Here is a 119,629-nt window from a genome sequence, read left to right as displayed (position 1 = left end):
ATCGAAATATGATCTTATTTAAATCGATTAACCTAGATCATGATTTCGGTTCTGATGCAACAAGTTGAAATGAGATGGGTTCATAAATCAAACCCACACAAATATATTTACGTCAAACGGTAGATATCTATCAACTATTCAATTATCACATTAGCCTAGATCGTGAGTATTTCAATATCAGTACCGTAAACTGGGGGAACTTTGATCACTTTTTTCATTCATTTTTGAATATTTTGGAAGGGGTTGCATTTTCGTAACAACTAAAAGCTTTAAAATACTTACTGAGGTGAGGAGTATTAAACATGATCATTGATTGCAGTTAATTCAAACGTCATTGGTGGTAATAATTATATGTTTGTTACAAAACCAGACTTCGAGTTTCGGGGTAACTTTGATTACTATCGTTTTTACGTATCTCAACATCTTCAAATTTATTGTTTTGATGCCATTTAGCAAAGAAAGCTCAAACATCGATAATAGTAATTTTTTGTTTGGACTCAATTGAATTTTTCAACGTTTTCTTTCAAAAACAAGTATACTTACAAGATGGACAATGTTGCTGCATGCATTTAGGGGCAAAAAATATAAACATTTTTTAATATTTTTTTGTCTTCAAAAACAAATGAAATTTTACCTTCATGCAATTCCCTAAGTCCTCCTACTGTTCCCATGTTCTTGTTTTCTTCAAATTGAACCATTTGATAGGGTTTTAAGCCAGTTTTTCTATACGAGCTTTTTTATGGAAAATTACCGCTTTTTTCAATATCCAAAAATTATCCAACTAAACCTCAATCAAGAAAAAAGTTGAAATTTCACATTAAACAACCCATTTGCTCCTAAATGCTTAAATTGGATCAGGAGAGATGTTTGTTTGTGAGCCTTCAAAAAACCAAATATTTTAAGATTTTAAAATTATATTTTAAGTAACATTCAAAATCTCCTAATAATAACGAAATTTAGCTTATTTGTAACTCATTTTATAGGCTTTCAAACATAGTAAATAGTTTTTATTATAACTTTATACCTAGTTAATGATGAATATCTGCAAAAATTTCATGTTGATCAAAGTTCCCCCAGTTTACAGTACCTACAGATAGATTACATGGGCGAGCATAGTCCCCGCATGATTATTTAATCCACTTTTGTCACAGGCAAATTGAATGCCTTTCCCCTATTTCGCCTACACAATCAACATTCCGGGAGGCTTTCGACCATGACAAGTTAATAAAAGTAGTAATTTCTACTTCTTTTATCAGGCCTTATCTAATCAGTGCTGATGTGTATGCTAGTTTTTGGAAAGACGGGTTGCGTTACAATCTCTTACAAAAGTTTATGCCAAAACTAAGAGAAAGTAGCATAATTTGTTTTGAAGATCTAAAAAAATCTAAAAATGAAAACTGTTTAAAGGTCTTTCTACTTAATACGACTCATTTGAAATTTATGACTTCACAATGATGGAATTCCTCTAAATTGAAGCATATCGGTACCAATCAAGATTAGATTGGTTTTCTGATTAGTCACAGCTGCGAATGCCAAACAACCGGGCAAAAAGTCATGAGCAGATATCACGTTAATGCGTGATTAACTCAAATAATTAATTTGTCGCTGCGTTTGCAAACCAATTGGACACGTCATTGGGAATGAAAATGGACTAAACAAACAGATGAAAACCTTGACCGACTCTCACCATACTTTCAATTTCTAGCATTAGGGAAAAGATAACTTATTGAAGCATTACACATTGAAATTACATACAGTCCCCCACAATCATGGGTCACACACAATTTTTAGTCACCAACCTTTTGAACTGCCGATATCTACTGAACTAAAAGAAATTTTTTCATACTATTATTTTTAGTAAATCGTTAATATCATCAAAATGCATTAAAAAAATGTCATGTGTGCGCTTGATAACAGTAAAATTGCTGTTTGAATAGTTTTTATCATACGTTAACTATAATCTGTCGAACTATAGCATAAAATTCCAATGTTATAAGATCGACATCTTAAACCTTAAGCCCCTTATGCGGGTATTTCACAGATTCCGACATATTGAATTGGTCTCATATAAGCACAAATGACGAGTTTAGATTTTCAAAATGAAACTGAGCAAATAAAACGCAAAAATTCAAGAATATTTGACAAAATAAAAGTGACCCATTATTGTTACTGAATCCACCAAATTCCACACAAAACATTTCTTGGTTGTAAGCTCAAACCAAACGCCCCTTGAATGTATACTAGCAAAGAATGCCCCCAAATGTTTGCTAGAAATTTTTTGATTTCTATGTTGGTGTTGCCATGGACTTCTATGTGACTAATAATTGTGAGCAGTTTGACTAATGATTGTCACGGGCTACAATTTTGACCCATAATATTGGTTTAGAAAAACGTCGATTGTTTCAGTTAATTTTGTTTTTACAAAATTGAAAATAAAAACATATTTGAACTCAAAGAGGACGTATTTAATGACTGAAATTCATGTAAAGCTTGATATTTAGTCTATTTTAACACCCGAATAAACAAACATTTTGTGGTGGAAGGATACGTTCAGTGACTTATGATTGTGGGGGGACTGTAATTTGCGCAAACATTTGTCTGATTGTGAAGTCTAATTTTGTAAAGTAAGTGTTATAACCAGTAGATATTCGCAGTGAACCATTTCTCATTGATTTGTATATGGGATGTACGAATTATATCGAAATAACTAGCAGACCCGGTAAACTTCGTCCTACCATGTTCAATTTGGCGTCCATTTTATATTTTTCCTAGTTTTCTTTACATTTCCCTTCTTTCTCTTAACTCGAATCGTCCCTTCAATTCTATCAAAATTAAACCAAAGAATTTAACCTCAACGGGTCTTTTAAAATCCAATTTTTGTATCTTGTTCTATAAATAACTGTATGTTGATATTATGTATGTTTCATTTGCTGTATTCCATTCAGTAGATTTATCCCGTTTCGTTATATTGTTTTTATTGGGCAAATTTTTGGAGTATTTGCCGAATATTTGGCCTAACGCAGCGCTTTCAGCTCCCAATTAGCTTTGGATGGTGTATTTTTTAGAGCTGAAGAAATAAAAAATACATTAGAAAAAAATGTTTTCTAACCATTTTTGAACAGCTTTTTATTCATCATCCTCATCCTTCGAAGCAGTTTGAATTAACCATATTTTCACCAAAATAATTTCCAAAAAGATTCGCTTGATACTTAAGTTATAGACTTTACACATTTCAACTTAAAGTGTTCCCAAACAGCACTTGTCATGGCATTAAATCTGGCGATTTTGTGAATTGCAAATTCCTTTTTTTATTCAAGCAAAAAATGCAAATTAATCCCTTTTAACTTTAACCCAATGAATCGAAGAAACGATTGGTTTTGAAAAGAGGAAAACATATGTTTAGATATATTCACCCATTATTTTAAAGATTTTAATTGAAGCAGTTCTGATTTCAAAATCACCTGAACATTGTTGGTGGTGATCTGCGATTTCATTTAGGATTACGTTATATTTTTAAGATTTAATAACATTTAATTGAAAAGCAGATTTTTTTTTAAATTCAATAGATCGAAAAGAAATAACCTGTTCAAGCTTCGATGGTTTCATGCATGAGTTCGTTTTGTTTCCTGGAAATTATCATATAAACAAAACCTTAATAAAAATTATGTGTCTTTTTAACTCTAAATCTTAATTTTCAAAAATGAAACACCGGTCAAAATCCTAACGAATATCACCGCAGTCCAACTTTCATATTCTCTAGAAAAAGTAATATTTTCAAAAAAATATTAGTTATGTTGACAAAAAGAAATATCGAAGTATACATTTGTCTCATTTATTGGGGCAAGTAAAAACACATAGGTCTTTTTCAGATGCGTCAGTGAAAAGACTTTAAAATTAATTTAATACTTGTTCTTGTTTGTCTGTTTTATCAACTTTCATTGCTATATCCTAAGTTTTTCTCTGGAATAAATTAATGCTTGGTACTTCAATTTCACTGAATGCTGTTCAACCAAAAGACCTTGATTTACAAAAGACCTTTTTAATAATTTTGAATATCCGATTCAGATTCAACACTCGGAATATCCTTTGTAGATATTTCATAGCTAAATGGCGCGTTTTCACTTATTCCACCTAAGAAATTACAGGAATTAATATTATTTTAAACACTTTCAGGTCATATTAAAAATTCATCTTAAAAATCTGCTGCTCCTGGAATATCAATCACATAAAAGCTTTTCAACAAAAAAGTGAATCAATAGTCTCTTCTATATAGCCAAAATATGTAAAACAAAAACACACTTTTCATGTTAAGTTTGTACATGAATTGTGTGTAACAGTAAACAGTAAACGTGTAAACAGTTTTTTTGGTGAATGACTTAAAAAAAAGAGTTTAGTTTATTTAATCAAATTTTTGTTTGGGCTGAACAATTTTTACATGAAGAAATAATGTATACATTTTTTGTTAAAGTTGATCGTTGCACTTGCTCTAGTCTACATTCTTAATTGAAAATTCTTCCGGAAAATGCATATCCTCACTTTTTGTTATTTAACAGTAGATTATTTTATTGATAACTTCAATTTACGTTTGCAAAAATTCAAATAGTTCATTCGGCCTTTTAAAACTTCAATCCTATCTAATCTATTTCAAAGAACAGACTCTTGTTGAGAGTACGAACGACCATGTTGGTTAAAATCCTCTATAAATAAACAAAATAGAATAGAATAGACTCTTGTTCAGTTAATGTGTCTAGCGTTCTAGGCGTATTGGATTATACGAAATTGAATGTAAAGCTTCCCAATTTCTTATTTTCAAACGTCCGCAAAGTGTCATAACATTATTTCATATTTATCATTACCAAATTCATATTTTTTGGACAACAATTTACTACTTAAATTAACACGAATTAAAAATGGTTTTAATATTTGAAATCGTTTATATGGTTTTGATTCGAACGATGAAATATCAATCCGTGTCACATCTAGGCGTCATTTATTACCATGTGCTGTGTACAAATAAGCAAAACACATTTTGGTTGCATATCGCCCCCACGTGCATAAGAAATGTGCATGTGCATAAGAAAGGTTGTGAAACAGGCGCCTAATTTTTAAATTTTTCCAACGATCAATGAACAGTATGCTTTGGTTAATATTATCTTGCAACGACGTTTGCTAGCGACGCACACAGGAGTAAGTAGAAGAAAAAATTGGCCAATAGTATTTTTTAGGTTTGAAATCAATAAAAAAGTTTATTTTGACTTATCAAACGTTTTTAAGATCATTTAATATAATTTTTACCGTTTTCGTAATTTTTCATTATTTTTTATTAGAAATTTTCTTATATTGATATGACATGATAGATAATCGAGGTTAGAAAAGTTGTAAAATTTAAAAAAATCTTGAATTTTTTTATTTGTTTTTGAAAGTGAAATAACATTTGAAAATATTCGAAAAAGAACATAAATTTGTCTGAGCTTTAATTTGAAATAAACGAAGCCCTAGGTGACTTTTTTGTGGTAAAAATCTAACAATATTTTTAAACTTCAAACTTAAAAATATAAAAAATGCGCGAGTTTGCGCGATTTTTTTCTTTTGCATATGATTATTGAAGTTATAAATTTTCAAATGGTATCAAAAAATTTGCCGGGACTTGCTGGGAACATAAACAAAAACTCTTATTTGTAAAAAAAATCAACGATTAAAACAAAAAATAAATAGAAGAATTTTAAAAGCAGTAAATAGTGTCCAAATTATCATCGATTTTTATCTATTATACTCAAAATTATTTAACATTCCTCCAATGGAGTTCTCCATTTCAAATTTTCATTTTTACTTACTTAGGAAAGTTTTTATAAGAGATTTGACTTAGTCGCACTGATTCAACAATTTATAGAAAAATTGTATCTCATAAAAATACTAAAGTTTCGACAGCTGCTACAGCTTATAAACAAATCAGATGTCTAAAAAATGACCAGCATATGGTGCTAAATTTATTTAAGAATCAAATAAACATTCACATAAAAATAACAAATGAAATTTAAATTTTGAGTTTTGGCCAGGTTTTTGGGTTGAATACTCCTGTGTGCGACGCCTCGCCCATGGATACGAAAAACAAACCCCTCGAAGAAAAGAAAATCTCGCAAAATAGATGCCTGACTTTTCAATTTCAGATTTTGGCAAAACAAATATTATATGTTTTATTTGATCAGCAAAATGTCAACCTGAGTCACATCTAGGCGCCATTCATAACCATGTGCTGTAGAAATGAGCTAGGAATCAAGAACAAAAAACAATCACATAGAGGCTTCATATCGTCACACTTGCATTGGAAATATGCTTGGTTGAGAAATACGCGCCAAAATATTCTCACTGATCAGTATGCTATGTCATGTTTACTATCTCCTAACGACGTCTGCTCGCGACGCCTCGACCTTGGAGACGAAAAACAAACCGCCCAAAGGAAAAAAAATATCTCGAAAAAATGGAAGCCATGACTTTTATTTGATTCAAAAAACTACAAATTTAATTATTACGGACAATTGATGCGACTTTGGGTTGTTTTTATTCGATATAAACCGATTTGCATGGCTACAGAATATTCTAAAAATAATTTCATTCGAATCGTTTGGGTCATTTCGGAGGAGTAGTACTACAAACACCGTTACAAGAGAATTTTATATAATAGATTAGTATTTAAATTTAAACTGTTCTCAGGTTGTGCAAAAGTTAAGTTACTTTCTTGCTAGTTTTAATTCGTTTTTACTCCTTTTTTTTATCAACCCGAGTAATTAAAAGTTGCATTGAACTTTTTCTTGAAAGTTTATTTGGTTTTTTTTTTTCTTTTGGAGGATTTTAACCTCCTGGATTTATTCTTCCAATTTTTCCGATGAAAAATTTAAAGAAGTTTGTTTTATGATAACAAACAAATTTTATTTACCGAAAATGTTTATCGTTTAGGAATTCTTTTTAACAATTTTTTTTAAAAATTTCATATCAACAGGGGCTTCTACAGCTCGGCCCTTATTCTGCGCCGCGAGTGACGTGACAGTTGGCGAGTCACCCCACCGTCACTCGACTCTTGTCACCTTATTTCGACAGTCGGTTTAAGTGAGGTGACAGCAAGGTGAGAGCAAGTGACAGATACTCATTCCGAGCTAAGTGACTGGATGAACTCATCTAGAAAAATGGAGAAATTTGCTCTGATTGTGTTGTGCCGGTGTTTACGATTCGGGAATTTTAACAACTAACAACTCCGCTTTCTGTAATTTTTCATTCCATTTTAATCTCGTCACCACCTGAAAAGGTACCGACAATTGTCACCTAAAATCGTCACCCGAATGCGACGATTCTCACCCACGGTGACTACCAGAATAGGGTAAGAACTCACAAAGTTCATCCGAAGTGACGTTCCTCACCTAAACCGACTGCTGGAATAGAGTGACTTGGGTGACTCTACCATCGTCACGTCACTCGAGGCGCAGAATAAGGGCCCTCATCTCTCTTACCTAACTCAGGATAGTTTTTTTTCTCCAAAAAATTTACCCAGGATGGTTATTACTCTTTGACATAACTGAAAATATGTATTATTTTTAATTGAAAAACAAATGACCAAGGATATTTCCAGATTTCTCGTGTTTTTAAGCATCCCTTAACTGTAGCTTTTGACAATTGTTTGTCAAACAGTTGTCATGAGTATGGATTGTTTAATAAATTTGTGTTGGGTCATTCTGTTCAAAAAGTAAGTTGAAATTATGATTGGCTTTCGTGTTATGCCAATTTTAATCTTTTTTAGTTTTTGTTTCTATTAATGTCGTTTTTTGTAATATTTTTAAAATAATGTTATGCCTTTTTTCATTTTTTTTTGTCACAAAGACCCCGTTCGATTTAGACACGGTTCAATTTAAGGACGGACCGATTTTTAAAACATACGATTTTTGCTTTGAACATCAATGGTACGATTCGGGGTCTGTATTTGTTTTACTTTATCAACATTATAGAGCTTAAAAACATATTTATGGTGTTTGTCCAATTTATTTTGTACAAAACCTGGCGAAATTCGGGCCGAATCCAGGTATTATTAAAAAAAACATATTCAAAGAAAAAGTTCCCCAGCGTTCAAGCCGTTTTAAGGATTTTCCAATGTTAGATCAACTAAAATTTTGAATTAAACATCTGGGAGAACCCGTCCAAATTCGTGCAAATTGGAATGTATACATTAGATGGAATCATCTGAAAACCTGAATCAGATATAGTTAGGCTTACCAGAATAAAATTCAGGAAGTAAGGACGATCAAAAAGAAGGACATTTTTTAATAACATGAAGGACAAATAGTAGGACGCCTGGCTTGATTTACTTCCAACCCTCTAAAAAAGATTTATCATTCAATTCATTCAATTTACTTTACACTTGTTTCAACACAATTTTAATAATAGATTAAGGCTGGAACAAATATCAATTTCTTCTTTTGTCACCCCCCCCCCCCCCCTTCCCTTCGAAATTTAAAAAAAAACCCGAAGGGGGAAATAAATAAAGTTTGAAGTAATTTATGTAAATTTCGATTAAAAATTCCAATATCTGAAAGATTAAAAGACCAAAAAACAAATTTAAGAAGATGGATGTTATTTCACCTTTTGTTTTCTTGATTTGATTGAATTATTTGGTACAAAATTACTTGATTTACATGTTTTGTGCAACGATATAGTATGCAATTTTTTTTGCATACAAGCTTCCGTGCAATTTATTCCAATTTATTTGTTTTTTGCATTATTTTTTATTGTCCCTCTCTCGCGATATTCCAACTCCGAGTGACAAACGAAGGATTTGAAATTTGTTCCGGCCTAATTTATCAAAAAAAAACTCTTCTAAAACTCAATAGGGTTTTTTTAAAGTGATGGTTATTTCATAAAGTTGATATTTTCGATGATTTTTTTTTAGCCATTATATTGTAATGAGTTAATTTTTTCAAGCATACCCTCAGTTTATAAAATTGTGTATCAAAATATAAACAGCAATTTTTTTTTTGCTGAAAACCAGTCAATTTTTGCTGGTTTTTGTCCCGCTAACTTTCCAGCAATAGGAATTGCTGGAAAAATCAGCAAACATTACAGCCTGTTTCCAGCAATTCAAATTGCTGGAAATCAGCAATCCAGATTGCTGGAAACCAGCTTTTTCTTCCAAAACATTCGGCTTAATTCGGTATCATACTTAGATATAAATTCGAAATAAATTATTGAATATTGGCTGTGGGATAAATAACAAATGTTTTCTTCCATTTTTCAATTATTCTTGTTTATATTCAGAATTATATGTCTTTATAATATCTCAACACCGGCTCTGGGGTGGCAGCTTTGTGCCCTTTATTTGAGAAACGGCTCATACCTTGAAGCTTTAAAGAGCCGATTCAAAAATAGAGTTTTGGTTAGTATCTTTCATGAAAAATCTACCTATCCCAAAAACACACCCTTGAATTGATGTCTGGTTGCTGAATATAGAGGAAAATATAAATAATTGTATTAGTCTACCCGAAATCCATGAAACTGAGTTTCAACTTGCTCCAGCGTGCGAAAACGAACAGACCCTAATCTGACACATCGATTGCTGATTTTCCAGCAAACTAGACCAATTGCTGGAAAGCCCAGGAACTTAAAAACCGATTGCTGATTTTTGAGCAAAAATGACAAAAACACTACCGATTGCTGAAAAATCCACCAAATAGAAAACTGATTGCTGGTTTTCAGCTAAAATTTGAATTGCTGAACATTTTTAATTTCAAGCAATTTTTTTGCTGAACATTTCCAGCGATTTTTTTTTTTGCTGGAAATTAAATTAAAATCTTAGTGTGTAGTAAATCAATGCTCAACAACTAGCTTTACCCTCAAAGTTTTTGTTATTAATCGTTAGTGTTTTCGCAAGATTTACAAATCATCAACCTGTAATTTACGGTTTTCTATGCTTATTTATTTCTAGCTTTGCTTTAATCCTCTACTGCATGAACTATGAATTCGTTTAGAGAAAAAATGGCTTTCAATTTAAATAATTTTATTGACCTCTAACTAAGCAATTTTTGCCAAAAAAAAAAAAAACAAAATGGTTGTTTTCAATTATTTTGATTGCTGAAATAGTGCAAGTAATGAGATATTTTTTTCAATTTTTTCAAGGTCTTATATTTGTTAATTGAGTTTTTGATGCATTAAAATTGTTTGGAAACTTTAACAGTACTGAATTATGCTATAAAATGTGAAAAAATCGCCGAGGATATACATACTTATAGGGGCATATTTACATACATATAGGAGCTATGAAATGTGTTACTTGACGTTGTTCATTGAAATCCAGATAACCAAGAAATGAAAATAACTGTCTAAGAAAATGGGATTAAGTTCAGCTCAATTGATTTTGACTAAAAAGGGTTGAATACATCCGTTTATTCTTACTTGCAACTTTTTTAATAACGGCCAAATAAAAAAAGAAAAATACGCATGCTATTAAATTGAAACAACAAAATTATCATTTGAACTTGAAGTCATCTAAAGATTGCAAAAAGGATTAACTTCATCAAAATCTTGTGAAATTTAATGCAAACACGTTTCATAAGACCATTTAATGAAAGCTGTATCGTATAGTAAACTTGACGGAAGGGCGAATAGAAGATATTCGAAAAATAATTTATATTGAGCGTGATAATATTTTTCATAAAAAAACGTTACTTTAATGCTTGCATTTTAAATATCAATAGCTAATTATGCGGCAATTGATGATGAATATTAACATTATCGCAGAAATTCAGGCCAATGCTAATTTTATGTGATGTGTTTAATAAGCGTTGCCGTTTTTGAAATAGTACAATGAGTAAAATTATTGAAAAAAATACACTCTAGCTCCGTTTCTAATTTGATTGAGCCAAAAACATTATGTTTTTAGTAAAATGTAACTGTCGTAACAAGACATGAAAAGTAGGACTTTTTGGGTCTAAAGTAGGACGCTAGGACAGTAGGGTCGAAAAGTAGCACATGTCCTGCTAAAGTAGGACTTTTGGTGAGCCTGGAATTTAATTTAAACAATAAGTAAAACATTAGGGTAAAAAAATAAATATTCTAATTGAAAATTAGCTAGACACCTACTCAGTATCACTTGACGCTTACAAAGTGTCCTGCATGAATCAATTACACGAACCAAATCGCCCCGTCTGAATTGTTTATTTAAATGCCATGCTTTCCCAGACACGTGTTCTCGCCAGGACCAAACTTTCCCACGGCGTCGGTACGCTTCGAACTGAGCGACGACGCCTTTTCCTCAGCTGAACAATTCAACTACTCGACTTTCTCAATGCCTCTCTCTTAGAAATTCAAACCAACCAATCACAGCGCTGCAGACAAATTTTACGCTCACGCTCACCACATGGCAATTTAAGCGTCCCGACGCCCACAACCCAACAGTCGCTCGAACTGCTCGAAATGCATTTGGCGCGCTGGTTCTTATCAGCAGCAGCAGCAAAACATATGACGACGAGATAGGCAGCCGAAAACTATTTTTTTCGAGCAGATTGATGACGCTTTCTCGAGCAGCAACCGTCGCCGTCGTCGCCGTCATTGATGTGATGGAAACAGAAAATTTCTACGTTAAGTAACGACGTCCTCGGTTGGGCTGGGAACAGTCTAAGCTCAGAACGCTAGCTGGTCAGGTCAGGAAAAACGGTTTTCGCTCTCGCCCCGTCGCTTTTGGTCGTTGTGTCGTTTGCTAGTAGGCCTGGCAATTTAGAAGAATCTTTCTCGGGTTGCAACCGGATCTGGTTTTTGACGGTTTTGAATTTTGTTCGAATCCGTTGCATCCGTGTTTTTTGGGAAGCGGAAGAACTTGGGATTTCTGGATCTGTTTACTGTTTACAAGGATACCCGTAGATTTATTGCGCAAGGAAGCTCCAGGATTAGGAGCAGCGTGATTTGTGAGTGATCGAGACTGCGGACGCCGTTGAACGGAAGGATAAATGACTTGTATTTAGTGAGGTGGAACGTGAGTGAGTAATCACAGCCCGATAAAAATAAATCAAAATTTGTTCTACCAAGAAGCTGTGTTGGATCATCGTTGAAAGAAGTGCCGAAGAAAGCGGCTAAGGGTGAAACGACAAGTGCATCGTGTCGTCGTGCAGAGTGCACCAGGTCGTTTAGGTTTTTTTGGGAGGTTTGTGTGTAGAACCGAAAACAAATAAATAACAGTGCAAAGGCAAATATCAAAGATAAAATTAAAACATTTCCCTCTGACAGGTTCAGAGTGCAGATCGCGTACTCACGCGTTGGGAAAAGACGCGATCGACAAGAATTTGGCCCTTGGTGCAGGTCTTGTTGTTGCGGTTTATGATTGCAGCATATGCTGCATAGTGCACGATCGTTATCGGAGAAACATGTTTTCGGGGCGTATATGAGTGTTGTTGTTGTTGCTCCAAGAAGAAAAGAAAATACCTGTGCTGTCGATAGCTTCGTTTTTGCGGGTAGGTGGCCAGTTTGGATGGTTTTTGGGCAGGGAAGTGCGTGCGGGCCGACAAATCCAGACGATTGTTGAAGCGTCGATCTGTAATGAGAGCTGCTGGCTGCAAGTGGTTGTAGGAAAGATTGTTTCTTGTTTTTGTTTGCATTTCGGGGAAGCGGAAAACAAGCCAGATTTGCATTTCTCGTACTCTCCGTTGGTCGTCGGTTGCCTGCCTACAGCATCAGAACTCGCGATCGGCAGCAGCCGCTCAGTAAGGGCAGGTTCGCCAAGTTGTGCCCCCGGGGAATGCGTCACGAAAACCGATACTCCCATGCACCGTGGATTTCAAACCGTCTGTGGAACGAAACGCACAATTTAAAAGTATAATAGAATTGTACAAACAGAGACCTACAAATTACTCTCGCTGTTTCGTGTTTTTGCTGTTCTTGTTGTTGAGTTGATTGAGCGGACTAGCTAAGATCGACTTTTCACACGTTTCAAAAAGTGTACGCTAATTGCTCTAGCATGCTTCGGCTTTCAATTGCTGCTGCATTCCAGATTTTCGCCAGTGAAAACAGCCGCCGTAGCTAGATCGAGACCAACCGCCGTGATTCGATCGTAATAAACGTTGCAAAACTTAGACACGCTATGCACTATGAGTAATTTGGTGCGTACCCGGCAAACTTTCGGTCAAGGCCTTCCGATGGCTGAAATCTCTGTCAGTTTTAAACGGACCTTACATCCGGCGCATCCGTCGCCGAACAACAAACACTCCCACCGATATCCGCATCATTACCAGCACACGATCGTCAGCAGTCGGCGGCAACAGTGTCCATCCACGAGAAATATTGGCAGCAGTAGCATCAGTAGCAGTAGTAGCTGCAACACCCACGCCTCCGCTACTACCAATAGCAGTTATTTATCAAAATTCCTGATTTTATTGTTCCTATCTATCTGTGATAACCGAGCGTGTAGGACGCTTACCTTAACAGAGGCCGCCACCGTAGTCTTCGACAGCAGTAGCAGCACCACCACCGTTCCCATTTTAGCCACTAGTAGCAGCAGCAGTAGCAGTAGTACCATTAGTTCAATAACCACATCTCAAGTGGTCGATCAGCAGCAGCAACATCCAAAAAATGCTGCCGCCGAAGACTTCTCCCACCTACAACCAAACCCCACCAGCAGTAGTGATAGTAGTGATAGTAGTGGCAGTGAAAGCAGCACCATCATCAACAGCAGCAGTACCGAGCCGATCATCGATCAGATGCAGCTGCAGCAGATCGTGATGGAGGGACTTGGCTTAAGCAGCATCCCCGATGTGAGGGCGGTAAGTACACCTATACATACCTATGTATAAGTACGAGTACAAAACTCTAGAACCACTTTTAATTATTATCACAACGCAGTCCAGTCGATCTCACAGCGAGATCAGAAAACTTGCGCATTTCCAATAGGAATTAAATTGTTTGTTTCCGGCAGTTAGGTAGGTATTACATCGGGGGACTGTTAAGTACTCGAAGCCGAGTAGGTACATAAGAAGGTCGCGCCAGCGCCTGGTTTGCCTTCGGCCAAGAGAGGTTGGCTCCAAAAACATACTCAAAACATTGTGGCCCGTCTAGAAAAAAAGATGTCGGTGGCGGCTGCGGCCGGAGCACCGTAAATTTACTTTGGTAATTAAATTTGTTCGTTATCGAATCGGCCCTGCTAAGTGAGAGCGAGCGGTATCTAGGTACTTACATATGAACATACATGACATAACGGGAGCCAGTACCAGTAACTGTGGGTACTTACTTACTTAATGATCCCGCGCCGATCCTCCGGTGCATAGGGCCGTGGTAAAAGACCTCCACTGTTGACGATCCGGAGCCAGCGTCTTCACCTGGTCCCAGTCAAGATTCTCGTCGACAGTTCGGATTTCAGCGGCTAGGCTTCGCCGCCACGAGTTTCTGGGCCTGCCTCTTCTTCGATGACCTTCTGGATTCCAGTCAAGCGCCTCTCTGCAAATCTCGTTTTCATCTTTTCGCAGCGTGTGCCCAATCCATCTCCACTTACGTTCCCGAATCTCGATTTCTAGCGCCCTTTGATGACACCGGCGATGTAGTTCCTCATTCGAGATCCAGTTGCCAGGCCACCAAGCGCGGATGATGTTCCGCAGGCAGCGGTTTACAAATACTTGCAGTTTTCGCGTCGTCACCGCATATGTGCACCAAGTTTCGCACCCGTACAGCAATACGGATTTGACGTTTGAGTTGAAGATTCGGATTTTTGTTCGTAGAGAGATCTGGCGTGACCGCCAGATGTTTCGGAGACTCGCAAACGCAAATCGGGCCTTTCTGATCCGGGTTTCGATGTCTTTCCTGGTACCACCATCAGGCGTTATCTGGCTACCAAGATACTGGAAGCACTCCACTTTCTCAACTTGTTGCCCAGCTACCATGAAACTGGAGGGATTTCCTGTGTTGATCTCCATCGACTTGGTCTTTCCGACATTGACTTTGAGACCTGCTGCCTTGGAACTTTCGGTGAGGTCGTCGAGTTTGCTCTGCATGTCCGGTTGTGTTTGGGCGAGCAAAACAATATCGTCAGCCAGGTCAAGGTCGTTCAGTTGCTCCATTGTTAAAGGATTCCACGGCAATCCTCGGTTCGGTGCACAGTCGATCGATCCAGTCAGAATCTCATCCATTACGATGAGGAAAAGTAGCGGTGATAAGATACATCCTTGTCTCACTCCAGCAGTTACCGGGATTGGTTCGGACAAGACACCATCGTGCAAGACCTTGCACGAAAATGCCTCGTATTGTGCTTCGATGAGATGGACTAGTTTCTCTGGGACCCCTCGTCGCCTTAGAGCCGCCCAGATGTTTTCATGATTAAGTCGGTCGAATGCTTTTTCGAAATCAACGAACACCAGCAGAAGAGAGTCCTGGAATTCGTTGATTTGTTCCAGTATGATTCGTAGCGTTGTGATGTGGTCCACACATGATCGTCCGGATCGGAATCCGGCTTGTTGCCGTCGGAGTGTAGCGTCGATTTTCTCCTGGATCCTGTTCAGGATCACTTTGCAGAGTACTTTGAGGGTTGTACAGATCAACGTTATGCCTCGCCAGTTACCGCACTCTGTCAGGTCTCCTTTCTTCGGGACCTTTACGAGGATACCCTGCATCCAGTCGGCCGGGAATGTTGCAGTATCCCAGATGTCAGCGAAAAGACGGTGCAACATTTGTGCTGACAGGGCAGGGTCGGCTTTCAGCATTTCAGCAGGGATGCAATCGATCCCAGGTGCTTTGTTGGATTTCATGTTTTTGATTGCCGCTTCTATTTCAGCCAGCGAGGGCGCTTCCGAGTTGACGCCATTTATGCGACTTACTGTTGGCGCTGTGTAACTGTGGGTGGCGCTTCTTTTCTGAGATAAGCTGCTGGCTCCCCACAAACCTACCGAAAATTATAGACTTCACCAGATAAAAATTCGTTCTGCGATTCTTAATTTATTTGACTCCAATGAAACTCAAATTATCGTTTTGTGATTATTCTAACAACAAATGGAAATTTCAACATTTTTACAAAAAAGATGTTTCCAATATAGGTACAGAATATTTGAACAATAAGTTAAGAAAATGTCGGGGCTTGGGCGTTAATGAGACCACCTTACTGTACCAGACCTAAGATTGACAGAATTTTTAAAGCATTTAAACGGTCCGGACAAATTTTATCTAAAAACCTGGCAAAATTCGGACGTTTAATTTCAAAACTGTCAACCAAAATCCGGGCAAATTTAATCAAAGCCCAGGCATACTCAACAAAAATCAAGAATAGAAATTTGAAAAAAAAATTTTCACATCAAAACTTCAGCAGATTTTAAATTGTATTTTAGGGTACCATAAAAACTTGCATGATTATTTTTATAAAACTTGCTTCTGGACACATAAATGAAAAAAAAAGTATACAACATAATTTTTTTTCTGTTTGATTTGCAAAATAATGTGAATAAATCCGGGCAAAATCCGGACTTTTTTCAATGAATTCCGAGCAACCGAGCCGGATCGAACATTTCCCAAATTTTGTTTTGAATATCCGGGCAAACGCGGATAAAACCGGGCAATCTGGCAAGCTTAACCATACCACATCATACCAACGGCATATCACAAAGTGCCTGTTGGTAGAAATTTTAAGATATGCTGTTTGTAATTTAAATAAAGTTATTTCCATTTTTATGGCAGCAAAATCCTAACTTTTTCTCCTCATTTGCTTTCACCCACACAGTTTACAACAGTTGAGTTATTCTCTTCTCACAATTCTGGTCCCAGATTGAAAACAATCGTTAAAAAGCTTTTAATTTATGGTCTTACATTAACACTAGTATAGGAAATTTAATAAAAAAAAAAATCGTGAATTTTATTGACTGACCAATGAATCGGACGATGAAATTTAAAAAAAAAACTATGTAAAAAAGTTGTCAGTTTAAAATTTTCTAAAGCCGGGTCAAATTTTTCTACAGCAAAATAGTACTTGTACACTAGACCTCTGCAAAAATTGACTTTTGGCTCTCATATGTTTTTTTCTAATACCTTTCGGATCATAAAGCATCAATGCAAAATGTTTCAATATTTTATGGAAATTTGTATTGAAAAAGAAAATTTGCATATTATTCTATCCGGAAAATACAAATGCGCTTGAAGTTAAGTTTCTTTTGATTTTTTTTATTCACTATTATTAAACTTTGTTTGCTAACATAAGAAGAAGCTTAGTAAATTATCGAAAAAGTTATAACCATTTCAAAATAAAACATCTGGGTTCATGAATAATTATTTTTAAATGGCAACTCTTGCTTTCAAGCGTTTTAAAAAATGTCATGGAATGTTTTTGTCAAGATTTTAAAAATAAACAAATTGATTAAGAATGCAAATAAGCTTTTCGCTATTTTTTATTTTCATCCTAACGGTTAACCAGCCTTAAAATTAGAAGTTAAAATATTCCTAAACGTATCTATTAATAATAAATTAGCAGTAAAAGAGGCTGAAAATAAAAAAGGTTTAGGGTTTGTTCACATGAGGTTTACTGCAAAAACCAAGAAATATTTGTAAACCAAATTATATTTCTGGGAACTTTCAGTATATCTCTGTTGAATTTTGAATGAATAATTTTCCCATTCAAATTTCTACATAAAATTAAAACTCGTTGCATCAGTTTTGGACAGAATGAATCGCTTCCAAAATTGACATAGCTTTTTTGAGTATTGAAGACAGCAAAAAAAAAGTTATAGGAAATATAAAACTTTATAAATTAAAATTATTCATACAACAGTTGCAGCGGTCTAATTAACATATATGGCTCAAGCTTTCCAATCGTGTTACGATCCTTGAGTGAAATATTTGTCTTTATTTAATTTAAATATCAATATTTGGTTAAACAGGGAGGACTCTATTCTTCGTAGACTCGAATATCCGTTTTTGACTCGATTATCCGTTCAATTTTTTTTCGTGATTAATATTACGATTGAGAATAAATTAGAAACCAATAACTTTTGTCTCGTTTTAAAGTAAATGTTATTGCAACTGAAGAACAAAAGGTTTTTCAACAAATTATCAAATTTATGATTGAAGTTCAAGATTTTCCACGCCATTTCCACAACTCGGATTGTTTCTAGAATTGCAAAAGGGGTTTGCTCTGTCCTAGTGATAATGGTTTTAAAACCATTCAACGCCGAAGTATTAAAATTAATTTCATCGCTTATATCATATCGATTGGTGGATCCACATTTGACAAAGAACTTGCTTTTTTTAGAAAATGTATCATCGGCATCATAGAATGAAGAATCAATATTGAGATTCAAAAGACTCACATTTTCTCATCGTTGGATTTTTGGTTTTATCACTGCGATTGTTTATACTTCGAAGTTATCGACGTTTTTCGGTGAGTATAAACATAATCAAAACATCAAAACATTTCCTCATCATATGAAATGAAACAAATGATTTATTCATGTTTTTAAATCAGAATTTTATGATATTTAGATACAAAATTATCATAATTGATTTACAAGAAAATTATATTTTCATTTGCAAACAATCGTCCAAAATCCTATAGAAATTGCATTTTCAGCCCTAGCCTAAAATATTGTATCAGGCGTAATCTTGGACCCAACCGATACAACTTTTCAAAAAGTCAACACATGATAGTTTTATGTTTGAGAAGTCACTTTCAAAATTTCGACAATTGGCGTCGCGTTATTTCTAAGATATTCCAGTACGAATTCTAAAAGTCCATTTTTTTGTAGAATTGCTTTATCTCAAGTCACAAATAAGGGCTGTTTGTTAGTTGATTCAACACTTCAAGAAAATATGAACGAAAAAATATTCAGAGAAAATTTTTATAGAAGTTCAAAGTTCAAGTTTCAGTGCGCATGCAACCCATTTTCATCGAATTATGAATTAGAGGAAGCTTTTTAAACCGCATTCAGACAAAGGTTTTTCGTGGGTAAATGTTCTGACTCGCTTATAGTGTTGTGTGGTATTTTATTAGTCATTTTGTATAAGACCCCCTCCCCCTTTTTTGAAGCATAATGGGGTCTTTCAATACAATAAATCATTTCTTTATACCAAATCTTGCTTGTGTACAAAGTTTTATCAAAATGACACGTCCAAATATTGTTCGTATTGTTTCGTTTTTCTCTTTTATTTGTATTTAATTTGCTGTATATCAAATCAAACAAAATACGTTAATGATCGGCTTCATGTATCGCTCACTCACTGCCTGATTCATTCACTCCTGATCGAAGACCAACAAGATTCGCCATATGCATTGCGCATTGGTGAGATTCCAATTTGATGATGGTGCTGCACTGTTTTGACAGCAAGCATCGTGCGAGGTGATCTGTATTTTAGCGATGAATTGAACGATCGATGATCGGGTAGGTCGAGTAGCAATCAATAACGAAACCCGACCGCTGTACGTTCAGGTGCGAAGGGCAATCAGAAACAATCATTGAAAATGAGTGATATTCAGAACACTGCCTGATCCCCAAAGATATCCCGAGTACGAAATTTCCCGTTATTCGTATTCGAGTGATGATGTTTCAATGAAAACACATCTACTTGCATATAGGTACTTATGAGATTCCTATCAAATTAAAAATTGTTGTTTCAACTTATGGCTTGCAGAACTTAATTCCATTAGAATATAACTCAAAATAGGCCATAAACCGTGCATTTACACCCAGTTATTCGGTTTAACCAACCAAGCTTAACGTTTACTTAATTGGTATGCCTCACAGTGTTCCAATAAAGCCGGAACAAATATCAAATTCTTCTTTCGTCATAATCATTCTTCGAAAAAATCTTAGAGGAGGGTCCTCCTTCCTTCGATTTTTCGAAAATCTAGAAGTCGGAAGTTAAAACAGTTTAAGGTTTTAATTGATATTTTTTTTTCAGTTACTAGAAAATTCTAACAGTTGAAAGAGAAAAAATTAAACATTGGAAGATGGGAATTATATCATTAGACTGAATCGATTAGGGGTTATTTTTAAATTTCTCAAACTCTTGGATCTTAAAATTTTTGAATTGGTTCAAAACTCATCCATGATTTTTTGCAGAATTTTTAAGTAACGTTTACGTTGACAAATTTGAACTTCAAGGTTTGTATGGGAAAATTGAATATTTTGTACTGAAAAATCAACATCATTTTAAGAGTCTTCTATGGAACCGAGCTTGCTATTAATTTTTGTGCCATTTTATGAATTCTCTTAAGGAAATTTCCCGCTGAACAACTTTGTCGAAGACCTTAACCCTTCGTTTCATAAAGTAACAAATTTGCAACAATTAATTAAAGCTGTTGTAAATTATGCAGAAATTCAAATAGTCTACTTTTTTCTTCATGGCAATCATATTTCTAACTTCAAGATACGGTTCAATTAAAAAAATTACTTTCCGAGTATATATGTACAAACTAGACCAACTTCAATCTGAAAAATATGAAATGTTAAAAAAGGCTTATTTTCAGAATTTTGACCTAGTCCAATTCGCACCGAGGAAAAAAAATTTGACTGAAAAAAATATTTTCGCATTTTCAGTAATGCAATTAACACAATTGAATACAATTTGAAGAACTTTTTAAATTTTTGTCTGATATAATAGCCTTTTATTAATTGTTGCAAATTTGCAACATCATGCAACGGTAGCACCTTTAGTTACGTATACGGGGTACAAAGTGTGTTTTCGAAAGTTTCATCGTTTAAACAGTGTATATGTTTTCCGATGAAAGTATTATTATTTTAATGTTATATTATCATGTTATCGAGATATTTTTTAAAAAAATGCAGATCCATTATCCTCTTACTGAACAAAATGGCTACCAACTGAAGAAATATGGGAAAAAACAGTAAAAAATCCATTTGACTAGACCATCAATCATTCGTATCATAAAGTATAAAAAAATGGCATAAATTTCGAAACCTCGTTAGAAATCCAGCATAAAAGTTGAAAAATTGTATTTCTAAAGGGTCACATATGTATGTATGTTGTATGTTGGTTATACACCATAGGTGCACGGATTCACCGCAGTTTCTGCCTAAGTATGTTTTCAAATGTATTCTCAGATTATTTAGTTCGATAATATATTTCCAAAGGGTCACATTTAGTACAAATTTGTAACTTTTGAATAGTTGAAGTATTTGTAGTAATAGTTTGATTCTATAATTTTTCGAATACAACGAGCGCTGTGTTTCTATGATTTTCAATATTATATTGTGATCCTCGGGAAAGATTTTCTGGGTTCGAAATAAATATTTTCGCGTTTTTATTAAATTACATACTTTTACCATACTAGTACATTGAATTTTCAAATGCAAATGCATTATATGTTCTCAACATTATACAATGTAGTACCCTAGTTTGTAACATGAGTTCCATAATGTGCCTTAATTACCTTAATTGCCTTAATTGCCATTTAAACAGTATTAATGTTTACAGTATTAATGTTTTTAGAACGAATGTGATAAGGAAACGGTGCATGATGGCGAATTATCAGTTTCATTTTAGTCCTACTTATAATTCCGTTAACTCTTCTGAATGTGTACCATCGGAAAATCGTTTTCGATATTGAACCCTAAACGTTCCCCTTCCCTCTTCCAAATTAGAATCAAAGCTAACAGTTGAGTCACCGCAAATATTACGGCTCCTTCCTATACAAAAATTGATTGAATAGTAATTCACTCGGCAAAATGGAACTTATATGTAAATTGCCTTAATAAATAAACCTATGATTAAAAAAAATCGACAAAAGTTATATGAGTACATTTCATCCATCGGTTTTCTGTATTAAGGAATAATAAAAATATTTTTTTTTCGGTTTTTTTTATAATTGGTGTTTTAATAAACAATGCAAATTCTTTCTTCAACAATTTGTATTCCCTGATTTTCAAGTTACTTGGTTCTATGCAAATAAATGTACCATGTACAACAATCACTTTTTCTGTTATAATGGTTTTATAATTCGTTGTTGTCAGCCGAGAATGAACATTTTTTTAAATTGTTGTATATTGCGCTAAAGAACCATGAACACGAAGATTATCATAAAACCACATAAAACCTTTCACAAAAAATGAAGTTACTGAAAAAGAACTGGAGATTTGTCGATCTAATTATTCTCAATATTGCATGTATGCACATGCTTAGGTAGAAACTGCGGTGAACCCGTGCACCCATGGTGGATAACCAGCATACATAGGTTCTACCCCCAGCTAAATGGTGTCCAGACACTAGGTTAACGAAGTTTTTGAGCTAAAACTATGGTTAGTGCAAGGTAAACTAAGAGTGAACATTTATATCTAGCTGTCTTGTGTGAGGAACAAAAAGGTATAACCATTTCATGTTGTTGCAAATTTGCAACAATTAATTTTTTGGCTAAATACTCGAAATGTGTGAAAATTATATTTTTTCATTATTTTTCCCTTTATGTACTCATCATTGCGCACTATTGAGAATTTTTTCAAGAAAAAATAAAAAATCATGAAATGAAGGGTTAACTATTAAATAAAAAAAGTTATTAGGTGTTTAATGAGGGCTTGTCTTATGGCATTGAAAAACAAATAATTCAATTGACATCACTGCTGGTACCTCGCGAAGTATTGCGTGAAAAGTAGTCATGCATGCAATACCTCGCTATAGGCACTCAGCAGTAAGGCCATAGATCTGTTAAAATTGTATATTCTCCTCCAGCCAGGTTCGAGTCCGTTTTAAGTGTGGTATGGGCTCCATCTTGTTGAAAAATCGAAGTTTGCCCGAATCCACGGAAGCACCGGATTCTTCAAAATGTTCGTATAGACCTCAGTATTAACTTTTACTCCAGATTTTATGAAAACAGGAGGCATCTCCAATCCCTTCGAAGCAACCGTTCCAAATTCTCTGCCTCTGGCGTGATGCATGGTAGTACTCTTGAATTTCAAGTTCTCTGGAACATCCTTACCCTTCTAGGGTGCAATATACCGATTCGTACGTAAATTGGACATCGGATCGATCGAAAAAAGTTTTTCGCCTGAGAACACGGCGATCAGCTGCTTCTCCTTCAACTTTGATAGAAATCGCTTTGATCGCTCAAGTCACAGTGCTTTGATTCGCTCTGTCATCTCAGTCATCTTTGACTAATCGTTGCAAAATGAGAACGAGAACGCGTTTAACAGCCGCTAGATGGTATGTTACAGCCGTTGCAAATTACTTGGGAGATTTTTGGGCGACAAACAATCTGGCTGGACACTATCACACATTGTTTACGACAATTGAAAGGTTAGAGCTAGTATACCCACAAAAAAAGTCTTTAAAAATCGACAAAAACAACCCTAAAAAGACTCTTAAAAAATGTATATGTACAACAATGTATGTAAGTTTGAGCTTATACACCCGCAAAAAAAATTTCTTCAAAAATCAACAAAAACAACCCAAAACAGACTCTTAAAAAAATGTTTTGGGTCATACTTACAACAATGTATGTAATGTATGTTATCCGTTCGCTTCATTAACAAAAGTTTTCTGTTGATTTATTTGAACGAACAGGTCAATGAAATTCGATAAATAAATACCTACATTTATAACTGACATCGAAGGCCAACGGTAGGCCCAGCTTCCTGACTGACCTTTTGGTCTGGACTATTGTAACCAAAAATTGCTACCGAAGAGTGCATTTTGCATACGAATTCAGTCAAGATGCACCAGCCTCGGTAAATAAAAGACATCCGTAGGGGTTTGTAAACAGTTACAGCTGGAATCGCATTTCATTTATGTACCTACCTGACACGCGGCTCCAACAAACGACCGAGGATGACAATAAACGACGACAACGATGAAGACGATGATGATTGACGGCTGAACCAGAAATCACCGCCTATGACGTCGCAAATTGATTGTTGCGCGGCTCCTGGGAACTGCGAGTACGGCGAAACCGAAAGATGATGTCGCGAGAGAAGCGGAATCGGCAAGAGAAGTAGCATGATGATGTTGCCGGTGATTATCCCAGGATGGCAGTGAAATGTCGTTCGTGTTCTCTCCACACAAATGCGGCGGCACAGTTCACGCGCGCTAGATGGCGCTATGTCACGGAATTGAATCATCATCAAGTGCACATCGTCCCAGCGCGTGAGCCACGAGGAGGAAAGTCGGACTCGGACCTTCAGGAAGCAGGAAATGGCAGCAGCATCGGAGATCCTCCGTCCGGGTGCATTTTCACTCAAGTGGCTGACCACAACCGATACATGCAAATCTCATACTGGCCATGCATACTTCAGAATGGCCCAGATTTTCTCACTTACTGCATGTGTGTGGCCGGTGGACTGATTTTATTCGATTAGTCGGCCAATTTGATCCGGCCTCCTCTGGGATCCGTCAGGGCCAGGCAGGCATGGTCCCATGGAACGGAGAGTGAACCGAGCGTAATCGGTCTTAGTCGATATCCTACCCTTTGGCAGCAACCGGGCGACGCAAACGACGATGGTAAAGTGGTTTTCTTGATTTGACTCAATTATAATTAGAAAATATACACCTTTTTACGAGCGCTGGTCATCTACTTTTAGCATCGATTATCAACATGAAATTAGCTCGAAAGTTTAAGTTAGACATCAGAATGTTTGAAAGAAAAACCAACAAAAACTTAAAACATTTTTTAGCTTAGCTTTGCTTAGCTTAGCTTGATTGATCACTCACGTCCACCTTGAATCATTGAACCCGATTAATTCATACATTTTTCACAGTAAAATTAAAGATGTTTTACATTGATTCTTAAATAAAATTTAGTAACGAGCATTACATTTCGAGTTCCAATTTTGATCAAAGGTCAAAATGGTGTCTGGGATTGCCTTCACATTCTCGATGTCCAAAACTGATGCTCTCTCTTTGAACCGTCAATAACGGCGATGGCCACGTCCTAGTAGTCGAGAAATAGTTTGGAAAAGGTAGAAAAGGATGAAAGATCAATATCACGCTTTACAACCGAGATTACCTCTGTATACTAGCAAAGAATTTTATTAGAGGAATGGGATAAAAGATTTGATTTGGAGATAGTTCTGACAAGTGTGAAGGTTTTAACAAATCCTGCACTGAACGTGAAACAGTGTGGAATAGAAAATAGAGCAAATAAACCAAAAACCTCATTCAGGTCGTAATATATTTCAAATAATTACGGAAATCGAGTTCTTAATTTGCAGCCAAAAATTTGAATGGTTTCAAACATTCAAACAAATAAAAAGATTTATTTTCACTTCTAGAGCCCTAAAAAGCTTGAGTATTTTGAAGTGAAAATGTCAACTCTACACTTGTCTCTCCATGCCCTACACTTGTCTCTCATAATAATTTTTTTTTTAAATATAAAGACCTCTCACTTATCCTCATTTGATTGACAAAAAAATTGAGTATTACCAACTCGGAAGCAATGGATTTTTTTATATTCACAAGATAATATTTATAAATTCTCAAAATACAATAAAGAAGTATTGAGAAAAATTTATGAAGTAAGTTATTTTTAGAAAAACCTTAAATGTTTTGATCGAATTTAAGAAAACTCGACAGATATCCTGACCACAATTCTGACAGTTTGGCTGCTTGAGAAACCAATTACTTGGTTCAAATTCAACGGAGTTTTTGATTGCACCATGAAATTAAACTTAAAAAGCTTCATATTTGTCTGCAGCTCGGACAAGATTCTCATTTCATCACTAAATCAAAGTTTTTCAAGCTTTCGCTGTTTTCAAGAAGTATTAAAACCAAAAATATGCAACTATTCGTTAGTCTAGAACTTGAAATTAAGATGACGAAAGAACTTGTTTCAAGTTAATTGTGCCCATTTCAGACGAAGAAGTTAAATTTAAAGCGAATAATTAGCTCAAATTTCTAATCAAATTTTGACGAACGACTAAAGTGAATCAAACAATCTCGACTCAGAATTTAGGCCAGGATCTCGAAATCCTTTCCCAGATCCACAATTCTACTACAGTTTGTCAAACAATTTCTCACTTGTTGATAGATATTTAAAGACTATACTCATAATCACTATCAAAAGTTATTCACAAAAGAAGTTGGCGAATGAAATTTGGATACAGTCTTTAGTCCCGAATATCGAATTTTCATTAAGATTAGACTCACTAAGGTTGCCAGATTAGATACCCAGATTTTGCCCGAATTTTTTTCATATTATTTGCAAAATCAAAGAAAAATTCAAATTGAATGATCACATTTTTTTTCGATTTTTCGAGCAAATTTCATCCACATAAACTGGCTGATGTGTTTCGTTAAAAAATAGATTTTTTCCTTCTTGATTCGAAAAATTCCAAAATTTGACTGGATATTGTCCAGATTGTAAACTTTTAACTCGGACTTTGCAAGATTTTTAAGATTTTTAAGATAAAATAGCCCGAATTTGCCCTGCACGGATAAGTGCGGAAAAATATCTGGTAAACTTAGGTTTGAATAATTTTCGATGATCTGGTTCCATTTTTTTTATAGAAATCAAAATTTGTTGCCTGCGATCGGTTTGTGGAATCTCTATCACTGGGACTAAATCCTGATTCGAATCTTGGTTTTGTACTTCAAACTTAAATAAGATTTTTTTGTCATGTTCGAAACTCATCATTTCGGTAAATAAAAAGAACACATTCAAAATTATAAACCATTTTTACTATTCGGATTTGAAATTCTTACTCTTAATATCTATAGAGAATTGAAATTCAAAAAAGATTCATAATGGTGATCCAGAATTGATATATCAGAGTTTCATCATTTGGAATTTTCATTCAGTTTCACTAGTTGAATTACGAATAAATAAATGAAGAAAAAGTTCATTTACAAAATCATGGATCCGAAATTCCAAAAAAAGAATTCTGGTGAGGGATTCTGTTTAAAACTGCTATGTTTGGTTAATAATTATTGAGAATTTGTGCTTTTGATTTAGATTAAAAAATCGATTTCAAGTTAGGAATTTAAATTTTTATTCAAGTTCATAATTTAAAATTCAGACTCGGAATTAAAATTCAAAATTACCCAAGAAAAAACACAAAACAGATGAAAACCACTTTCGAAAAATAATATCTGAATTCATTTTCAAGATTACGTTGTTTAAAAAATCTGAACTTTAATCTTTTTTACACGATTTTAGTAATGAAATAAATAATAAATGATAATTTTTTGTTCATAGAATAACTTGTACTTAATTTTCAGGTTTAGGAAAGGAGGATTTTTTATATAAATGATACTTCAAAACCAAAAATCTGAACTAAAATCTGAATATTTATTCGACTTTACAAGAGTTAAAAATAAATCTCATCTTTTTTTTTATTCAATTCATTCTTTTACTTTAATACATTATCACTCAAATTTTTCGTTCAAATGAAGCCTAACGTCTCTGATTTAAAAAATGAAGCCTCATTTATTTTTCAAAGCTTCGTAAAACAGGAAGCTCTTAGGACTATTTTTTATGTACCGTCAGCTGCCTCATCATGCAAAACTTTTCAACTTCAATGGCTTCTAAAAACTTATGCATTTTTTTCAAGCAAAAAGGTTATAAGGAAAATTAATCCAATCAGTTAGCTGGAGCTTGGATGAACGTAACAATGATTAATTCCAAGAAGCTATGGGAAGTAGCATTATAAAAGGGTATTATCAAAACGCCATCCGAACCTTCCAATTGGAGAAGTGGCACAGGAGATAAATTTTTCTGTCTGATCCCAAAAAACAAAAAACAGACCAAACATCATATCTCAAAGATACAAAAAGCTGTCCACCGCTTAAATAAACAAAATACGGTAGTTAAATCGTGCGCAAAACGGAAGACTCGTTTTGAAAAAAATCTTGAAGGAAACAGATACGAGTTTTATAGCAGGCACCTGGGCTATCTCCTGTCAGAAATTTTGCATTGGAAAGCCTAGCCTAGCCTGAATAATAATTCCGTAGAAGAACGTGAAGAAAAAATCAAAAAAATATATCTAGTACTCAATTTAACTGACGATCTGTGGAACAGGCAAATCGACCGTAAAACGGGGTGACTTTGACCAACAAAAAATTTTTGCACATTATCATCAATAACTCAGTCTATAGTTTGATTTTTTAAAACTGTTTTCTACGTTTGGAAGCCTTGAGTATTAAATAGGTAAAATTTCGTTTGTATTTGATTTTTTTCTGTTAGTAAAAATGTAATTTCAAAATCTTAAAATATTTATTTGTTCCAAGGCTCGCTAACAAACAGCTCTCCTGATGAAACCAAAAAGCATTTAGAGGCAAACGTAGTAGTTGTCTTTACAGTAACGGGAAACAAAGATAGAGCTATTTCCGTAAAAAAAAGGAAGTTTGGAGTTGCTTCACTAAACTTGCTGTATTTTCAAAAAAAATCATTGAAAAACCTTGAAATTTGGTCCAAAGATGTAAAAATGTTTGATCTAATACCAGGCTAAGTTTCGTTAAAATCGATGAACGTTATCAAAAATGGTTCCGGGTAGAAAATCAGGTTCATTATCGCCCAGCAGACGATTTCATTCTTTTTTGGACGGATGTTTGTATGAAAAACATCTTAATCAATGTTTTCTTAGTATTTTCTTTCACAAAATAGAAATTTATCACAAAGAATGATGTTTATTGATAAAAACTTCTTTTTTGCTTTGTTTAGAAATGGAAATTATTCCAACATAACTGGTATTGAAATGAAAGAACGAATATAATACTCGCTTTGATTGAGTATCAAATTTGTTCATCAGTAGATTTAGCAGGTCATTTTCTAAAACTCTGTTCTTCTTATTTTGAACTCTTTTGAAACATTTTCTATTCTTAAACAAAGCTCGAATGGCGTTTCTATCAATTTTCCACATTTTTAGTGATAAATTCTTATATTTTAAAAGAAAAAAAAACCAAGAAAACATTGATTCCAATGTGGAAATTATTCCAACCTAACTGGAACGAATATAATACTCGCTTTAATTGAGTATCAAATTTGTTTATCAGTAGATTTAGCAGGTTATTTTCTAAAACTCTGTTCAACTCTGTTCTTCTTATTTTGAACTCTTTTGAAACATTTTCAAATCTAAAACGTGGCGTTTATATCAATTTTCCACATTCTAAGTGATAAATTTTTATATTAAAAAAACCAAGAAACATTGATTCCAATGTTTTCCACACAAACATCCGTTCAAAAAAGAATGAAATCGTCTGTTGAACTATAATAAACCTCATTTTCGAACTGGCACAATTTTTGATCACGTTCATCGATTTTGACGAAGCTTGACCAAGTACTAGATCAAACATTTTAACATTTTTGGACCAAATTTCAAGATTTTTCAATTAAATTTACCAAAGATACAGTGAATTTAATGAAGCAATTCCAAATTTTCCCTTTTTACGGGAAAAGCTGTATCTTCGTTTCCAGTCATTGATGAGACTTCAAATTTTGCAAAGCGTTTGTTAGATCGTTTAACTTAATAATCAAAATTTCATGAAAAAAATATCAACCGAGAGAGAAATGGCACCTTGTCAAAGTTGGAAGAGAATGCGCAGCTTCGCGCGATTTCATTCTTTTTTGAACGCAACTGTATAGTTAAAGTGCTATTTTTACAGTCATTTAGTGATAGATTTTTTATGTTTAAAAAATAAGGACATTTTCCAAGAGTAATCCCGTATTGGACAAATGATTGGGAAACCTACAAAATGGTAATCTTTGAAGAAAAAATGAAAATGGAAATAGTGGCAGGGCCTGGAGAAATGTGTGAAGGTAAAATTTCATTTGTATTTTTTAGCTCAAACAATTTGGAAATTATTTTTTATTTAGCCCCTAAATGTATGCACTATAATAGTTTTTTTTAGATTATCAATGATTTTGAAAGAAAACGTCAAAAAGCAAGGTCAAATTTATAAACTAGCATTTGTAAATATTATGAAGGTGTTTTGTATCCTTTGTGATCAAGAAAACTCGATAAAACCGTTAAAATAGGGATTGATCAATGTAACCCCAAAACATCGAATTCAAAACAAAGACGAAATCGATTTTGAAATCAAATTTAAAGTAGTCTAATAAATTTCTGTAACCAGGTTTTACGTTCATAGGAGTCAAGTACTGATTTTAAAAATATGAAACTTGCCGTTCCCCTATATAGAAAAAATAATCGAAAAATATTAAGAAAAGTGATCAATATTACCCCGGATTACGGTACATAACGATTGGCACAATTAACGGCAAAATATACCAAAAATTCCAAGCAAACGTTTTTGTAGTTATATGCTTGTGCGGTTCTGATATACGTTCCATATATATTATAGATGATCGTATGAATGTTAAAAACCCACTATTTACTTACCAAAGTGGAGACAATTTACATACATACATAAATTTTATGACTTTCTAAAGCGACAAAAACTACACCAATTGGGCGTTATTCGACACCTTATTCATACTTATCCGAATATTGCAAGAGAGTGCAAGATTTTACTCTCATAGCCTTCAAATCGTTCCCAGCGATAATATTTTCCAGTTCTCCCATTGGTAAACATTTCTCCATTTCCCGCGCTGGAGCAAAATCATTTCAAAATTTAGAAACAAGGCAGGTTTTCTAACATATCCGATTAAAAGTGACTTCAGGTGACATTTTGTATGATCTTTTCATTGTGCAGTTGGAATTGCGATTCACAACACCATTGTGAACGACTTGGGTTATCATTTCTGATACGATTTCATGTTTACTGGGAAGTGCCTACAAAAGTACCAGCAAGCGAAAACTGTGATGGATTAATTAAAAGCTAATAATGTTGTTTTCTTGCAGAAGGTGGACAATTATTTCGAAGGCCAAGCTCCTGGAAATGAATAAAGTCAACAGAAAATAGCCTTGCTTTAGAAAAAAAAAACGGTAGTTTATAGTGTGCAATATAGATGGAGCATATTTCGCCCAAACATTTTAGCCAATAAACTTATACATTAAACTCTATCCCGAAGACTACTTGACAAATCGCCCTAAAATTTTGCACATTTAAACATTACACTACTAGGTAGTATCATTGAAAACTTCATTACTTTTTAATCATCCGCCTAAAGTTATCCACAAATGAAAGTGTTGCATTTTTTCGAATAAAGTCCTTAACCTGTAAAGATTCATTTTTTGTCAAGGGTAAAAACGCATCTAGTTAGAGCTATTAATCTACTCAGAGTCATTAGAATGAATTCATTCCCATTTAGAAGAAGTAAATTTGGGGTTAGGAAATCGCGCGGACAGCGGAATGTTACATCCTGCCGCATCCGTTCCATCATCAAATGCGCGGCCAATCGCTTCGGGCCAAAGTTAGTCTTCGTTTGGTGTTCTGTGTGATGCTATACATAATCTTCGATATGGTTAAAGGCCGCTCCGGGTTGGAGTAATTCGCTTGATGCTGTTCGATGTACACAGGCATCCCTACCGCAGTTTGGAGGGCCATCAACGTCATCATGCGATTATAACGACAGATCACGATCTAGATGAGTATGAAATTTTAATAGCGTCAAAGTTCTAATTTTATAAACGAACTTGCACCAATACCAAAGGGTGACCGACTTCCATTCCAAGACACGATCGTATCTGGCTTCGGGCGCAACGAGCAGCATGAGGTGGATTGGGCTGGAATGTGGAGGGAAAATCCGCCACGATTTCAATCTTTATGTGTTCCAAAATCCAAAACATACATGCTGATTGCTCATTTAAGCCAGGCAAACAGAAAATAAATTCGATGCTGTACGGCACAGTTTTTGAGCGTTTCGAGCGGGAGGCAGTGGCTTGTAGAAAATTATCTCAATTGCGACTGCAATGAATTTTTCATATATTTATTTATGTTTCCCTTTTTCCTCAATCTGGACGAGTGCATGTGGGAAAGCACTAGTTTGTGTCAGAGATAAAACCCATACAATGGCAACAATGTAATTCAAGTGCAACGAAGTAGCATCAATGGGAAAGTTGCATACCCAGAACATATCCTGATTCGAGAGATAGAAAAAAAAATCAACATCGGTAACAGTCAATGAAACTTTAAGCATAAATACATACCGACGAACATGTGCAGCTATGTTTACACTACCGGAACAGGAGAATCAGGTTGGTCCGGCTGTTTTATTTTGGTTTTTCTCATTTCGGCTTCAGAATCTCAACTAGAACCATTTGAACCACGTTGCACTCAAATGAGCATCGCCAGGCGAATAAAAAGTCTCCGCAAACATTCGGGTGGACGGGTGAGACGTCGAATACCCCGGAATGATCCCAAAAAAACATCAGCCTAAACATATGTAACAACTCAATCCTTGATTTGTCTGTCCGAATCGGTTGGTTTATCGCAGTGATGGCGCGGTTGAAGGACGACGAGGAGGCTCCGTCGGGCAAGAGTAAAAAGGAAAAAGGCTCGCCAAATGTAGTTCAAGAGGCTACAATATCAAGCCTTGCGGAGCCTATGTTGGACCCACTTGATGTGGGCAGTTGATTCATTTTTTTTTATTTCACTTCACTTCCACTCTCTTCAGAATGAATGGGAAAATGGAAATTGTAGTTTGTTTCAGCCGCACGAGGATTGTTGTAGCTATTGGGGTGTAGCGTAAAAATATCTGTGTCAAACGGGACAGCGGTTCTGAGGACGTACTTATTTCGGTAACTGATAATTAAATTGATACATAAACCTGGGACAAACATATGTGATTACTGTGCCAATTATGTGCGAATACTTGCATGTCATGATTGGTGTAGATCCTGATCTGTGAGTCAATTCTATTATACCAATCATGACAACGATCTAGAATTATGTCTTTAGTTGATTTGAAAATTATTCATTACAGTTTTAGAAGGTTGAGAATTGTTCAATAAATGTAATAAATATAACTGAGCCCAAATTAACATTTCGCGACATTTGAGAACCACCTACCCGGATGTTCTTTCGGCCAGCAGCAAAGCAGCCAACCAGCAATCGGCTGCCAATCGCAGAATTGGCTGGAACAATTTTACACCACAGACAGTTGCCCCATAGCCAACCACCAGCGGACTTTCCGGTTGACAAGAAAAGAGCAACTTTTATCGATTAGAGTAGTTTCGGTAGGACAGTTTCAATTGTGTTGCAGCCAGCGACCATGGATTTTCAATATTCTCCAACACATCCCGGAAAGTTGGTTTTTCTCATCATGTTTACTTTCGGTTGCATTAAGCGATTTGGCTCGTTTCTCTGAAACTTAAATGTATTTTGGAGGAGTTGCACAGTGGGCCAGGAAGCATAGTTTTGTGCCCATAATTATATGAATGCCAGGGTTTAGTTGTAGCCTATCGTTGTTTTCGACAAGTTGCTCGACTATTAGGATATTTATTGACAGTTCTATACGGACACTACCTTTCCGAAAGGCCTCAGCCCTAACCTCTAAACAAAAATGAAACCATAATTTTATCAATAGGACGTACCCAAAACGCGATTTTCCAAAGAAAAAATTACCGTTCTCGCCCCTTCGAGAAACCGGTTGAGTTTTCAATGTTTGGATTTTGAATGGTATACAGTGGAGCCAAGCCAAATAATTTTTCCACTATTTGCACTGATTTTTTTAAAATTTTATCTGAAAATAATTATGAAAATCACGTCACGGCATACATAGTACATTTTCTGTGGGTGGGTGGTTTTAGCATTTATAAGATGCTAGCCATCATACCCTTGAAAGATGAACGCCTAGAGTTAAGAAAAAGTAATCTCTTCGAGGAAAAATTAGTTTCATTGAGATCCTGTATGTGTTTGTGTTCGTTTTTTTTTTAAGTTAAAGCAAATATAACAATTTTTCGAAAAGTCCTTTAAATAGCTCAGCTATAGCTCAGTTCAAGTAACAAATTTATCGTAAAATGTATGCATGTTCAGTAGTGTTTCATTCCTCAAGTCCGTATTCAATTTGTTTAGGTTTGTAATTCTTACTTGTTTGAAAATAACCTGCAGCAAAGAATTTGAAACACGCACATACTTCTTGTAATTTGTAGTGATTGAACCGTAATAATATTTTCAGCTTGACTATCACTCACTACTGCCTAAAACACCCAAAATGTTCAACGATACCCTGCTTGGAAATTTTACATTTACTTTATCTACTGAAATAAAGTTTATGCATACGCAAGGCGCGTCATGACTCTTAAAAATCTGCAAAGTTGCAATCAAATGTGTAGGAATTGTTGATAGTTGAAAATTGAGTTAATATATTCGAGAAATGAAAAGCGAGCGAATATTTTTTTTGTCATATTCATAACTACCTGGCAACTCTGATGAAGCTAAATCCAAATCAAGTTTCGAGGTTATGGCTGAGGTCAACCTGCCATCGATACCATCGATCGTATATAACCTTACTGTCGCTGAATCCCCAAACCGAAGTTCTCGTCAACATCAGCGTCGGCGTCATCACTGACGACATTTCAAGTTGACCAGACATCTATCAAACATCTTCCAAGAGTCGGAACCAAAAAAGAAAGGGTTGCCGAGGTGTTTGATGAATTTTTCATCGTCGCCGGTCGGCAAGGTTGCCACCCGCATAAATCAGTATCAAAAATTGACCGTTCCTGTAATCTTTTTCCGGAGACACCATAAAGATTACTCTAATAGTTATGGATTATAAATGGACGATTAAATAAAAAATATTGGAATCGTCAGGACACACCTAACGATACAGTGAACGGGTCGATAAGTAGAGTTATGATTACATGAACATTAATTTTTTCGAACCAGTTCGATCATACGTGTTATCATTTTCAAGTAATCCACCCATAAAATAATGACGATACAACATATCCTCAATCAACAATGGAAGGATTCATAGGATTTTGTCCATTTAAATAAGTTTTGATTCTATTTTCGGAAACAATGAAACAGATTAAGTTAAATTTATTGCAGTTCGCTGCAACTCGGTCACGTGTATTGAAGTGACAGCAAGAAGTTGACGGTGCTTTGCTAAAATATTCAATTTTATTTTCGGATTATTCATTGTATCTTCCAAAAATATCTTTTGATCTTTTCAGCGCGTTGCAAAAAAAACGCAATTTATGCTTAAGATCATAAACCGAATCTTTCATAAATAATATTGGGCCATTTCTAGCTAAAGCACATTCAGCAAGGGCGCAATCCGAATCAGTACTATTGATGTTATAAGAATGGAATAGTTCTGAAGATTCAGCGTACAGTATTTAGCTATGCGGGCAATCACCAGCGCGAAATCTTCAGATTTCAACTGTATTGACAATATATTTGTGCAGTCTAAGTATTTGTTTTATTCGTTCAGTCAAATTTTCACTACATCTCCAAAGTCTATTCCTACATAGATAAGATTTGTTTCACAAACTTGTTTATTGATTTTTTTTTTAAATTTCTTTGTAGAGCATTGTTTATTTATTTGTATGTTGCTTGTTAGTTTATCCAATTGACGAAAACAACGCAGTAATACAGTATACGCTATATTCGCAAGATGTACAAAAAGTAGATAGTGCCAAGTTAGCTTCTCGCTAAAAAATGTCCCAAGCACTTTGGGGCGTCTCACAGTGGTCCAATTTAAACGAAAAAAAATCTGCCAAAAAGTACCTTCTCAACATTTTGGCTCAGAAACTTAGCTCAATTTTTTAATAATTATAATTTTAATGAAAATAACTCAGCATTTTCATATCTTACTTTTTTTTGAAAAATTGGTCATGCTCTTCGAATTCGTTCTCCAAAAATAGCAAAAATAGGCAGCCCAACTTGCAATATTTTAAAGTCCAAGTCTATCCAACAAATAAGTTAGAGTAGAATTATGTGGTTGGAGTTTTTTTTTTAAATCTTAAGTTAAATATTTGAAAACCTAAAAAAAATTATCGGGTTTGGCAACTAGATTCCATATAAAAAAAATTATCTTCATCCCGAGAAACAAATTTTCATTGAATTTTAGGGTGTCCACGATGAAATTCCCACAAACAAAGTTTATTCGCAAAATTCGAGTTTTTATCCGATTTCCATCAAATTTTACCATTTGACTTGTATTTTATTTACAGTAAATACGCAAATGCCCGCACCTAGGCCTTAACCCCGGCCATAAGATTCTGCAAAACCTGTGAATCAACCGTTTTTTGCATGTAAACCCATTCTTTATTCAGTTTCACGACCGTCGTCACTACCTTAGGTCGTTTAAGAAGCTGTTGCTTCATAATCGCCCAGTACTTCTCGATGGGGCGGAGCTCCAGAGTGTTGGGAGGGTTGAACATTTTCGGCACGAAATTTACATTATTGTCCGCATACCACTTCAGCACGTCCTTGGAATAGTGACATGAGGCCAAATCCGGCCAGAAGATTTTTAGGACGTTGTGGGCCTTCAGGAGAGGAAGCAGCCGCTTCTGGAGGCACTCTTTTATGTATACCTGTCCGTTCATCGTGTTCTGGCCTTGCCAAACCAGAAATTTCATCGCAAATTTGGACATCTTCTGAGTGCGGACATGCTCCGGAACGCTGAACTTATTCTTGGCCGTTAAAACAAGTTGCCGGGGAGCTGTTTGAAGTCGGCCTTCACATATTTTTCGTCGTCCATGATGCAGCATTCAACTTTCGTCAGCATGTTGAGATACAACTTCCTGACACGGGTTTTGGCGGACTCGATCTGCTTCTCGTCACGATTAGGGGCCTTTTGTACCTTGAACGTTCGAAGCCCAGCCTTAGTTTTGACCTTCTGGACAAAACTTCGGCTTAGGTGCAGCTTTTTAGCTACATCTCGAACGGAGGCGTTCGGGTTTCGGTTGTGATTTTTGGTGTTTTAGGGAATACTTTTTCCTTCACTTCTGGGTTTCCGATCCGGTGGTCAATCGTTCCTCGAACCGCTTAATCACTCGCGACACCGCGGAATTCGCGATTCCCAACATTTTAGCGATGGAACGGTGTGAGAGATCCTCGGTCTCGTGTTGAATGCGCAAGATTTTATCACGCAAGAGCTGTTCTTTTGACTCCATTTACGCGAGTTTTCACAGGACTTGCAGGATGTAAACAACGCACTATAAACTAAGTCTACCCAAATTTTCATTAAATTCTACCCAACGGTTAAAATGTTAGAGCAATTTCATAGTGAGGCAATTTCATCGTGGAGACCCTTTAGGTGTAAAATATGTCTAACACAGAAAAAAAACTCAATAATTGCAAAGCAAAATACATTTGCGATTTTGTTATCTATTCGTCAATCAATGTAAGCAAATCATTGCAAAATTTTCGAAAGAATCCTAGCCGGGCAATGTTATACAAAACCCTGGCAAAATCCGGACATTTCATTTCAAAACTGACGACCATTAATCCGGGCAAATTTTGTCAAAATCCAGAAACTACTCAAAAAAAATCAAAATCAAAAATCAGAAAATCTTACATGATCATTTTTTTAAAACTTGCTCAAAAAATTTCGTTTTGATGGCAGAAATAAAAAAAAAAATCATCACAGTTTGTTTTTTTTTGTTGGATTTGCAAAAAAGAAAATGAATCCGGGCAAAATCTGGGCATTTTTCAATAACATCCGGCAACCGGGCCGAGCCGGACTGTTCCATATTAATTATTATTTTGTATTAAATATCCGGCAAACCCAGATAAAACCGAGCAACCTTAACAATGTCCACAGAAGCTGGGAAGCGGAAGCCCACGGTCTGGACGTCTTTTAAAAATGGTAAAATTGGTAATGACGAAAGTTAAGCGGAATGCAGTAACGATCGGTCAAAGATGACTTATTTTAATTCATCGTCAAAGGCAAAAGCAAAGTGCCATCTGATAACAGAAAGAATTTAAGCACTGCGACTTGAGCGTTTGATGCGATTTCTGTCTCAGTTGTCGTGTTCTCAGACGAGATTTTTTTTTTTCGATTGATCTGGTGTCCAATTCACGTACGGATCGATATATTTCACTCCTGAAGACTAAGGATGTTCCAGAGAATGTGAAATTCAAGTTTATTACCAAGCATCCCGTAGGAGTCATGGTATTGAATGGATTGAAGATGCTTTCTGTTTTCATGAAAGCTGGGGTAAAAGTTAATACTGAAGTCTACATGGACATTTTGAAGAATCAGGTGCTTCCGTGGACTCGGGCAAACTTTGGTGAAATCGAGAATATTATTTGTCATCTAGATGGAGCCCATGCCATACCTCGAAACGGAATCAAACTTGGCTGGAAAAGAAAATTAAGTTTTAACCGATAGATCTTTTACCTTCGAGCAGTCCGGATTTAAACCCTCCGACTAGTTGATATGGGCGTATGTTCAAGCGAAGCCTTGTGGATCCTCTTACCCAAATTTCGATTCTCTGAAGTCTTCCATCTCTGAGGTGTGGGCTTCAATGTCAGAGGCTTGTATTGCCAAGGTATGCTCCCGATTCAGATCTCGCCTGTAGAGAGTAGTTGAGAACGAAGGTGGACACATCGAGTTCCTGTTTCTTAATATGTTTATGTTATGAAAGATTTTTTAATAAATCATGTTAATATCAAGAAAAATGTTTTTGAACCTTGATGACAGATTTTTGCATTTTTTATGGATTATACTGTATTTTAGTAGAAAATGATACAATGTCTTTTGCGGGAACTGCATTAAATGAGTATAAATCAAATTGTAATAACTTGCTTGGGAGAAGTTGGACGCAACATATTTTTGAGGAGCTTTTAAGGACCATTCTATGGTGGACAGGAAGACAACATTTGCAAAATTTACGAGATCGCGAATTACTTACCACCGCATAAGTTGTTACACTTCCACGTGACGGAATTCTTTTTTCATCGATGAAAAATGTCGAACAGAAGTTTCGTGATACAGAAAAAAAAAACCAATCCTGACAGTGTATGACGACGGCCGACGGTTATGCATAATTAAAGCTGAATTCATCAAATGAAATTGTATTTGACGATTAGGTATCGGATGCAATGTCACTGTCACTATTTTAACAGGGGCAAATCGAAGTGGATAGGGGTGGGAACATTGAGTGGCGATGCTCCAACAACCCCGCCATGATCGATTTCAATTTCGATTGCTTATTTATTCGATCGTACGGTGTCTAGGTATCGGCATTGCATTGCAGCAACTGGAACTAGATATCTCATTTCCTCAGCTCTCGAGCAGCGCGCCAAGTGAATGTCGTGTGGGAGCAATTAGTGAATTGACAGTGAACGGGCGGCGGCGAACGGCTTTGGTTGTTGGGGAAAATATTCTTCGCTCGGCCATGTGTTGACACATGGCCGAGCCCGAGTGAAGCTCTCCATCACACCCGGTGCTGATTTTCTGTATTGATTAATGGAAATCTAAACAGGAAAACAGGTGGGATAATTCCAAATGAAAAGCGATTCAGATTGAAGCAACTGGTGGAAATTTACACCCGACCTCCAAAAGCTTAATCTAATGCACGCGGAACCTTCGGGAAAATAAGGTCAAATTTGATGCAACAACAAGGTCTAGGTCTGTCCTCAGTTTTAAGGTCATTTTTTAAATGCTAAGGATGGTATCACATGCAACAATAATCAAGAATACATTTTCAACAGAAAATTGAACAACCGATCCTATGATACAGAATGTGCATTACACTCTTTACACTATATAAAATAGAAAAGTTACTGGAATTGTTTAATAAATCTCAATTTCCATTTTTCTATCGTATTTAGGTTCAAAGGACCCTCTCACCCTCACTTTATGAACTCAACGATGATAGTCCACACTTAGTTATTGTTAGAATCAAATTAATTAATGACGTTACGACCGTGTCCATATCACTCGGCCCCGCGCCGCCGCCCTATTTGCATTCATGAAATTTTGATTCTCGACCCGAATAACATCCTGTACCGAATAGGCGAAGAACTTAACGCCTTCCTTCGAATGTTTACAGAGAGACAAGAAGCACATCAGCGAGTGCATCGCGCTTTCTGCAACGAGAAAGCTGATATTAAACAGAAATAACACTGCAAGGGACAAAAAAAAATTAATCGGACACTTCGAGGCTTAATCGAGCACGTAGTGTCTCGGTGTCGAATTTTCCGATTTTAGTAAGAGGGAACCATTAGGAGTCGTTTTTAGCACCAGTAGTTGTTAAGTAGATGATGTCTGCCAATCATCGCCGATCCAGAATAAGTTTGGAATTGCAGCCTAACTAGGACCGACATTATTGATGGGAACCGGTTGGGTAATCTGAACAGTTCCACAAATGTGTGAAATTTATTCAATCGCCAAAACAATTCTGTTCTCATCGATATGCAAAGTTGTGGGAACATTGGGAAATGAAAAAAATGTGGCCTAATTCTCAGCATTTATTTGACTAATCGGATCGAAAAGAAAAGCATGTTGCGGTGCCAAGTTGTGGAAAAAAACCTTTTTTGAAAATTCTATCGAGCTCTGTGTTTTTCATCTACCTATGAATTTCAGAAAAATACCAGATACTTGGCAACGAAATATAACGTATAAAAATAGAAATAAAAACAGTTAAAGCATAAATACACAGAAATAACTATTCCATCCTGCTATTATCCATTTCCGGTCAAACATTTTGAAACCTTTAGTCTACGACCAGGTTGCGTGCCTCAATTATGCAATTCGTACCGGAACCACTTCATTTTAAAATAAAAAACTTTCAGAGCTGACAAAAGACAAGCTGGATGAACAGTAGGGTGGTCCAAAAATAAGGGTATATTCTGGAACCAAAACCTTGAGAGCTGATATCGCTCTTTGGTCTACCAGAAGGCCCATGCGAACTTTCAGCGAATTTAGTTAACTCTAAGAGGTCGCTGAACGACTTTCAAGTTTGTATGTAAATTTGACGCCATTTGTTCTAGCAAAATCCACTATTTTGGCTTTTCTATTTCGGTACGAAAGCCCCCCTCCTCCCTTCCTATATCACCACTGAAAAAAGGAAGGGATCTGACGTGATCATAGAATCACTTTTATTATTCCAATACCCTCCCATGCCAAATTTGGTTCCATTAGCTTCATTAGTTGTCGAGTGATGTAAAAAGTTGTAAGGTGGCCCCCCTCCCCCATTCCTATTGGCCCACTGTAAGGAAGGAGGGGTATCAATTATTCATAGAAACACCCTCGTACCAGAATACCCATGCCAAAATTGGTTTTATTTTCTTAACTTACTCAATGGTTCCGCGTTGAGGTCCGTGGTAAAAGATCTCCAGTGTTGACGATCCAGAGCCAACGTCTTCACCTGGTCCCAGTCAATACTCTCGTCGACAGTTCGTATTTTGGCGGCAAGGCTTCGCCGCCACGAGTTTCTGGGTCTGCCTCTTCTTCGATGTCCTTCTGGATTCCATTCAAGCGGCTCTCTGTAAATCTCGTTTTCATCTTTCCGCAGCGTGTGCCCAATCCATCTCCACTTACCGCATATGTGCACCAAGTTTCGCACCCGTACAGCAATACGGATTTGACCTTTTAGTTAAAGATGTCTTTCTTGATACTACCATCATCAGGCGTTATCTGGCTACCAAGACACTGGAAACACTCCACATCTCAACTTGTTGCCCAGCTACCATGAAACTGGAGATATTTTCTATGTTGATCTCCATCGACTAGGTCTTTCCGACATCGACTTTAAGGCCTGCTGCCTTGGAGCTTTCGGTAAGGTCGTCGAGTTTGCTCTGCATATCCGGTTGTGTTTGGGCGAGCAAAACAATATCGTCAGCCAGATCAAGGTCGTTTAGTTGCTCCATTGTTGAAGCATTCCACGGCAACCACCGGTTCGGTGCACAGTCGATCGATCCAATCAGAATCTTATCCATTACAGAAAAAGTAGCGGTGATGAGATACATTCTTGTCTCAGCAGTTACCGGATGTGGTTCGGACAAGACACCGTCGTGCAAGACCTTGCACGAAATTGCCTCGTATTGTGTGATTTCAACGTAGTCGATGATTCCTTTAAATTCAGCTACAGTATTTGAAAGACCCAAATACTAGTATTTCACTAGCTACTTGCTAGCATCCTCAGTGGGCTTTCGACTATAGTCGAAGATAGTCGATAACCCACTGAGGATGCTAGCAAGTAGCTAGTGAAATACTAGTATTTGGGTCTTTAAAATACTGTAGCTGAATTCAAAGGAATCATCGACTACTTTGAAATCATAATTTCATTCACCTAAGAGGTTCTTCAAACCTTTGAGTATAAGCCTCGTATTGTGCTTCGATGAGATGGTTTAGTTTCTCTGGTACTCTTCTTCGTCTTAGGCCGCCCAGATGTTTTCATGGTTAAGTCGGTCGAATGCTTTCGAAATCAACGAGCACCAGCAGAAGAGAGTCCTGGAATTCGTTGATTTGTTCCAGTATGATTCGTAGCCTTGTGATGAGGTCTACACATAATCGACGGGATCGGAATATAGCTTGTTGCCGTCGGAGTGTAGCGTCGATTTTCTCCTGGATCTTGTTCAAGATAACTTAGCAGAGTACTTTGAAGGTTGTACAGACTAACGTTATGCATGTTTTTGATTTCTGCTTCTATTTCAGCCAGCGACGATGGCGCTTCCGAACTGACGCCATTAATGCGACTTACTGTTGACGCTTCGATCTACCGGTTCTGTTGGCCATCACTATTCGTTACTCGGAAGAGTTGTTCGAAGTGCTCATTCCATCGTTTGAGCTGATCTGTTCGATCGGTCTATAACTGATCTGTTCGGTCTTTTAGCTGCATTCTTGCATTAGTCCTTGCACCACTAAGGCGGCGAAAAATGTCATAAAGTAATCGGGTACTCAATTGACGGCGGCTCTTTCTCCCTCCTCGGATAGGGAGTTTGTCCAGGCTCTCTTGTCTCGTCTACAAGCTCGTTTAACTGCCTTTTTCAGCTCCGCATATCGTAAGCGGGCTACTGCTTTGGCTGACCCGGCACATGCTTACTCAATTCCGACTTTCGCCTTTCTCCGATCATCGACCATCTTCCAAGTTTCATCCGACATCCATTCACTTCTTCTTCCACAAACTTTACCGAGGGTACCATGGCTCGTCGTGATAAAGGCATTCTTGATCCCACACCATTGTTCTTCGACTGTTCCGTTTGTCGGCAATTCCGAGGCTCGGGATTCTAGCTGTTCACGTCGTCGCGATCCACCGATCACCATGTTGTTGTTGCCACACAATTCTACAAACAGCTCTCCGTTTTCGCTCATCTGTCCTAGGCCATGGCGTCCCATGATGCGCTCAAGGTCCTGATTGTCGGAGCCAATGTTTGCGTTGAATGGATTTGAATGTCACCCTTCGGAATTTTCTCAACCACACTGCTCAGTTGACTGTAAAACTGCTCTTTCTCGTGCAAATCGGAAACGTAAGTTGGCGCATAACACTGGACCATTGTAGGGTTTTTAATGAGGGCCGCATGGGCCTACGGGCTTAATAGGAAACCAACTCCTCGTTCCCGAGTAGCGTGTTCTCCTCGTACGCCAGAGTAAAGCAGGATTTGCCCGGACTGTGTCTTGTGTTCTCCAGGGTTAGGCCAACGAACTTCACTCAGTCCCAGAATTTATAGCTTGAGGCAGCTAGCTTCTCTAGTATGTTGGGCCAGCTTGCCTTGTTGGGCAAGGGTAAAAACGTTAGAAGTTCCAGTTCGTGGCGGCCACAAACGACATAACTTGATGAACACTATTTCTCGAAATCACTCGGTCCATGGCAACCGTTCTCCAATTTTTCGAGCATCCCACATCCGCCAGATCCCCGCCACTTGTTCAAACTGTGTGGCGCTCGAATGGATATATGGGTACATCATAGATTCTCTCCATGTGAATGGATTAAACGGATACCGCATCATCCCACACGAGCGTGCAGCGAGTCAGCCAGTCAGTCGGCGAGCAAGCGAGTAGGCTGAGTAGTGCGTGTCGTTCCCGCTGCAGTTAGCGATCCGGTGGCCTAATGATGCTACTTTCGAGCTTCGGGACTCCGGACAGGTCTGCACATTTGGCGACCGTTGCAGGTAATTTCTTTTCATCATGATAGGGACAGAAATTTTGAAGAAAGGAATCGAATCGAAAAGGTAAACGTATGTGGTCAACAATTCACGCTGAATTTAGTTTAATCATGCTTGCCTAAAATTCAAACAGTTTTAATATTACCCATTGGAAAAAAAACTGTGGTAAAATGAGTAATTCGAATACTCATTATATGAAAAGCAGTTGAAACCAAAAGCACAGTTTGAAGTGGAAAAATGAAATTTTAAGCGAGTCGTAAGGACAGCTTGATCATGTTCACAATTTCAAGCGAGTTGAGAGGACAGCTTGAAATTGGATGGCGAGTTGAGAGGACAGCCTGAACGTATCGATAGAAATTTCTAGCGAGTTGAGAGGACAGCTCGAAATTTAAAGGCGAGTTGAGGGGACAGTCTGGACGTATCGATAGAAATTTCAAGCGAGTTAAGAGGACAGCTTGAAATTGGAAGGCGAGTTGAGAGGACAGCCTATGCATGCGAGTTGAGAGGACCGCAAAGTAAGAACAGCGTGTTGAGAGGACAGCTGTATTGAAATAAAGGCGAGTTGAGAGGACACCCTGTGAATTGCGAGTTGGAAGGACCGCAAAATGAAAAAAGCCTGTTAAGAGGACAGCTGTATTGAAATAAAGGCGAGATGAGAGGACAGCCTGTGATTTGCGAGTTGGGAGGACCGCAAAATAAAAACAGCGTGTAAGAGGACAGCTGTATTGAAATAAAGGCGAGTTGAGAGGACAGCCTGTGAATTGCGAGTTGGGAAGACCGCAGAATAAAAACAGCGTGCTGAGAGGACAGCTGTATTTTATTACAAGTCGAAGTGAGAAGATAGCCTGTGAATTGCGAGTTGAGAGGACCGCAAACTAAAACAGCGTGTAAGAGGACAGCTGTATTGAAATAAAGACGAGTTGAGAGGACAGCTTTAGAATTGCGAGTTGGGAAGACCGCAGAATAAAAACAGCGTGTAAGAGGACAGCTGTATCTTATAACATGTCGAAGTGAGAAGATAGCCTGTGAATTGCGAGTTGGGAGGACCGCAAACTAAAACAGCGTGTAAGAGGACAGCTGTATTTTATTACAAGACGATTTGAGAGGACAGCCTTAGAATTGCGAGTTGGGAGGACTGTAAAAAACAGCGTGTTGAGAGGACAGCTGTATTTTATTACAAGTCGAGTTGAGAAAATAGTCTATGAAATGCGAGTTGGGAGAACTGCAAAATAAGCGTGTTGAGAAGACAGCTACATCGAAACGGCGAGATAAAAGGACTGTATTTAACGTAAAAAATATATTCTGCGCATCTATGTAAGTGTGGAGGTTTTTTAATGGAATGTAGAGTAAATAATATGTTAAAATAAGATAATCGGACGATGAGAAGAACGGGAGATAATAGAGTGCCGAGACGGTTGGAAGATATGAAACTAGGAAGAAGAAACAAGGAGAAGATGCTTGGGTGAAAAATAAAGCAAGATGAAAACAATGGATAGAAGAAATTGTGTGGGAGATATGGGTAAATGAGATGATTACAAAATAAGAAATTGATATGATAAAAAAAAACAGTTGATTAGAAGATTAAAAGATTCAGAAAATAAGTGGTGAATATCAGAACGCAAAAAGTTTCGAAAATGAAAGATTTACTTATAGAAAAGATGGAAAGCGATAATATGAGATGAATGGCAGATAAGGGAAGCTGAATAAAGCTATTAAAGTATATCCCTTTAAATTATGCAAGAGAGCAGGTTAATGATTAAAGAATATTTGAGTCAAGAGTCAAGCTTAAAGTACGACAATCGAATCATAATTGGATTTTAAAAGAGCTCAAATTTAATCGTACTACAGGTCAGATACATATTATAGGATACAAGTAATTTTTAAAGGTTCGTAGTATGCATGGAAAGTCTGCATAATTGGTTTTGACGTGACATGTATGATAATTCATAAGATATAAGAAAATATGTTCGTGTGGCATGCCTGACTCAAATATCTATTTGGTATTTGGTATTTGGTATTCTCGCAACATGTCCTGTCCAGCGTATCCGTTCAGCCTTTTCCATCTTATGAATACTGGGTTGGCAATAGAGTCACGCAACCTCGTGGTTTATCCTTCGCGCTCATACTCTGGTTAGTTCCAGTACTCGTCACTCGATTACCCCGAGTGTACGATGAAATCCGTAGTAAGCACGATTTCCATTTCTTAATCCTCGATGTAGTGCTACTAAATTGACAAAATATTAATATCGGATCATATCTAACTGAAACATACCGATCATGATAAACTTCGGACAAAGCTTTTCGAGATTCATCCGAGGCCTTTCAATGTTGCAAAAACAAGAATGTTGATACGTTATTGTTAAAATTTTAAATTCATTTGAGGCTAATGTTCATTAAAAAAATAAATATTTTTCTTTACATTACAATTTCAAGAACAGCAACCTCAAAACGTAAACGATCCATGTCAAGAAGGTTCAGCCGGTTTCCGGACACGATCTTGAACTTATCAATGCACCCTTGGCCCTTGAAAAGTTCTTGAACTTCCTATATATTAATCAGTGACGACAACATCCACAGAAATCCACCGAAGGAATTTATTGCCAAACACCGTCCAAATAATTTATGCAACTAAGAACGAATTATGAGTTTCTTCACCTTGAAAGCTTTCACCGGCGGCGGCGCTCCGTGAGGATCAAATTTGCATCCGCTCGCTGTTTTATCTATGTAATGCAAATGTGCCATCTGCCCAAACGCACGAGACTCCCGTCCGAACTTGTTTGAACTGAAGGCAACATGACTGGATGGAGATTGAATTTTCAACACCCATGTAGGTCCACCTATTAGTAGATCGTCGATCGCCTAACCCAGTGCCTTTGAAAACTTCTTTGAACCAGTATGGACCAGCCAGTTTGAATGAGGTGGCTCTTCATCAGCGTTATGTAGATTCCAAATGGAGCCTAATTGATCGGTCTAAACAGCGCCGAGTGTCTAGTCGATGGCTATAAATCATTCCAGCCATTTATCATCCGCAAAACTATAACACTTTCATCCTCGTATAGCGATAGTAAGTTTAATAGTCTTTTTTGAAGTAGGGTAGCATCAGTTCTATGAACTGAACTAAAATTATTAGAAAAAAATTCATTCTGAAATGGAATACATACACTACTTCGATATTAACATTTCAGGGCGCAATTCAATCTTGGGGTCTCGAAAATCACACTTAATTTTTTGAAACTGGAATATCAAATTTTTAAGGTTAGAACACTATCTTTAGTTAGTATCTCAGATTTTTATACCTTTTGATATTTTTTTGGGACATCTAGATAGTAAAATCCCTCGACTACTGTACCTTCCTCGATAGCATAAGGTTTAGAGTTGAAGATCGAGCTAACAACCTAGAATTTGACAAATTGACTTAACTGGAGTACCACCCTCTAAGGCGCTCACTACACAAGACATACAGCACCCGCTGAGCGGGATCACTTGTTTCGTATATTGGCTCCAATTATGCAAATCGAATGCAGTTGGTGGGTGCTTAAACGGTTGCAAAATTAAATATTACGTCAGCTTGGATTGCTCATAAGTTGTATCAAATATTATAAAAGGGAAAAATCAAGGTCCTGAATTTTGCATAGATTTTACTAATAACTTATAGAGTAGCAACTTCTAGAAATACGATCAAGCCGAAGCATGCACGACACGGTACAAATCTTACCGTTAAGTGTACTTTCTGTACTGATTGAGCAATTTTGCTCGCGTGCTTCAACGGGTTATGCATGTATGTATTTATTAAATGCGGCTTCCTTTTTATGAATGACGAATAGTAAGTAGGTAGTAATTGTCTTCATCATCACAAATCGGTCTGCGCACACGGGTTGATACCTGATGCCCCGGCTGAAAGGTGATCGCGATCCGTTTGTCAGCGTTTATGGACCCCAGACATCAGTTTTAAGGTAGTGTCGTTCGATTTGAAGGGTTACTTCAGGTTATAATTTGCTAATCGTTATCTTTATAACTGATACAACCTTGTACTGCTAATAAATTTCTGGTTTCAACAACAATGTGTATTGAATTGGTACATGTACCCTAGTTCATGATCGCGTTTATGCACTTGTTTCTCTGCGGTAGGTCCAAAGATTGGCCTCATGAAAGAAGGATTTTAATAACGGTTGACAATTAGGTTTTATTGTATACTATGGGCTATCATTAATCTATCAAAGATTATCTAAACTAATAGGAACATGCAACTTGTGTAAAAAAATGTTTTAAATTAATAATTTTAAAAGAAACCCATGTTTTCGTTGCTTGAGGGTTTCATTTTAAGTAGATCAGATTTATATGAAAGTGTTTCAAATGGTATCTGTGAATTGGTTCAAAGCTTCAAGAATGTAATGCATCATTGGCAAAAATTAAACCAGACAAATCTGTCACACGCATTCTACTGTTTCCGGCATCAACAAAAACGCATATGTTACATTTGATAATGGACTCCAGATGGCAGTTTTACCTTCAAACAAAGTAGGTATTTAATTGAAATTGTTTCTGTTCCTCCATCTTCCCTCCCTAGTTCGGACAGTTATAAACTGACCTCGGAAAGACGAAAATGGATTTAATTTTACCGCGCCGGTCGTCCATTTATCACAGTGCCATTGTAAAATACTATCGAATTTCAAAAGGACCACCAGCCATATCACTGACGACGCGGCGACCCAATAGATTTGTCCTAATCGTCAACAACAAACGCCTCAGGAGAAACGGTTATTGCCCTCCCTTAGCCATTGAGTTAGACGTACCTAGAGGAAGATGACCCAAAGAAGCAACGACGTGATCAAAATGATTTACGGCACACTTGGATCTGCTCTGGCGGGATGTCAAATTACGCATGTAGCCATAAAAGTATAGCTCAGTCGAGTTCTCTTATGGCAGAGGGTGCATACACACTAGACTGGCCCATAACAAAAAAAATCCTTATATTCCACGCGGCACCCCCTAGGTTGGTGCATTAAGGTGAAAAAATGACTTTCTGAAAGTTTCAGATCATTTGGAAGAAGCACGAGCTGGCGCAAAGGACTTGAAATTTGTATGGAGATTTTCGGCAAAATGTATGAAAAATCGACATACTTTCACTATTTGGGTTCTAAAATATGTTTCCAGTATGCTAGAAAGCTCAGAATTTCAGGCATTGTAGTTCAAACAATGACAAACAAGTTTGTAGAAGATTGTGACGCAATACGATTTGACTGTGATGAGTTATACGCAATTGAATGTGTGATTTTTTTCTCATTTTATCGATAAATCGTGAACGGTGCATAGATGGATTAATAGTACTAACTTGATCGCATTGTCAAAAAAAAAAAAGAATTTCAGATAGAAAGTTTGTGTTTTCGGCAAAGTTGTAGCTTATTTCATAACAAATATCTTTGCAAAAAATGAAAGAAAGGTATGAAAAACTATAAACTGCTGCATTGTACGACGACGCGATCAAGTTAGTGCGATTATTAGCCCATACACCGTTCACGATATATCAATGAAATGCGAAAAAAAAAAATCACATATTCAATTGCGGATAACTCATCACAGTCAACTCGTATCGCATCACAATTTTCTACAAACTTGTTTGTCATTGTTTTAACTACAATGCCTGAAATTCTGAGCTTTCTAGCATACTGGAAACATATTTTAGAACACAAAGAGTGAAAGTATGTCGATTTTTCATACATTTTGCCAAAAATCTCCATACAAATTTTAAGTCCTTTGCGCCAGCTCGCACTTCTTCCAAATGACCTGATACTTTCAGAAAGTCATTTTTTCACCTAAATGCACCAACCTAGGGGGTGCCGCGTTGAAAAAAATGTTGAAAAAATCATCCCATACAAATTTGGGCCAGTCTAATACACACGTGTTCATTGCGAGCAATAAACGTGTTGCGCTCGGGCGTTTGAATGGTACTTTACGCGTACGTAGACCTAGTCTTGTTGAGATTTTCGTAATGGTCAGTCTCGTTCGAAGGAATGGAGCAGACCAATATACAATGATGGTCGGTGGCTAATATTATTGAGATAAAAAATGTGGGAACGATTTTTCAAAACGGTTCCTGGAGCTAATGACGGGCCATACGCACACATTCAATAGGTTGAGGTTTCGATTTCCGAACGATATAGTTATCGTTTTTGGGTAAGTGGTTCAACGAAATCCCATAACTTTCCATTTGGGAGATGACATTTTCTCATGTTTCAATGCCTTCCATTTCGATGCAGAGGTCCTGTTCGATGGCCATCAATCCAACAGTTTGCGATTCATCGGAAACGGGATTTTACTTTCGGAAACGAACACTGGTTACAATACAGATTTCTTCGATAATGATCTTAGGAATGGAATTTTCACTGGAATCCATAAACAGGAGAAAATTTATGGTTACATCGGTAAGAATACACATCAAATCTGACATAAAAAAAACATTTTTGAGTTTTAAAACAACTTCAGCACTTTTCAATACCAATTTTGTCTTACTGTTTTACACATTGGGAATACAAACCATTTTACTTTTTAAAAATTTCATAAATTTTATAAAACTGGAAACGTTTGCGTTGAGTGTCTCAGTCCATGATGTTCCAGTTCCAATGCCTATCCTTGTGCGAAAATCTATTCAAAGAACATGAACAGTAGATTGAATAGATTTACGGTCGTTTTTGAATTTCTCAAACCCTGGGGTCTAAAAAGCTCCGTTTTCGTACAAAGCGCATTTATGATTTTTGCAGAATATTTAAGTAACGTTTACATGAGTAAATTTTAACTTTTTGTTTTGTATGGAAAAATTGAATATTTTGTACTGAAAAATTAACATCATATTTGTTTCTTCTGTGGAACCGATCCTGAAAATAGTTTTTGTGCCAATTTATAAAATCTCGTAAGCAAATTTTTCGCTGAACAGCTTTGTGGAAGACCGTAGCTTCGTATCTTATTAGGCAAAAAAGTTATAAATTGTTTAACAGGGACATGTCTTTTGGCATTGATAAACAGTAAATTCAATTGAGTGCCTAGCGAGGTATTGCATGAATACTTTTCATGTCATACTTCGCGGGGCACAAGCAGGGGTGTCAAGTTTTTTTTTGTTTATCAATGTCGAAAGACATACCCCTGTTAAACGACTGATAACTTTTTTTTTCTAATAAAATACGATGTAGCGGTCTTAAACAAAGTTGTGCAGCGGAAAATTTCCTTTCGAGAATTTATAAATTGGCACAAAAACTATTTGCAGGATCGGTTCCACAGAAGAAACAATAATGATGTTGATTTCTGAGTACTAAAAATTCAGTTTTCCATACAAACCTAAAAGTTCAAATTGACTCATATAAACGGTATTTAAAAGTTTTGCAAAAAATCATGGATAAGTTTTGAGCCAAAACAAATCTATTGTAATTAAAGATTTTATTTGGTTCAAAACTTATCCATGATTTTTTGCCGAATTTTTAAGTAACGTTTACATGAGTGAATTTGAACTTTTATGTTTTTATGGGAAAAAATGAATATTTTATGCACAACATTATTTTTGATTTACAACATTATTCTTTATTCTTCTGTGGAGCCGAGCCTGAATTCTTTTTCTGAACAACTTTGTCGAAGACCGTCATTTCGTATCTTAATAGGCAAAAAAGATATAAGCTGTTGAACAAGGATGTGTCTTTTGGCATTGAGAAACAATTAATACAATTGACATCACTGCTGGTGCATAGCGAAGTGTTGCTTGAAATGTAGTCATGCAATACCTCACTAGAACCAGCAGTGATGTCATTTGAATTTATTGTTTATCAATGCCGAGAGACACATACCTGTTCAATAGCTAATAACTTTTTTGTCTAACAAAATAAAAAATTACGATATTCGACAAAGTTTGGCACAAAACCCATCAGCTGGCTCGGTTCCACAGAAAAAACAAAAATGATGTTGATTTTTCAGAACAAAATATTCCATTTTCCCGTACAAGCATACACCCAAAATAATTTGCACGTAGCGGCTACGTGAAAACTATATAATTTTTATCCAATTGATTTTCACGTAACTTCTACGAACAAAACATGTTAACGCTCCCCTAATAAGAATCGGTGCTTCATAAATGTCATCTGAAATTTACGTGAATTTAAGATGGTTTCAATTTGGTTTGATAATGAAAGATACGTGAAATTAATTTTGTATCGAGGTGTTGTTTTGATCAGTTTCATTGTTTCCTTTATTCATTCATACTATTATTATGTTTCGAAAAGCATTTTAATAAAAATTCAACCATTTTATAAAATCGTTTATATTGCGAAATATTTTCAACTTATAGTAAAGTTGCCATTGCATCTATTTTTGTTGCTGCTGCTGTTTCTTATCGTACCAACTGCGTTGCTGTACCTGTAAGGTGATAGTAAAAATTAAAATTGATATGATTTTGCCTCCTGCAATCTTGACTTACTGGTAGATGCATTTGAGGACCGCCAGTTTTGCAACCTCCGGCCTTTCCCCGAATGCCTCGATCCTCCAGCCGCTGCAGTATTGAGAAACGCATCACGATCCCGCCTTTTTTCGTCGACATCAGGGCCACTGTCGTCGTTCATTTCTAAAAAAAAAAAAATGAATAATTTAGAGCAAATCGAAAAAAAAATCTTTCTACTCACTGCATTGGTTGCTGTCTTTTTTTACAGGTGTCTTCCTTCTTTTGGACATCGATTTTGGGCACACTAAACCTTAAAAAACCAACGAGAACACTGTATTCTTTAACTCCAATTCCGGGCAAAGTTTGTGGGGACAAAGCTGACGTATGACTGTTCTGTTTTTCTTATATGAATCGCATGCTACAAGTTCGTTTAAAAAGCTCAAAACGGATTTCAGATTATCCACTTAGACTTTACGTGAATTTCGTGTATCGTCTATGTGGAAGAAATGAAGGTATAATAAAATCACGTAAAATCGATGAAATGTAAAAAAATCTTTGTTTACGTGAAAAATACCGTAGAATAAATGTCTAAATTATTTTGGGTGTATAAATCTTAGACCCCAGGGTTTAAGAAACTCAAAAATGTATAAAGAAATGAGAAGCACGCGTACTGTCACTTCGACTTAGACTTTCATAACTTTTTACTTTGATGATATTTTTTGATCGAATTGCCTGGGTAAGATTCATCATGGTTACACTATCATTTCATAAAATTTGAGCATTTTAATATATGTGTGGTCTAAGCTACAGTAATTCTACGAAAATAAGACTATTTGTACTTTTACCATTCTAACTACAATATCTCAGAAATTTTGCAAAGTGATTGGTGAAGTATAAAACTATCATGTCTGATGATTTTGAAAATTTTATCGATGGAATCCAAATTCCCCCGAGGGAGGTATAATATTAAGTTTAAGTTTATTATTCGAAATTATGGTAGCCTCAAAGTTACATATAACTGTTGTACAAGGTCAAGGATAGTGTAATATTTCAGGTATAAACCTTAAAATGCGATTTCTATAGAATTTTAGACGAATGTTTCCATATGAAAATCATATTTTATGTTCAACAACCAGTAAACCTACTTCAATCAAAACCTCAAAAGAATATTGTGAGATTCTGATTTCAAAACAAAATTAATTTTTGGACTGATTTGTATACAGAAAATATATTGTTCCCAGGAATCGTTCAAAATTCTATAGAAATTTATATCTATATAAATTCTATAGAAATTTATATCTTTATCTAAATTTTTCGGATAAACCCTAAAACATTTTACCACGTGAAACTTTTTATCCCATTGATTCAACTTTTCAAAAGCTTCAATCATGCTAGTTTTATATTTCAACAATCACTCTGAAAAATTTTCTAACCTGTTTTTTTTTGAATTTATAGAATAATGTGCAGGGAAATTGAGGGCAGAATCAGCCATTATTCCATTTTCCAAAGCGTACGGTGGCTCAAACAGCCTTCGCTAGATTCCTCAAGAGAAATCACTCAAGATAGGTCTATTTTTGTTTACAATTTTGAATTCCAAATCAGATTTTTCGGATTATTTACCGAATATAGGGAAATGAGCTCCAATCGATTTTCCGTACATATTCACTGAAGGAAAATATTTGTTTATACACTTTGATCGTGTATAAGGGAAAATATTGAATTTCTTCGCGGTTAATACCTTTTTTGCCAATAGTGTAGGGGGTTCTGAGATAGGAGCCGCATCTATTTTGGTGTTTCACGGTTAAGATTTTTTCGCGGTCCTCAATGTGTTAAGAATTGTGCACTGCTAGAATTGTTTTTATTTCGATTTCCCCGGTTTTCACCGCGGAAATTTCATAATGGCGGGGGAATCGGAATAAATACAGTTCTAGGAAGTTTTAAAAAACGAGCCCAGCTTGATTTTCAGATGGAGCTACAGAATCTAGTTTCGTCGCGTTTTCTAATTATTGACCAAATAAAATTTTCGACGTTCATTTCCACGAGAACTGTTAATGGGCCTTACCATTGCTGGTTTAATTCAACTTACATCACAACAGGCACAAAAAAATTATAAAGAATTCGCTGTCGTTTCATAAATTAAAAAAAACCAATGTTAATATTCTGCTACAAAGCTTCCGTAAAAAAGATTCTTGTAAAGCAATCTCAAACTTAATTATAAAATCTTTAATGTTTTCTATAAGGAATCAAAATTTACTACAATATAACTAATGATCTGTTGAAAATTCCTCGATCCGTATCGATGACTTTGTAAAGAACAAATAATTGCTTACTGGATAAACAATTCAAAAACTATTATTGTAAGTTTCTTACATGTCGCTGAAGTAAAGGTTATTAAAAAATCGGTTTGTTTGATGCTGTTTAGCTCAAGCTTTAAAGGAATTGGTCCAGTCCTTCGTGTGAAAAAAATTTTTGAAGGGAATTACTTTTTTTTATCAAGATTGAAACATTACTACAGAAGACTTAAAAGGGGAAAAATAATGACAAACCCAATAAAATGTAAGCGATCTGGTTGCTATTTGGCCGTTTTTGTTCGACTTTCCAATTTACTAGCTGCTTTTTTCAATATTGATAAATTATATTGCTATTGAAAACTAAACACAAAAATCGGGATATGGTTTTTTAAAAGTAAATTTTAAGGAAGGATCTGTCGAACATAAACTTCTATTTCCAATTGATAACCCTTTGAATGGAATGTAAATTTAAAAAAAAAATCACGACGCTAAAATATGTTCCAACTTGGAACCACAATTTTAGCAAATTAGGAAATTTGGGTGTTGGACAGTGTTTTTACTATTTGGCAAAGAGGATAATTCAATTTAATGAAATTTTATTCAAGCCAATAAGGCTGGAACAAATATCAATTTCTTCTTTTGTCACCCCCCCTTCGAAATTTCAAAAAACCCGAAGGGGGGAATAAATGAAGTTTTAAGTAATTTATGTAAATTTCGGTAAAAAATTTCAATATCTGAAAGATTAAAAGACCAAAAAACAAATTTAATGAAGATGGAAGTTAGTTCACTTTTTGATTTCTTGATTTGATTGAATTATTCGATGAAAAATTACTTGATTTATAAGTTTTGTGTAACGATATAGTATGCAATTTGGTTGCATACAAGCTTCCGTGCAATTTATTCCAATTTATTTGTTTTTCGCATTATTTTTTATTGCCCCCCCTCGCGATGTTACAACTCCGAGTGACAAAAGAAGGATTTGAAATTTGTTCCGGCCTAAGATAGCACTTAAAATGAACGTGATTAAATTATTTTTAAGTTCTAAAGTTGTATAATTGATTTTGATTTTGTTTTTCAACACCTCCTTGGTACCTTTTTGCGCTTTGGAAATGGAGAGACACAGCCGATAAGTAGGATTGATATTCAAATAAGGGCAGAACAAATATCAAATTCTTTTTTATTACAAAGTTTCGTAGAAGCTTAATCAGAATGCTAATCAGTCCAAAATTTAAGTTTTCAAAGCTGCTTTGAATTGCTATTCTGCTTCTAAGAGAATGTCAAAAAACTTCTACGCGCCGAAAAAAAAATCCGGCAGATAACAGATTGCTAGGTTGCCGGTCTATCATGGACTATCTCACTGATTTTAATGATATTGTTTTGATTACAAGGGCTACGCCTAGAGAATTGAACTGCTGCTCTGTAGGATGCAATGAAACTCACCAGCCTCTTCATTGCTACTATAATAATTAGTATTTAAACTTAATGTCATTTGAGATGATTGTATGGGTTGGTCAATAGATTGAACCTTATTTCGTTTAAAGGACTTTCAGTACATTTAATAAATAATAACAAAAATTCTCATCATCAAATATTTATTCAAACTTCTTAACATTGATAAATATAATTCGAAAAATTCTTGAATTCCGTTTTGTTTATATAAGTATTGATATAAATAAACAAATACCATGACAAAAAATTGACAGACATTTTTGACATGTCGCTTAGAACTCCCATATAGGTTCTTTAAAACGCCTAGAAGTATCTGAACAGTGCGGTAGAAAGTGTTAAGCGACCGTTATCGGCCTTCTTGAAAGAAGTTGCATTATAAGCGCTTAGAGGTTCCGTTATTGATAATTTAACCTTTCAAAGGGCGATGGAAGTTCCTGAGTAACTTTAACGTGACAAGAGTCACCTAAAGCTCCCGTAAAACATATTTTCAACCAAATGTGAACTTCGAAGAGCCATCTTTAAGTAAAAACGCGACTTTTGGCTGATTGGGTTGTGAGTTCGATTCTCACCGAAGGCATTTTTTTCTTATTCCTGGGATGATAATATTTTTCTTGTTTTGTATGTAGTGGTGCTGCATTATTTTGCCCGAAAACTCGAGTCTTTATGCCGGTGAAGGGAAAGCAATCATATCATCTTTGGTGTAATGCACATTTCAACGCATTTTCTGCTCATAATTAGCTCCAATCAGCACTGTATTTTGCCTCTCTAGAGTCGTCGTGATGATTAAATACGGCTCCCCCTCTTACTAACATTACAAAAATGAAATGAATACTCGGCACAAAAAAAAAACTTTATGAGTTAAATGCCTTAAACTATTTAAAAATTTAAAAAATGAGAATGTTCTTATAACTCATTAAAACTCCTGAAACGAATGATGTCATCGTGTTGAAATGCGGAAGTTGTAATTTCAATGGGCCTCCGCTTTTCGAGCCTATCATAACATTAAAGCAGTTATTCGGTACTTTCAAACACGCGCCTGAATTGTTTTGAGGTGTAATTCTTCTATCTAGTTATTTACCTATCACCTTTGAAAGGCAACCTCCGCGAAGAATCTCATCCCGACAGAAGCAGAGACAAGACAAAAAAACAGATTTTAAACCTCAGCATCCAGCAGCAGCAGCACCCAAACATCAACAAGAAGAAGTCGTCGTCGAATAGCTGTCAAACAAACATGATTTGCACTGTTGACCAGGCAGCTTGCTTGCTTCCTCGTCATTTCATATCTCATCCCGAAGAGCATGTTGACATCGTATTGATGGCATTTCTTCAAGCTGTCTTCTTCGGTAGGTGGCGGTGGTCCATTCAAGTCACAAATTAGCTCGGCGAGATGAACTGCTGCGAGAATGAAAGCATCTCTGGAATTTCAAATATTGCGACAACGGCGCCGTTCGAGTGTGGAAAACACATTTCTCATCTGGTTTCTGTGTCCCCCGATGAAAAGTTGCGACAGATTCGAGATTTCCACCGTTTTCGGTGGTTAATTTATGACGATACAGTTGCTTCCGGTTGATGGGAGCGTGAATTTGATGGGGAATTTAAATGTTTTCGATTGGTAAATTTATCACAAAGGTTATGTTTTGGAGTCATTTCAATAGAAGCGAATTGAAGGTTCCTTTGTGATTGTTCTAGGTTAAGAATATCTATGCCAGTGTAATGCTCATACAGAATGAAGGAATCCAATGATTGAAAATCAACCGGCTGTAACAGACATATTCATTAGACATATTTGACGTGTTGGAAAATATTGGACCCCGGTTTGCTTGCACGTTATAATCTCTTTTGAGGTTATATCTTCGTTGGAGTTGGAATGGTACCAGACACGCACTGCTCGTTTTTCGTTATTTTTTAAACGGAACACGGACATGGTTCCGTGGGATGAAAACAGACAGCTTAATACGTGAAACGTCACGCGTGGGAACCGATGTTCGGCTACAAGCTACATTACAAGTTCAAACTAATCCGTGTAAGTATTTAACGATGTTAACGATGAAACAATGGCCACCACTTAGTAGAACAAATCAAAGTATCTCTCAGCTAGGGTAAGCTCACTTTATTTTACGATCAGATTTCATTGGTTTCGTTCTTATCAAAACAAAGACATAAATTGTGAATGATAAAAGATAAAATCAAATTCAAAGAAAAACTTGATTTAATTTCTCCAAATATCTACACATAATTTTAAAGAACTTTGAAGTTTTAAGAGTAAAAAAAGGCGATCTACCCCGTGCAACCAAATTGAATTCGAACACGACAAGATGTTTAAAAAATATCGAAGATTATTTATCAAATTTTACCCACGATTGCTCGTTAGCGGGTGTGTATTTCAAGCGATTTCGACCGCAGGCAGCAGCAGAAAACAATCAAAACTGGTGCTAATGAGTGATGACGTGTCGAAGCACGTTATGACGTGGCGCCCTCGCGCCTCCACCTATTTTGCCTCGTGGCGTGCCTGGGCACTTTTCGGAATGATGATTAACCTCAATGACTATGGAGCAGTGATTAGCTTCACCTCCATGAACAAAAAAAAAACACTGGCGCAGGTTGGTCGTAGGCGATAACGGAAGCAACAACATGGAGATACTTACAGGTTATCCCTAAGAAATGATATCTAGGGTGACAGAAAAATACATAATAGTTAGGGCGTGATTACTGCATTATTGTTACACTTTTATTAACTTGAAAGATTCCGATCTTTCCGAAATTTATTATTGAATACTCCGATAATGTTCCCTATTTCCATAAATTCAATTGTTTTGAAAATCAAAACCACCCTAAAGAAAAAAAAAACAACAACACGGATCATACCGCCAGCCTACGGTTATCAATATCGACAGCGGTAAGATGTTGTGTTGACAAGATTTCAGGTCGTCGCAAAATCATACCTTACCAGTAAGAAGGAGATTTCCCGGCGGCGGATATTCCGGTTGATCGTTTTTGACTTTCTGCCGCCGCCGCGATGACACCCGCTTATCATTATCGTCTTCTTCTTATAGCCTCTTTGGTTTGTGTCAGACCCAGTCTGAAACAGGTTTTGCAATATCTTCTTGCTACAGGATATGTTATTTTTTTTGCCGGTGCTGCTGGTCCTATTGCAAATCTAGATATCTATATGTGGGTGTGCTGTTGAGTTGATCCCTAACACTGTTCCGACTAGTTATTTTTGAAGCGCACTAATTATGGAATATTTTCAATAAGTGATATGTAGACTGGCTCAGATAAAAACTGCCCTAGAAAAGCATGACTCTTTGGTCCGTCTCATATAAACGAAAATTCGAATCATCGCAAGTTCGTACCATAGGTTGACATTAAAAATTTGCTCAAGTCAAATTTTGGTAGATTTTTAATAATTATATATCTACCTACATCCACAAATCAGGCTACTCCAATAATGACCTTTCTTGAAGGTGGAATCATCGGCATAAGATTCTATGCCGAACAAGCATTGACAAGCTTTCTTATAACTGGCATTGTCCTCCCAGCGCAACTGTATGCATATGTACATATGTAGATGACAAATAAAACATATCCCATATAATTTCACAAGACAAAGCAGGATGGAAAAACCGGCATGAAAAAAAAAACATTCCTTGTTTCCAATCGATAGCAAAAATCCTCCAGTCAAGATGAGCGTGTATATGTAAATCGGCCGGCAATAGAAAACCGATTGGAGTGTCCCATGCCCACCCCATTCCCCTTCCATTCTCGTACCTTTCCCATTAAAGACAAAGAATGAGGAAAAAATAAAAACACTACTGGCTGATGCAGTAGATTTTTATGGCATTTGCGGGTGGCAGAACAACTATGACAATAAACTTTCGTTTGCTCACCGACTCAGATGATGCATTGGGTAAGATACCGGACTGGCAAGCCGAGATGAGATGTTACAGTGAGTTCGATTCTAAATTTTTTTTTTAGATGAATCATCCAATAGGATGAAAATCCCATAAAATATTTTTCTTGTTTCTTTTGAATGTAGTGATTATGCATCATTTTGCTTTGGAGCTCGAGTCATTATGCCAGTAGTGCTTTTCCAATCATATCATCTTTGGTGCGGTACACTTTTTAGCGCATTTCCGGCACAGAGATTTGCTGAATAGGCATTGAATTTTTGAAACCTCTGAAAAAATCTGAACCAACTGCACAGAAAACACAAACTACCCAAGTAACCATTAGCATTAAGCCAAAACCCTGAATCAGCATTAAATCAACATTTCTAATGCAAGTTAGCATGAAATCACCATTTCTAATGCAAGTTGGCATTAAATGAACATTCATAATACTTTTTTGTTTTATATAAGCATTATTAATGCATAGAAGCAATAAAGAAAATTAGCACTAATGATAGCACTATATGCACATATAGAGTAGCTCTAAAGTTAATAAGCATTAGGAGTGGTGTGACCCGAACAGTACTTGAAGTACGGATTTTTTCACCCACCTTATCAGCATCAAGAGTGGTCGAAATGGTAAAGGCGCAAGGAGAGATAAAGGCTGCTGCGGGATCCTCGGTTCGAGACTCAAAAGAATTCATTAAGCAGGCATAATCCTCCTTCATTCAGCAGGTTGATTGATGTTGCAGATAATAATTATTTATTTATTTTTTGTTCATTTTAATTATTCAAAAAATAATAATAATAAGGTTTTCTAAGTATGCATTGTTAATGCTTTTATACGGCTTGCGAAAAATGACGTTTTGATGGTGCTCTAATTCAGCATTTGTAATGCTTTTTAAAGGCTATGTTGTGATAGCATTTAATCAGCCCGCTATTTCGCCTTTTTAGCATTAAATCTGCATTATATACGCATATAGTGCAAAACAAGCATTAATACAGAGTTATATATGAGAATATAGTGTTGATTAAGGGCTATGTTTTAGTGCTTATGGTTACTTGGGTATAGCTTTTTTGGGCTTCGATCTAGTTTTGTTTTCGGTTGAAGTTTGATTTTTTTTGACTGCTATGCTTTTTCTACTAAATTGTGTTACTATTTTCGATTTTTATGCGTTTGAAGTGTATCGTAAGTGTGAAGTAAGTGTTTTTCGTGTTCCAAATCGGAAATTATAATCATTTCCAGTACTAAGTTTTTATACGTTTTCTTCCAATTGCAAAACCATACTAGTTATCAATACCTTCAAGAAGTTGATAAGAGTTTTTAATTTTTTTTAACAGTTTAAAAAGTTTTTTTGTATTTGAGTCAATACACTTGATAACAGATTTTTTTTTATGTTATGGCATTATAAGTTGTTTTCTCAAAGTCTGCAGAAAACATCATTTAGATATCTTGTAAATTTAGCTGAGAAAAATATATTTGTAACTTTCTAATATTAACGAAACCATACCTGTATGGTTTTCAAATTTGTTCTTACATTCAAGAGCTTAGTTCAGTATTGTAACAAATTTAAGTCTATTGAACCTAAGGTTGCCATTATTTTATTTTTCAGAACGTATCCGGGCCAGACAAATCCGGGCATTTTTATATAAAAACCTGGCAAAATCCGGGCATTTGAATTCAAAATAGACGACGTAAAATCCGGAAAATATCCGGAAATATTTTGTCAAAACCCAGAAATTGCTCAACAAAAATCAAAAAAAAATGAGAACAGAATGTTTTTATCAAAATTTATCGGCAGATTTTAATTTTTTTTTTGTTGATTTCCAAAAAAAACCCTTTTGGCATGATTTTTTTTTTTTAATTGCTGCGTTTTGGGCGGGCATTTTTCAATGAAATCCTGGCTACCGGGCTAGGTCTTCCCAAATTTTATTTTAAATAACCGAGCAATCCCGGATAAAACCGGGAAATCTGGCAACCTGAATTTAACCTATTAACATATTAAGGACCGCGAAGCCCGAAAAAACCAAAAATGATCATTTTCTATCTCAGAAACGACTGGACAAACTTCATTAAACTTAGTTTCTTTGAGTTATCGAAAGTGTTGTCCACAATTATGACGAATAAAGTTTCTTTTTAAAATGTATCGCATTTGAGTTATGCATCTCAGTGAAACGTATTCGCGTCAAGCAAAAAAAAAACGAGATATCTCGTAGTGGGTTCGCAATATGTTAAACAGGGGTGGCCAAGATTTTCAGAAAGCGGGCCAAATTAAAGTATTGAGACTTGCTTGCGTGCCACACAACAAATTTTTCTTTAGTACTAAACGCAAACAAATTACAGTGGGTTACCTCAAGTAAAAATTTAGCCAAATATTTTTTTACGTGTTTTAAAAATAAAGATTTTCGAGATACAGTACAGATTCTTAACAGTTCTTCTTTGTTTGAACAAAACATAAATTTACAAGTGTTTAATATACTTTTAACGAGCAAACAGACAAGATTATACCGTCCAATTCATGGTTTATGAATTAAATTTAATTTCCTCGACAATACTTCACACACAGCGTTTTTAGAGATTTTAAACTTTCTGAGCTTATTCATTCCATAAAAATCACTCTGCAGAACGGGATATACAAAATACCCTTCCTAAGCATTTCGTATTTCAGATGAAATTTTCTTACGCTCTCCAGTTATAATAACAAAAACAATTTGAAAAGAGCTCTTCCGTGTTATGTTCTCCTGTTGTTCTTTGGGAAACGTTCTAAATTTTCTCATACCTAATCTAAAAGTTTAAAATTTTAATAACCGTTTAAAATTTCCCATTTGATCAAATTAAAATTAAATAAGTGGGAAAGCTGTTTAATAAAAATGAAGTCTTTTTACCTTTTTGAAATAAAAAAAAACAAGAAAAAGCAAATTACTTTGAAAAAATATATTTTTTTTTATAAAAGTCCCCCTTCCCCGTAATATGCAAGTACCAAATTAGTTCAAGTTGAAATTTTTATAAACTTTACCTAACTGAATATTTTAATTACAGAGTCTGGCTTTAAAAATATATAGATTATTATTTTCTCTCTTAATTTTTGGTGAACTGATAGATTAATAAGCTCCACAATCTGAAGAAACCGTTATATCAGTCATCCTGCATGTCAAATTATCTTTGGTGGAGCTTGTTTACCACTAATTTTGAGAGAAAATTACTTTTCTAACAAAAACAAAGCACATTGATTAGCGATCAGCGTTTTAATGCCCAACACTGTCTATTAGTTTATATACCATTGTTAATTAAAAATACTTCACTAAAACTAAGATATATCATTTTAGTTTAATTTTAAAAAATGTTACCTTTTTCTGTTGAAGTTAAGTTTAAATAAAGTGCAGATTTTTTTATGTTTTTAAAATCAATTTTAACAAGCTGAATAATTTTTGTTGGTAAACAAAGTTTCGAAAATAGAATTCAAATTATAAATAAGAGAAGTTTTATACCAATAATGTGATGTACAAACTAGATTTAAATTGTTTTGAGTTTGAGTTTTCCTTTTTTAATTTGTTTCAAGCGAAGCTGACAAATGGAATTTTGGACTACGAATTCTAAAAAATACTAAATTGAAGTTTTGTCAAAATCTTGTGAGTAATTTTGAAATACGGTGAAGTTTTAGCTCAAAATAAACATGAATACTTTCTTACTTTCTCATCATCATTTTAGTGTACTGAGTAATTCGAGTTCTTTCGAAACTTATGAGTATATCTCCCTGACGCCTTCCAAACTCTTCAAAATTATAATAGTTTCCGCTTGAATACTCTCAACGCTCCCAGAAAAGTGAAGGCCACTTTCAATACCACTTGTATGAAGTAACTAAATAACAAATATTTATTGCATAATACGTGAATGCAAAGTACTAACAATATGTATAATGTTGTAAAAATTGAAATCTTAAAAATGTTTACCTTCTGCTAGATATAGTCGATTTTTTTAAATGATGTAGAAGGAAAATATTCAACTATGAAAAAAGCTTCGCGGGCCACCAAAAGTCCGGGCCAGGGTTTGGCCACCCATGGTTTAAAGAAAGTAGGAATAGGGTAAAGTAGGAAAATTAGAGAATTTCATGAATATTTTTCCATTTTTAACAATTTTTTTTCAGTTTGAAATAAATTGTAAATGATAATCATTATGTTTTTACCTTTATTTATTTTTTTTTTTTGAACCACACAAATAAGAAGTTGGATATACTTCTAAACGAATTTGAGTTTTTTCATTAATTTTCCATTTTTTTGTAATCATCTATTTTTAAATTTATAACCACAGAGAGTTTTCCTGTGGAATTCAAACTGACTCGAATTTTGGAATCGATTTGTGTATTTTAAAGCAAATTGTGTAGTCAATTCTATTTCAAAGCTAGCAGTTATATCAGTTGCGAAATCGTTTTTTTTTTCATTTGATTTTTTAGTATGTTTTAGCAAAATATATTACATTTAATAACCGATCAAAGCTTTTTTATTGCAATGGAATCTTTTTAAATCTTATTGTATATTTTTTTCTTTAAATTATTTTCGGCTTTTCAATGAATTTTAGCCTAGTTTTGTTACTATTTCATACGTTTTTTTGCACTTTAAGTCCTCTAAGCCTTTCCGATTATATGTTAATTACATGTAGAGCGATTCTTAGTTTAGTTGACCATTTTGCAAAATTGTATTTATTATAAATATGTTCTACCTTTTTTTATCAATTTTTTGCAGTTTTTTTAATTTCAAAGAATGTGTCTTGAGATTCGATTCCGGCAACATTCGATTTTGGCAACATAAAGACGCTTGTTCAACTATAACAGCAACAGCTTTAATATGCGAGTTTCATTAATTTGGCGTAAACGTTAAAAAACGCATTTGAATTTCGCGTATCAAAAAATAAAGTCAGTACTATATGAGAAATTCGATTGTTTGGCTATTTTTCGGGCTTGGATTTCAAGCAAACAACTACCTTTATGAAATGCCCAACGTTTCGACCTACAATGAGCATTGTTAAGAGTCTGATTTAAAGTGTGTAATATTCACAAACCCCTCCCCCCAACAAAGGCATAAAAAGAATCCTAATAAACATAAGTTAACAAGTTGAAGTAAATTTAAAAAAAAAAAAGTACACACACATACATGCTTAATTCACACACCATTAATATTTCTGTAGGCATTATCACTCAAAACAAACACTGACGAAATAAGGGGCAGTGGGTGCTCGACTTTCCCCTTCTAGAAGTGCTGAATTCGCCCCAAGTCTGTAAGTGAAAGTTAAACAATGTTTAAACAATACGAATTTGACTGGAAAATCAAAACTATAATGAAGCAAAAAACTCCAGAAACAACAAAACAATTTTACAGGAGACAGATTCAAAATTTAGTACATTAATCGATAATTAAAGCTTATTTTGTAGGGCTCGAGAAAATTAACTTTTCCGTCACCTAAGTTCCAAATTGAATTTTTTTATATATATTCCCGTGTATTTGAATGATATTGAACTTTTGAATTCAGAAATAGATACTATAACAATTTCTCATGAAAATTTATTTTAGAAAATACGGTCTTTCGTAGAAAGGAGAGGAGAACCTCTCATCGCCCAAGTGCTCGTTATGCCCTTATTTCCCCCATCCTTTTTCCTTTTTTTCTGAATCTCAATCGTGTGAGCAAAATTTGGTTAACGATTTTGAAATTTTTTAATCAATAAAGTTTCATCCCGATTTTGAACTATGTACAATTATGGGTTTTGTTTTAATCTATCACATAGTTCATGATGAAATATCTACCTTTCGTCTCTATGATATTGGTGGTTTTGTAGGAGGAAAATTTGTCGAACCGTGTATAGTTTGCGGGAATTCTACCGATTAGCAAACGTCTGCAGCAGAGATAAAAATTGCCAATTATCAAATTTATGGAAGACATTAAGAGGAGGAAGAGTGTAAAAAGCGTTGATTTCGCTTGTCATTAGCTTTAACCACCTCTCCATGATGACAGGGTCTCTCTATGTAGGTATTTATACACGACCTACGTTCGGTAATGAGCCAGACCGTAAAATTCTCATGCATTGTCCAACTTCTGACTTCTGAAGCGGTATTTGGATGTGAAAATGTATGATTTAAAGTAAACAACATTCCGATAACCATAACAAACAGAGGGAGTCGTGTCCCATTGAAAGTGGAGAAGGCAAAAAAAAAACCCGAAAAGCGACATAATTTTGCCCACAGCTCGCGTAATAAAGCAATGCCACATCAATCCGGGTGCGTGCCATTAAGACAATTTTCCGTCCGGGAAGCTTTGCTGTAACGCAGCTGCCGCCAATCGGTGCCAAGAAATTTCATGGATAAAGATGGAGAAGGGCCAGGGCGTCCTCGGTGCACCACAATTTGAAAAGAATAGAATATAAGAGGAGCTGTTCTGAAAATATACAGCCAAATTTTTCTTTAATATAAGTAGTGCAATATTTTGAAACATTTAAAGCAGTGCACAAAAATTCTAGGTTATGTAGAATACGAGGTGTTTTGAACCGCAAGTCCCTATATTCGGCGTCCTTGTACTCTTTCATCAGCATCAATCCCGCAGACGATGAGCAGACGCAATAGTATGCAGGAATCGTCCAAAAGGTTCTCCAGCACATGAGTTGCAGTTTGCGTTTTCCATGTTAAGATGCAAAAGAAACGCATCGTTTGGGTTGGTTTATGTTGTTTATACATGGCGCGGTTGGTTCTACTTTCTTTTCGGATTCCCTTTTTTTTTAGCTCCGACGTCACCTTATCCATGGGCTAACCAGGCCCATGCGTGGCGTATAGTGGCAGCGCATTCTCGAGCGAACGCTTGTTTGTTTACGCCCGACTTTCATGAATTATTAGCGCTGCCTGATAGTGGTAATTTCAGAACTTCGACCGACTTTCGAGTGATCGTTGTGAGTTATGAGAAAAGCGACCGACACGATCATCTTCGTACATATGCCAAGTTGTTAGTTAGCATGGGGTGCAGTGAGAATTAAACGCATCATCATAATAGGCCGATGATCGTGGGAGGCGTTGCAAAACGATGGCAATCGTGTAGGCAAGCAACCGAATTCAACGGCCTGCTTGACGTGGTGATTAGTTTGAGGAAAATGTAGAGAAAATATTAGTTAATTCATTTGCTTCGAGATAAACTGTTTATGTTGGCTGTAGGTGTCACAAGAAATTTTTGACTCTCAGAACAAAAGCCAGTGGAATTAGAAGTCTGATTTTTTTAAGCCTCATGGGTAGGCTTTGGTCGTATAACTTAGTACATGCTTCAGTTTAAATTTGGTTTTTATTTTGAAGGGACTTTAAAACTACAACCGGATCCTAGAACCCACGACTGCCTCAATAGGAATTCAGCGGTAAACAACCAATTAAGAAAACCAATACATTTCGAAATCGATTTAACTGCCCAGCTAAACGTCAATACTTCGTCAAACTTGATTTCGTCTCGAGGCCTTGAGGAAGTAGTCGTCATATCTCTACGGCCGGCATCATCCCTTCGGGGGCACCGAAAAGCTAGTTTTGCGAAAACTAGCAAACCTATTGGAAATCGCGGCAGGTGGCCGACGACGATGGCTGTTCATCAATCGATCAGAACGAACTACCAGACCTGGAGCATTGGACCAGATCATTAATCATGCCGCTTTACGATGATGATGTTTGGACCGGGGCGGCTGCGTGGCGACAGTTCTGGGCCTGTCTAGACGCGCTAGACGCTTAAAACTGCATCCTTTCTCCAAGTAGGGATAATTCCCGGGTCCAGCAGTGGTTCGCGATCGGACCGAAACGGGCGACGACGGAACATGAAAACACTATTAAATCTGCTGAGCTGCTGCAGTTGGACCCATCATAATTAACCCTACTTGAATTGGCAAAAAGGCGAACGGAAAGAGATAGCTTTTTGTTACCTTTAGTTCGTTTGGGTTCGGCTTTTTGAACAGCAGCGAGGAATGTACCTGTCGGTAATAATTTACCAACGATGACTGGCCGAACGCCGATCGCTTCTTGAAGCGTCAGGCGTTGGACGTTTTGCGGACTTCCGATATTATTGATTTTTATTTTGTTGCACTGTAATCGTTTTCCTGCTTAAGATGATTGGATTTCTTAAGTATGAAGAATGAGCACTATCAGTCATCTTTGGTTTCCGTATGTAGAATGAAATCATTCTATGGAAATTTTAGAAAGTCGACGATGTCTTAAGTTTATATGGAAATAGTTAATCAACCCAAACTATATATGAAAAAATCTACTGGAATAATTTGACATGTATGGAATACTGGTATTTTTTACAACATTCCAATCGCTCCGTAAACCCTAGATGTGAGTAAGAGCAACAAGTTAAACCTCACCAAATCATTATTAACACGTCGTTTAAGCTTTATGCACTGCACCGAATAGCCTTAGTCCTCTAGCAAATAAATACCGTACACCGACATGTCCAAAGCCTCTGATGTGATCAACATAGACGCTCTTCTGTCGGCGCTGTGCAAAAATGGAATAAGCGGCACTTGCCTACAATGGATTCGCTCATACTTCATTGAAAGAACGCAATACGTAAAGCTGGAGAACGTGAGATCAAGAACTTTCTCGGTCAAGAGTGGTGTACACAAAGGGTGTCACTTGGGACTCCTTTTTTTCAACACTGTTTCCTGAAGTGCTGTCTGATGTGTTCGTGCTTGTGTATGCCGATGATTTAAAGATGTTTCTGCCAATTCGTCACCCAAAAGGTTGCACGACTCTGAAAAATGCTCTACACAGGTTTGCGGAATGCTGCAGCAGGTTTGGATTAAAAGTCAACAACTCCAAATGCAATGTTGTTACTTTTTATCGTAAAATGAGCAACATCCTGTACAAAGATCGCCTAGGAAATGACTTGATTGCTGCACGGCAATCTCAATAGCAGAATTGGGGGTTGTGTTGGACTCAGAGCTAAACTTCTCGAAGCACAGAGAAAAAGTTGTAGCAAAGGCAAATTCAATGGTTGAAATGGTTAGCAGAATTTGTCAAAAGTTGAGTGATCCCTATACGATTGTATCAATTTACGTCGGATTGGTTCGGACTGCAATAGAGTACGCCAGTATTATTTGGCGTCTATGCTATAACATTTATATCAATAGATTAGAGAGAGTTCAAAAGAAGTTCCTGAGATATGCCTTGAGAAACTTCGGACGACAAGCAGAAATGTGTTGTGAGTTGTGAGAGTTGTGCATGCTGGTTTGGATTGGACTCCTTGGAAACCCGCAGAAAATCGATTGACGCACTGTTTTTAAAAAATCTGACCAGTGTAAGATATTGTTCACCGTATTTAACATCTCAAATCTATCATAACGAAGTCCGCAGTATTAAGGCGATTTCAGTTAGCTAATCAGATTCAAAATTATGCTAGGAATGAGCCAATGTACCTAATAATGACACTTTATTGATATTATCAAATTAAATATGGCTAGAGAACAAATTAAAATTTAAAGTATGCAGTGCTAATTCATATTCATTATTCGTTTAGTTCGTAATATTAATTACACTCTAGAATAAGACAAAGGGCTGAAGCCTAGGATATAAATAATAAATAAATAAATTCCTATGAAGGTAACTTCATATAAGTTGTGGCATGTTCTTGAATTGAATCTTGAGCACGTATTCTTATGCGGTTTATTATCCGAAATAAGTCTTTTTTATGAACCTTTAACATTAGCTTGGGGAATTCATAGAATAACAGTTCAAAACCTGCAAAACCAGTGCAGTGCTTATCTAATCAGGATGCAAAACAAAACCATAGCTGTCTCAAAAAAGGTTCCAAAAGTACGCTATTCCCCATATAATTTAAAAAAGTTTAGTTTGTGATCGACCAATCTAAACAACACAATTATAATATATTAAAAAAATAACATATTAGTTTTAAATATCAAACAATTTTTCGGAATTATTTACTCAAACTTATCCTGAAGTTGCCATAATGTGTCCTGCATGTCTCCGGGCCAGATAAAACCTGACTATTACATCTAAAAACTATGAATATCCGGGCAATCATAAATCATAGGCAATACCCGGGAAAATTTGGTCAAAACCCAGGAATTACTCAACAAAAATCAAGAAGAAAAAATCACTTGAAAAATGTGTTTGTTTGAAACACATCAGCAGATTTTAAATCAAATATTTTTATTTCAGAAAACCGTTTTTGATTATTTTGAAAAAAAAAATACTTTCTCAAAACATTTCATTTTTGGACGCAAAGATAACAAAAAAATTCAAGAACTTAATTTGGTTTTTTTCTGATTTTTCTAATAAAGTGAATGAATACGAAAAAAAATCCGGAATTTTTTGATAAAATCCGGGCAACCGGGCAGGGCCGGACTATCTAAGGTAGTTATCCTTGATTCGATTTTTCTTCAAAGTTTTCTTAATCATCTCCTAATTTTCTAGCACTTCCACTCTATTAGCACTTGTTGCGTGTAGAGCTAGACCTTCCCCGATAGAACCGAATAGCGGCGCTTGGACGACGGGTGTGAAAATTCATTCAAATCGTACCTGGGGCCCTTAATGCTTTCACGCTGCACGTTGTTGCCTCACCAATAAACCAATGGATACCATAATACCGTACCACCCATCATCAGCATTTGCCTGCAAAACCGACAACAGTAACACAAATCTTCGGCAGCCCTCAGGAAGAGATGAAACCAAACGGACGACGAAAGATACATACTATGGTAGGCCTATAGTCACATCACAGTAGTGTCAAAAGGCGATGATATGCGACACGATCGCGTCAAGGCCACATGCTTCTCGGAATGTCGTTTGCTTTATGATGGCAGGCCCGAAGATACCTACCTCTACCTACTTGAAATGGGCGACTCTTCAACGAGCTTTTACCTCCCGCCGACCGCCTATCCTAGTACCTACTATTGATGTTACGCCTAAATGTTCAATTTATGATGATGCTATCGAAGAAGGTACATATAGCATATGTAAGTACGTAGGTACCTTCCGATATGGTACTTCTGGGTACCATCAATGATACCCACTAGAGTCAATATTTTAACTGTCACCCAAGTGTTGAAGTGTGACAATCCAAAGCCGGCTGTAAATGGGCGAATCACTGAGCATAATGGGTGCTATTTTCGGGCAATGGTTTGCATAATCTGTTTTAAAGTTGAGCTTTCGAAGCGGTAGGAGTCGAAATGTTCTTGGAAGTACTTTTTTTTTCAAAATTGATATCAGCAAATCAGCTTTGAGGCAGAATGGCGTGATGCTTTCTTCAAATGAATGTTGGACTTACATCGCTTGATTTTTTTTTTCTGGATTCCTAATCTTATACCGTGGGAATAAATACAAATGAAAATATTTCACCCTCGCACAATGGCAGCAATGGTCGCAAATTCAGTTGATAACAAGAGAAGATTAAAATTATTGATTAGTTGATAACTCAAATCAAACATTCGAGTGATATAATTGTTTGAATCTGAATCCGTTAAAATTTGAAAGAGGTCATCTCTTTGGTTCGCTAGATAAAAACTTTCTTGTCAATATAACAGCTCAATCGTAAAGTTTCGTTCTTTGATTCTTGTTAACTGAACCAATAATCTCTCTTTATTGAAAGATTATTCATTTAAAAAACACAGTAAATCTGTACAAATAGTGCTGAATCTAAAGAATGCCATATTTGGTGGCGCCTGACATACTATTGTGCGGCACCTACATTACAAGGCAGTGAATCATACGCAAAAAATTCGCGTAAACGAATGCCCACTCGAAGCGTGCTGACGTTTACCGAAACAAGGCGATAAAGCTGCCAGAACAAATATACAACATCAAACCAACTGGACTCGCACGAAATACTCCTGCGGAACAACTGATCATCAGCGAGCTCATAAATTACACTTCCGATCATAATCCGAATGATCGAGCCGCGGCATTCCGAAAGCACGCAAATCCACCAACTCGGCGGGGAAAATATCGAAATCTCAACTGTAAACAAACAAGAAATGGCAAACCACATAAAAAACACCTCATTGATACACAAATTATATCGTTTATTAATAATCGCGCTAATAGGGGAAGCCGCGGCTTCCAGAAATAGACTGGCAAACCGGTAAACATGATCCAGTGAGCCAAAGACACGCTGGAAGATCATCTCTCCAAAGGCGTTTATAAATAAACGGCATAGTTTTCCTTCCGAAGAAACGAGGCGTCCACAAATATCCTTGGAATCCGGCCTGTGGTCTGTGGAAAGCCAGTGGGGGTGATCGGCCACGGAATCCGCCCGGGGCTAAATATAGGTACAAAGCAAAGCATAGCCGGCCCAAAATAGATCTGAGAAATATTTGCAAATTTTTCCGGTCGTTGGTTCTTTTTTTTCCTACCATGAGTTTGACGAATCTGACAGCTGTTTGGACTTTATTTTTAGCCCGGCGGGATCAATTCGCAGATCCATGGAGAATAGCATGGCTCAAATTTTCCATCCTTTCGCTCGAACCAATCTCGTAAATATATAGAGACCCTAAATTTTTTCTGATGTTTTCAGTGTTGTTCTAAACTCAAACGTAAATGAATAACAAATATTGGATTCAGGTGTAACTTGTAACTTGGTTTGTTTGCCATGCACACTTATGCACAAGGATTCAGGTGTATTTTACACTTGCCTCCAGTATATCCTTTCGTCTCGTTTGTATGGATCACGGAATAACTTGGATACTTCCTTAAAAAATAAGCTACGATGATTTTGTTAGGTAGGGGAGATGAGGGCATAACGAGCACCCAGGGCATAATGAGCACTACTCTTTTCTACGAAAGTACGTATTTTCTTGAATAAATTTTCATGAGGATTTGTTTCGTACTTCTTATAGTATTAATTTTTCACAAAAAAGGAATCTCCTTATCATCTTTACAGAGATATTAAAAAAAAACTAGCTTGGTTCTCAAGTTACGAAAATATTATAATTTTTGAGCACCACGAAATAAGCTCTTATGATCTTAAAATAACCTTGATCTATAATGTACGCACTGCAACATGATGTACACATTGTTTCTCAATTTTTACCATCATAAAATTTTTGATTTTTCACTTTTATCAATTTTAAAACACGTTTTTACTTAAATTTGTTGACTAGGGGCATATAGAGCACCATTTTATCGAGGCATAATGAGCCTTTTCTGCCGTAGAATCTAGCAGCGAATTAAAATTGATTTATAGCGCCACACCTTGACTAGTTTTCATCCGACGATTTAGCCTATTGGTAAGGTGTCGGAGAGGTAATCAAAAGACTACCGTTAGATTTCTGTTCGAGGTGATTTTTTTCCATTTACAATTCATGATCGATTTTTTTTATTGTTACATTATACGGCTAGTAGCATCATCCTCCGAACAAAGCACATAATGTATAAGCGTGCGTGAATTGTTTGTATTCTACAAACAGACCTAGATTTTTTTGTTATTGCTTTGTTTAATGAATCTACGACCCACCTGACTTCATCGAATTGAATTCGCTGCTAGATTCCCCGGCAGAAAACGCACATCTTGCCCTGATTAATGGTGCTCATACTGCCTCAGGGGGGGGTTCTCATTATGCCTCTACAGTGGCTGGTAGCTGAAATTTGGCAAATTTTTTAAAATGCATTTTCTAACGTTTTCATCTAGTTTTTCACGTTTCAGCCCGTTAGGGAATAGGTTTTTCAAGTGTCTGAACACGAAACAATAATGTAACCTCCATATTATAGCTATTTTCTATGGTTAAATAAGCGTTTTCCTTAAGGTGGCCATTATGCCCCCATCTCCCCTACCTACTTTAAAATTTGGTACCAAACTTTACTTTTTTCAAAAATTGCATAACTACATAGAGTAAATAACTTCATTTCCTTATTTTTTCGGATGTAAATATTGAACATATTTGTCGATTTGTTGTCGGTTTTCCAATTCCGTGGTGGTAAGTTTTAGACCTAACTGTCAATAGAATCTAATACATGATATTTAAGCTCGAAACACAGGGACCAAGATTTCCTTAAGCTACTAAAATGATGATTTTTTTAAAGATAGGTCCATTTCCAGTTTTCTCATATTTTTCTTTAATGAAGCTTAAGACAACTACTCAACTACAATTATAGTGGCCATTTGTATGGATAGTAAGATTTACATAACTCGAAACATTATTTAATAAAACAATAAGTTGATAATGATTAGTTTTGATATTATGCTGATTTCAGTGAAACTCGCTGGATTGGTTTTAAAGAGTTAATAAAATTAAATTTTTGATTTTTTTCACGAAGTAACAAATTAAAGGGTGATACGGTCAAAATTTGGTCAATATCAACTTGACGTATTTCTTTCAATTTTGCATTCAAAAAAACTGAACACCCCTCATTTTGAAGGTGTGTGTGTGTGTAGAATGTTGCTCCTATTTTGATTTTGGAATTCACTCTTCAGTTGTCAAAATGCCGTCCAAGGAAGAAGAGCAGCGTGTCAAAATTTTGCTCGCGCATCGCGAAAACCCGAGCTTCTCGCACGCAAAGCTGGCAAAACCGCTAAAAGTTGCAAAATCAACGGTTACAAATGTAATTAAAGTGTTTGGGGAACGTTTGTCGACAGCCAGGAAGTCAGGATCGGGAGAAATCGAAAACCGGAAGCTGCTGAGACGACAAAGAGAGTTGTAGGTAGTTTCAAGCGAAATCCTAACCTCTCTCTCCGAGATGCCGCAAATAAGCTGGGTGTATCGTCTACAACCGTGCATCGAGCCAAAAAACGAGCCGGACTATCGACTTACAAGAAGGTAGTGACTCCAAATCACGATGATAAACAAAATACGACGGCCAAAGCGCGATCCCGGAGGCTGTACACGACGATGCTGACGAAGTTTGACTGCGTGGTAATGGACGACGAAACCTACGTCAAAGCCGACTACAAGCAGCTTCCGGGACAGGAGTTACGGCAAAAGGAAGGGGAAAGGTAGAAGATATTTCCAAGCACATGAGACTGTCAAAGTTCGCAAAGAAATGTCTGGTTTGGTAAGCCATCTGTACCTGTGGCTTGAAAAGCAGCATTTTCATAGCTTCCGGGACTGTCAACCAAGAAATTTACGTGAAAGAGTGTTTGAATAAACATCTGCTGCCTTTCCTGAAGAAACACGGTTGTTCCGTACTGTTTTGGCCGGATTTGGCATCTTGCCATTACGGTAAAAAGGCCCTGGAGTGGTACGCGGCCAACAACGTGCAGGTGGTTCCCAAGGACAAGAACACTCCCAACACGCCAAAGTTCCGCCCAATTGAGAAATACTGGGCTATTGTCAAGCGGAACCTAAAGAAGACCAAAAAACTGCTAAGGACGAGCAGCAGTTCAAGGCAAACTGGCTTTCTGCGGCGAAGAAGGTGGACAATGTGGCTGTACAAAATCTGATGGCAGGAGTTAAGCGTAAGGCCCGGCAATTCGGATTTGGAAAAGCGGAAGCCTAACTGAATATTTTTCCTGAATTTTATACTAATTAAACTTGAAAAAGAAATTTAATTTGATTTTTTAAATAAACGATTACACCGATTTACACGCGTGTTTTTCCTTGACCACATTTTGACAGTATCACCCCTTAAACCAGACATGTAGGTATATTGCCAGTTAAATGTGCTTTAAAAAGAAAATTTGAAAACTTTCAAATGAAAGGATTCGATTTATTTTGTTGTGATAAATAAATAAATAAGTAAATTTCAATTTAAACTTCATGTTACACTTTTAACTGCAAGTCCCGATTTCAGCTATTTCAAAACAGAAATTGAAAATAAAATTTTAAGGATTTATAAATTCAAGTAAGAACGTAGAATCTCTAGAGCCTCATGCAACAATAATTTGATTGTTTGTATAACAGGGTGGCCAGCGAGTTTCCATTATCGGATTCCCGGTTTTCCTGATTGGGATTTTATGGTTTTCCCTGTTTCAAATAAATATGTCCACAAGGTTTTTTGACCAAAATTAAGATATTTTTACGCAAGTTTAACGTAAAAGTGTGGAAGGACCATTTTTTTAGTTTAATCTTGAAACTCAAAGGTAATTACATTACACAATACGCTGAGTCCTAGATGCTTGAATTTGTTTACCTAGATTCTGGTAAATTTATCTAAATTTTCAGTCTGGATTTTCAGTCCTATCTAAAAAAGAATGTTTTTATTCGATTTTTCAATTTGAAATTCTACTAGTTTAAATAAGTAAAAAATGTAAACAAGAATCACATAAAATTATATTTTCTGCCTTCTGTGCGTTTATGGTGGCATATTTTTTTGTTTCCGGCATTTTTCCCGCATGGGACAATTCCCGATTTTCAAAAGTTATAATTGAGCTAAATTATAAGATAATATGTTCAAAACCAAATAAGATAAGTATTTCGAGGTTATGTCGTTTCTCAGCAATTTTATGTTCAATTTTTGAATTTACGTTTTGATTGTTTTTGAAAATTAGTAGTGCGTTTGTACATAAAACACTAATAAAGAAATTTGTTTTTTATTTAGAAAAATCGAATGCAAATTTTAAGTATAGTTATGATTCATTTTGTTTTTTTTTTATAAACTCAATAGAAAATAAGTGAAGTCACGTTAAAAATAATCTCATTGTTCAATTTATTTAAAATCAACCTCTAAGATCTTTGTAAAAAATAGCTTTTCAGAAAATCTCTTTTTAAACGTTCTATTAACATTCAAATGTGTGCATCAAATTTATTCGATATTCGATATTTCGCGAACTCTTAATGCTCTTAACTCCCACAGTTTAAATGTGTTTGTTAGATTTTTGCTATGTTTTTCAATTTTTGTTTTAGCATAAAGCGTTTTTCTGAAAAAAAAATGATGCAGATTCGAACATCATCTATTCTGGACTAGTGTATAATAATTCCAATTATAAGATATGTAGATGTTAAGATTAAAATCTTAGTTTTCAAGATGTGGATTCAATCGAAAACTGTCTGATTTCAACGTATGAATTCGCATCAGAACTATAAAGACGCAGCATAATAGAAATTTTGTAACTTCCTTTCACTTTTTTCTTAATGCAGATTTTGAAAGTATATTTTTCGCAAGATATTCGCAAAGAAAGTGCACAACGGTACAAATTATTTAATGAATGAACGCTTTAAATGTTAACTACCAAGACTTAACGTACTAAGACTTCATAGTTGTGTAATATTCATTCATTTTTTTAAAAAATATTCACTGCAGTGCACAATATGCGTGATTTTATCATGTTTCTTTGCTCAACAAATGTATGCGCTGAGTTCAAAAATCTATTTTTTTTATATGTATTTCCGGCTTTTACCTGATGAATATAATATTCCGACATTTCCTCGCTCTTCCCGAATGGCTAGCAATCCTGAAATAAACGACTATAGATTGTAAATTTTCTGAGAAAAAGTTACGTCATTATTAAATGAATGAATTTAAGGAATTAATATGTGTTTATATGGAGAAACATAATCTACTTTTTCCGCTTTTGATTGTTTGATTTTGATCTTTTCCCGCTTTTGATTTGAAATTCCGATTTTTTCCTGGTTTATCCGGTCCTATTTTAGATTCCCGGTTTTTTCTCGGTTTTCCCGGTTTGCTGGCCACCGTGGTATCATAACTATTGTGATCAATTAGAGTTTTCAGAGTCACACAGGGATAGTAAGCATTGAATACTATTAGTGCCCTGGCGCTAGACATTTCAATTCAGTTCCAGAATTCTAAATACTCACGTGCAATAATAATTGAAACCTATTCCGTTACCATTCGAATATTTTTTCGACAACGAAGAAATTATTCTAAAGATCTTGGAGTGTTTTTTGTCTAACTCGGCTGGGTTTCAACGTTATTGGTTTTAATTAATTTAACACCTTGCTTGAAGACTGCAAAAATCATTTTTATTTGAAATTTCTTTGAAATATCATTAAATTGCTGGTTTTTCGTAGAACTGGAAAAAAAATCAAAAATAAGTTTATGTAAATTTTATCAGAAGTCAGAATTACTCGTAGTCATCATTTTCAAAAAAAGCACAATTTTAAAAAATAAATTTTTACCTATTTTCAAATTTTTGCCTTGAATCTATGATTCTATTCTGATAGCATTGAAGATTCATTTGAGGGGGGAGTAGGGTCTAACGGGTAAAAAAAAACACCATTTTCACGATTTTTTTAAGAGCCAACGTTCAAACAAATGCATTTAAATTTTTTGCATTATACAAAGCATTGTTAAAAGAACATTTAGTAATTTTTTCGTAGAAAAATATTGAAAAATGAGCCGGTGATGAAAGTGCTCACTTTCGAGGATGCCTTTTAGAAAACAGGATTTGCGGTGGACACTGTATCTCAGCACAGAATTATCTGAAGTCAAAAAATTAGAGCAAAATATTTTTAATAGATGTTTTTCTAGACCCCATCGATTTTATTTAACTTAAAAAAAAAATTATGAAATTTTTGTGACTGTTTGAAGTAAAAACTACCGAAAAAATCCGCCATTTTTTATCTGTAAAATCTCCCCAAAATAAAATAAAATCGTTGGGGTTTGGTAATTTATATGTAGAAAATAATTCTAATTTTGAAAAGAATCGGTGAAATAGTTTTCAAATGACGATGTCCACTGACTTTAAAAATGTGCTTTCGAGAAAAACGCGTTTGAAGTTTCTGCTTAGATAAGAGAATAGAGGCCTATAAGAGGAGATAAAGGCCTATAATTTCTACAGTTTTGCTTCGATTGACTCGAAAATTTGACAAATTTTAAGAATGACAGAACATTCTTAAAATAATTTACAATAATAAAATAAAAAAAAAATAAAAAATCGATTTTTTGAAAGTGTTAGACCCTACTCTCCCCTTAACACAAGGCAAAAAATCTCATTTTCCGAGGTGCAACAATATTATTTTGCAAAAATAATAACTCCCAGGTATACAAAACACGAAAATCATCGTTTTATCAACATTTTTCGCAAGGAAAATTATTGATGATATTCTGGGCAATTACGAAAGACAAGCTTCAGGGAATAGAAAGTCTCCTAAAATGATCAAATATGGAAAGGTTCGTTTTGGGGTATGAAGATGACGCAAGCATTGGTCAAACTTTTTTTTGTAGAAGCACTTCATATTTGAAGCTATCTAGATAACTTCTTGACAGCTTGTTACACAGGTGGCACAGATTTAAATTACCTAAGAAAGTAACTAGGTTTACAGAATGTGTCATTATCCATAATATCAATCTAGAATACAGTTTGTATAATAAAAAGGTGTGAAATATTTTAGTCCCAAGATTTTTTAACGACACGGTTTTTGGAGTCGATCGTTTTCAGAAAAAAGCTCAGTAGCTCAAATTTGAATCCATCTAACGTATAATCTCTCTGTGGTCATGATTCACTCCGGCAAATCGGTTTGAATTATGAACTCACACCTGAACCGAGAAGATCGTGAGTAGATATAAACAGATGATTATGATCAGATGTTATGGAGGAGAAAGAATTCGCCAGGAATTCGAAATCGTTTACGTTTTAACAACAAACACGCGTAATTTTGGTCGATACCTTCATTTTAGCGGCGTACCACACCTCCTTCATTCATTTTGGCTATGAGTCAGGTGCTGCTGGAGTGATTGGACTAGCAAATGTTTTCGTAAAGGATGAACTGAATTTCTAAGACAAGATTTGATTTCGGTAGTGAATTTTGAATAGGGCGAATGCGCCAAATGTAAACAAATGGAGTTATCAGCATGGTGATAAAGTACGTTCGGATACCTACATTTTGATGGTACAACGCTGAAGGATAATTGGTTTTCGAGAAATAATGAAAACAAAATAAAATTTTTGCTGGGAGCTTATGGAGATGTCAAACTTTGAACGCGTTTTTCTCGAAACAGTGATGTTGGCGCATTCGCCGTATTCAAAATTCGATACCGAATTGTTATTTTGAGATACGACAACTGTTGAAAGCTTGTTGATGGTGTCTTAATGTCTGGTACTCGGGCTAATGAACATTTTAGTGAATGGAATTTCCTCAGGAGTGTGTAAACGGTGAGTTCAGAATAAACCAAATTTATTTATTTAAACAAACACTTCTTAAAAAATTGGATAGATTCGCTAGACACGCATAAATGTGCAGAGCGGATGTGGATATTTTTTTTCATTAAAACTTATCAGCAGCTTTAAAATCGTATCTTAGGCTTCCATAAAACCTTTTATTATTATTTTCATAAAACTTGCTCAAAAAATTTCGTATTGGGCGAATAAATTTAAAAAAAAACGATAAAACACTATTTTTGCTTTTTTGTTCGATTTGACAAATAAGCTTAATAAATTCGGGAAATATCCGGGGTTTTCTAATCAATCCGGGCAAGAGGCCGGACCGGACAAAATTTTGTTATCAGTCCGTGCATAGCCGGTAAAAATCGGCAATCTGGCAAGTTTATGCATGGTATAGTTTGAGCAAACTTCGGCCAAGTATTTTTAACGCAGATTTGTTTACCTTTACAAGGATAAGCGATATTTAATTTAGCGATCGTTAAATTTCAGCGCACATGTCAATTCAAACATTTGCAATCCTGGAAAGAATAGTTTGTTCATAACGGTTTGTGCAGTCAGGAAAAACTTTCAAAAAACATAGGGCTATCAACCGCTAAAAGCATCTTCTAAACAAACAAGTATTTCGGATCCTGTTTATTCAACCGAAATAAAACCAGAAACTTTTCATTGCTCATGAGCAAATATAAATCATCTCGGTAAAATACGTGCCCAGTAGCATTATTTACGGATTACCACCTTTTCCGGTACTCATAAATAAGAAGCACGTTCCCTAAGTTCATGTTTGTAAGAAGAAAAAATAGACAAAAAAAAAGGTTCCTAACCAACTTTATTGACTTATGCGCCTCAAAATCAACAACTTCTGCTTCCATCGGTAACGCTCGTCAAAATCTCCAAAGAATGGTTCATATGTCTCATAAATAGCTTGCGCCATACGTCACAGTCAACGACCCTGCGCCCAACGACGCTATTCAGTTTTAGAGTTATTTAGAAAAAAAGTTCTGGGCGCTGATTTATTTGCTTTCCATTTGGAAGCCACTATTCGGTTAACGGATACAAGCACACGTCCGAAAATTTTCAACACCCTAGGCCTAGATAGCTTGTTGGATTGGCCCTAGGCGATCCAGATCGAACTACACCCGCACCCGCCCGATTGTTTGAACTGTAATCTTCGATAAATCGCCCGAATCACATTCATATGTAGTCGGACTCTTTGCCGGTTCCGGAAGAAATTTTGGTGTAAGCCAATAAAAGTCGTTCAAACTTCTACCACAGCATGGATTTCGAAGGGTGACGTACCGATTTTTAATGACTTTTGACAGCGTTACTACAACAACAACATCGGCAGAAACAGATGTTCCGGAGCTTGGCGGTAGATTTTCGAAGGGAAAATAAACCGGAAAGGGTGCCGGGAATGTTTAGGCACAGGAACGTGTGCGCTGCGCACAAATACTTAGTAAATTGAAAAATAAAAATACAGTGCGGATTATGTCGAAATTGGACACCCTTTTTGCCCGCTTCGGATAAGTGGAGGCGGCGACTCATCTTTAGGCCGGATTAAAGGGACAAAGCGTGTATGTTCCGAGGTCTGAGAGGTGTTGAAATTCAATACCGCAGCATATAAACACTCGAACGAGCGGCGGCGAGACGATGAGTTGCATGGCCGTTTCGTTTTTTCTATCGACATCGGCGTCACCCATCTATCTCTAAGTGATCATTGGGGATCATCGAAGGGATCTTCAGGCTTCGGCTTTGGAATAATCAATTAACCAAAGGTTTCAGTGGAGTGGATTAAAGTAGTTTTTCATCAGATTAAGGTCAGAAGGTGCTTTTGGGAGGGTGGGCTTGACCTTAGCATATTGAGACAAATTCGGTAGGTATTAGGCTTTTTCTGATTTAATGACTAGCTCACCCGGTGTCCTTTGCTACACAACGCAAAAATATATAAATTTGTTTTATTTGTACAACAATTTAAATTGAATTTAACATTATTCAGATGCAATCCAGCAAAAATTTTTGTAGCTATATTTTTGTGATGTTTTGAAATACGTTTCATATACATTGTAGAATTATCGTTTGGAAATTTAAAAAACCAGCATTTACCTACCAAAGTGGAGGTTCTTTCTAAAGCGATGAAAATTACCCCAATTGGACATTATCCGACACCTTATTCGTACCTATCGGAAGAATGCAAGAGAGTGCAAGATTTCGCTCTCATAGCCTTCAAATCGTTACCAGCTACAATCTGTGATGTCAAACTTCCAGATTTTGTCTGAATTTTCCAGACTTATTGGTTTCTGTCAGACATTTTTTCAGGTTTCCAGAACTCCAGACTTTTGTCATTTCTCCCAGACAATTCTAGACTTTTGTGTTAGGACATAAATTGTTCTAAGAAACTATGAATATTCATAATAGTCATGGTATAATATCGCAGGAAATGATTAGAATTTATGAATTATGAATTCAGAAGTGATTGAAAGCTATTAGTCATGGCAAATACTTCGAAGATGTATGTTAAATTGAGTGTCTAACAGAACATGTAACTGATAGTGACAGAAACAAACGATTAGTGGCTATCTGCAACATAGAGATCTGACGACTAGAAAAAGGTCACCACTTTCGAAAGAAAGCTATCCAAACATTTCCAGACATTTTGTCAAAATCTTCCAGATATTTCGCAGTTCTCTCATTGGTCAATATTATTCAATTCCTATCTGATTTTTAGCTACTTGGATGCACTGCTGGTTGCAGACAGAACATGTCGATCATTTTCTCACTTGAAGCCCGCGCGGGAGCAAAATCATTTCAAAATTTACAAACATGACGGACTGCTTTTCATATCGGATCTAAACAGACTTCAGACGACATTTTATACGATCTTTTCACTATGCAGCTTGATTTGCGATTCGCAATACCATTGTAAACGATTTTATGAAATGAATTTGCGGCTTTATCGGTGAGGGTTAAAGAGTTGAAATGAAAGACGGATAGAAGATCAGAAGAAAATTCTAAGGTGGTGAAAAGAGCGAAAAGCATTTGAAATAGAAGCTTGACCACATGCTAAATTCTTTGTCCCGCATCAATTAACTGTATTGAAGAAGTAGTACCCAATAGAGAAGGCACTACATTTTTCGATACTCTTTAACTCTACTCTACTTTCAACTCTTTAACCCTCACCGATAAAGCCGCAAATTCATTTCATAAAACAAATTCACGGTTATTTCTCCTCTTAAATAATTGAAAACGATTTTAGTTATCATTTCTGATACGATTTCATGTTCGCTGGGGACCTCTTTAAAATGAGAGCTGCATCTTGAGTTGCAAATAGCTATACAAAAATGATCAACTGAAATGATTTTTTTTTCTATTTTTCAACCTGACCTGATATTTTAGTTTCAAAAATAGTCTAGAATCTCAAGTTTGTACTCTTTTTTAATTCGCCTTATAAGTTCTTATGTGTGCTAACATTTTTGTTGTCGAATTTTCAAAAGACATTCACCGTCTTAGCCGATTTAGGATTTGCAGACTGGACAAATGTACGAGAGCCTTCCTTATAAGACTGAGTCGCTTTGGGGTCCTTTTTGAATTTCTCAAACCCCGAGGTCTGAAAAGCTTAGTTTAGGTTCAAAACTCATACATGATTGTTTGTAGAATTTTAAGTAATGTTTACATAAATAAATTTAAACTTTTAAATTTGTATGGGAAAATTTATTTTTTTTTATTGAAAAATCAACATCATTTTTGTTTCTTCTGTGGAACCAAGTCTGCTAATGGTTTTTGTCCCAATTTATAAATTCTCTACAGGAAATTTTCCGATGAACAACTTTTCATATTTAATAAAGCAAAAAATTTATTAGCTGTTTAACAGGTGTATGTCTTTCGGCATAGAAAAACAAAAAATTCAATTGACATCAGTGCTGGTGCCTCGCGATGCATGAAAAGTAGTCATGCAATACCTCGCGAGGGTCTCAGCAGTGGTGTCAATTGAATTAATTGTTTTTCAATGCTAAAAACATACCCCTGTTAAACAGCTAATAACTTTTTTGCCTAATAGATATGAAGTTACTACGATTTTGAACATAGTTGTTCAGCGGAAAATTTCCTTTTGAGCATTTATAAATTAACAAAAAAAATTTAGCAGGCTCGGTTCCACAGAAGAATCAGAAATAATGTTGATTTTTCAGTAGAAAATGTTCAATTTTCCCAAACAAACCTTAAAGTTCAAATTTACTCATGTAAACGTTACTAAAATATTCTGCAATAAAACATGGATGATTTACTCATATGAACGTTAATAAAATTTTCTGCAATGAAACATGGATGAGTTTTGAACCAAAACGAAACTTTCTAGACCCCAGAGTTTGAGAAATTGAAAAATGATCCCAAACCGACTCAGTCTACTCCCTCATACCTTCATTCAGTCTTTCCTCTGAAAAATGGGTGGGATCTTCAATCATAATTGAAATATTTTTCATACCCGAATCCCCTACCATGCCAAATTTTGTGCCATTGGATTGATTCTTGAGTTGGATAAAAAATATATGGGAGCCCCCTCTCAAAATTTAAAAATTTTCAGAAACATTTCTCGTACAAATTACTTTCCTAAGCCAAATTTGATTTCATTAGCCCGATTAATTCTCGAGTAATATAAAAAAATGGAATCCCTCATCCCCTTCCTATCTCCCTATTGGAAAAAGAGATGGATTTCAAATAATCATTGAAACATATCTTGTTTCAAAGTACCCTCCTATGCAACATTTTTTGCACCCAAATACAATTCCACGCCAAATTTGCTTCCATTTGTTTGATTGAATCTCAAGTTACAAAAATAAAAAAAAGGCAAAATTTACCGAGAAGCAGAGGTCATTTTTTTCCACCCATCTTAAATTTTACCTTTTTCGCATCCACCTAGCAAAATACCGTTTTCCCATTCACTGATTAAAATAGGAAATGCTATGTTTTGGCTTGTTTCATCAATTAAAAATCAAACAAAAACAAATTTTATTCATAATTTGATATTTATTAAGGATAGAAAGGGATTTAAACATCTTATTATTGATTTGGAACCTACGACCATGTCCAAAAAGTCATTATTGGAGGAAGACCAGACCAATACAACTTCCTTTCTCCAAGCTTGTGGCAAATCCGGCTCGGTGATCTACTTTTGTCTCCTTCACCGGATAAATTCTACTGGCATCCGCTCGGTCACCTTTTTCGCTTTTTCCGCGCCACCATGGCCGCTGGATCCATCTGTATTAGCACATTCATGCCCTTCACCATTCGGGCCAACTTTGTCTATCTGTAACATAAACAAGAATCATTAATAGAAGCTAGCAGAACTAAAGTAAATTTAAAGCTATATTTATCATTTTGTTCCGATTCCTGCATATTGCGCACCATTTGAAAACTTGTTTCTGGATTAAAAAATTGCTTAACTGCCATAAGGAAGGAGGTGTCTTTTTTTCTAGGTGAATTGTACCATTTTACAGCTCAATTTATGTAGAATTCACCGCGCTACGAGGTAAACTTTACCTCGAAGAGATAGAAGGTACCTTTTTTGGATTAACCTTTTTTCTAGGTTGGTTTTTATTCAGCTCAATTCACCTCAAAGCTTTACCACTGATAAGCTGATATAACTTCCCCTGCGTAGGAGAAAAATATTCATCGCCCAGAGCTCCTGGCGCCAACTAGCTCATCATTCCCTAAGCTTCGTTTCCCGATCATGTAATGACACCGATAATAAAATTTCGATTTTTTCGTAAATCATTCTGTTTTCATTTGACAATTCGAAAATATTTTTTATGAAGAGGTATGTAACTCAGTTAGTTTAAATTTTAGTTTCAATGTATTGGATCAATTCCATTTTTATTGAAGATGAGTGTATGATCTTTTGAAACTTTATCCAAAGGAGAAATTTGAAGAAATTTCAGATGATCTTAAAAGTATATTCTCTAATAAAATGCTTAGACTAAATAGTTCACCAGAAGATCCCTTTTTAAAACACTGCGATTTTTTCTTCAATAAGATAAATAACATTTTCGCTTTGAAAGTCTTTAAATCTATATCTATTATTCATTTGATATAATTAATTCTAAAAAACTTTAATTCAATTATATTATGAAATAATTTTTTAATTTACATATCCTAATTTTTTTCTAACATGAAGAATTGATTTTCATTTATAGGCACGTTTCAAATTTTGTTCCTCAAATTTCAAACCTCAATGAATCTAGTACATTTCAACCATCGGGACCTTTTTTCACTGGGAGGAAAACATAACAAAAATTGAACACCATAGCAACTTATACTTTTGCACGCAGAAAAATTGAAGCAGGCTAAAAATGCTGGGTAGATAATGAAATTTCTACTTATTTTTCTACGTGTCATTAGAACACGTGGAGTAATTCTTGAATGCTAGCGCCCCATCACAACCAGTGTATTAATCACTTACTAAGCAGTTAAGACACGAACCTTTGGTTGATGGAAATGTGGTGCAGAGTTATATCAGTTTGTCAGTGGCTTTACCTCGAAGATGTGAAAGGTACCTTTTTTGGATTAACTTTTTTTCCTAGGTGAATTGTACCTTTTTATTCAGCTCAATTCACCTCAAAGCTTTACCTCGAAGAGGTAGAAGGTACCTTTTTTGGATTAACCTTTTTTCTAGGTGAATTGTGCCTTTTTATTCAGCTCAATTCACCTCAAAGCTTTACCTTGAAGATGTAAAACGTATCTTTTTTGGATTAACCTTTTTCTAGGTGAATTTTACTTTTTTATTCAGCTCAATTCAGGTAAACTTGACCTCACTGTGAGGTGAATTTCACCTCGACAAGATGGAAGTTACCTTTTTTGGTTTCACGAGTGTTTTACTTTTTTATTTTTTTCCGTGTAGGCAAAAATGTGTAGGAGCTCTTTCTATCTCCCCATTAGAAAAAGTAAAAGGCCTCATACAAGCATTTCTCGTGCCGAGATAGAGCCCCTCACTCGATGGTAGGAAGGGAAAACCAAATAATCATAGGAACAATTCTCGTACACAAATACTTCCCCATGCCAAGTTCGTTTCCATTTGCTTGATTAGTTCTAGTGTTATGCGTGTAAGTTCGTTTTGTTCATGCAAATCAGCTCAGTAGTTTCCGAGATTATCGGGAACAGACAGAAATTCATTTTTTATTTTTTAGTTTATCTAATATTGAATTGCTTGTTTAAATTAAATAACGATAATAAAATTCAATGCATAATCTAAACAAGCTAAAGTCTGATCTCAACGAACGGACATAATAGTCGCATTAAAATATTTCAGAACCAACTAAAATCAAACCTGAATTTCTAATTGATGATCCTTCGACTGCCATGCCACTGCCATCAAATAAACGTCTCAATTAACGTCATCATCTTTCTTCTTTTTTAAAATGTTTTGACCAATTTCGTTCCTACCAAAATATGTTTCAGTCCTTCCTAAACACATCTATTTGAGTACCGAAATCGCTAAACAAACATACGCTTTTGGCTTGCTCATATCCTTGCATTAGAGGAAAACGCCCACACATATCGCTAAAAACCTTTAGGCAGAAGGTTGTAAAATAGTGTTATCCTTGTGATCAACTGCGGCGCTAATGGACCACTCGTCAGTCTTTTAGCTTCCTTCATCCCTGCGCAATCAGCAGGATTCACCTGGATGAAAGTTTCCGAAGTTACGAAAGGATCCTTTAACAGGTCAGGTAAAATCCTATTCCCTTTTGAAGCAACCTTCGCCTGATAACAGAAGTAAATAGCTATTCGTGTGTGAATCAAACAATTTCTAGCGCCACATTCTCTCGGAACGTCTAATGGAATTCCTCAGTCATTTCCACTTGTAGCGATCCTCGGGACATCCATCACAGTCAGAAGCCAATACCAAGGCAGGGAAAAGAGGGGACGCTAATCATCGGTGTCAATAATTTTACGCCCAATTGAAGGCGGAACACACTCGATGCGACACTTTACGGAGATCGGTGGTTGTTTGCGTTCCAGTAAACACTTTTTTTCCCAGCTAACTAATCTCTTATTGCCGGGGTCCTCGAGAATGTTGTCTCCATCTGGCGCGGCGCTGTCGTCGTCTAACAACTGGGCAATAACATTCCGTACCGATCACCAGCAGTTGTCTTGCGATCGCGATCGCAAAAATTACCAACGCGTAGCGCACCAGCACGGGCTTTTGGGACAGTTTTGCCAATCGGAGATCGATCACATCCGGTTAAGGTAGATCATCTCCCGGTCCGGGAATGATGATGACGACTTGAAGGAATTTCGTCGAACGAAATTGACTGTTATCCATCAGCTGAAAAACTCTGATCCGAGCTTTGATTTGGCCCGATTTGGAGATCGCAGCATTCGGGGGGAAATTTTAGACACGTGCCCCGGTGACGACATCAATATTGATGATGGGTGGGATGATGGGAATCAGCTGACTAAGGTTCGCCGCCTTCAATTACAAGGTATTTTTTGAGTAAATATGCTTCTAATTGAAATGCGTGGTGTAGATGGGTTTATAAATGAGTTCGCTTAGGTCATCACTTTTTTTCGGGTTTGCTTTGCTTTCGGAGTTTCCCTTTTTCGACAATCGTGGAACTGTAAATCGACTGACAATGGTGCATTGATTACGTATTTCTACATATGACGACATACAAGATGGGTTTTCGCTTATTTGATCTTGTTGTGGGTTTGGAGTTTACCATCAATCATGTTCCATCGATGCCATTGTAAAACCATGCACAATCATGGAATGCAAAACACATAGAAAATTTTGAACATGAAAGAAGCTTTGCTCTGAGGTTTGAAAGGTGAGACATGAAACAAGAGGCTTGAGACATGTAATAAGAAACGTGAGACATGAAATATGAGACAAAGAAAATTAAAAAAAGGGAATGAGGTTTTACGTCTCATTTCTTACTTCTTACGTCAAACTTCTCAAATCATACTTCTCGCATCTCCCTTTATTTACACATCTCACGTCTTACTATTCACGTCTCAGTTCTTACGTTTCACATCGCTATTCTCACGTTTCATTTCTCACTTCTCAGGTCACGCGTCTCACGTCTCACGTCTACTTATAAATTCTTACTTGTTCCTTTCCACGTGTAACATCTTACTTCTCTCGCTGCTTTCGTCTCACTTCTTACAACTTATGTCTCATTTCTCTATTCTCACGTCTCATTCCTCACTTCTCACGTCTAACTTTTTACGTCTCTTTTCTTACGTGTCACTTCTCACGACTCATTTATCACTTTTCACGTCTCATACTTCACGGTTCACGTTACACTTCTAACTTCTAACGTCTCACAGCTCACTTCTCTGGTTTAACGTCTAACGCTTTAGGTTTCATGTGTCATGCCATATTTTTCAGTCCTATGTCACATTGTGACATGTAAGGAATTTTTTTATTATCTGACAGTTTGTGTCGCGGGTCTTTAGATCTGTCCTAAAATTTAAAATAAGGTTCATTCTTACGACTTAATGTATTTTTTCTGATTTCTATATTTTTCAAGTTAAATTCGGTTAGATTTTTTGTAAATAAAATGAAACTTGTAGCTATGGTTATTTTTTGAATGAAATCATAAAATCATCAGTTTTTCAAATAAAATATTTAAAAAAAATCAAGTAATGACCTTGTAAACACTCTACAAAGCACGAAAAAAAGTGTTTTACCTGCTTTAATAAGTTCTTTCGTTCCCATGTTGTAAAAAGCGCGCGCTACCTGAATATGTTCGACCATTGTTTGTTTTTGATACAAAAAAAGAGATTTACTGTCATAATTATTTTTATAACTCTTAAAGAGTTTGTTGTACCACTTTGGTGTCTTCAGATGAAAGTTGCATCATAAATTGGGCTATACAATGGTATTTTATGCAGAATATTCGGTGATGCAGACGGAACTTGTAGACATAATTTAAAGCTTATTCACATGTTTTCATGTGAAGGTCATCACTTACTTTTTTTTTAATATTTTGTTTGAAAAGCTGATAAAATTTCAATGCGTTTTGATGTGCTATTTTATGATTTCCGATGATAAATAACAGAGTTATGCAGATTCGAAATATGGTTTATTTTGTTTACAAAAAAATCTAACCGCATCTAACTCGAAAAATAAAAAATATAAAAATCTAAAAAAAATACAAGTGTTTTTAATTTCGTAAAAATAAATCAAATTTTCAATTTTGGGGAAGATCTGAAGACCCCCGGCGCACTCCCGAGAGATAATGAAAAATAGAAGATTACCCATATCTTCAGATAAATATTTGCGATGTAGGTAAACAACGCAATGGTAAATAAAAAAAATCTCCCCGACACTAAATCAATAAAGGGCGAACACGAAATTATTGCGACACATTCAACAGGGCATAACTTTTTTACCATTGGGTAAAAATCAACCAAATTTTGCACACTTTCTCATTGATGTGTATTGTTTACATGCTGTCAAACTCGTAGTCGTGTTTTTCGATTCAACGAAAATGGAGGTGAACCAACGCAAGTCGAGAAAACAAATTCTTTCCAAACACCTGGAATTTTCTGACCTGTCCACGGCAAAGGAGCTGTAAGAAAATCGGGACCGGGTAACAAAAAGACGGGGAGAAAGGTGAAGCGGATGATTAAAGCAAATCCCAACGTCTCAAGCCGTGATTTGGCTAAAAAGATCGGCATGTCGCAGAGCTACGTCCAGAATGCAAAAAAGAGAGCTGGACTACATACAAACAAGGTACAGAACTTCCCAAACCGCAACAATCGACGGCTTAAACTCGGACACGGAAGCTCTACGAGGAGATGCTGACAAAATATGACTGCTGTGTGATGGACGACGAAACGTATAAAAAGCCGAATCGGGATGAATAAACCTACTTGGTTTAAAATCCCTGAGAAAAAAGGAAAAAAAAGCCGATTTTAAGCAAGTTCCGGGGTTGTGTTAGGGAAGAATGACCCTGGCAGGCATCCGGGGCTGGAGTTTTTCACCGGCAAGAGCAAGTTCGGTGTGGACGACAAATTTAAGAAGAAGAAAATGTCGAACCTCGCCTCCAAATATCTCGTTTGGCAGGCCATCTGCTCTTGCGGACTGATGAGTGAGCCTTTCGTGACAAAGGGCATAGTAAATGGCGAGATCTACAAATCTGAGTGCCTCGAGAAGCGCCTTTTTCCGCTCTTGCAGCAGCACGACGTAGCTCCGCTATTTTGGTAAGATTTGGCATAATGCCACTATTCTAAAATTGTCCTGGAGTGGTATGAGGCCAATTCTGTCCATTTTGTTCCAAAAGACATGAACCTGTCAAACCGTCCGGAACTATGCCCGGAGGAGCAGTACTGGGCAATAATATAGCGGGAACTTTGGAAGAGCAAGAAGACATTCAAAAACGAGAAGAACATGTTAAGAAAATGGAAAAAAACTGAAAAACTGGTACCGGATGACACTGTAAAGACTTTGATTGAGGACATCGAGCGAAAATGCGTTCAATTTTGCACTCAAGGCTCCATCGACTAATATTTCTTTTGATTTTTGAAGTAAATGTATGTATAAAACTACTCTGAAATTTTGGTTTGATTCTAAACATTATAAGAAAATTGACATTTTCGGTGTCGCAATAATTTCGTGTTCGCCCTTTAGGCCAAATCGTCAGATGAAACAAGTCAAGCTGTAGCTATATATAATATTGTTAACTTCATCGAGTTCAATTCGCTTCTAGATTCTGCGGCAGAAAATGCTCATCGTGCCCCTTTTAATGGTGCTTATACTGCCCCAATGGGGGGTTCTCATCATGAACCTACGGTGGCTGATTTTCAGCTTTTTGCTAGAAATTTTAAAATGCATTTTTAAACTTTTTATCTACTTTTTCAAGTTTAAATCACAAATTATAGCTGTTTTCTATGGTTAAATGAGCGTCATTTTTAAGATGACCATTATGCTCTTATCTACTTCCAACTTCACGACAATGGAGTAGATCGCGTTATTTTAGGCCAAAAAAACGCTAATTCGAGATCCGGCTCTATGGACCAAATCTTTTGTCGTCTCTTGGCTTCAGCACACGACCAGTTGAATTTTGAATAAACTGGAGAGTGACCTAACTCGTACGTTTGGTGCCATTTAGAATTATTCAGCCCTCCGACCAACATTTAAGTAAAGATTTAGTCAAACGAATTAAGTGTGGTCTAACAGAATTGATTTTAAAGTTTGATAAATTTCCCATCAAATTTATGTTAATGACTTCAAATTAAAAAGCCTCACAACGTGAAATCCTCTAGCCGTCAAAGTACAATTTTGTTGAAAATAACCTAAAAGTTTACAACCATGTAATTAGCTAGCTCTACCGAACGTGCCTTCAACAGGTGGCAAATCGGCGCCCAAAAATCGATTTCGCATTGCCGAGTCGATGCTAACATGTGCACATATGTAGGACAAGATTGGATTTTTGATGACACAATTTAACATTTAGGTAAGTAAGATATGGCCAGAATTTCACAACGTGAGAAAAGTCACGGCATGGCGCGATACCACTCTGCTGCTGCTGCTGCTGAGCTGACTAATAATGTGCGTGATTTGTTGCCACTGTTTCCACCCAACTAAAACGGAAAACAATATCTGAAGTTATTTTTTGTTTATCATTCCCCGAAAGGTATCTCTCAATTTCGACGCACGTCATTGAAGATAGGTTTTTGTGTTCAACGATTGGGCTTTGGGTACCTATACGAGAGCCATTGAGTGTGGTAAAGAAGTAGTAATACGTCTAGGAGCTGACATTGATGATCGAATGTGTAAACAACTTCGAATTAACGCCATTTGTCAGCGCGTCCTACCACGCCATGGTATGAATGGTTGGTAAATGTTGAAATTTGCTCCGCAATTTCGAGGGAATCCCCTGTTGGAATGTCATGCAGATACGATTTTTTTCTTCTTTCATTTTCGTACTTCTCCTCCCCAGGGTGGTCCAGTTATGCAGGGATTTCCACTCAAACGCGGATGTTGCCCGGTTAATGGGGAGACTAATGAGAAAGAAATTAATGATGGACCCGAGAGATCAGATGATCTGTCTTTTGCGACAGCGCAAAGCAACACTGTGTGTATCTAAATATACGAAGGGGATGAACATTTGGCGAGTATTTTGGATAGCAACGGCAAACGGTACCTTCCAATGAGCTACAAGCGGCCGCAATTAGCCTACCATAAATTGCTTGTCCTTTGATCTTTGCTGCTTTATTTAGATCAACGGATATTCGTTGAGGTTGAGCAACATGACGGCATTGGAAATCGGTCGGTTTACAATGCTGTATCCCACGCATGACTAATGTTTCCTAATGAATTGATCGAAACATAGATTCTTTTTAATGGAGAAAGTCATATAATGGATCACTGTTCAATTTTTTACCATTTTCAATTTTTTTTCTTCAAATCACGAAAATTGAGAAAGGCTTATCTCTCTACTTCTTTCGATGATTAATTCAATTAAGTTATATATACACCTAACAATTTTTCCTAATTTGTTTAGAAATCTCAAAAACAACACCTCATTCTCATGTAAAGTTAAGAATGTAACTAAACATTATGAAAGTCTAAAATGTTCACAAATTTTAGTAAATTTTAGATATTAGCAAGTATTCCCCTAGCAATCTGCCCTTTTTGTTAAGGTTTTGCAGTGAGCAAAACATGGTGATCTCATATGCCGAATCACACGTTAAGCCATCATGAGAAAGTTTTGACAGCTGACTGAAGTGTTCACGAAAAAGGGGGTCCAGGGATTCCAGGTGTTTGAGATAAAAAAAAAACCAGAGAAATTTGGAAAAAAAAGTCTGTGTATGTACAAACGTGCACAAGCGAAATTTGGTATCAAATAATGGTTTAGCGATGATTATTGGCGGTGAGCGGATGCATTTTGATGTTTTCGAGTAGAGAATGTACCGAATATTCGGTCGGCCGAATAATCGGCGCCGAATATCGCCGAAAAACCGTTAAGCCGAATATTCGGCTCACCGAATAGTTGAGCGAATAGGCCGAATAGGCCGAATATCTACTACAGACTTGTAAATTTTTAAAATAATTTTTGATAATTTATAAAATTTATAAAATATCCAAAAGTTATATTGTAAAAGCTACACAATCATTAAAAACTTATGGTTTCAGCAAAACATGTAAGGTGTATCCCCGTATATTTAACTGTAGATCGTACAGGAGAATGCTGAACGGTATCGCTTTATACTTTGATTATAGTTTATTCCAGATTTTCTGGATATATTCTGGCTTGCCCATAAATCAAGTAAATAATCCAGATAAGTCAAATCTGGACGGAATGTCCAGATATTGTTTAATACTTACCGAGGTTTGTGTAGGGATGAGATGAAGAATATACAGAAAATAAATCAAATTTAATTAGGAAAAAAATAAAATAATAGTTGTATTCGGCAACACTGTAGATGAATAAAATAAAATAAATTTCTATGAGAACATTTGCTATTTTGGCAGCACTTGTTTAGGTGAATCTCTGAATTGAGATTCGTGAAATCACGACAGTTTGCTGGGGTTTATTCAGATTATTTTCTGAATCAAATGAAAAACTCAAATTCCTCTTATTAATTATTTAGATTTTGTGTTTAATTTTTCAAAAATTTCAAAATTTCGACATAAGTTTTTCCCTTTTAAATTTTAGTTTTAACAAAAATCGCTCTGGTTGTTTGACCGTCTGGATACGTGTGGTTGAAAGTATGGTATGCCTAAGATTAAAGATAATCTATTTTTTCAGCAACTATTTTAAAGATATTTTGCTCAAATCCGACCTTAATCTAATTCAATATCAGAGAAGCATTTTCAAAAAGCTTGACACCTGTTTCGACATTTTATATCCCAGATTTGACAGGAACGCAACCGCTTTGGTGATAAAAGCCCTCGAAGCGACTAGTCATCTGATGTCTTTTCAGTTATTGGTGAAATTTAAAAAATCAGAAAGACCGCTTCTTAAAAAATATCTTGTCCTACATCATCCGATAATATCATCTGGTTGAAAATAATCGACTTAAAACATGAGGGGCATTAATAATGAAGAAAAAGAAAGCATTGAAATAATCGCTTAAGGTTTTTTCATTGAAAACTCAATAGAATATTCGACCGAATATTCGGCCGAATATTCGTTTGGCCGAATAGTTGAAAAGGTCAATATTCGGTATTCGGCCGTTCGCCGAATACCACTATTCGGTACATCTCTATTTTCGAGATTAGGAATGTAAAAATTAGGGGTATAAGAACAGTTTTCATACTACATATATCTGTCAAATTTAGATTCATCAGCACACAGTATTCTAAGAAACGTGTATTTTGTAGACCAAGTAAAAAATATATTCTACTTCACCCAAAATTCAGCCTCTATGCCGATGGTGAGTAATCAATATTATAGTATTATTGGCATAAATAGGCCCCACTGATTTCGGCCATTTCTGGGGTAGCAAAAAAAATTACACATTATTTAAAATTTATAAAAATAATAAAAGAAGATTAAAAAACTAACTTATTATATATTTCTCTCCCTCGTAGAAATGAGCAGGTTCTTGCTGTATTTGTGCAAAATACAAACAACCAAAGGGGTTGAAAAAAAAACCATGAATACAAAAACACCTGCAATTTAAAACAGTGATGCCAACGTTTGTTTTCCTCAGATTTTCCGGGCTCCAGAGCACTCGAAGTAGAGTTCCTTCTATTCAGGAGAAATTGAGTGTTGCGAGAGTCGGTTAGCTATCTCCCAGTCCCACAGGAATTCTTCTTGTTTTTGACAGTTCAAATGTCATTTAGAGCTGTTTTCCTGTAATTCAGAGGATCATGGTCCCGAGCGGAATAATTCCAATTTTAGTGTGTACAATAAGGCGGCAAAAATCGTTTTTTTTTCGTGTAGAGAACCAAAGATTGTAACCAAGGCGTAATTAAGTAGAAGGTAGTCTCACTTTGGCAAACAGTAGACGAGGGTTGGATGTTGTAAAGGGGGCGAAATTAAGCTAAAATATTGATAGCTGGTTGGCTGGGATGTCAGGTGCCTATTTGTTAGTAAAATACGGATTTTCGTCCAATTGTCAAGATAGAGCTCAGGCACCGGTTTTGCCCTAATTGTTGTTCAGAGTACACGGATTTTCAGAACTTGTAATATTTGATTTAGAAATCAATATAAATGAATCAAACATAATCCGTTTAAGCCAGATTGTAAAAGAAACCTTGCTTGTATGTTATTTTGTTATTTTTTATTTATTGTAGGTCGGCATGATTAAGGTTGCCAGATTGCCCGGTTTTGCCTGGTTATTTAAAATAAAATTTGGAAAAAGTCCGGTCCGGCCCGGTTGCCTGGATTTCATTGGAAAAGCCCGGATTTTGCCCGGGTTTTTTCTCATTTTTATTCTCAAATCACACCTAAAAACAAATTGTGTCATAAATTTTTTTATTTATGCGTTCAAAACGAAATTTTCTGAGCAAGTTTCATGAAAATAATTATGAATGGTTTTTTGGAAGGCTGAAATACGTTTTAATATCTTTTGATAAATTTTTGATTGTTTTTCAATTTTTTTTTTCATGATTTTTGATAAGTTATTTCTATATAGGTTTTGACAAAATTTGGCCGGATATTGACAGGATTTTGGTCGACCATTTTGAACACAAATGCCCGGATTTTGCCAGGTTTTTAGATAAAAATAGACCGGTTAGCCCGGCCCGGATACGAGCTGAAAAAATTCTGGCAGCCTTAGGCATAATACCTGCACCCATAGAAGAGGATGCAAAAATCCAAAGCCAATTTAGAAAATCTTTGTGTCGAAAATGCGCTGAAAAGTGTACTTTATGAAGTCGCTGAACACAAATAGCAGGAGCTGCCGAAGTCGTTTGGCGTGTGACAAAGGATCGACCAAGGATTGACTACACTAACATGGACAATGATGCCTTTTAATATTAAGGAAAAATTGAACATAAACGAAAAAAAACATTGTATCTTCTTATTGAAAGTGAATTGCCTGAATTACATGTCCTATAATTCGGAAAGAAACAGTTTCAAGCTCACTGGACAATATAGGTAAAAACCCTGATAGTCACTGGGGAAAACCGTTTCGGACATACAGGACAATTTGACTGTTGTTTTTCTGAGCTGTTTTGCTGTCCTGAAATCGTCCTATGATTTTAGCTGTTGAAAATACAGGACGGAATCGTCCCGATCACAGGTGAAAAGATCAATGTATTCGGAAAAATTGTCAATACGACACTACCTGAAATATGATGATTTCTAACTTTTTGGAAGAACTTCCAAAGAAAGTTATTTTTCCTAGACGCATTGAAGTACATATTCATAAAATCTATAATCTTGCAACATAACATTTTTATAATGGAAAACTCTTTAATTATGAGTAGATTTTCAATATTGTTTTGAATTCATCCTAATTTTTTAGGCTAGGAATTTATGTCGGAACAGTCTTACTTAACATAATCACTAAATACAGATATTTAGTGTTGCCTAAATCGAACCGTTTATTTTGCATTTAGCAATTTTTATTGTTTTGTTTATAATTTTTGTTTTATTTTGTCATCACACACACACATAGGATCTCAGTGAAACTTTATGTTTCTTTGAAGAGATATTTTTCCTTAACTTTAAGCGTACATTTTTCGAAGCTATGATTGCTATCATCTTACAAATGGTAAAACCACCAGACTACAGAAAGTGTACTATGTATGCCATGACCGGGATTCGATCTCATGAGCTTTAGCGTAGATGACTTGAACTCTAACCAGTACGCCAAAGCCGCTGGCAAATTTGCTATTTTTGTCATTCTTCATCATTTCTTGGCTATTTTTTGTCATTTTTAGTTTATGGTTTGTATTTGTTTTTCTATTTTATGAAATTATCATCTTTTTGTTATTTTTGTGTTCTTTATATTTAAAAAACATTGTTTTTGTTGCTGTATTTTATCACCATTAGAGAACGTAAAAACATATTTTTGGAGTTTGTCTAAAGGGTGTAAAATAAGGTTGCCAGAATTTTTTCAGCACGTATCCGGACTATTCTATCTAAAAACCTGGCAAAATACGGGCATTTGATTTCAAAATTGTCGACCAAAATCCGAGAAAATTTGGTCAAAACCTTGGAATAACTCATCGAAAATTAAAAAAAAAAAAACTTGAAAAAAACATTTTATTCATTAAAGCTTATTAGCAGATTTCATATCGTATTTTAAGCTTTCAAAACACTTTTCATGATAACTGTTATGAAACTTACTCGAACAATTTTGTTTTGGGCTAGTGAATAAAAAAATTTGCAACAGAATTTGTTTTTTTAGTTGGATTTGAGAATGAGAATGAGAATAAATCCGGGTAAAATCCGGACTTTTCCAATGAAATCCGGGCAACCGGGCCGGACCGGACTTTTCTCAAATTTTATATTGAATATCCGGGCAACCCGGATAAAACCGGGCAATCTGGCAACCTTAGTGCAAAAGGCGTGTAAATCGAATATTTGTTTATTAAAAAAATCAAAGTATCTTTCTTAAAACTCCGGTTGACCTAGTCCAAATTGGCGAGCCTTTCGTTTAACGCCTGCCACCAGATTTTGTACAGTCACCTTATTCACTTTCTTTGCCGCAGAACGCCAGTTCCCAGTAAGCGCGTCCTCTCATAAATCGACAGAGCATGCAAAAAATTGAGAGTTGAGTCACCGAACTTAGAATAAAACGGTTAATTTCGGCGACACTAAAAAGAACGCAAGAATTCTCATTCGGTTTGTCCTGCCGAGATACCTGGAGGCAACGAATACGAATGCGTACATGCGAAATCAGTTTGAATCGTACTCTCGTACGGTGTGGTCGCACTTTACCCCGTCTTTTTTATATGCGTGCTTTCAATCGTAGCAGTCGACTTCGCTCGCAGGCAGCCAGACACGCGTCTCGAAGAGAAACATACAAACACGATTCGGGTTGTTTTCGTGTGTTTCTCTGGAGGGCGTGTCTTAGCTTAATTCGTGGCACTCACCCAAGGCACGCGTATGGTGTGTTCCTCTCTAACGATGTGATGATGCAAAATCGCCAGAGAGATCGTTACGATCCCTCTGGCGATTTGAGTTACCTCTCTGCCGATTCAAATTTACCGGGTTTGCTTTGAACTGCTTCCCAGTAAACATGAATCGGCAGAGAGGTAACTCAAATCGCCAGAGAGATCGTAACGATCTCTCTGGCGATTTTGCATCATCACATCGGCAGAGAGGAACACACCATACGCGGGCCTTGGGTGAGTGACACGAAATAATCTAAGACACGCCCTCCAGAGAAACACACGAAAACAACCCGAATCGTGTTTGTATGTTTCTCTTCGAGACGCGTGTCTGCCTGCCTGCGAAGTCGACTGCTACAATTGAAAGCACGCATATAAAAAACACGGAGATAATTGCGACCACACCGTACGAGAGTACGATTCAAACTGATTTCGCATGTACGCAATCGTACCTAGGAAGCGCGTCCTCTCAAAAATCGACAGAGCATGTAAAAAATTGAGAGTTGAGTCACCGAACTCAGAATAAAACGGTTAATTTCGGCGACACTCCAAGAACACAAATATTCTCATTCGGTTTGTCTTGCCGAGATACCTAGAGGCAACGAATGCTAATGCGTACATGCGAAATCAGTTTGAATCGTACGCTCGTACGGTGCAGTCGACTTCTCAGGCAGGCAAACACGCGTCTCGAAGGGAAACATACAAACACGATTCGGGTTGTTTTCGTGTGTTTCTCTGGAGGGCGTGTCTTAGATTATTTCGTGGCACTCACTCAAGACACGCGTATGGTGTGTTCCTCTCTGCCGATGTGATGATGCAAAATCGCCAGAGAGATCGTTACGATCCCTCTGGCGATTTGAGTTACCTCTCTGCCGATTCATGTTTACTGGGTATTCGTTGTCTCTAGGTATCTCGGCAGGACAAACCGAATGAGAATTCTTGCGTTCTTGGGAGTGTCGCCGAAATTAACCGTTTTATTCTAAGTTCGGTGACTCAACTCTCAATTTTTTGCATGCTCTGTCGATTTTTGAGAGGACGCGCTTACTGGGTAACAGTTTTTTGGGTCTTCATAAGGTTCTGCCCAACTATTGCCCGATATTTTTCGATTGTGCGAAGTTCTGGTGTGTTGGGAGGTTGTTCTCATTCTTGGGCAGGGAAACAAATCGAGCAAAACTTATAATGATAACTGGTTTATCACTTGTTTAGCTCTTAGCGTTAAATAGTTGCGAGAACGCAAAGACTTTTCATCTGTTTTCAATGACGATCAGGATATCTCACTTGAAATAATTTTCTCTCAGTCAGTTCTAGTTCTGAGAATATTTTCTGCCAAAACTGGAATCCAGCAAGAGAACAAACGCACAGAGAGTGTTTTTTCCAGCTTTTTGCGTTGATTCTGACTCTCCGCGCCCTTAGCTTCATGAAAAATAGAGAGAAATTATTTCTTGTCCGCGTGCGAGGACTTATCTTTAACGTTAAAAGAAAAGATAAATTTGAATCCGAATGCACAACTTATCGAGAACAAAATTGAAATTGATATGTGCTAGAATAGTGTGCTTGCGGATGAAAATCTCTCTCACGGGTGTTTTGATCGGCATATTCTTTCGCAGGATAACGATTTTTGGATTTCCTTTCCTTGGGCATTATCTGAATGTTGTTAGCGGCATACCACTCCGTCGCCTTTTTCCATAATGGCAGGATGCCAAATCCGGCCAAAACACCACAGACAAGTCATGTTGCTTCAGGAAAAGCAGCAAACGCTTTTAAAGACACTCTTTCACGTAAATTTTATAGTTGACGATCCCGGTTGCTAAAAAAAGCCGCTTATCAAGCCACTACTGGTACTGATAGCTTGCCAGACGAGATATTTCTTGACAAACTTTGATAGTTTAATATGCTTGAAAATGTCTGCCACCTTTTCCCATCCGGTTGCTGTATAAAACTCTTGTCCCGGAAGCTGCCTGAAGTCTGCCTTGGCGTGGGATTCGTCGTCCAATACCACGCAATCAAACTTTGTCAACAATGTCGTATACAGCTTCAGAGATCTTGTTTTTGCCGTAAGGATTTTCTTATCGTTGCAATTTGAAGTCACTATCTTCTTATAGTCCAATCGTTTTTTAGCTTCATGTACAGTTGTAGACGATATTCCCAACTTATTTGCGACGTCTCGAACAGAGAGGTTGGGGTTGTGCATGAAAGCGCTAGCCACCCTTCTGTTCGTCACTCCTGCGCCCGACTTTCGGTTTCCCCCCGATCCAGGCTTCCTAGTTTTCGACAAACGTTCCCTGAACACTTTTCCCACATTGACGGTTGATTTGGCCACATTCAACGGTTTCGCTTTTTCTGCGCGCGTGTAGTTTGGATTTTCACGACGCATGTACAAAATTTTTATTCGTAGCCCCTGTTGCTTGGACGCTATTTTGTTAACTAAAGATCTAATGTCAAAATGCAATAGAATTATCATTCTACACACATACACCTACAGAATGAAGGATTTTCGGGTTTTATATGAATAATTAGGAACAATACGACGAATTTAATTTGACAACTTTTTGACGCGAACACCCTTTAAAATATATTGGCCCTTTTATGCCGAAAGCTAGAAAGTAATGTTGTTTTTGAAAACTGTTCGCCCAAATCGAATGATGCCAAAAACGAACGGGGTCTGTATATATAATAATTTATAGTCTGTGCTAATTTGATTATATTACTATACCAGAACATTTAAATTAACACATTTCCAAACACATTTACAGAAAAATGGATTTACGCAAGAATTTGTTTTCTGTAGAGAAAACTGATTATCTTTTATACTTAAGCTCTCAGCAAATCTATACACCAGCTGAACTTATAACTGTTGTTAGATTTTGTACAAAAATTCAAATTGTGTTGTAAAAAAGTTCCATAGCGGCCTCAAAGTTTCTTTTAGGACTCAAATTTTACTTATGCTAATTTTTATTACATGTAGAAGGAAATATTCCAACAAACTTAAACACAAACAGTGGAACTTTTGTAAATATAAATTGCAAGGTTTTGAGCAGTTTTTGACATTATTTTTCTATTTAATAAACTTTTAATTCACTTTTGATTAGTAAATATTATTGGATTCAAAACATCATTAAACTTATCATGTCTAATTTATTTCTCAACTATTAACATACACATATTGTTTACATCAATGATTTAAATAGCCTAGGGGTTAGACGCTCATAAAATAAATTTAAATAATTCAAATTATCTTAAGTCCGGGATCTCTGCGGTCAACAGAAACTGTTATTTTGACAAATTGCTCATCAATCGCATAAATCCGGCAACAAAAACGGATATCACAATAATGCACGAACCCGTTTTTTGCGTTCCTCGCTTCATACATCTGGTTGTCATCATCGGATCTTGCCATCCGACAATTTTCTCTGTTTTGAGGATGCTAGAATTTTCTCTATATGTGGTAATTACCAAACACAAAAGTAAACAATCATACCATCCTTTCTCTCGCCCTATTCGGCTCTCACATGAAACATATAATCAAACTGCATTCAAAAGCCTAGAACCCGGTGCATGCTGGAAAAAAAAGTTATGCTACAGAGTTCAACTTTCACGCAGAATTTACGATTCCTCGTCGACGTCGACGCCAAAGGGGCCTCTCTTAAGCCCGCAGTGGAAACATTTGCGGCGTATACTTATTTCTTTTTTTGAAGAGGGATTAACAGCGCTTACAGACGGATTTATAGAGTCCCTATCTCTTCGGCATGTCTCCGGTTCGGGTCAATCTTGGTTTGGTGATCTACCGGTCATTCCCGAAAACTTTTTGCCTATTTTGCTAGCCATTCCCATTCGTAAAGGATATGGTCGACCGGCCTTGCCGGCAATTTGTCACGCCCTTGTGAAATTTGCCTTCCACTCACCTACTGCAGATTCTGAAGTCCTAGCTCGTCCAGCAGAGGTCCTTGCAAAAAAAAAAACACCCAAAGCCAAGCTGTTTGCGCAGACTAATCCTACCGGTGGGAGACCTCCCTGTTTTTTTTTCGGAATATCGATACGAATGCTATACGACGAAAAAGCTTGCGTGGGCGCTACTCGAAAACAGCGGGTATGCTAATGGCTGTCGGACGGCAGCAGACGGGAACTAGACAGCCAAAACATTCGTGGAAAGATCTATTCAGATAAATCCTGACCCAAAGCTGAACAATCTAGTTTTTCTTAACGAAAAACAAGTCGGCCTATACCAATTTCATTTGCTTTAAGAAAAAAAAAAACATCCGGGTGATAATTGGGAATCGTCAACCCCATAAAAGCTCCATAACACTTACTAATCCCCGTATTAACAACTAGGGGGAGACCTACCGCTCCAACGCTCGAGCGTACTTTCCGATTGGTCAAACAAATATGTATCTTTCTCTGAAAACACTCTGTGACAGAGTGTGTCACGCAACTGACAACTCACTGGTCGATGATTGATGATTGGTTGAAAACAAAACGAAAAAATGAGCGAAAAATTCTGCTAGAAAGCCACGGGTACTACTGAGTGGTATCGAACAATTGATCAATGAGCTCAGCTCGGTACAAGGCTTGCTCGGAATTTCCTTACTATATCTTGTGTATTGATTAAATAAGTCGGGTGATCATCATTCCACTTTTTGGCGATTAGCCAGAGATTAAGATGGTAACCAGATTGTTAAGTACTTAGCGTATAATCGAACGGGAATTCCCAGGGTGCGAATTCATCTCAACCCAAAAACTGGAGTTCAAATGCGTGATGGGACTTTAATAGACGAGGTGACTTGAACGATTACTATTCGGCTTTTGTTACCAAGCATATAGAAAACAACGAATGCCGAGTGAAATAACAGGATCCGTTCAAAAAGTTTTGTAAGTTGTTCAAAACATTTTTCTTATTTCCTAGTTCGTATAAGGAACAACTTTGTTTTACAGCTTTTATAGTAAGTCCAACTGTTCAGTTTATGGTCGTTATATAATATAACGTTAGCTATACGGTATATTTGCATCATCAAACCGTCCCGGATAATGGATGTATACATAAGAGAGGGTGCGTGCTTTAATTGCATGTACTACAAATCTTATTGCATCGCTTAGCTCCCCGCGTCTCACGTCTCCCAGGAAAAAAAGCTCGTAGAAGGTGTTGAATTATTAATACACGGCATCGTCGTCGTCGTCGTCGTCGGCTCAAAGGAATTCATCAAATCGATCGTTGTCATTCGATCAGTTCTGCTGAGCAAACAACCCTACGATCGGGATGAATAAGCCAGTGATGCTTAAAATCCCTTGAGAAAAAAAAAAACCCTACAATCGCTCCAAAACTTCAAACTGCGGAATAGTTGTGCAACTGTAAAACAATTCATCGGATGAGTACGGACCACAGCAAACAGCCGTTGCAGGTAAGGTCGGGAGGCATTTTATGAAGATTCGGGAAGATTACTTACACGAGGATATCCTAATAAAAATACCTGTTTGATTATGATTGCAGTGGGATGTTCACAACTCAAAACAACTTACATTTGTGGAGATTCCAATAAAATGAGCCAAAAAAATTCATTAAACTACTAGGACAAATATGTATTTTCCCAAAGTTGTTTCTACGAAATGCCGCAATTGCATGAAGCCATACGTCTTTTCACCTGACGTCAAAAGATGCAAAACGTTTTGTGACAAATTCGACCAAGCATAAATGAGATGATGATTTTAGATTATGATTATCACTGATAACACCTTCATTGCATGCATCCGCTAACATTAGAGGCTAGTTTTTTTTTTTTTTTGTATAAAGCTCATGAAAACGGTTCCATTGACGGGTAGCTTCCGTGGTTAGCCATAGCTGATGATGAGTTAAGAAAGACGAAGAAAAGACGTTCCATACATGTTTACAGACGTCAGCCCTGCTTTGAGACAGCTTTCTTTCCGATCATTGACCTATGCTCCTCTAAGTGTTTCGCGAAACATGGCAAGGAACTTGATGTGATATTTTATTTAGACTTCCAAATTATCTTGTCGCAAAAGTTTCCTAGAAAGTGTTTTTAAGCTATAATTTACATAAAAAAATCCAGCATGTTCAGAACATAAATTTGACTTTTAAAAAGGCTCTATTGATTTTTCAATTATTATTTTACCTGCTTAAGCGCCAGTAAACCTGAGCATAATAAAGATCTTATCAGCTGATCTCATGGCAAAAATTATTTTCATCAAAATTAACATAAAAAAATGTACTCAAGCCGGAGATTATCTTTAATTTTCCTCTTTTTTCATTACTTATTTGTTTGAAACGAAATTTTCCTCTCGACTTTTTTGGATTTTGGAATTTTTTCTGATTTTGATCAGATTACCCGGATGGGAAAATTTAGTTTGATATGCCCGGTTTTTTTTAAGAACAACTGCTTGCAATTACCCGGCCCTGATACGTGCGAGAAAAATTCTGGAATTCTTATGTTTAATAGTGGCTTATGCCCTTCAGAATAAAGTAATAAGGCTCAAATACAACGAATTGTTAAAAGGAGCTACTACAATAACTGATTATTAACCCTCTAGCGTTTCTAGAGGGTTACTAAAATTGTCATGAAACCGCAGCGAATAAGTATTTTTACAATTTATTTTCGTTAAATGATTAAGAAAGGCGTTGTTCTAAGATGTCTTATCTAATGATGACAGATCACGGTATCTTTTTAGGAAGATTTCAAGAAAAAAAAATCGGCATCTCTGAAAATTTGCCACATTAAAGAGTCTACATCGGAGAGTCCAGAACAACTTCTTTTTAAGTTTCGCGAACAAAATACACGAGCATTTTTTTTATTTATGCTTATATGTGCCTAAAAACTTAATATTTTCCATTTTCTATGTATTTTTATTTATTTAATAGCTGACCCGGTGTGCTTTGTACACCCCCTAAAAATCAATTAATTGTGCGAATATAATTTCACTACAGGGTTGCTAGCGATTTTTTGTTTTGAAATTCCAAAGTTTTTCCCGGTTTTTCCCCGGTTATAAATTATGATTTTTCCATTTAAATATTCGTTTATTCAATATAAAATTATGATGAATAAAAAAAATTATTGAAAGGGACTCAAATTCCTAAAAATTGTATTCCAAAACTTGTTACCCGGTTAAAAACCATGACAAACACTTAGGCGTCTTTTAACACGTATTCTTTTCGTATCAAATTGACAAATTTTCATGATTTTTGAAAACAAATCTAACGAACTTGGCATCTGTTTCGTTGATTTGCTCCACAATTTCGAAGTTTTGCAAAAAAAATGGATATCAGTTGATCTTGAACTTTTCAACTTCTGTGAAATTTTCTTCTAGAATTTTTATAGAGTTCTAGAAAAAAATTGTATAGTTTGTATGGAAATATATAAAAAAAAATACGTTGAAACATATTTTCAAATCAACTTGAATGGAGATTTGTCTTACAAAACTTAAAGTCATTAGATTGCAGGAACATATTTAGTTATTTTCTGAATACAGTTATATTTTTTGCGCAAATCCAATGACATGTTTAGAGAAAAATCTTTTTTTCAATACAAAACAATGAATAACTTTAGAAGTGCCATAGACATTTAAATTAAAGATTCGTAAAAATATACAAAATCGTGTATAAGACAGGACTGAACATTAATTGTTTGACTGTAAGATATTATTCTGTATCAGGGTAAAGACCTTTGATTTCGACAGGAGATTGTTTTCCATATAATTTTTACATAAGACATATAAACGAGAAAAAATGTTCAGTCCTTTGGACCTTCACTTATCCAGGTTCGACTGCAGTTACTTTTGTTGATAATATTTTCATTATTAAATATATAACATTGGAGTTATGCTCGTAAGTATAGCACACTTGCGGAGAGCGAAAAAATTAGATATCTCATATTGCCCCGCAATTTGTTAAAAAAGTGATTCAAACTTCGTTTGTTTACTAATGAACGAAAATAACGAAAAAATCTCAAGCATGACAATTTTTCCGGTGATGTGCCGAAATTCCCGGTTTTTTCCCGGTTTCCCGGTGACAAGGTGAAATTCCAAAGTTTTTCCCGGTATTCCCGGTTCGCTAGCAACTCTGTCACTATAAATAAATTTTCGATATCTTCGCAATGAGAGCCTTTACATCAAATTATTATTAGAATACAAAGAAGATAAGATTCTCAGAATTTTTTAAACTTGATCTCAAATTGTTTTTTAATAATGTTTGTAAATTTGACATTAAAAACTCGTTTTTATTTTCTTTTCTTCCCTGCAGTGTGGGGAGGGCCCACGAACTGCCATAACAACATTTTTGTAACAAAATAACATCACATTTAACATAAGGCTCCATTTGCTCGATAAGTTTTAAATACTTTACTTCTTCCCGTTTCTTCTCTGGAAGAAGGAGGGGTTTTGAATCATTAAAAAAAATCCGTCCATGCAAAATAAGATTTTCTTAGCTTGAAATTTTTTAAAAACTATGCGATAAAACCTCTTCTATTCCCGGCTCTTTACTGTATAGAATATCTCCTTTAAAACTCGAACTCGAAAACGTTGGATAAATTCTCAAGTTATACAAAAATTGTGCGGAACTCCTTTTCCTCTCTCTTATTCCCCACTGGAAGGTGAAAAGGGGTTTTTTTTAATAACCATAGAATCATTTATATCCCGTCAGGAATAAGAAAGAGAAGAATCTTAGAAAAGAGAGATCTAAGAAATATTTCTTGTATTTAAATACGCTTTCCAATTTGTTGCCATCTGCTAGATTAGCACTCGAGTTATTGAAAAGAATGTATGAGAGCTCCCCATTTCTATCGAATCAGTGAAAAAGGGAAGAAGCCTTAAACAATAAAAAAAATTCTACTCAAATACCTGCTGCTATTTTATTTGAATAATAAGTAATATTGTGTGAAAACCTCCCTCTTCCTTGCCCTCTTCCCGTTGAAAAAAGGGAGGCGTCTCGAAATATTAAAAAAAACATTTCCCGTACTCGAATAAACATCCAAGATAAATTTGGTTTTTTTGTTCGATTAGTTCTCGAGTGATTCATAAAAGGGAGTCCCTCTCCCCCATGCTTATCCCCCAGTGGAAGGACAGATGGAAACTTGACTCGTTGCCTTATGCCTTCCTTTTTTAAAATTTGGATGCATGATCTGATCTTATCGAATAATGTATTAAATTGTATGGATGGTGGAGTCCCAAATAGTCATTTCTCGTACTCGAATAACCACCCATGTCAAATTTCGTTTTATTTGCGTGATTCGTTATCGAACTTTGCAATAAAATGTATGGGAGCCATTCCCCTTTTTCTATCTTCACACTGAGAGGGAGGAGCCTCAAACCAATTTTAAAATATTTTTCCTAGCCATAAACCTTCGCATGCCATAGTTGGTTCCATTTGCTTGATTATTTCTCGAATTGTGCGAAAAATTGTATGGAAGCCCCTTTTTCCGCTTCCTATTAACCCATTAGAAGGAGGGAGGGGCACCAAACCATTTCATGAACATTTTTTATAACCAATTATACTCCCATACCAAATTTGGAATCATTTGTATGATCGGATCTCGAGTTATTAAAACATGTTTCTTTTGTTTAAGAGGCCCCCTCCCCACTTCCAGAGAGTAGGAGTGATCTCAAACTATTATAGGAACCTTTCCTGACCCTCAAAGACCCCTTTTGCCGAGTTTAACGCAAATCGATTCAATAGTTTCCGAGTCTATAGGCAACAGACGGACAGACAGAAATTCATTTTTTTATATATATACTAGATCAAGATTTTCATAGTATTTCGTCTCACGACATAATTTGATGAACATAATTCCTAAAATTCACTCGGTCCATGGCAACCGTTCTCCAGATGTGTTAAAATTAATCCGAAAATAAATAATAACTCCAAACATTTTGACGAAAACTTTCTACACCCATAGAAGAGGCGCGCAAGTCTCTGTGTCGAAAATGCACTGAAAAGTGTACTGTAGCAAAGATGATGTATGATTGGAAAAGCACCCTACTGGCATGGAGACTCAAACTTCCAAGCAAAATGATGCATTTGGAAAAAAATATATAGTGAGAATCGAACTCACTGCAACATTCCATCTCGGCTTGCCAGTCTTACCCAGTACACCAACTGAGTCGGTTAGCGAACGAAGGTGAATTGTCAGAGTCTTTCTGCGTCGACCGGTGCACCGTCTGAAGGATTCGTCTGCGCGAAGGAATACGATCGTATCGGGCCAGTAAGCAATCAAACCGGGCATTGAAGCAGAATGTAGTAGCCAGGACGTGCCCGGAAGTTATACAACAAGGTTCTAACGAAGTACCGTAAACTGGGGGAACTTTGATCGCTTTTTTTTTATTCATTTTTGAATATTTTGAAAGGGGTTGCTTTTTCGTAACACCTAAAAGCTTTTAAACACTTACTGAGGTGAGCAGTATAAAACATGATCATTAATTGCAGCTAACTCAAACGAAATTGGTGGTAATTATTAAATGTTTGTTACAAAACCAGACTTCGAGTTTCGGGGTAACTTTGATCACTACGGTTTTTACGTATCTCAACATGTTCAAATTTATTATTTTGATGCCATTTAGCAAAGAAGGCTCAAAATATTGATAACAGTTATTTTTTATTGGACTCAATTGAATTTTTCTACGTTTTCTTTCAAAGACAAATATACTCAAAAGATGGACAATGTTGCTGCATACATTTAGGGGCAAAAATTATAAACATTTTTCAAAATTTTTTGGTCTCAAAAAGAAATGAAAATATTACCAACATGCAATTCCCTAAGTCCTCGCACTGTTCCCATGTTCTTGTTTTCTTCAAACTGAACCATTTGGTAGTGTTTTTAGCCATTTGTTCTATGTGGGCTTTCTCATGGAAAATGACATCCAAAAATTGTCATCAAATGACCATAAAAAAACACTCAAACTAAGTCTAAACAAAGAAAAAAGTTGATTTTTCATATATAACCACCCATTTGCTCCAAAATGCTTAAATTTTATCAGGAGAGATGTTTGTTTGTGAGCCTTCGAAAAACCAGATATTATAACGTTTTAAAATTACATTTTAAGTAACATTAAAAATCACCTAATAAAAACAAAATTTAGCGTATTTGTAACTCAATTTATAGGCTTTCAAACGTAGTAAACAGTTTTCAGATATTTTAACTTTCTACTTAGTTAATGATGATTATATGCAAAAATTTCATGTTGATCAAAGTTACCCCGCTGATCAAAGTTCCCCCAGTTTACGGTACGACGGATGCATCCTCATGGATGACGGAACGCACGTGGAGATGGATTTTGGGCAGCTTCCTGGCCAAAAATTTCATAAAGCCACTGGTCGGGGTTTTTTTTTTTTTTTTGTTTCGATTATAGTCGTTTTACCATTATCATGGCATTCGCGACTTTATCAACGTTACAGTTGGCGGATCGTTATTGAAAAACTTATCCGGTACAACTGTGTTCGATGTTTACTCTTGGGCTCGAACTCGCGGACATCGGCTCAGGAGACAACAGACTTGTCAACTGAGCTATATCACAAGCCCAACTGGTCGGGGTGATGTTCCCGGCAAGTTCAAATTTGTTTTTGTCGATAAGTTTGCAAGAAAGTGTTTTATCTAACAAGGTATTTGCAGCTGCGAATGGAAAACCCCGGTTTTTTTGACAAACAAGACCATGGACTCCAAGATATACAAGGAGGAGTGCCTGAGCACTTATTTTCCAGACATTAAGTCTCAGAAACGACCATGAAAGTTTTGGCCAGATTTGGCAAGCAGCCACTACAGTGGTATCGGGACAACGGGGTGGATTTTGTCAAAAAGGACATCAACCCACCCAACTGCCCTCAATTCCGCCCTATCGAAAAATATTGGGCAATTGTCAAGTAGAAGATGAAAAAGAATGGTAGGACGAATCGGGATGCAACAGAGATGAAGAGATGGTGGGTTAAAATGGTCGCTGAGGTCAGCGAACAGAGTGTCCAAACTATGGTGCGTGGTATTCGACGAAAAGTTCGAAATTTCATTAAAACCACATCGGAATAATTTTTTAAAATAATTTTTCCTTTAAAGTGCAATAAAAAATCTACATTTTGAGTACAAAACTTTTTTATTTCGTTAACATAGCTTCGAGATAGACTCGCCCAGATTTAAGATGATCTATTCTTTATCCTTGCTGGCTGATTGTTTCCATCCTGCTTTGTTTTGTGATAGGATATGGGATATGTTTTATTTGATTTCTTTCAGACATATGCAATGCAGTTGCACTGGGAGGACAATGCCAGTTATAGGAAAGCTTGTTAATGCCGGTTCGGCATAGAATCTTATACCTATAATCCCACCTCGAAAAAAGTTCATATTTGTGGATGTAAACTTAGCTGAACTGGCAACATTGTAGAAAATTTACAAAAATACAGTAATAAAGATTTATTCTCATTTTCGTAGATGACGGAAAGAATTAAAGAAACATAAGCTATCAAAGAACGAAAGAACATAAGCCGTAAATATCATGAATTTTTCGAAAAAGATACAACAGCTCACAGCTCACAGCTTAAATCCCGAGTCGATGGGTGGGGTTAGAGAAACAAGAGAGATCAATAGCGGGAAAGATCACATGCGGGATATACATTGTGTTTTCGATAGAAGGTCCAGCAGTTGATCGGCAGAGCTCGATTGCTCGGGTTCGCCGGTTTCATCACGTTCACCGTGGTGAAATTTGTACTGAAGCGGAGATTGCAGGTTCAAGTCCTGCCGGTGAGCCGTTGTATCTTTTTCGAAAAATTCATGATATTTACGGCTTATGTTCTTTCGTTCTTTGATAGCTTATGTTTCTTTAATTCTTTCCGTCATCTACGAAAATGTGATTATTTTCAGGTACAAAGATGTACCAAACGATTTCATAACATCAGTATTGATTTATTCTCCTTGACATTCCATTTGTATAAAACCTGCATGTTGAACCCATTCCCTCGGGGTTTGGTTTTTATGCGTTTCACTAGATCAATTTTCCGGCAGTTGCAATTGGCATATATGGTTGCATTGCATTGCTGCTATTCTGATCGTCCAAATTGGTTTCAGCTTTGAGTCACCAGAATGTTTTTTCCATGTTTTCCTTGTCACGCCTATATTCATATTTACTCCAATATTACGATACTCGTATATGATGTTTTCAAATATAAGCACTAATTACATAAGCAATCGAAGAACTAATCCCATTTCCCGTTTCTCGCTTCATTCACAGATGAACATCAGCCAGCAGGAGTACGAAACCAAATATCGAGAGTACCTGGAGCGGGTCAATCGACGCAACGCCAATCGCGAACTCAACCGGAGGATACGTCGGGACGTTGAATTCGAACCCGAACAAGAGACTGAGTCGATGGCGGACGACGACACGCCGGACGAAGAGGACAGCTGGGTGGAACAGCGACATCTCTACAGCTTCCCAAATTCTGGTAAGATTGATAATACATACAAGGGAATAAAATAATTAATATTTGCTTTATTATTACTTTTCGGTAGGTCACAAACTGAATCATCAGAATTTGCGGCGCAAGCGATCTTTAAGCAACAACTATGACCTGGTCTACATCCGGTTCGATGTACCAACCAGAAATGCAACTACCGGTGAGCTGACGGGTATCAACTCACCATCCATGTATCACGATCCCTTCGAACATCATGGAGCTCATCATCATCGAAGGCATCACCAAACGCTCTCGGAACTACCGCCAATATCACCGGAGAACATCGAAGAGTCTTCACTGAATCTGATGTTAACGTGGGCTCGAATACCGAATGGAGAACTTGGGGCAAATGGCAACGGTAAACAGCCTCAAATGCCTGCTTTCGTAGAACATGATCAACAACACGGCCGCAATAGTCGCAAAGGAAGGATCAAATTCAAACACAACGGACAAAGCAATGCTATTTTAGGTTCCGGAAAGAGTGGTAATTTTATGGAACCTAGCCATCATCGAGGTGGCAAAACCATCAACTTACACATTTATCAGCTGGTTGAGCCCTATGAAAGACATTGGCTAACGACCAAGACTATTGCATTAGCGGATATTGGCTTCAACGATAAGAAATGGTTCCAGCTGCCGATGGATGAAGCTGTCCGTACATGGCTTGATGGATCTAGAAAGAATCTCGGACTGGAAATCTATTGTGAGAACTGCTTCAACAACAACGTTTTTGTGATTCACGATTCGTCTCCTTTCTTCACAACCTACGACGAAATCCCGGTCCTAAACGTAGTCGGTCGATTGGTGCAACGGGAGAAACGATCCAAAATTCAGCGGTTTCGACCGACGAAGTCAGATTACATTTCTCCCCCTAAGCACACGTCCTGTACCTCGAACAATAAACGATGCTGTCGGCATCCCCTTCTGGTAGACTTCCGCGACCTCGTGGGATACGACTTCATCATTCAACCAAAGACATTCGACGCTGGATTTTGTAGGGGTCGTTGCCCTTACAAATACAACGCAGCTAATAACCATGCCCTTATTCAGAGTATGCTACACGAGCATAAAGATTACAACGTTCCCAAGCCATGCTGTGCGCCGTCCAAGCTCGAATCGATCGATATTCTCCACGCGGATCCGGTAAATCCTCAACGACTGAAAGTGAGCACTTGGATCAACATGAGGGTAACAGAATGCGCCTGCACGTGATTGATTCGTTTCAAGCTTTCTAATTTGAAAGATATTTTTTTCGGAACATAAACTCGAAGATTGCAGAAAAACGGACTGTTTGAATATGAATAAGCTTCGAAAAAAAAACTTTCTGTAAAGCAGCTTCAATCAAACCCTGCAAATCATATCCCTGATCATTTGCATTTATGAGCCTTGGACTGTGCGAACGAAAAAAAAAATTTTGACAAAAAATTACGAAAATTTATACTTCATCGATAAAATCCTTCAAACATTTGGATTGAAAGGCATAGGGCCGGGTTGATAACCAATAGTATTATTTACGAACAACAAAAACGAGAATAGGAAGAAACAATAGCTGTTACTTTCAACTTGCAAACGAACAAAATGTAGCGAAATGTAAGCCACACAATACAAATATACGTTAAGTTCATCCCATGATAATAAGGCAATGGAAGAAACCCGAATAAACAATTGCGGTTGGACACTCGTTTCCAACCATACCCCCATTTCCTGATTGTAATTAGTGATAATGACTTGAAAACTTTATTTATAAATTATTTATTTCTACCGTTAGTGAAGAATTTTAAGTTGACCTGAGAAAAAAATAGATCTACTTACGAAGAAAACAGAAAACAAAGCGAGTGTGTTATATAAGCTAAGTTTAAAGTATTTCTTCTAAACAATTCTCTCGAACAAACGAAAACTCAGAACGCTAGCCAAAGGAAACCCGACAACCTGATACAAAATAAATGGGTAATTTTTGTGTTTTTTGTCGTAAGCTCAAAGGAGTATTTTACATATAGGGGAGAAAGAGACGAATTATTTTCTTTGAGTGTGCATGATGACGTTGTGATCGGAAGAGTATCACACACACAGTTATAAATATTTATTTCCCGGCACATCTCGTTTTAAAAAGATATGAACGTACATCCATGTTCTCTATCGTCGTAACAATGTTTTTGTTTTTATTTTCTTGAATGAACAAAAAAAACACATTCAGGAACAATGAGTCAAAACAAGTCTCATCTCCTGGTAGTGTACCGAAGAAATACAGAAGAAACAGAATCATGTTCAAATAAATAGTATTTAGAAATATAACTCTTCACATTAATATACTTTTGATATCCGAAACTCCATTAGCAGAACTAATGTGCTTCAAAATATCTAACATTTGAAATTTAAAAACTAAATTTATTTTTGTAAATTTTGAGTGGTTTTACCAGAACGGCTTCCGTTCGTGATATGGTGAGAAAAGTCGGGACCTCGACGTCTAACGTGATGCGTGCTAAGGAGCGACTTGGGCTCAAGACGTACCGGAAGCAAAAAGCAACCTTAAAAGAACCCAAATCAAGCAGCTTCTGTCAAACCAAGAGCCCGGAAATTGTATGATTCGATATTTTCCAAAAGTTCTGGGTGCATTATCATGGACGATGAAACGTATGTGAAATTCGACTATAAAACCCTTCCTGGGCCACAATACTTCACTGTACGTAAGGACAAGGATATCCCCGAAAAGAAGAAGGCCATTTTCACCGAACAATTTGACAAGAAGGTTATGGTGTGGCTGGCAATTTGGGATTGTGGCAAAATATCTAGCCCGTACGTCATATCGGAAACAATGAACACCCAGAACTATATCAAGGAATGCCTCCAGAAGCGTTTTTTGTCGATGATCAAGCAGCATGATGGACCCGTCATATTTTGATCTGATTTGGCATCATGTCATTACGCCAAAGACACACTAGGGTGCAACTGGTAGCAGCTGTGGGACAGCTCAACGAGAGGAAGGTGGACCCATCATCTGATCCCGCACATCGGGAGCTGGATCGGAAGAAGGCACGGTGAAGTGGACTTCTATATGACGCAATTCCTGACTGGTCATGGATGCTTCATGAAGTACCACTACCGGTTTGGACATGTGGCTTCGCCATACTGCCCAGATTGTGGTGTAAAACGAAATGAAAACGCGTGTGTTTAGCTTGGAGTCACAGATCAGAAAGATCGAGACTTTATCTCCAAAGAGGTTTTATTCTGTTCTAATAATCATTTGACATTTAACCATCATCGATCCACGATGATCAAGAATCATATTCGAAATAGGATTATAACAATTCTCGCATTTTTAGTTACTTATTACAAATTATAATTTAATTCATTTTTTTAATTAAGAAAAGAAAACTACTAATTCAATTTTCGATTTCACTAACTTAAAACAAAATTTTAAAACATTTTGCTTTCTTTTTTTCTTCGATTCGCATTATTGGTACACGAAATCTTTATCCATTCTTGTTTTTCTTAAACGTTCTGAACGCCTCAGGTTAAGATATCCTTCATCCGTTCTCTTCTTCACTGCCGGCATCAAAGGGTCCGGGAATCCTCTGAACGGTCCATCTTCATCGTCCTCTGAGACCATCCTGGGACGCTTTCCTTCTCTGCCGAAAAAAGTCATCACGTTGTTTTTAGTCTTCTTTGCTGGAAATGATTTCAGCTGATTTCTGTGAGCGTTCACAGTGATCCCTCCAACGGCGACCTGAAATACATTTTTAGAGACTCTTTTAACGTATTTCGCTTCAACCCATTTTTCGATTTCATGCTTTCTTGGATTTTTATAAAAGACCTTGTCTCCTTGAACTAAATTTTTGAAACTGTCAAACAGTTCACTTTCATCGGATTTAGAATTTACATGAATATTTTCTGATTGCTCATTTACCTGTGGTTTATCTTTGTATCTGTGCTTAGGATGAAGCAAATCTATGATTGTTTTCGGTTTATACTTGAAAACTTTATCAAAAGGTGATTCACTATCTATTGAGGTACACGTATCTCTGTAATTAAATAAAAATAATTCCAATCGGTCTTCTTTATCAAGAGATTTCAGCTCAGGCTCTAAAAGGAATTTTTTCAAGGTTTCTTTTACCGTTCGCACCATTCTCTCCGCTTGCCCATTGCTTTGAGGGTTATATGGAGGGCTCTTCAAGACTGAAATACCCTGTTTTTCTAAAAAATTTACAAAAGGCAGTGAATTGAACGGTGGACCATTGTCCGTTACTACAACATCTGCAAGTCCAAAGGTTGAGAAAAACTTAATAAATTTTTTAATTACTTTGGAAGCATCTGTACCATATTTCATTAGAAAAACTTCTAACCATTTAGTATGGCTGTCTACTATCAACAAATACATTTGATGCTCGAAATAAAAAAAGTCCGCATGAATTCTGCTGAACGGTTTCAAAGTTGGTTTCCAAGGATTTATCACTTTGTTTGAACATGCTGACAATTTTACACATGTCTCACACTTTTTAACATACTGTTCAATATCTACATTCAATCCAAACCAAAATACGCTCCTTCTAGCGACTTGTTTCATTTTGGTTATTCCAACGTGATTCATATGCAAAAGTTTCAAAATGTTGTTTTTCAAGGATTTTGGCACAACTACACGATCTTTGTAGAGTACACAACTTTCGAGCAGTTCAAAGTCTTCTTTATTTGCATATGCATCTCTAAATTCCTTTCCAAATTTCTCTGGCCATCCTTCCTCGATAAATTTTTTAATTGATATTAAAAATGCATCGTTTCTTGTTTCAGCTTGAATAATTTTAAAATCCACTGGACAATTTTCAGAAAAATTTAAACGCTTAATAAAATCTGGATCATAACTTTTAGGTATAGGTTGCTGTAAAGGGAATCTAGAACAGAAATCCGCATTACCCATATTCGCCGAAGGTCTGTAGTAGATTTCAAAGTCGTATATAGAAAGTTCTAAGATGTATCTTTGAATTCGAGTTACGTAGATAGAATGTTTACCGTTTTTCCCAAAAATACCAATTAATGGCTTATGATCGGTGTAGACAGTAAATTTTTGCCCATATAAAAATTTGTGGAATTTTTTAATTGTACAAACTAAAGCAAGGGCTTCTAGATGCAGGATTGGGTATTTTATTTGAGCAGGGCTCAACGTAAATGAAGTGAAACAAACTGGTTTCTCTATGCCATTAATCTCATGTGCAATAACTCCTCCAATTCCATAACCAGAAGCATCTGTCACCACAACTAAAGGCTTCTGCGGATCATAATACTCCAAAAATTTAGCATTTATCAGCTGTTGTTTAACTTCTTCAAATACTGTAAAACATTCATTAGTCCATTCGAATTTTACATCCTTTCTCAATAAATTGTAGAAACAGTGAAGTTTAGTTGATAACTTTGATAAAAATTTAGAATAGTAATTTACCAATCCTAAAAAGGATTTGAGTTCTGTTACATTTTTTGGTACACTCGCATTTTTAATAGTTGCTAATTTTTCAGGGCATGGCAATAAACCATTTGCCGTTAAAATGTGTCCCAGATAGGGAAGTTTGTCTACAAAAAATCGACATTTAGACCAATTTACTTTTACATTAAATTCCATCAATCTGTCAAGCACCAACAAAACCTTTGTTTTGCAATCATCAAAACTTTTTCCGGAAATTAAAATATCATCTAAATAAACCGAGACATTTTCTAGATTTTTTAAAATTTGCTCCATTACATGCTGAAAGATAGCCGCGCTAGAGGATACTCCTTGTGGCAACCTGTTGTATTGGTAAAGACCTTTAATGGTATTAATCACCATGAATTGTTTCGATTTTTCACTTAAAAGTAATTGAGTATAAGCACCCTCTAAGTCAAGTGAAGTAAAAACTGTAGAACCTGACAATTTGGCAAAAAGATCTTGTGCTACAGGTAAAGGATAAGAGTTGGGAATAATAAGTTTATTAATTGACACTTTACAGTCTATCACAAGTCTTATTTCACCATTCTTTTTTGCCACTGCAATCACTGGTGAAGCCCATTCGCTTGTTTTAACAGGTTCTATAACCTTTTCTGCTTCCAATTTATTTAAATGTTCCTCAACTTTATCCCTTAGTCTGAAAGGAACTTCATATGCCCTTTTGAAAACTGGCCGATCTTCTTTAAGTACAAGATCAGCAACAAAATGTTTAATGGGTGTGGATAAATCTTTTTGAAAAATGGTTGTATATTTATTTTTTATTTTAGTCAACGTATTTTCACAGTCATCAGAAAAGGTAACTTTTTTTACATTTTCAATTCGAAAGGCATTTTCTCTCCAATTGGGGAAAAATATATCGAGCCAATCTCGTCCTAGTAAAGGTGTAAATTTAAAGTTACTTTTAATAATCAAAAGGTCTAACTTTTTATTCAATCCTTGGAAGGATACGTCCACTGAGGCTTTGCCTAGAACATCCAATTTCGATCCATCAACCGAAATCAAGTTCCTCGTGCAATGGTTTAAATTCTTTTTCAAAAAACGAAAAAACGTCGAATCATTCATCACTGTAACTGCCGATCCACTGTCGACTTCAAATTTAAAGCTTTTACCATCAATACAAATATTCAGGAGACAAGGACTGTTAACAGTTTTGGACGATACCATCATGCAACAAAATTCACCTGAATCATTATTATCATCATCATCATCAGAGGAAGAGTGAAGATCTGCTCGAAGACGCTCAAAATAATTGCTGAGTTGTGAAGAAGAAGACGGATTACTATTTAAATGCTTCACTGATCTCGGAACATCTTTTGAACGCTCAGGACAATTACGCTTTATGTGGCCACGCTCGCCACACGAGTTGCAAATCAATCCAGAATGCCGATTTGAATCAAAACCTTCCCTGCTATTGTTGTGTCTCCTCCAGCCCATGCGAAAACGATTGCCACTTCTACTTCTATCCCTGTTATATCTTTCGTCTTTCGCTTCTTTCCTGTTAATGAAATGCTCTCGACGCCCAAGCCTATTTCTAACGGAAGCAACTTGATTGGTTTCATTTATTATCCTAGCTCTACTGCCCGCTAACTCTCTGTTCACTAACATTTTCTCAGCCATCTGAAGAGTGAGATTATCCTCATTGAGGAGTTTATATTGCAAATCCTTATCCCGAATTCCCACAACTATGCGATCACGAATAGCTGTTTCTTTGAAAGCTCCAAATTCACAGAATTCAGCCTGAAGCTTGAGAGCCAACAAAAAATTTTCCGATGATTCATCTGGGCCTTGTACACGAGTGTTAAACTTGTAACGCTGCATC

The 119,629-nt window shown here is 36.3% G+C and overlaps 1 protein-coding gene across 1 annotated transcript; it reads left to right on the top strand.

Annotated features, from left to right (window-relative positions):
- The first annotated feature begins 11,660 nt into the window (after positions 1–11,660).
- LOC129748136 (uncharacterized) lies at positions 11,661–114,635 on the top strand. The gene is made up of 3 exons (XM_055742635.1): positions 11,661–13,787; positions 112,118–112,331; positions 112,399–114,635. The coding sequence occupies exons 1-3, from the start codon at positions 13,116–13,118 to the stop codon at positions 113,553–113,555; spliced, it is 2,043 nt and encodes a 680-aa protein (XP_055598610.1). The 5' UTR covers positions 11,661–13,115; the 3' UTR covers positions 113,556–114,635.
- Positions 114,636–119,629: the final 4,994 nt, after the last annotated feature.

Source organism: Uranotaenia lowii, chromosome 2 (genome assembly GCF_029784155.1).
Source record: "Uranotaenia lowii strain MFRU-FL chromosome 2, ASM2978415v1, whole genome shotgun sequence".
NCBI classification, from domain to species: domain Eukaryota; kingdom Metazoa; phylum Arthropoda; class Insecta; order Diptera; family Culicidae; genus Uranotaenia; species Uranotaenia lowii.
Note: the sequence above shows the minus strand (reverse complement) of the source record. Positions and strands in the feature narration are given on the sequence as shown.

Excerpts from the sequence above, each read along its gene's own strand:
- LOC129748136 (XM_055742635.1), top strand. The coding sequence starts at position 13,116 with ATGAGTAATTTGGTGCGTACCCGGCAAACTTTCGGTCAAGGCCTTCCG. Across the intron at positions 13,788-112,117 it reads GCATCCCCGATGTGAGGGCG|ATGAACATCAGCCAGCAGGA; the intron begins GTAAGTACACCT and ends CTTCATTCACAG. Across the intron at positions 112,332-112,398 it reads CTACAGCTTCCCAAATTCTG|GTCACAAACTGAATCATCAG; the intron begins GTAAGATTGATA and ends ACTTTTCGGTAG.